At 35.5% G+C, this 114,005-nt stretch overlaps 6 protein-coding genes, 2 long non-coding RNA genes, 2 other non-coding genes and 2 pseudogenes across 12 annotated transcripts; 10 read left to right on the forward strand and 2 right to left on the reverse strand.

The window, feature by feature from the left end:
- Positions 1–7,771: 7,771 nt before the first annotated feature.
- On the forward strand, positions 7,772–7,844 carry TRNAA-AGC (transfer RNA alanine (anticodon AGC)). Its single transcript has one exon. It is a non-coding gene; the product is annotated as a tRNA-Ala (tRNA).
- A 131-nt stretch (positions 7,845–7,975) lies between these two features.
- On the forward strand, positions 7,976–8,048 carry TRNAA-AGC (transfer RNA alanine (anticodon AGC)). The gene has a single exon. It is a non-coding gene; the product is annotated as a tRNA-Ala (tRNA).
- A 48-nt stretch (positions 8,049–8,096) lies between these two features.
- Positions 8,097–14,750, forward strand: LOC113698572 (formate--tetrahydrofolate ligase). Its single transcript, XM_027218440.2, has 5 exons — positions 8,097–8,503; positions 9,075–9,224; positions 9,473–10,648; positions 13,204–13,350; positions 14,219–14,750. The coding sequence occupies exons 1-5, from the start codon at positions 8,348–8,350 to the stop codon at positions 14,492–14,494; spliced, it is 1,905 nt and encodes a 634-aa protein (XP_027074241.2). The 5' UTR covers positions 8,097–8,347; the 3' UTR covers positions 14,495–14,750.
- A 599-nt stretch (positions 14,751–15,349) lies between these two features.
- Positions 15,350–17,148, reverse strand: LOC113688567 (peroxidase N-like). The gene is made up of 4 exons (XM_027206430.2): positions 16,843–17,148; positions 16,551–16,733; positions 16,227–16,395; positions 15,350–15,964 (listed from the first exon to the last, which is right to left on the reverse strand). Exons 1-4 carry the CDS (start codon positions 17,056–17,058, stop codon positions 15,543–15,545), a joined length of 990 nt encoding a protein of 329 aa, XP_027062231.1. The 5' UTR covers positions 17,059–17,148; the 3' UTR covers positions 15,350–15,542.
- A 2,479-nt stretch (positions 17,149–19,627) lies between these two features.
- LOC113698580 (uncharacterized) lies at positions 19,628–20,571 on the forward strand. Its single transcript, XM_027218453.2, has one exon. The coding sequence runs from the start codon at positions 19,628–19,630 to the stop codon at positions 20,489–20,491; it is 864 nt and encodes a 287-aa protein (XP_027074254.1). The 3' UTR covers positions 20,492–20,571.
- An 11,240-nt stretch (positions 20,572–31,811) lies between these two features.
- Positions 31,812–35,908, forward strand: LOC113698589 (putative disease resistance protein RGA4). The gene is made up of 2 exons (XM_027218463.2): positions 31,812–35,397; positions 35,631–35,908. Exon 1 carries the CDS (start codon positions 31,893–31,895, stop codon positions 35,355–35,357), a length of 3,465 nt encoding a protein of 1,154 aa, XP_027074264.1. The 5' UTR covers positions 31,812–31,892; the 3' UTR covers positions 35,358–35,397; positions 35,631–35,908.
- Positions 35,909–38,963: 3,055 nt separating this feature from the next.
- Positions 38,964–40,953, forward strand: LOC140008356 (uncharacterized). Its single transcript, XR_011815747.1, has 2 exons — positions 38,964–39,555; positions 39,903–40,953. It is a non-coding gene; the product is annotated as an uncharacterized lncRNA (long non-coding RNA).
- A 13,404-nt stretch (positions 40,954–54,357) lies between these two features.
- Positions 54,358–54,819, forward strand: LOC140015694 (uncharacterized). The gene has a single exon (XM_072068462.1). It carries the CDS (start codon positions 54,358–54,360, stop codon positions 54,817–54,819), a length of 462 nt encoding a protein of 153 aa, XP_071924563.1.
- A 3,237-nt stretch (positions 54,820–58,056) lies between these two features.
- Positions 58,057–60,894, forward strand: LOC113698600 (G-type lectin S-receptor-like serine/threonine-protein kinase At1g11330; annotated as a pseudogene).
- Positions 60,895–79,204: 18,310 nt separating this feature from the next.
- LOC113703546 (transcription initiation factor TFIID subunit 7-like) lies at positions 79,205–89,477 on the forward strand. Of its 3 annotated transcripts, none has more exons than XM_027225053.2 (7): positions 79,205–79,246; positions 79,426–79,545; positions 82,374–82,507; positions 82,601–82,720; positions 83,167–83,236; positions 83,640–83,808; positions 87,910–88,137. In XM_027225053.2, the coding sequence occupies exons 2-6, from the start codon at positions 79,428–79,430 to the stop codon at positions 83,801–83,803; spliced, it is 606 nt and encodes a 201-aa protein (XP_027080854.2). In that variant the 5' UTR covers positions 79,205–79,246; positions 79,426–79,427; the 3' UTR covers positions 83,804–83,808; positions 87,910–88,137. The 3 variants fall into 3 exon arrangements, 1 of the variants encoding a protein (XP_027080854.2); XR_011815759.1 differs by lacking the exon at positions 79,205–79,246 and adding an exon at positions 89,166–89,477 and having other exon boundaries at positions 79,311–79,545; positions 87,910–87,979; XR_011815757.1 differs by lacking the exon at positions 79,205–79,246 and adding an exon at positions 88,820–89,099 and having other exon boundaries at positions 79,311–79,545; positions 87,910–87,979.
- A 1,574-nt stretch (positions 89,478–91,051) lies between these two features.
- Positions 91,052–97,429, reverse strand: LOC113703712 (butanoate--CoA ligase AAE1-like; annotated as a pseudogene).
- A 756-nt stretch (positions 97,430–98,185) lies between these two features.
- LOC113703791 (uncharacterized) lies at positions 98,186–100,107 on the forward strand. The gene is made up of 2 exons (XR_003451523.2): positions 98,186–98,503; positions 99,770–100,107. It is a non-coding gene; the product is annotated as an uncharacterized lncRNA (long non-coding RNA).
- The last annotated feature ends 13,898 nt before the right edge of the window (positions 100,108–114,005 follow it).

A 114,005-nucleotide genomic window follows, 5' to 3' on the forward strand; every position in this document is an offset into this window, starting at 1 on the left:
GTGGCAATGCTTCAAGTCATAGTTATGTACCAAAAAATTCGTTTGGTTTGCTATCTGCTTTGAATGTCTTCAGGAAACACAATAGCACAGATAACAACTCTTGAACCAATGTGCTTGATGTTGTTTCTGGTGCATTTTCCTCTGCTCCTAAAAGGCATAAACTTTCTCTTCAAGTCTATTCTTCGACCTCTTTTTTTGTTGCTTCCCTTACCAGAGGTATACTCTGTTTTATAAAAACAGGAATGCTACTTTCCATTGTTCTTGCTTAGAACTTAATCTATGCGCTCCCTTGCATATCTACCTTGCTTTTTTGTTTTCTCAGTTAGTTTATGGTTCAGCTCTAGCATTCCATTTTTTTTTTTTAACTTTAGCTCCCTCTTTAATTTTATCAGCTTTAAATGGAAGATATGTAGAGGATGACTCCTATTCCGTTATTTTTGATACAACTGAATCATTAAGTGTTCAAAATGATATATCTACTCCAATAGATATAGATGCTCTGAAAAAAGGTAGCTAATGGAATATCATTTATCATTTTTTGGAGGAAACTTGAAACAGTATTCTTCATTAACTTTCATTAATATGCATTCCACAATCATTATAGGTATAAAAAGAAAACCAAGGTAGGACTTATGCACGATTAAAATGTATACCGAAAATGTCTCTAGGCCTACCCAATGCTTTGGATTGTAAGCATTGTGGTGCAAAGCAGTTTCACTTGGAGCCACCAAATTTTTGTTGCGCAATGGTATAGTTTCTATTGTAATTTCAATGATGCCCTATAGTCTTGGTCGCTTATTTTCGAGTAGAGAGCAAGAATGCTTGGAATTCAAAAAGCGTGCACACACTTATAATAATAGTCTGGCTTTCATCTCCTTTGCTGCAAAATATGACCATGATTCAACAAAGAATAACAGAGGAATATATACCTTCCTTGTACAAGGTCAAGTCTACAATTTGCTTAGTAGCCTTGTTCTTTCTGCTGAGAAGCCTGTCGATATTCAGTTATATTTTTATGATGATGAAGAGGAATTGTCAAATAGGCTTTACAATTCCTCTAATCTACAGGAAAGTACTCTTAAACTATTGATGTAGATTCTTCAAAATAACCCTTATGCTAGATTCTTTAAGAGCCTTCAGCATGTTCCTCATCTTGATAGTTGTAAGATTGTTCTTATTTGCAATCCTGGCTTGGATCAGCGAGTATATAACCTGTCTACTTCATCACAACTTGTTGCAATTTGGACTGAATCTGATAATGATGATGTTGACAAGAATACTCATATTCTAGTTTATATACACTCATATACTTCACATAGGATCTAGCACTATTTTGCATGTTATGATTCATTACAATACCCTGTACTTTTCCCTAATGGTGAATCTGAGTGGCATTACTGTATCCGAAGGAACCTAGGATCAGAAAGAAAAGGAAGATACCAGTTATGATAATTATTTTTTAGATTTTGGTTCCATAGAAACTCCTGCAGAACTAATTCATACAGAAGAACAAGGCAAGTTTAGTTAGTATTTCTTTTCTTTAGTTTTTAAGATATTTAATGCATACTTAATTATGTCTAATAACAAATTTAGAACTGTTAGTATTTTTTTGTCTATAGTTGCTGAAGAGAGTAGACATCGACGAAATATGGTTTCAGCAAGAGAGTACTATTGAGTTTGTTTGGATATCAAATTATCCCAAATAATATTTCACTTGTATCATAAACACATTTTTCAACCCACTTTTTTATATTCTTAATCACCTTTTTATCTCACATACATCACATCACAAAAAGTGCTACCGTAGTTATTCCAAATAATATTTCAAATAACACTTTATCCAAACAAATCCATTGTTATTTGCTCCAAATGTGCGAAGGTACTAGATTAATGCTCTTACACACAGGCAGACTTCTTCAACAATTTGTAGTTGATATATATGTTAAAATTGAAACCTATAGACTGGACTTTCATAAGATAAAGCAGGCTAATATTAGAACAAAAATGCTACAAAGTGTAGTCGATTGTATATCTGGTGGTAGTACAAAAGGAGGACAAGTTGGGCGTAAAAGTTATCTTCCAACTTCTTTTATTGGTAGACCTAGGGATATGTGGCGTCGGTATGTTGTGGCGTCGGTATGTTGATGCAATGGCTTTAGTGCAGAGGTATGGCAAGCCAGATATTTTTCTTACCATGACTTGTAACACTACTTGACCAAAGATACAAAAAAACCCAAAATATGGAGAGAAAGCTCAAGATAGACTTGATTTAGTGGCAAGAGGTTTTAGAGCCAAATTTCACATTTTTAAATCTGAGATTGTGAAGAAAATTTTTTTTGGTGAAGTATCAACTCTTGTTTATGTCATTGAATTTCAAAAGAGGGGTCTTCCTCATGCACATATTTTGGTTATACTAAAGCCACAATTTAAGCCATTAAATGTTGAGTCCTATAATAGAATGGTTTCAACTGAAATTCCAGATCCACATACTCAACGACATTTGTATAATCTTGTTATTAAACACATGATGCATGGCCCGTGTGGTAAATTAAATGAAAGTAATGTTTGTATGAGGAATGACTTGTATAAAAACTATTTTTCAAAAGATTTTAGCAAACATACTGTCCACACGAAAGATGGCTATCCTTGCTAAAGAACAAGGCCGAATGGAATTTCTGTGATTGTACGCAACCACTTTCTTGACAATCGATGGGTTGTTTCTTACAATCCATATCTCCTTCTATTAATTGACTGTCATTTAAATGTTCAAATTTGTTCCACGATTAAATTAGTTAAGTATTTGTACTAGTACATTTATAAGGGTTATGATCGTGTTAGCTTCCATGTAGTATCGGGAGATAGTCTAGAAATTGTTAATGAGATAAGGGAATTTTAGTCTGGTCGATGGATTGCAGCAGAAGAGGTGTTTTGACGTATTTAAAAATTTGCTTTGAATGAAATGACACATTCTGTTTATACATTACAACTACATCTACTTGGATAGCAGATGATTTTTTTTTCATAAAAATACAGATTTGGCAGAACTACTGGACCAAGTCGATTTCTCCAAAACCATGTTAACAACCTTTTTTAAAATGAATAAGAGAAACAAAAAGGCTTAGCAGCTTAATTGCTTATATCGTGAATAACCGTAACATTTTGTATGGAAGGTTAAGAAGAAAAAGTGGACTTCTAGAAAGCAAAAAAGGTTATTAGTCTAATAGTTACGGTTAGTCCAACTGAGGGAGAAATGTATAATTTGAGATTATTGTTGTCTCATATTTGTGCACCAACGTCATTTGAGGATCTTTTAACTGTTAATGGAAAGCATTTACTATCATATAGGGAAGCTGCTTTCCACAGGGGACTTCTACAATCGGATACGTATTTAGAAGACACTCTTTAAGAGGCAGTGAGTTTCCAGATACCATCTTCACTAAGAAGTCTTTTTGTAGTTTTGTTGGCATTCTGTTCTCCCAATAATGCAAAGGCTTTGTGAGAAAACTTTGAAGATGAGCTTTCAAGTAATATTATTAACTCTAAGAATCTCACTGGCTATTCTTCCAACATGTAAGAATATCTGTTTTGTCAGATATCAATACATATTTAGAACAAATTGGTAGAAACATAAATGATTATCATTTAGTGCCCGATGATTTTTGCTTGAACAGTGATAAGCATGCTACAAAAGAGATAGAGTGTGAAAAAAATGCCCATTTTTCAGAAGAGGATTTACTTTTATCTAGAAAATTGAATATAGGCCAGAAACATGTATATGACATCATCTTAGTTCAAGTATTTTCAAATGCTTCTAAGAGTTTCTTTGTTGATGATCTGGGTTGAACTGAAAAACCTTTTCTTTATCGTTCTATCATTGCAACACTTAGATCACAAGGTCATATTGCACTTGCTGTTGCATCGTTCGGTGTCGCTGCATCTATTTTTCTTGGAGGTAAAACAGTCCATTCTAGATTTAAGATTCCTCTTGACCTATCTAGCAATAAAACATGTCATGAGTTCAGTGGTTAGATTTATTATGTTAGCAAAGTTAATCCTTTGGGATGGAGCATCCATTGCTAAAAGAGAAACCATAGAAGCATTTGACATGTTACTTAGGGATATGATGGATTGTGCTGAATCTTTTGGTGGAAAAGTCGTTGTGTTTAGAGGTGATTTTCGTCAAACTCTTCTTGTGATACATAATGCTTCAAGAGTTCAGCAAGTTGAGTCCAGTTTTGTTAATTCTTCTTTGTGAAAAACTGTATACAAGATCAGATTAACTGAAAATATGAGAGTAATTCAAGATCCTCATTTTTGTGAATTTCTTTTGAGAGTAGGTGAAGGACGTGAACCAGAGGATGAAGATGGCAAAATAACTCTTTCTCAAGATATATCAATTCCCTTTGATAGCAGGGAATCTTCTCTTAATAGGTCGCTCATTTGTCTACATTATATATTACCAAAACTATCAAAATATGTACATGTTTCGTTACTTATACAATTTATCTTTATTAGGTTGATAGATTTTATTTTCCCAGACCTTCAAATGTATTTATTGGATCCATATCAGGTGATCGACAAATGCATCATCACAGCAAAGAATACATCTGTGGATGACAATAATGAGATAATGATTCAGCGGTTTCCTAGAGTAGTTCATGTTTATACTAGCACAGATAAAACTCTTAATGAATGTGATCAAGGTGATTATGAGACTTTCTCAACTCATTGAACCCTAGAGGATTGCCTCCTCATAAGCTGGTATTAAAAGAAAACTGTCTTGTAATTCTCCTCAGAAACTTGAATCCCACCAAAGGCTTGTGCAATGGAATAAGACTTATAGTTAGAAAATTACATGGATATGCAATTTGTGCAGAAATTGCAGTAGGATAGCATCAAGGAAAGATAGTTTTACTGCCTAAGATACCTCTCCAGACATTTGATAATTTTCTATCTGAACAAGTATTAAGGTTCAGAGATTTTCTATCCTGGTTACATTATACCAGATCATGTTGTATCCATGGCACTTTGTATTTTCTATTTGATCACACATCTGGTTTATGCTAATTCTATTCCAACACAATGCACTCCATTTGTTGTATTTATGTTCTTAATAGAACAAAAGTTCTGGTTAGAAAAATGCTTCCAAAGCACTGCATATTTAATGTTTAGTAAGTTGCTGCTGTTATTTAGCGATTCAAGCTTTTATAATGGATGTTTAGCCATACAAATGATGTTAAGCTATTGGCTCCACTTATCAAGATTTGATAATGAATGTATTTCGGTTACCTCAGTTTGATGTTCAGCTTCGATAATAGATGTTCCAACGGAATGTACTTATTAAGCTTTGATGTTTAGCAATAAAATTGATGCTAACTTTGGTTACTTCGGTTACAAAAAAACACATGGCTGATATAACTTTTAATCCATCTTGAATTATCATTATATCCTATCTGGAACTGTTCCATTACACATTTAGCCCAAGTCTTGGCTATAATTTACTTGCTATTTGGCTACTGAGGATATTGGCCTGAATAGCATTTTGGGTGGTGCATTTTTTTTAATCCAGTGTAATGGTTGTAATCATAAGCATTTCAATGAACCATAAAGGCAGAAAAATTAGCTCTTCAAGCTTTACAGAGAATGTTTCTTTCTTGCTTTTCTACCTTTGTTGCCTTCTGCTAATTATAATCATAGGCAAGATCAACTTGTGGGGCGCTCTTTCTTTCCTTGCTCTATATTATATCTATGTTGGCTTCATTTTTGCATCAAAAATGGTTTTGCGAAAACTGAAAGTTGGTGGTTGCCATTGACCAGAAGCTTTGTGAGAAACGGCCAAGAAGTATCAACACAACTTTAGACTTGTAGAATACTTATACTAAAAAAAATACTTTTCTACATAAATTGTTATTTTTATTACTTCAAAATTGGGCAGGGTATTTTACATTTCCGTCACGCAAAGCACGTTTATGCCTCCTAGTTCTGTAAAACATGCATATGTGGAGCTATTGAGGAGTAAAGCTTCTACTATTGCATCTATTGCTTTCTCTGTTTTTTTTTTGGTTTATTTTGGAAAATCATTAATAATTTGAAAAGAAAAAAATAAACTAATCTATGTATGGCAAAGGAAGCAGAAAGAAGAGAAGTTACGAAAAGCTCATTGCGATGATGGTGGTTCTGTAATTTATTTCGGATAATGATTTTTTTGGTCGATAATTTCTGGGTTTCGAATGAGGCTTTTTTGGAAGGAATGGATACACAATATGTTTTCTATCATAAGAAGAAGAAAAGGAAAAAAAGAAAACACCTTCATGATTTATTGTGGATGGATGAAAATACCTTCTTCATGATTTATTGTGAATGGATGAAAATACCTTTTTGATTATTGTACATGAACCCCTTTTTTTTTTTGGATATGTCTAAACATAAAGAATAATTTAGAATAAGAATTTTCTAGATAATAAATAATTTTAGTTGCATTTAGAGCATAAAATTTCCTTCTTATTTCCCTGGATCTAACGAGAAATGCAAAGAATGCTTTAGTGCCGTTTGTTTATGATATCATCTTATCAAGAAGTTTTTAGAAAACAAGTAATTTTATTTATGTTAAAACATATAATCATCTTAAAGATATTTTTGGAAAAGAAGTATTCAATTAACTATCATGCTTAGAGAATGATTTACCTATGTAGCAATATAAACATATTAGGCATCTGCTTCTTTTTTTTCACTAAGGGTGCGTTTGATAAAACTAAAGTCTGAAATCTGAAATCTGGAGTCTAAATCCATTAAATTATTGAATTATTATGTATTAAATTTAATATATTTGAGTGCATATCACATTCAGTGATAAGTTAATAATTTATTACTTAATTTTGGGAGCAAGTTTTGCCTAGATAATTCAGTGCCATTTAATTAATTCAGATGTTCAATTTTTTGTTATCAAACAATTTGAATATATTAAGATCTGAATCCATTAAATTTAAGTGCTAAACTAGGTTATCAAACAGGGCCCAAATCTTTGTAATAGTTATAGAATGATTTATTCATATTAGTTTGAAATATCAAATCTATTTTCCCAGGCATGAAAGGATGCATAGTTTCTTTTTTTTTTTTTTTCTTTTTGAGTGAAAGGATATATAGTTTCAATATCCAATTAAAAACTAAATAGTAAAGGAAGTCCACAAGTAACATTCTCATATATAAAAAAATGAGCAAGTGCTAAAACAAATAATTAATCATAATCAATTACCAATACTAGTGGAGGAAACAAGTGACAACAAGAAGAGAGAAATTACAGATAAAAAGATAAGAAAACTTGAAGGAAAAAGTGGTGTTAGAGGAGTAAGAAAATGTGAAGAGGATATTTTGAAAGAGTAGTGAAATTCTATGCAACTTCCACAATCCAAACAACATAAGATACCTTGAGAACATAAAAGAAGGCAGTCATTCTGATTGTTCATTCCCTTTTATACCCTAAATCTTGCCTGTGGACTTACTTTTGCCTTTTAATTTATGACCATTATCTATCCGGTACAACTCTCAGTACAAAAGAGTTGTCCAAAATGCAATTTTAGACCACATTGTTACATTTTTATGGTATTAGGGATCTATTTTTCCATAATTGAGGGACTAAAAGAGGGGAAAAAAAGTAATGGAATTTGAGGGCTCATTTGAGGATTTTTCGAGAGTGGTTTGTTGACGTCTTGCAGCGTTTAATTAGACAAACCTATTCTAGTTATATACTTAGAGAGTCCAAAATTACCGTAGCGGGGATGTAGCTCAGATGGTAGAGCGCTCGCTTAGCATGCGAGAGGTACGGGGATCGATACCCCGCATCTCCAGTCCCTTCTGGCCTCTGCAGGCTGCACTTTTGGCCACAACAAAATCTTCGACGCAGCATTTTGATTTTTGACCAAAGACCAACAGCAAGGTGAATCTAGACACTTACACACCGGAATGCGACGGGACACATGGGGATGTAGCTCAGATGGTAGAGCGCTCGCTTAGCATGCGAGAGGTACGGGGATCGATACCCCGCATCTCCAGTTTCATTTTAGCCTCCGCACTTTTGGCCACAACCATACAACAAAATCTTCGACTCAGCATTTTGCCCAAAGACCGACAGCCACGTGAATCCGGACACTCGCACACCGCGGTGCGACGGGGCACACTGCTCCAGACTACAACTCAGCAGATAAGGCCCAACCCTCGTAGTATTATTTTTTTCAAATATCTTTTTCTGGTCAAATGCTGAATGGAGAGATTCTTTTCTTGATCTGAATCGAAGTTTTAGAAAGATCCCACGAGAGCATCAACAAGAGAAAGAGAGGAAAAGGAGAGAATTATGGGGAAGACGGTGAGGAAACTGCAAGTGGTGTCACCAGTGCCAGCAGATATTGATATAGCCAACTCTGTTGAACCTCTGCACATATCTGAGATTGCCAAAGAACTCAATCTTAGTCCCCAGCATTATGATCTTTATGGCAAATATAAGGCCAAGGTAATGACCGGTTACTGAATGTAAATGTGCTTTTTTCTTGGATTTGTGTTTGTCTTGCTTATGGACTGTTTCTTGATTGCTTCTTGGAACTTTAATGTGTTTTGTTTTCTGGGTTCTGCAGTAAAGGTAATCTAGGTGAGCATAACTTGTTAAAGCCTGTGGTTTTGTGTGTGTCCATGTATTCATGTCCTTGTAATTCTTGCAGTTTAAACGTTCAGTTTTATGTGCCTTATCTAATATTGCAAGTATTTATCTTTCTTGCACAAGGGGTGTTTTTTGTTGTTTTATTTTTCATGCTTGATTGGTTTTTGGTTTTTCGTACTTTAATCTGTTGTTTCTAGGTTCTGAATTAAGAGTGATTTAAACTATCATATCATAATCAAGGTAATGTATTTGTAAGTATACGTTTTATGTTCCTGTTAAAAATCTTGCAAGTACTATATTTCCTGCAAAAAGATTGAGTTTCTTCGTTCATGGTTGATCACAAGGTGTCCTTCGATTGGTTGAATAATTCTTTGTGTTGCTTATGGTATAATTGAGGGCTGAGTGATGGTAAAAAATGTCATCGTAGGTTTTATTATCAGTGCTTGATGAGTTACAAGGAAGTGAAGATGGTTACTATGTGGTTGTTGGAGGAATTACTCCAACTCCTCTTGGAGAAGGCAAATCCACCACTACTGTTGGCCTCTGCCAGGCATTGGGAGCATTTCTTGATAAAAAGGTAAAAATGAACTTCATATTGTCAAATTAGCTACTACATTTGATTTTGGCTGATGAATTGAGTCTCAAATGAGGAGGAACCTATATTTTTCTATTGTATGTCTTTGGGCATCATTTTTCCATGGACGCCCCATTGTTGTAACATGAATGAGTTTGGATATTACGGGCAAAACGGTATTGTGTGGAAATTTTGCAATTATTTTATACCTCTGTATGTTTACTTTGTTGCATCTTATCTGGTGCTCTTAGGTTGTCACATGCCTTCGTCAACCATCTCAAGGGCCGACATTTGGAATTAAAGGTGGTGCTGCTGGTGGCGGCTACAGCCAAGTGATTCCTATGGATGAGTTCAATCTTCACTTAACTGGGGACATCCATGCAATAACAGCTGCAAACAACCTTCTTGCTGCTGCAATTGATACAAGAATCTTTCATGAATCTACTCAAACCGATAAGGGTCTTTTCAACCGGTTATGTCCTCCTGACAAGGAAGGAAAGAGGAGCTTCAGTAACATTATGTTTAGGCGTTTGAAGAAACTTGGTATTTCCAAGACAAGACCAGAGGAACTTACTCCACAAGAGATTAAGAAATTTGCTAGGCTTGATTTTGATCCTAGTTCTATCACATGGAGAAGAGTAATGGATATTAATGACCGTTTTTTAAGGAAGATTACTGTTGGTCAGGGCCCTGAAGAGAAAGGGATGGTGAGAGAAACTGGATTTGATATTTCAGTTGCTAGTGAAATAATGGCAGTCCTAGCTCTAACGACTTCATTAGATGATATGAGAGAGAGGCTTGGGAAAATGGTTGTTGGAAATAGCAAGGCTGGTGATCCCATTACAGCTGATGATCTGGGTGTTGGGGGTGCTTTGACTGTGTTAATGAAAGATGCCATCAATCCTACACTAATGCAGACTCTTGAGGGCACCCCTGTCCTTGTTCATGCTGGCCCTTTTGCAAATATTGCTCATGGAAACTCGTCCATTGTTGCTGATAAGATTGCATTGAAGCTGGTGGGACGTGGAGGTTTTGTAGTCACAGAAGCTGGTTTTGGGGCTGATATTGGAACCGAAAAGTTCATGAACATAAAATGTAGATACAGTGGATTAACACCTCAATGTGCTATCATTGTGGCAACAATTAGGGCCCTCAAGATGCATGGTGGAGGGCCAGAAGTTGTAGCTGGGAAACCTCTTGATCATGCTTATCTGACAGAGAACGTGGCACTTGTTGAAGCTGGCTGTGTGAATCTTGCCAGGCATATTTCAAACACAAAGGCCTATGGTGTAAATGTTGTAGTTGCCGTGAACAAGTTCGCAACTGATTCTGAAGTTGAACTAAATGCAGTAAAGGCTGCAGCACTTTCAGCAGGGGCATTTGATGCTGTAATCTGTACTCATCATGCTGATGGTGGGAAAGGAGCGGTTAGTCAATTAACATTATTTGCTACACGTGTATATTGTTTGTTTATGCTTTCATGTGTTCCATTCAGTGAATTTTCTGAGGGGGGAAAAAACCAAGAGCTAAAACTCTAATCCTCGCAAAAACCCTTTTAAGATAGACGAGAAATTAAAACAATACCAGAAGACAGTAAAGTTACCTGTGAACTTCATAAAATTCATAACTTAACTTCACCTACGAACTGTTGAATTCTAATTAATGCTTGTAGAATCCCTAGTAAATTTTGATCACAAACAGTTCACTGATTGTTCTAGAGATTTTCCTTGTTATCAGTCACTTTTCTATCTCAGTATGCTTCTATTATTTACTGTTTCTTACCCATGTTGACATGACATGTATATTTTGTTATTAATTTGGTAACTTTACTGTTCAACACTGAGGGACCTGAAATTTGATGAGTGATTGTTTCTTTACCTCACCTCTTTCTAAGCTACCTTCTGTTATGTCTGGACACTCGTATATTGCAAGAAATCAAGTAAGGAGGCAGTCTTATCAGGCAATATTTCTTTGTGTATAAATGCCGATAGTTCTCAATCAATATTCCCTTTTTTTTTCATATTGTTTTGCAGGAACTGCCTGTAAGATTGTGTATACACATGGGTTCATGGAATGTGGTTTAAGAAATATAAGGAGAGGAAAGAAAGAAAATGGAGACTGTTTTGAAGGAAAATAATCTAACAGACTATTCTACTTCGCTTCCATGCATATATACATGGATCTGATAACACACTATATACTTTTACTGTGGAGCCCTGAACCACCAGAGCTGAAAGATAAATAATGTTAATGGTCCAATGATGATCATAATTGGACAAAGCTTTCATTAATAGCTGATCAAATAATTTGACTGTTTCTTGCCTTTATCAATAAGTCTCTAGTTCTGGTGGCTTTTAGTATTTGATTAGCAGAACTAGCAACTGGGTCATTGTAATAAGTTTATCAGTGATTGCTGTGTTTTATTCTAGCTTCATGTCTATACTGCTTAAATGCTGGTTGGCATCATATTTGGAGCCTGTGTATCCAGTCATTGGAACAAGCACTTGCCTAACCCTTAAATGGGCTGTTTCCATGGTGTCAAGAAAAAGACAGTGTTCTGGAAGAGGATATGAAATGTTTCCCATGTTCGAAACCAATCTTGTAACCATTCTTCCTGACAAACTTAATTTCACTTATTTAACAAAATAATCAGATAGAAGAATATAGTCATTTTTGCATCACAAGAGTTACTATAGGAGGTGAGGTAACCAAGGCAAAGTGATTCTGGGGTGTCATAATTCAGTATCTCCACTATGGATAGCTAAAACTAGGATTACTTTCTTCTAAAGACTTGTTTTTGTTGTCTACACTTTTTCAAGAAATACAAGGGCAAGTTCTCAATGCCCTTATTTACCTCTCTGAGACCCTTTAACTGGCCCCTTGGGAATTTGAAAGTGGCCTAATGTGCCATGTTACTCTGGAAGCAAGTATAATTCTGCAAAATTATACTCTATAGTTTGTATCTGTCCACAATACTTAGGAATGAAGCAAAAGCTGTGCTATATTTCTGATAGTTTTTTCCCTTAATTGGCTGGAGATAAGGTAAACTATGTGTCACCAAATGCTACTGTGGTTCATAGCAATCGTGCTTTTTTTTCTGTCTGAATGTGTCGTGAAAGGTTACACTTATCTGTTTTAAATTCTATTTGAAATGTTGCTTTATTTGGGATGAGTTTATCTTGATCCTATCTCCTGGTCAACCAACAAAACTGTGGTTTAGGATAATTACTTTATGACCTGGAGTCTTATGCTATCCGCTGCTCCAGTGTTCATTTTTTTTTTATTGGAAGATAAGGATAGGCTATCTTTTAGAGGATTTACAACCCTTTAATTTTTTTCCCCTCTGGGTCCTATGGAATGTCCATTAAGCTTGCTTGCTATCTGCAAACCTCAGTCTTCTCGCTGGGCATGCTGTAAGCTTTTCTTGGAGTATCAGCTCTATTTGCCCGGTTAGTGCCTTCAGATAATCCCAAAATCAATGATCGTGGCCAAGGAATTGAATGTCCAATAAATTTGAGAAAAAGCATCCTCATGTAACATGATTTGAGTTAGCTTTAGAGATAAAACAGTATTGGTGTTTTCTTTCCAGTTTCCCTATCCTTCACATAAAACCATCACCTTCATTCCTGATACTCCTCATCCTAGGTGAATGATCTGAATCTTTCTGCTGCTACATCTGTTTTTTCAAGCATAGCATCTGGTAGGAGTGAAATTAAAATTTTGGCAAAGATGGCGCATATAAATGATCAAAGTGTGTTGCTATTTTATCCTTTGATTAAAATATCTTCATTTTGCTTCAAAAGGCAGGGCAAAGAAAGTTTTTAATGGGGTAGGCATGTGGTAGTGCATGATTAGCCTTTCCTTTTCTTGGTGTATGATGTCATCTCTCTGTATCTGAAGCTTTGAGATTGTTAAAAAAATTGATTATCAGTATTAAAGATATATGATCTTCTGTTTTTTTTTCCCTCTTCTGATTTCTCAGGTAGACCTGGGGGTTGCAGTTCAAAGAGCTTGCGAGAATATTGCACAACCATTGAAATTCTTGTACCCTCTGGATATAACCATCAAAGAAAAAATAGAAGCCATAGCAAAGTCTTATGGTGCTAGCGGTGTAGAATACTCAGAAGAGGTATACTCTGCTAACATTCATTATTTGGAGTTCTTCCACTTTCTTATTATTTTTTATTTTTTTTGCAATCTCTAAACAAATTAATATTGAAATAATTTTCTTTGACATCTTCATCACCTATTCCCAACATGTCTTGGTGGCACCAGGCTCTCGATGCAAATGAAGCAGAAATTCCATGTCATTAATAACATATTTTTGCCATAAAAACTTGATTTTTAAGAAATTGGAGGTTGACTTCACTATATGCTTTAAAGTTCCAATATGTGAAAGAAGTGTTGGAGCTAATAGCCTATCAGCTGTAGTGTTAATACCACTTTGAAATGGTGGGAGAGAAGTTCTTACTAATTTTGCCAACTTCCTCTATTGTTCTCAATTCCTCTTTCATTTTCATGAACATTGTGGCTTCTTTGGAATACTTCCTCTTTGAGCCTAGACCTTGTTGTTGCTTTTCGAAACTCTTTATATTACGCTCTGTTTCCTTGAGCCTAGACCTTCTTCTTGTTTTCTGAATTCTTTATCCTACTTTCTGTTTGCTAGAGTCTAGACCTTTTTATTGTTCTTAAATTACAAGGCTGGTTAAATGAATTGAGAATTATAAAAGTAGAGCAACTTATTCTCCTTTCAGACTACCTACCTACTGTTCTCTTACACTATAATCATTAACAGTATTATATATATATATATATATATATATAAGTAGAGCAACATATTCTCTTTTCAGACTAACTACCACAAGTTCTCTTACACTATAATCATTAACTGTATACACACACACACACACAATACATGCATTTTTAGTTTTTCAAGTTCTTGAGTAATATGATAATTTTGGGTTTCTTTCATTATAAACATTTTTTTTGGTTGTTAGGCTGAGAAACAAATTGAGATGTACGCCAAGCAAGGATTTGGCAGTTTACCAATCTGCATGGCAAAAACACAATATTCATTTTCACACAATGCTGCAGCAAAGGGAGCTCCAAGTGGATTTGTCTTACCAATCAGAGATGTAAGGGCAAGCATTGGAGCTGGATTCATTTATCCTTTAGTTGGGACAATGAGTACAATGCCTGGCCTTCCCACAAGGCCTTGCTTCTATGATATTGATCTTGACACCACCACAGGAAGGGTTATTGGTCTTTCTTGAGAATTAGTCATCAACCTCAAACTGGGAACCTGTAGAGGCCAATCAAATGATTCAGGGCAGATTGCAAACTCAACTGGAGTACATAATTTTTATGTTCATGGTATGGTTTCATTCTCATGTTGTATCCTGTATAACCTCAATAGAAAATAAAGAACTCTCATGTTGTTTTCTTTTGCTGACATTTCTTGGAAAATTTTCAATTTGAGTTGGATGTGCTGTGCTCTATCCCATGAATTATCATGCTTGTTGGGTGGTACCCCAAGAGTGTCCTGAGGACTGCTATATGCACTTTATAGTTCTGAATAATATTCCACAAGAATTTTCTAGGAGAAAGAGTAACATGATAAATGGCCTTAGTTATCTATATTAAGGTGGAAGCCCTGATGCAGTGCCAGGTTCTGACTTCTAAAGTTGTAAGCGAGTGTATTGAATGTATTTAGTTTATCTTGCATGATTCGATCAGTGTTTCAGCTGGAAAGGTAAGTCTTGCATACCACAGTTATGTAATAGTGATTTTAGTCCCCAAAAAAGAAAGCTAAAAGTGACTATTTGTTTCACGCTGTTATAAATCATCTCTTCAGCAAGTATTCTTGGTACTAATCATCTTCTTTCTGCATCTTTTCCATCCGTGGATGTTTTAAATTGTCCAATCAATTTTGAAGGCATTATCATTCAATCTTATTGGCAATTGAATGGTTTTTATCTATTTAAGTTTATATTACTGGTGATAATTGTTTATCAACAAGAACATATGATCTTCTTGTTGGCAGATTTCATAATACTGATTACCTTGGATTACTTCTTGTTGGCACTATGAAAAGATCTAGACTGGGGAGGAAAGAGGGCAAGAGCCGATTGTCCCAATAACTAGGGGCAGTAAATGCCCAAAAGACATCATAAATCACAACCGTAGAACATTAGTTTACAGTATTAAAGAGTGAATGAAATGTTACAAAGCAAGAGTTTCGATTAACAGGCTGCTTTACTACTTAAAATCTGAGTAAATTTTTGCTAGTTCTTGATACTATTGGGTTACAAACAAGCAAATCTACGAGTTAACAACTCTGCAGTTCTTCCGGATCTGTCCGCTTGAACCAGTCAATGGGCTTATGTTGCCCATCTTGATCATGGAATTCACGAAGTCATTGAAGAAAAGTACAGAATTTTTGCTATAATTTTCAACGATACTTCTGGTGGTCGATGCTGCTGCATCACTAGAATATAGGATTTGGTCAGATTGAAGCAGTCCCTTGCCACTGAGCAAGTTTTGAAAGTAATGGTTGTCAAACAAATCCCTGGAATTCCTATCTAGCGGGGCTGTGTTGTTTCCATCGCTAGTTTGAGGACAAAGGCTTTGCAGATCAGACACCATGCTGGTGTCCATTGTACCATCTGGAGCACCAGTGCCGGAGAAGTTGAACAACCTTGAGCTGAACACGGCGCACTTTGCTAAGCCAATGGTATGTGCACCTGTATTTCCATGCCAAAACGGAATATGTTCTAGGTTAGGAGAAATATTGATGTCATAGTTCATATCAGATATGCAGAGTTGCAGATTTAAAGGCAACGGGCATTTTTATTGAGGCTTGTATGAGAGTTTGATTCTTGCCATCCCTATTCCCCTCCCAGATCCCTCCTTTACCGCAGCCCATCCTTCTAAAGAATCCCAGAAACAAATTAGAATCCATAAATACAAGAAATCTTGAACAAGTTCAGACTCAAGTATACTTACCAGATAAGGCAACAACATCTGTCACGTTAAGGCCTACAGCAGCAAACTTGGCAATGATTGTGTTTAGTGGATCAAAAGGACCAGGAAGCACTGATGCATTGGCTGCTGTCTGATTTGCAACTAATCCATCCCTCCTACCAAGTAAAACTCTCCATGCAGGTCCTCCACTCTGCATAAATATGTGGAAACATTAGACTTCTTAGGAACTTCTATCAAGAGGTATAGATTCAACTCCAATCAACGAAGCTTTTGAACCATTAGATACCAATATGGCCAACTAAAACACTGCTTATGGTTTGTTTTATAGAGGAGCTTTAAGGTTACCAAAAGAACTGAATCTCTGGCAGCTATAGCTAGTATATCAGCACATGATACAACTCCAGCACATGCACTTTCCACAGCATTCTTTATCGTATCTACTACTTCAAATCCTCTTGCAGAGTTCAAGTTCGGCACTGCAAGCTTCTCACTATTACTTCCATCCAACAGCAACGATGCATCGCAGCCCTAGACAAAACCATGCAATTAAAATCATGCATTAAAAAAACAAGTTTAGAATTCTTTCTAAGGAGTGGTCTAAACGAGTAAATGTGCGTACTGAAATTATTGCACTCACATTTACAAAACAATCGTGGAAATGCAGCCTAAGCAAAGAAGCAGCCATTCTGATTTCGTTCATGATTGCTTTTTGGACCTCTGTACGGACGATTTTCAAAAGATTTGGGCATGTTGATGAATAAAAATCAGTGCTTAGTTGAGACCTTGCAACTGAAAACAACATCAACGATGTTAAAAGCCCAAAACAGCACGAAAGTTTGCATGAAACCTTCATGGTTCTTATGAAAGAATTCGATCAGCTTTTAAACAATATTCTGCGAGTTGAAAACCTTAGATTCTTGGTGGTTTATGACTAAGATGTGATCGATGAGCATGCTTGAGGTTAATTTATACCCAAGATTAAGGGCTGTATTCAGTGAATTTGACTTAATAAAGTGAGTTAACTGAGCTTAGTGCTCTGGGGTATGGCGGCTCCAATTTCAGAGTTTGTTCCTTCCACTATAAAAACAAACTCAGAGATTTGTGGAAAGTGGAAGAAACCAGATGGTCTACTCTATCCTTCTCTCCACATAATGAAGGCATTAGTGGATTAATTGTTATCAGATTACATAAAATATGCGCTTGCTTTTCCATTCATGAATATAGTGACACAGATTCATCCTCTATGCAGATCATTTTGGCTTCCACTTCAGTTCACGAAAGAGTTGGGTGGACTAATTACCTTTTTCATCTTCACAAAGTGAAAATGTCAACGGAATATTTTTATCTACAGCCTCCACTCATTGAACTTGTGACATCCTACTGCTGAAAGATATTATTGTTATTAATCCAGTTGAACTTCAATGAAAGAAAAGCTAGCTAATCAAGTTTAGGCAAGATAAGTGTGCTTGATTTTGCTGGAAACAAGCTGTTAGAAATAACTATTTATTCACGCGACAATCTTTTTTTTTTCTTTTTTTTAAGAACTAAGTGAAATTAAAGTGTCAAATGCTAATATAACTGGGAAAGTTAACAAGAATAATAACTAATGAAATTTTCATGAAGATCATATCATATTACCTTAGGCCTCTATTTCTTCTATTTCTCTTATTCCATTGCTGCCAAGCTAGTAACAAGAATGGCCGTGTACCAAGTCCTAAGCATAATGCAAACTACAAGAATTTGGCAAAAGTGATAGGAGAACTGTTACTTTTTCATTCCAATTATTTAGATTCGGCATCTTGTGCTAGAGACATAATACCACACAAAACTTGAATTTTTTTTTCTTGATACTCATGTTCTTGGGTTTTGTCAACTTTGATCCCAATCTTTTTTAAATGTTACCGAAGTGCCATGCTTATGTATGCAAATTTATTGATGGAATATTCCCCTAATCAAGTTAAGCTCAATCTAAATTTTCTAAACTTGAATTCGAACTCGAAATTAATTGAGCATCTCTTGTTACAATTTTCAATCTAACTCAATTTTGATCTGAAAAAGCTCTAGAAGGTAATGGATCTCAACTTTGAGTTTACTAAAAGGTGTAAAGGTGGCTCAATTTCATGACAAGCTAGTATGTTCATTTTCTGGCTTCAAACAAATTATAAAGATACAAAGGCTCGTGAACCAAACACCAAAGGCTCAAGCTCGAGTCATTGAGCTGTTGGAGCAGCATGAGGTCAATCGAGGTGGGGGCTAAACAGCTCTTGAGTTGTTTGATTCGTTGCTTTCAGAAGGGAATACGAACTTGGATGAATGCAATAAGTCCACTGTTTCAGATGGCAGGTGGCAGCATCTACCTTAATCTTCTGAGATGATCCTCAGTCTTAGCAGTCATTGTATGAGAACCAGATGGCAGACTCTTTTAAATTTTAATTGTGCATGGCAAGTTGCTTTGATAGTTGATATAGAATCAGCTATTTTTGCTGCCGAAGAAAGTCTGCAGAATGCATAAATAAGTTTCACAGTTGCTAGAGGATCAACTCATCTCCTTGGCACCTTTATTATATGCAAATTCAAGATTAAAAATGGCAAGGAACAGAGAGAATATTATCCAACTCAACATGTCTCCTACCCAAATAAAAATGATTAACACACAGGTCTGCCTCCTAACATGGAGACAAGAATTGGTCCAGGTCTTTATCACATTTCTTGAAGCTAACAATCACGAATATCACAGTTCATATTAGTAGTTCAATTGTTCATCCTCCAGATGTATAAATCAGCTTGCAAGGTCAATTATCTGCTTGTGTTACCCAAAAAGAAAAAAGAAAAAAAAAAGAAGAAGAGTACTTCTAATGTATAAGATAAATATCATCTAATGCTAGAATCAACACAGTTGGCACATGAGGAAAGAACCAGCTTCATTATGAGGCCATGATGGTAGGTAACATGATTTGGCAAGTGTAAAAAACATGCATTCATGGCTAATAAGAAATATCCATGAGCAGTCAATGATTCCTATTGTCCCCCAGAAATTAAAATAGCACAAACATTTCTGACTTCTTTATTGATTAGCTAGCATGTGATGCTTTAAGTTTTTAAATTAAACAACCAGCACGAGTGCAAGATCGGCTTAGAACTAGAGCTGGTGATACAAACGGTGGATGCATTGATAATCTATTGCCAATTTGGATCTCAGTGCTGGATGCATCTTCTGAGATCCGACATCAATTAGACAGAACAAAGGACAAATGGAAAAGTTAATAAAGCCATTACAACTAGACAAAGAGAGGATGAGATTCCTTTTGTTTTCTTTATGACCAATATATGCAAATGGAGAGGCACTCTGATTCCAACATCTTCACAGGCTTCTTAGGCTTAACATTCCCATCAAATAGTTGCATTCTAGTTCAGGGGAAAAAATGGCAACCTCTATTCCAAATCCAAAATTCTCTAGCCATTCTCGTTCAATCAGTTTGCCTTCTTCATCTCATCCACTTATTGTTACTGCTGAGGAACATCTGCAAAAATTGAAGTCATCAGAAGGGGCATCCTCAACTTCACATTCATTGGCATGCCAAAAATTGGATGGCCTCAAGAACTTGTACGAGTGTCTGGACGATGTGCTTCAGCTCCCTTTGAGTCAACAAGCTCTCTCAAATGAAAGACTTGGAACATGGGAAGAAGAGGTCTTGGATGGATCTCTTAGGCTTTTGGACATTTGTGGGGCACTAAGAGACATCTATTTACAGACAAAGGAAAGTGTGCAGGAACTTCAATCATCTCTACGGAGGAAAAGAAGTGGAAATTTGGACAATGAAGTCTGCTCATATATGATCTGCAAAAAGAACTTGAATAAAATGATAAGCAAATGCTGCAAGGAATTGAAGAAAGCAGAGAAGAACTGCAACTTGGCAGTGGTAAACAAAGATTGCGCCGTGCTTAACCTGATCAAAGAAGTTCAAGTTGTTAGTCTTCCAGTGTTGGAGTCTGTTCTATCTTTCCTTTCTGGATCAAAGGCAGGGTCACATCCAAGAGGTTGGTTCTTGGTCTCAAAGTTATTACAGCAAAAGAGAGCATCACAGGGAGGAGACTCCAGCACTGCTGCAATTGAGCAAATAGAAATTCAGTTGCATCTCTTGAACAAAAATAAGTCAAACAAGGATGTACTTGAAAAACTTGAGGGAGTGGACTCGAGCATTGAAGAATTAGCAGAGGTGCTTGAAATTGTGTTCAGGCTTTTGCTTAAAACCAGAGTTTCCCTTCTCAACATTGTCAACCACTAGTTTAGGTCACAATCAGAATGGCTTCTCAAAAACCATGCACCTCAATTTTGTTTACGTTAACCTTTGTACAAGTGTATATATATACACACATCTCAGAAATGATTACAGTACTGAAACTGTTTATCTAATTTGGGCGTCTTTGTTCCTTGCCTGTCCATTGATCTTTGCACTTAGCTTTCCAGAAATTAATTCCAGGGCCAATCAAAAAAAAATCTCACACATAGCTTTTCAATATTACTTAAATTTTTGCATGAGTATTCTTTTCAATATTACTAAAATCATTAGTGAAACAGTTTAAAATCTTCAAATATAGTTCCAAATGTCAAAATAGTCAGTCTGCTTGAAAGTACCATGGCCATGAGAATAGGCATCAAATAAACTCTAAAATTAGAAAATTTGAATGAGATAAAAAGGCTACATCTCAATGCTTTTCTGGCCGAGAATAAGAAACATTCTCTCCCATTCTCTCTCTCTCTCTCTCTCTCTCCCCCCTATTGTTTAAGGTCAAACTATCCTGACTGACAGGAATTGGTGCTATTGATCCATCAAGCTCAAACTGGCGTTGCCGAACAGATTTATAACCTAAATCCTGTATCCATATATCTCGGCTGATATTTGTCAAAATTTTCATAACATACAGAAAAATGCATCATAAAGATGCATCTATTTAAGTCGTTCTTAATTATGAATTGTTGACATTATTTTCGTACCAGGTGGAGGAGCTGACATTTAAGGGGAAATTTTTTGCTAAAACAGAACTTGAAAATGGGAAAACTTGTCAAACTTTCCAACTTTGTCCGGGGCATATTTTGCTGGGACTGTGCTGCAGTGCCGACAAATCACCTCATGAAATACTAAAATAATGCTAGTTACCGGTAGTCGTCTAACTTACTCATCTTTAGGACAATTTTGGTCCATTAGCATTTTTTTTATTCTATTAAAATAATGATTATAAATCCTGTGTAAGTTTTATAGCTAAAATGGTAAGTTTGTGCACTAAACTAGTAACTTTAATCATTCATCAATTTTACCATTTTATTTGTAAAATTTACCATTTTTTAACAAAAACTTACCATATTTGAATTAAACTTACTAATTATAATTATTGTAACTTTCTTAAGTAAAATAGTAAGTTTGTGAAATCAAGTAGTAGGTTTGAACAATTCACCAAATTCACTATTTTATTAATAAAACTTACCTTTTTACAACAAAAACTTACAATTATTTGACTTAAACTTACATGAGAGTTTTTAGAATAAAATAATAAATTTTTGTAATAAAGTAGTAAGTCTGAACAATTCGCCAAATTTACCATTTTATTAATAAAAGTTGCCATTTTTTGACAAAAACTTACTATTATTTGAATTAAACTTACAGATTCAAACTATGATAAGTTCCTCGAATAGAATGGTAAGTTTGTGCAATAAAGTAGTAAGTTTGAACAATTCACCAAATTTACCATTTTATTAATATAAGTTGCCATATTTTGACAAAAACTTACTATAATTTGAATTAAACTTACAAATTCAACCTATGATAAGTTTCTCGAGTAAAATGGTAAGTTTGTGCAATAAAGTAGTAAGTTTGAACAATTCGCCAAATTTATCATTTTATTAGTAAAAGTTGCCATTTTTTTAACAAAAACTTACTATAATTTGAATTAAACTTACTGATCCCAACTATGGTAAGTTTCTTGAGTAAAATGGTAAGTTTGTCCAATAAAGTAGTAAGGTTGTTCCAATCACCAAATTTTCTATTTTATTAGTAAAACATACCACTTTTGGACAAAAACTTACTATTATTTGAATTAAATTTACTGATTCTAACTTTTGATAACTTTGTATAGTAAAATAACAACTTTGGATCATCCGTTAAATTTATCATTTTGTTTGGAAATCAAATAAAATTTATGTATTTTATTACCCAAACTTATCATTTATCTAGAAATACTTACTACTAGTGATAAATGCACAATCGATGTATGTGAAATAAAAAATACATAATATTTATTGTGAATGAATTTTATATAAAAATTTTTATTGTTAAAGCAAATTCTAATTTTTAAATTATTTTCACAAAATGATTGTTGTGTTTGTAGTTATTGCTTAGAAGTGTTTATGTTGAATAAAATATGCTTAAATATTTAAATTGATGCTCATGGGTAGTTATCTTGACAATATTTATCCAGGTAGTTAAAGTTTCTATAAGGACAAAAATGAAAGTACACAAAGTAACAACCAAATGTTTATACAAAACTCCCTCCTCTCCCTTTATATATAGTATAGATGATCATCAGTTTACTTAGTATTATATCCATGAAATTTTTAAGAGTGTGGAAGATTTTGTTCAAGGCCACAAAATAAGATTATCATCATGAGCACCATTTCTAGTTGTACGAAGGATTAATCTATATTGTAGTACTTGGGACTACATTAAAAAGAAAAAAGAAAAATCGTTCAAAACGTTCCTTATATTTTACAAAATGACTTTTTTCATTCCTCACTTTTAAAAGTATATTTTTACATCTCTTACAAATTCACATTGGTCAAATTTGGACCCTATCTAGGTTTTCGACTAGTATTTCGTTGGAATCCACCACGTGCCTTGCACGTGATCATTTTTGAAGGGCAAAATTATCAAATCAAAATTTACATAATCCGATCCTTAGTCCCTCAAATTTCACAAAATGAATTTTTTTGTCCCTCATATTTCACAAAATGAATTGTTTCGTCCCTCACATTTCACAAAATAAATTTTTTCATCCCTCATTGATCATGTGTACGAATAACTTTTTTTTAAACTCATGTATATATCTATTTGATTGTACTTGAATAATACGAATAGCATGTAATATATCTCTATTTAATTTTGCCTGAGCGTACTATTTCAATGAAATTAAATAGATACATACAGGATTTAAAAAATTTGTTAGTTTTTCACTCATGCTCATTTCCTTTTACTCGAAAATTGAAAATAAAGAAAACATTTAATTTTTAATATTATCAAGTGTTTATATCGAATTAAATTTGGATAGAAAAATAAACAAAAGAAAAGTATGACAAAAAAAATAAGTGATTGACACTTTCAAATTTTAAAACAATCACAAGGTAAGAAATTCAATTATTGGTGTTAAAGGTGGCGAGTAAAAATTTCAGATTTAAATAGATTCACATGGTAAAATAATATATATATATATATATATATATATGGATTTCAAACAAAATTATTAGATTTAAATCCATGTATATATCTATTGAATAGTATATACAATTACAATCAGTCTGTTTAGGTGAAATCAAATAGAGATATATTACATGCTATTCGTACTGTTCGAGTGAAATTAAATAGATATATACATAAATTTTTAAAAAAAACTATTTGTACACATGGTCAATGAGGGATGAAAAAATTCATTTTGTGAAATGTAAGGGATTAAAAAATTTATTTTGTAAAATATGAGAGATGAAATAATTCAATTTGTGAAATGTAAGGGACTATAGATCGGATTATATAAATTTTAATTTGATAATTTTCCCCCTAAAAAATGATCACATGTGAGGACCCGTAAATTTCCCTAATTTTATATTATTTATTTTATTTCCTCGCCTGCATTTCTCTTCATTATACCCCACTATTTCGATTTTTCCAGAGATTTTATAAGTGAATAGAGTTTTTAAAACATTTTTCTAGTATAAGTTAGTTCATGAGATTTTAGGAGTGTATATTAGACGTGGGACCCGCTAGTGCGGTAAGTGCGATAAAATTCGGCCAATTAGGTTAAGTTTTGTATACAGGGATTAATTTACTAGGTGTTAAGGGATAATTAGAGGTTGCTTAGATGGTTAATCTTGGAGAGACAAAAGGATAAGTTTAAACCTTAAAGGTGCTAGGTGTCGTGCTACGGTTGGTTCTTGGACTTTGACCACTATTCATTAACTTTACTAAATATCAAAAATTGACCCAAAATCATCTTCATTTCCTTCTCTTTTGGCCGAGCATCTTGGAGAGAAAAAGAAAGAAAGCTTCCAACTTGTTTCTTCATTTCTTGCTTGAATCTTGCAAACCAACCGTTTAAATTCCAAATCCCTCCATAAAAGTAAGTTGGTAAGCTAGTTTAAGGCCTTTAGTGGAGCCATTTGTGAAGAACAAGCTCTAGCTATCTAGTTTCTTGGAGTTGCCAAGGTGAGTAGTCAAGATATCTTCCCTTTCATGATAATAATGATCAATTAAGGGTTTTTAGTGGTGAAGCATGTCATTTTGTGGATTATTTCATAAGTTATGGTTGAGTTGTCTAATTTTCCTATTTATTGAGGTTTTTTCTGTTTTAATATATAAATTATTGTTTAGTCATGGATTGATGGTTTGTTATGGTGCGAAATGGAGTTTGTATAGGTTAGTTACGATTGTTTGCAGAAAATTTCGGTTTTGTGCGGAAATTCCAGTTTTAGGGTTCCGATTTGCCCTGTTTTGCCCGGTTCTGTTTGACTAGGTTAAAGGCCGAATTAGACTTAGTACAAAACATGAAAGTTGTAGGAAATGATGTTTTATAGCTGACTGTAAAATTTCAGCTCGATCGGAGTACTGTAGCATGTGAAATGATGGAAATACCCTTGACTGCCCATAAGCCCTATTTTCGGGGACAGTTTTCTGTCTTCGTGGAGATTTCAATTTTTGACTCTGAAAATGCATGATTTAGCTTTGGAGGTCTTCATAAGAAATGTAGGTATATGTCTTGGCTTTGAAACGCCATAAGATACACTCAATCGGACTTCGGTAGCCTGAGTTATTGTCGTTTAAACATAGTGCGATTGACTAGTCTGATTGTGAGATGCTGGTTCTGTAATTTGACATTTTGACCTAGATACACTATGAACTGGACTAAGTGGTCTTCATCAAAGTTGTAGGCCTTTATTTTAGCTTCGAAAGGGTATAAATTTCACCCCAATCCGATAAGCGTAGCTTCAGTTGTGTCTGTTCCGCTAAGAGACATCAAACCTGCTATTTAGCTTTTGTCTTTAAAACTTGATTTCTAGTGGCATTCCTAGACTTGCTTTGTATTTGGATGAATTTGAGCCTAGTTGAAGGGTTATTGTATTGAGATTTCTTATGTGTTGAATTGGACTGACTTGAGGAAAAACAATGAAGCCATAAATGGCTGGAATATAGCAAAATGCAGAGGGCATGCTGCCCAAAATTTTAGGGCTGCGTGATTCCTTCAAGTTGAGTTGATCTTAGTAAAAATGAAGGGTTTTGAGGGTTGTTTGTAACCCTAGGACCAACTGTTATCTCTTTACTCAAAAGTCATATTTTTTTTCTTCTGTACTAGTACTTAACCTGGAAAGGCGTACGACATGTAGTCGAGCCTCTTTTATGCATTCTATTTACTGGGTTTGTGGATGTGCGAACTATAATTGTTTTATCTTGATTATTTTAGGGTTTCTTGGTGATTAAAGCCACTTTGGGTAAAAAACTTTTGAAATATCTGCACTGGAACCGGTGACTGTACCACTCCCCTCATTTGCTGCTTAACTTGGTTTCTGCTCCTGCAATCTGCGATTTAAATGACTGCACTTTCTATTTATTCTGTTTGAGACGAGGGTGTACTTTATCACACTCGTTTTCTTGTCTGTCTGTATGCCTATTTGCTGTGTATAATCTGTTATCTGTATCTGAGTCTGTTCGGATGTCGTTTGGAGGCTGGTATCCAACGACCTTTCTGTGACCTCTGAGCTCAACACCTGTGACTAGTTACTCAAGTCGGGCCGACAAAGGTCTGGTCGATTAGATAACGAACCACGGTAGTGTGTTCTGGGAATCTTTGGGTATTGAGACTCTTGATTCCGGTATACTCGAGTATTACCATTACTGTTCCTGTTCGGCGTTCGGACCCGGTAGGGGTATGTTTGGTGGACGAAAATTGGTGTAAAGTGGAGTCTACGGATATGTTGGTTCTATTTACGTTGACGGAGAGTCAACGAGTTTGGATCAAGTACTGCAAATGGAAATTTGGCTCCTGAGAGCCACCTGTATCCTTTCCCTTTGAATCACTGTGTCTAACTGCTTTCCTTTGTATCTGGTATATGTATCTGATTGGTTAAACGTGAAAGACCATGATTTTACCCCTATATGTTTGGTACCTCATTGAGCATAAGCTCACCCCTTTCTGTTACCTTTGTTTTTCTTACAGGGGACAAACTTGAAAATCACGGTTTTGGAAGAAAAGGGTCAAGCTAGTATATATGTCATGTTGTTAAACTCTTTTGAAAACGAAACCCTAATTGTATTTTGTATAGTATGAATATCTCGGATTGCATTGTATGTTAATTTGTTCAAAACTCCAATGTAAATATATGTATAAGTGTTTAACTTTGTCTATTAAATGTATTCCGTTGAGACTATGATTTTGGTTTGGTAAGCATGTTCTCACCTTAGTAGTTTCCGATTGTTCGTTTCTTTGAGTCCTATCGCGCGTACTAGATTGGGTTTGCGTGAATCGACTCCGTAGTCCTGGCGAGAGTTGGGCAGGCGGTCCGCCAAACCCTTTGGTTCGCCTTAGGGTGAGGTGGGGCTGTCACATCACATGTAAGGCACGTGATGAATTCTGGTAAAAAATTAGTCAGAAACCTAGGTAGAGACTAAATTTGACTAATGTGAATTTGTAAGGGACGTAAAAATATACTTTTAAAAGTGAGGGACGAAAAAAGTCATTTTACAAAATGTAAGGGACGCTTTGAATGATTTTCTCTAAAAAAATCATTTTCACTAATTTTCACTAATATTCTTTTAAAAGAATATTTGACATTTTTTGGGTAAAATTAGTGAAATAATTGGTAACTTTCATTGCAAAAATGGTAACTTGTTGCAATAAAATGTAATTTTCATCGGATATCAAAGCTTACTATTTTTATGGCTAAATTTGCCAATTTTATGGTCCTATTTATTACTTTACTTGCTTACCTTACTTTTCAAGTTCACGGAACTTGAAAACCTAAATGACTGGTAACAAAATGGTCGCTAAAAGTACTAGTCTAGACTGTGGGGTTTGCTTACAATCAGTTTTTTCAGTATTTTATTATTAAATATTTACAAGTGAAGTCACGATAAATCACCACAGCATTTTATAATTGCTTTAACCAACTCAAACTAATAAAAGAAGAATGCGAAGATCCTCTTGTATAGGTGATTGGTAGAGTTCCGTTGCAATTTTAGTACTTTGCTGGTTGCAAATCTCCATCTCAAATCTCAACTACAATTTCTATGTTGTATGTTGTAATTCACCACTCCCGTCCTGGAAAAATTCAATGAGTTTCAGAAGCCATCATCTTCATTGCAAAATGCAAAACATGCTGCCCAACTACGCTCTGCCATAAGTTGGAAAGGAATCAGGAAAAGAACAAGTCATTCTTTTTCTTATTTTGTGTCTGTTTTTGAAATTATAGACAGCCAAACAATTGTATTGAAAAAATAACTATTGCACACTTCATTTTAGCCAATAAGAAACAGCAAAATTCCTGTATCACCACCAAAAGAAAAAAAATTTTCCATCAAAAACTGCTGAGGCTGCCCACGCACCCTAAGCATGGTTAGGGAACAACGTATTGAAAGGAAAATCGAGCGAGGAAAAGAAAGGAACAAGTCCGTAGCCTTTCTTTGACACGTGTCCATCTTATAGTCGGTAGTCACGTACTGTAGTCTTAGTCAACAAGAAAATGGCGAAAAATTCATTAAATATAGTCTGCAAAAGACTGCTTTTTACCTGTTTTAATCATCTGGTAAGAATCTCCGCTTGAATTGTTATTTTTAGAAGTTTTCCTAAAAAAAATATTACCGTGATTTGATGCATTTGTAAAAAATACTATAAGAATACTGTAGAAAAACAGTAAAAAAAAGCTCAAACTTTTCCTGTTTTAGCAAGTCCCTCTTCTTACATGCGAGGGAAGCAAGAGATGATGTTTTGAAAAACACGTGACATTGCTAGAAGCTCATAAAAATCAAGTTCTTACTCACATTCAAATTCCTTGCAAGAAAGAATTATAGTTTAACCTAGTTTCAAAATCAACCTATCAAGAACTTAGATTCAAATTCTAAAGTTTGAGCATAAATTGGGATCAGTTTGCAAGAAATATATAGACTCCAAGATTACCAATATCAATAATTTGTTCTTCATTTTGTTAGAAAACATACTCATTCATCCCAAGTAGTTCATCTTGAGATCTGTTTGTATTGGTTATTTTTTCAAAAACAAGTTTTTCAAATACAATGTTACAGTAATACACAATAACTGACAAAATATCTCATCCACATAATATATCAAATATTTCAAAAAACTTTTATAGTAAAAATTTTCATATGCACTGTTACAGTAAAATTTTTTAAAAACACTCCAAAAAACAGCTAATCCAAACGGAGTTGCTTTTGACATATATTCAATAATTGAAATTTGATATTTTAAGCAGAATAAATCAACTAAAATGTTAGGAGTTCACGTCCCCTGTCGCAGGAAACTAATTTCCCTGCCCTCCCAAGTTTAATTAAAAGGGAATCACATTACACCATATCAATTTTGACTGATGCTGCCCAGTAGCACAATCACTGAAGAAGTTTAGCTAAAACTCAAGGCTTAAAGCTAATTTCAGTCAAAAAAAGGAAAAAGAAAAGGATAAAGAATGAGAAAACAAATTACACAAGTAAAAGGTAAATCAAGCACACATAAATGATTCGAAACAACAAATCATAAAATCTCGAAGAGAAAGCACAAATTTTGAAAAAAAAAAAGACAAAGAAAGCCTAATCACCAAAAATCTCACTTGTAGCTCAAAAATTACAATCAAGAAGAAGCACTTCAAATACGATGCTGTCGTGAACAAACAAACATCAATTGTCGTATTCACAGAAATTGGTTGATTAGAGACACCCCAATCACCAAATTCGGGGAAGAAAAAAGACACCATGAGAATAATGAGGAATTACCATTCTCTAAGCTGAGACGACTAAAGAGTAGTAGTAAATTTCATCGAGTGCATGATAAAGAAATACGAGTGTAGAGACCGTTGGCGCTCGACTTCTTTTCTTCACAATTCAGAGAGGAGTGAGTGGGTGACTCAGTCGTGATTGTGAAGGAATGAATTGCTTTGGAGAAAGAGTTTGCGATAGGTTAGAAATGATAATGGATTTCAAAGGACGCCAGTAGTGGACGGAAATGAAATTCCTTGATTAGGCCTATACTCAAAGACGTCCAAAATGTGGGTGAATTTTATATCCTTCCCTTGCAAAAAATAACTATGGCTGTCTTTAAATATTAAAACATTATTCAATTTTGCTTGTTTTCTCTGATTATGGTTTACGCGACATGGATTGACCTTACGGATGTTGATCCTACGGAAGATATAAATATTGTTGTCTTTCACGGTATGAACATCAACCTGTTTTCCCAAAAAAAAAAAAAAGGCAAAACTCATTTTGCTTGAGGCCAAATTGACTGTGGCAGCATGCCATATCCTGGCCTTCTGGCCTCGTTGTAACATACTGTAAGCGTCAACCTGTCTATAGTTAGCAAATATGTTGTTTGTCCATAGATCAATAAATCTTTCCCAAAATACGGAAGTTGATTGTTGTATTTTTTTATTTGGGACTTTAGCTGTAACTCACTGCATGCATTTTTCTCTTGACATCTGGGTTAATTCTCTTGATCCGTTAATCTTATGTAAGCACTTAGAAGTTTTTTTAGAGCATGCTAATTGATGCTTAAAAGACAAAGTTGAAACTCTCTCTCTCTCTTACAAAAAAAACATCTACCTTCTAGTGGGAAATTCAGTGATATCTTCTTCCATAAACTTAAAAATTAAGGAAACTTTAGTTTCTGGTTTTCAGTTTATTTAACACCGTAAGTGTTAAATTTTCAATCCTATCATTACAATTCTATGATTTTATATCACAAAATTGCAAACTCCGGTCTCAATGCTGGTAGGATTGCTAATGTAGAATGTTATTTGGAGCATTAGACTCTTGCGATTTATGTGTACGTTTTAAGAAATAGAATGTTTTGATACTTGTAGTCCAGGAATAGACCTAATTCCATATTTGTGGAGCTTATCTTGAGCTCATGTTGTGTTGCGGATGGAAATTTCCATACGATTTTGTGCATCTAGTTGATAATTGAATGTTGGCAAACAAGATGAACAACATCCGTTGGCTAAATATCTTCTTACAGTGCATGGCTAATCGATTGTGGATCTTCCTGTTAGCGCACATCAGGTCTTTTGAGATCCATGTATGCCCTGGTTACCCTGGACGAAGACTGCATTTCTCCGATATGGTTACCTGTCAGCAGACAATCCTGCAGCAGTGAGAAAAGAAGTTGCAAAGCTTTGCGGGGAACTGAGACCGCAGGCACTTTCGTTGGTTGGATCCATTGGCATTCCTGATGCGTTCTTGAGCCCTATAGATCTCAATTGCATGGAGACAAACTGTTGGTCCTCTGTTCAACCCTAGCTTCTTGTATGTGATAATATTTGCATGTACTGCAAGAAAAATCGAAACATCTCCGACTCATAGTGTCTGCCAACAAGTTCACAGTCGTTATATAAGCTCTTGTAATCTAATTATTTGAATTATTCATCGTGTATTGTGTATATTATATTTGCAACATTCAGTTGACTCTGTTGTTTAACATTCGTTAATTGCCATTTTTAGTCAAAGTGTCTTTAGATATTGACATTGTCAAATTATACAACCAAATGCTGTTGTGATGCGTCCACGGGAATTTATATTCTTGTTCTTTTCTTGATTCTCTCATCAAGCTGAATTATTTTCATCAATTCAGTAGTGGGAATAATTCGATTTCCAGGCCCTCTACATTATTACAATACAATATTCATGGATGATGTATTGGTGGAGGCCACAATTTGGACGTATGGTTAGGCATTAGCATATAGTGCATTATCTTCTCTGATAACTGGAGCCCAGGCTTGGACACACTTAATAATAGTTATTGACCATTATGAGGTTGAAATTTCAATGTTGTGCAAAACTTTCCATCCCTTTTCTTTAATTTTTCATGCCCTTAGTCTGGAAGTCTCACTCATTCCTTCTTTAAGTTACCACATTGCATCCGAGACTTTTATACTATTCTAATTATTGTTATCATAAGTACTATTTTTGCTTTAACATGTGAAGTCCCAACCAAAAGCCAAGGGAAAAAACAAAAAAATGTACTGCTAGATTATAATAATTCTTTCAGTGGAGTCTAGGAAATTTCGTTTTGGAAAAAAATAAAAGATAGGTAATGGATTCAGTGCTTTGTAACTCCAGCTGTTGAATGTTGAGCATCTCTTGCTGCAAAAAATAGTCCAACTATTCAACCAAAGCATTTTACCTTCATCTGTTAAGAGTTTCACAGAAGATGCCTGAAGCTGTACTTAGTTTTGTTATTGTAATCTTGAATAAGATACTTCCACTAGCTGCCCACGAGGTCAGCCGGGTATGGGGTGTCAAGAAAGACCTTGAGAAGCTTGCTGAGGAAGTACAGATGATGGAAGCTTTGATTCTTGATGCTGAAGGCAAGCAATCAACAAGCAAAGCCGTGCAGCTTTGGCTGAAAAGGCTCCAGTCCATAGCACGTGATGCGGAGATCGTGTTAGATGACTTCGGATATGAAGTTCTGCGGCAGAAGGTTGAGAATCGGAAGCGCGACAAGGTACGCAACTTCTTTTCTTCCTCAAATCCTATTTCCTTTCGTCTAGAGATGGCTAACAAGATCAAGAATGTTAGCGCATCTCTAGAGGAAGCATACAGACGTGCAAATCAAATAGGGCTTCATCCAGTTCAACTACCCATGACATCTGCTGATCACAAAGAGGATCGGTGGACTGATCCTTTTGTGGAAGAGTCAGAAATGGTGGGAAGGGAAGTTGAGGTATCTCAAGTTGTAAGCATGTTAATTAGCTCAGACTATAAGAAGGATTTACCTGTCATCTCAATAGTTGGGATGGGTGGCCAGGGTAAAACAACCCTTGCACAGCTGGTGCTAAAAAATGACAGTGTAGTGAAACATTTTGATGAAACAATATGGGTTTGTGTGTCTGATGATTTCAAAGTGGAAAGGCTGTTGAATGAGATGCTACAATCCCTCGAGGGAAAAAGTGCTGACACAATAAACAGGGAAACATTGGTGAAGGAGCTTCAAGATAATCTGAAAGGAAAACGTTACTTGCTTGTGCTTGATGATATTTGGAACGAGAATCGACAGAAATGGGATGGCATGAGGAGACGTTTGTTGGCAATAGGGGGTGCTTCAGGAAGCAAAATATTGGTTACCACACGTAGTGATGAGGTAGCCTCAGCAATGCAAACATCTGGTTTGCATCATCTAGACATCCTCTCAGATGATCATAGCTGGATGTTGTTTGAAAAACTAGCTTTTACAGATGGTGGTGCAAGAAAGACTCAAAATCTGGTGGACATTGGCAAAAGGATACTGAAAAAGTGTGGCGGTGTGCCATTAGCTATCAAAGTGATTGGGGGTTTGTTGTATTCCAAAAAGGATGCCTCGGAATGGTTGAAGCTTGAGAAGAGTGAAATATGGAATGAGTCGGCCAATAATGAAGGTGGAGTCATTTCTGTCCTGATGCTGAGTTGCGAAAACTTACCTTCATTGTCAGTGAAACAATGCTTTGCAAGTTGTTCCATTTTCCCGAAGGACACTGACATGGAAAAACAAAGCTTGATACAGATTTGGATGGCCCAGGGATTGATTAATGATGCCAAGGGAGGTCATTTGCAAATGGAGGATGTAGGCAGTGACTATTTCAACATATTGCTTCGGAGTTCTTTGTTGCAAGCTACTTCTGAGAATTCCATTAATGGAATCAAGCGCTGCCGGATGCACGACCTTGTGCATGATCTTTCATTGCAAGTGTCAAATAATTGTTTCTTAAATACAGAGGATGGCATGGTAGTCAGTCATGATGATGAAGTCATGCATTTGACCATTATTCTGAGTCGAGGGATGGTGTTAAAGAAGATCGAAGGGATTCCTCCAAATTTACAAACGCTTCATCTTGTGGGTCGTGGTATTGTGCTCGAAGACATATTGGAAACATCTAGATATCTTTGTGTGTTAATAGTAAACTGCCGGGATGTTGCTCATCTCCCGAATGCAGTTGGTAATATGAAACATTTAAGATATCTTGATATCTGTAAAACTCGTATCATCACTCTGCCAGATTCCATCACAAAGCTCTACAATTTGATGACCTTGAAAGTAGTTTACTTGAAAGAGATACCTAAGAAGTTTAGCAATTTAATTAACTTGAGGCATTTCGAGTTTTCCGAGTTTCTTTGGGAGACCCGATGTTTGTTCCCGGGAATTGGGCAGCTGGCTAATCTTCGGACATTGCCCCACTTCGTGGTAAGCCAAGACAAGGGATGTCAACTTGAGGAGTTGGAACACTTGCGCAACCTCCGAGACAAGTTAGAAATATTTGGACTTGAGAATGTGAGCAGCTTTGAATCAGCAGCAAAAGCAAAGTTGTCCGAAAAATCAAGCATTCAAGATTTAAGACTTTCATGGGATGACAGGAAAGAAGATTGTGATGACAACAATATCAATAGTGTCATGGAAGGTCTCCAACCTCACCCAAACTTGAAAAGTTTATCCATTAACGGTTTCAAAGGTTCAAGGTTTCCGTCGTGGATGGTGGCAAAGGATCATTTGATACTTCGGAATCTGGTACGCCTCAGGTTGGAGAAATTGGGCAAGTGTGAACAAGTACCACCACTAGGGAACTTGCCTTGTCTCGAGTCCTTAGTGATGTTCTCCTTACACAATGTGAAGCGCATTGGGGCTGAATTCTATGGTCTTGAACATCTTGATATTAATGCAAGGAGCAGCAGTTGTAGTAGCAGTAGCAGAGCGGTGAAACCAATCACTCTGTTTCCGAAACTATGGCGTTTTGAGTTGGAGGGCATGGGAAGTCTGGAGGAGTGGTCAGATGCAATGGTTCCCTCGGATTCTTCTTCATCAATTAAGGTATTCCCTAATCTCCGGGACTTGAGAATCAATAAGCTCCCCAAGTTGGCAGTTTTACCGGATATGGAGAACTTGACATCTCTTAAATCCTTACACTTAGGGGATTGCGGAAGTTTGTCTTGTATAAGGAATTTGAATAGCCTTACATCTCTTGAATCCTTAATCGTAGAAGACTGCCCTACTTTAGATGTTTCTCTGGACATGAAAAACCCCCAATCCCTACGTACTCTAACCATCTTAGGATGTGATAACTTGAATCCTTCATTGAGTAATAATCTTGAGAAGTTCACATCGCTTGAGCGGTTGTGGATCCGTTCTCATGACCCTGGTTGTTGGGCAAAGGGTCTACACCATCTAGCCAACCTCCGCGAGTTGGAACTCCATGGCTTCTCTGATGAACTTGATCATTTCCCGTGGCCAGACTCCATCACCAACGTTGCCAGCGGTGCCAAGAACGATGCTGATTCTGCAACACAACATCTCGTCTCTCTGGAGCGTCTTGAATTGTCTGGATGGCCAAAAATCTCGTCTCTCCCAGATCAAATTCAGCATCTCTCTACCTTGAGAACCTTAAAGATACGGGAGTTTGAGGGGTTGGAAGTTCTTCCAGAGTGGATAGGTAGCCTTCGGAATCTTCGAGGATTGTGGATTGCTAACTGCTCTAACCTCAGACAATTACCCTCTGCAGAAGCAATACGACACCTCACCAATTTAAATCGACTAGTTATCCACTACTGTCCTCTTTTAGCAGAGAGATGCACCAAAAGAAGTGGCGCAGAGTGGCCCAAAATTGCACATATTCCCGATATTGGTATCTATCCGTTCAACAAAGTTTGACTCGTTTCGCGTTAGGGAAACAAACCCCTCCCTCCAACCTGTAAGTCGTTAATATTTCCAATGTTTTAATCTACTTATTCGGTTTGTTTATAATTCTGCTACTCTTTTTTTCGTCTGGGGAAGGAACAAGGAAATAAAAAACACTACTGCTTCCTTAAAAATGCTACTGTATTACTGCCAAATCCTGACTCTTCCTTCAATTGCTCTTTACATTTTGCTTTCCATACATTCTTTCCTCCTCCTTATCATTCATTCTTTTTTTTTAATGGTCAGAATCAAGGCAATTTATTCATCGTCTTCCACGTTGTGAAAAGAAAATGCTCATCCATCACAAAAAAGAGGAGCAGTTTCCTCAAGCTGCCTTATAGATGCCAGATGTCTGCTGATTGTCTGATTTATTCTTGGATTTACCTGCTCTCTCCTTTGAGGTGCATTTCTGTTTCAAGCTGTAACTTATGAAGATGGACACAGAATCAGAAAAATGAAGATAGATTAAAGTAGTGATAGACTTTTTCTTTTTTTCAAATGAAAAGATTCATTACATTCTCTCTCTCTCTCTCTCTCTCTCTCTCTATATATATATATATATATATCTGTTTTTTTTGTGGGTGAAAACTGCTATTGAATTGCTAGAATAGACATGCGCATGTATTTTAAAAGAAAAATTACAAATGACTAGGAACTGAATAAAAATTTTCTTTTCAAAGTATCCAAGTATAGGTATTTCCCTTGAGCCAAAGGTGGTCTTGCCAGCGTTGAACTGCATTTCATCCTAAACAACTTATCTACTTGACCCTTTGTCAGTCATGATGGATTTCAGGGATTCTTTATATGAGAAGTTGGAAACCTTGTACAAAAGTAACAAAACATGAGTTTATTATTTTCTGCAAAGCTTAACGGTTTAACCGTTGATGCATTGCTAACTAAACCAAATAAAGTAAATATCAATCTGATTACAGTCGCTAGTATATGCAATTTTTCTGTCAGTGGAAATGGCAGACTTTTCTGTCTAAGTGCTTCACAACATACTTTTCTTCAGAAATGAGTTGAGAAAAGAAAGTTCAGAGTCATATGAAGCAGAAGCAAAAGCAATCAATGAAGCAACTCATTAAAGAGGTAACGTTTCATCTTAAAATGTGGGTTTTAACTACAGATGTTCCTGAAGCATACCAAAATAATCATTAATTTTCAAAAAATGCAATGTTAAGGTCCCAGATCTGGCTCATTGATCCTTGAGATAGCTGAGTTTGTCCATGCAAACAAACAATTTGAAATCCCTTGACTTAATTAGAAGGTCTGACTCAAAAAATGATGATTCGTTGTCTCTCTGGTTGTTTTAGCTGTTCTCACATCTAGCTTGAAAGCCTAAACTTTTTTCTGCATGTTGTATGCCAGCCCAACGCATGCAAAAGAAAATCACTACATGGTCTGCATTACTCTTAATGTGCTTGCCGTTTTCAGCAACCAAACCATAGTCAGTACGTCTCACATAACCTTTGAAGTAAAGGTGGCAGACTAGCACGGTTTTAGTTCCTTGGTTAAAAGTCTAGTCGATTTTCATCATTCTATAACTTAAAGCAGTAATTCTGCTTTTCACATGGATAACCATATGAAACAAAATGCAAAACCTACATACTATCCAATTATAGATGCTTATATCTTCAATTAGTTTCATGGATGAGCTATCTAATCATTTGAGCAAGAGATACTAAAAATGAAGCAAACTTTCTTCAAAGGATTGATGCTTGTATATTTCCATTAGTTTGAATCAGCAGTTTCTGCTGGAGGTGTAATACACTATATATAAGAGGAAGTGGTCACACAATATTTCACTTTTTAATTTGGATATGTTGTTCTAATACTCACATTCTTGGTTTTTGTCAACTTTGACTCCAATCTTTAACATTGCGTCCTTTTTAAATATCACCCAAGTGACATGCTTAGGTCTGCAATTGTCTTGAATCCAATCCCAAACTGAGATCAGGTCTACTCGAATTTGCCAAACTCGAAGAGGTCAAGTTTGAGCTTGACTTGTCACATTTTTGAGCAACTCAAGTTTGGCTTGAATTAGCTCAACAGGATAGTGAAGCTCGATGTTTAGGAAAGGAGTAAATGTGGCTTAATTTCATGAGCTTATCATCAAAGACTCAATTCATTAAGCTGTTTAAGCAGCTTGAGCTTTCTCACCAATAGTAAAGTCGAGCTGGGAAGGGCTCATGAGTTGATTGGTTTTTCTGCAGTCCTAGTCATACAGGGTAGTTGAGCTGGGGTACTAGATATTGCCTAATGGTCGTTCTTCCTTCCGTAAGATTTTTCCTTCTGTTATACTGTTGCCAGCACACAAGTTCAACTTCAAACTCACTTGTCAAATGTTGCTTACAAAAGGCAATTTGTAATTGGATAAACGCAATACATACTCTGCTTCTAAGGGTGTGGTGGCATCATCAGTCATCAGACTTCAATCTTCTGAGATGGGATCTATATTGCAAACTGTTCAATTGTTTATGGCGAGTTGCTTTGCCAGTTGATAGAAAGTAGAAACTTAGCCAGTTTTGCCATTGAACGAGGTATGAAGAATGTATACACTACTTTGACGGGGCGGATGTTCATCTCTTTGGAATCAGCTATATCTACCTACTAGATAAGAGAACAACTCAAGTTCTCCCTTGAATGCCAAGTGTCAATATATTGTTAGAGGAAGGAGTTAGGAAGGAGTTTGTTTTCTGATTTTTGGGATTTAAAGAGTGAGAAATGCCTATTTGAGCCTTGGTCTTGAAATTAAAGGTCTTAATAGTTCCTTACTATTTAGGGGCTAATTGGTAACAATGGTTTAATTATTTTTATTTGTTCATTTTGTTTTGTTTTTAATTGGTTTGAAAGGTCAATTGAATCCTTTTATGAAAACTACCTCATTAAATAGTTTCTAACTATTTAGGGTTATTTTTGTATATTTGAAAATATATCTTTTATAATTTTCTGGTCAGATGTAAATAATTGTAGACTATTTGGACCTTTTTATCACATGGGTTGTTTTGAATTACATTATATAATTATTTTCATTTGTTCCTTCTGATTGGTTTTTAATTGATTTGAAAGGTCAATTAAATATTTTTATCAAAACTACCTCATTAAATAGTTGCTAACTATTTAGTGTTATTTTTGTATATTTGAAAATATCTCTTTTATAATTTTCTGGTCAAATGCAAATAATTGTAGACTATTAGTGGGTTTTTTTATCACATGGGTTGTTTTGAATTACATTATGAGTTGTTTTGAATTACATTATATAATTATTTTTATTTGTTCCTTTCGATTGGTTTGAAAGGTCAATTGAATCTTTTTATGAAAACTAGCTCATTAAATAGTTGCTAACTATTTAGTGTTATTTTTGTATATTTGAAAATATCTCTTTGATAATTTTCTGGTCAAATGCAATAATTGTAGACTATTTGTGGATTTTTTTATCACATGGGCTGTTTTGAATTACATTATATTATTAATTATATAATTATACAAATTAATGCAGTCATACCCGTTAGAAGTAATGTTCCTGCCTGTTAGCATGATTAGTATGACTGATGACTTATGATGTAAGTTAGTCAACAGTAGCTTAATGGTCTTATTAGTCATCGAGCTTCCTTCTTCTTCATTTACCAGAATTTCCTTCCCCCTTTTGCCCTTTCCCTTTTTTCCCGTCGAATAGCCTCTTTCTTTCTCTCAAATAGCCGCTTTCTTCCCGTCGAATCAGCCTGCAAAATTTTCAGTTTTCTACCAATTCCTTCAACAACCAATTGTCCTTCCTTTTGATTGCAACCCACAAAATCCTCCACACGCACGTGAATTTTTGTCCTGCCCCAAAAATTAGGTCAGTAAAATTTTTTCCCCCCAAATCTAGAAGCCTGCAAAATCTTCAATTTTCTGTCAATTCCTCGAGCAACTAATTGTACTTCCACCAACTAATTGTACTTCCTTTCGATTACCTCTCAAAAAATCATCCACATTCGCGTGAATTCTTCTTTTTCCCCAAAAAACAGCTCACTCAAATCTCTTTTTCCCCAAAATCAGCTCATTTTAGGGATAGCTGTTCTACCGCCTTATCATCTATGCTATAGCTTTCAGAACTTACTATTTCCAGCTCTATATATACCTCTGTTTCCCAGTTTTGCCGGTATTCAGCAGACGAGCGAAGAAAATCTAGGTAATTCATATTCTCTTTCCTTCTATTTCGAGCTGCAATTTTTTAGTTTTAGTTTGATGACTGAGCTGCAAATTTTAGTTTGAGCAACTAATTTTAGTTTCTGTCAATTTTTCAGTCAGCATATTAAGTTGCAATTTTTTAGTTTGATGAATGTTCTTACCTTCTGTTTATTTATTATTTATATTTATTGCCATGTTCTTACCTTCCGTTAATTAAAGACTGCCATGTGTTTGATATTATAAATAAAAGAATAATTATGATGCTATTTTTTCGATTAGCTTACGTTTACTTTTTTTCTCTGTTTTTATATTATTTTCAAATGCTACCGGACTTTTGCCAACATTCAGGCGAGCAAAGAAAATATAGGTATGTTTCTATTTTATCACCTTCTATTTTGAACTGCAAGTTTTTTTTTCACTGTTGTTGCCTCTGTTTATTGCTTTCTCTTAATTAAGAAATGCGATGTGTTTGATGTTATGCTATGATAGTTTACTTTTCCCTCTGTTTTTTATTTCAAATGTTGCATGATGCTGTTAGCTGCTTATCTATTCAATAATTACATCATTTAGTATCATTGTCCTTTGGCTTATTAAGGTTGTCATTTTATATATATTACTTAGTTTTAGCTATTCTAGGATGCTTTGATTCTGTCATTTTGTGTGCCTTTGGATTAGCATTTTGCTTTGTTTATAGTAAAATTAGATTTTGATTTTTTGTGTTTCAAAATGAAAAAAAAAAAAGAAAATTTAGTACAGGTTTTAGATTGATAGATGAAATGTTTGATGATTCCCCTGATCTAAGAATGTTGGAAAGAAACAAAAAGACAAACTTAAATATGCTGACTTAAATAAGCTTCAATTGTTCACACCAAGCACAAAGTTGGTACTTGAAGAAATTGCTGGAGCCAGTTCTTACAAAGACAGCCAGACATCTGCAACCAGTGGAGCAAAACGAAGCCTTGAGTTTCCAGAAGATTTACCAGCAGACACACATGCTAAACATCCAACAAAGGCTCCTGAAGAGTTTGCCAAAGAACCTGCAAAACTGTATGGTCCACCTGCAAATATCAAAGACAGTCCAACCAAGAAAGCTAAAGCAAAGGAAGACTAATATGGCCTATTTCTGTACTTTTGTTAAATCTTTTGTTCATTGCCTTTCCTCGATTGCTTAGACAATATCTTTTGAATTATATTATGATCCATTATTCTTTTGACTTAAAAAGTAATGGATCGTAATATACTTAGTAATAGTTTAACCATCAATGCTGTACTTCATTAGGCAATGAAGCTTATTTAAGCCTCCTAATATGTAACTGTGGCTGGCATCCAAGTATCCATTCTACTAAGACATGAATGATTGAGTTTATGTAATGTATTATTGTGATTTGCATAGTATTTATATCTTGAGCCTGTATATACATGATGATGTTTTAGGAAATTATCCTCATTGTTACGGATTAAGCTGTTCATACCAGTGGGTAGGCCGCTGCATAGCGCGGCCAGAACCATGCTAGTATTCAAATACAAGATTACCATTGGAAAGCAACAGAAAGAATATTATCCAGCCCAACATGTCTGCCACCCAAAATTAAAAGGGCAAATTACATTTTACCCCTCTGTGGTTTAGCGTTTTTTACATAAACCTCATATAGTTTCACAAGGTATACATAATCCCTCATAGTTTGGATTAAAGTGTCAAAGTGATGGAAATAGTCACTCGTAACTGAACTTCTAAAAATATCGAAATTACCCTTATAAATACATGACACATTAATCCCGTATTATTTTTATATTTTACTATATAACCCCCTTATAGTTTAATACTTACTATATAACCTCTTATGGTTTTCAAAATATACACATAACCCCCCTTGGTTAATAAATAATTTTCAACTTTACATAAGGGTATTTTTGACATTTTAGGTGACTCCGTTACGAATGGTCATTTCCGTCACTTTGACACTTTAATCCAAACCATAAAGGGATTATGTATAGCTTTTGAAACCATAGAAGAGTTATGTAAAAAAGCGTTAAACCACTGGGGGTAAAGTGGAATTTGCTCAAATTAAAATGATCGACAGACAGCTCTGTCTCCTACAATTGAGACAACAATTGGTCCATCTCTTTATTATATTTCTTGAAGTTGGCAAACACGAATGCCACAGATCATATGGGGCTTCTGCCTATATGATCTGAAGAGCAAAAGGAATCTTGACAGGAAGTAGTTCAAGTTAGATAATAGGTTTTCAACCTCTAGATGCATCAATGAGTTCTTAAGGTCAACCATCCTTTCGTGCTACCGGAAAATTTTTAAGTTATTGTGTTGCATAAAATAGATGATGGGGTTAGCACTGCTCAATCTCTAGAATGAATACAGGGTGGACATGGTTGTTTCCTGAGAGAGGAACCAGCTACATTACTCTTAATTGCTTGCTGCAGCTGCACAAAGAGATCAGGATTGCACATGCTGGATTTAGTATTATAGCAATAATAAACACGGGGAGTAACATGATCACATGAACAATGGCTAAGCAACACGACTTGATCAGCATCTAAAACACGCATGCATGGCTAATTGAACATAGGCAACGATTCCTATTGTCCCCTATCAATTAACATAGCACGAACATTTCTGATGTCTTCATTGATTAGGCAGCGTGTGATGCAATTATTTACAAAATTAAACAGCCAACACGATCAGCTTTGTATCGGAGCTGATGATCCAAATGGTTGTCACACAAATATTCTACTGCAAATTGGGATCTCAATACTCGATGCATCTTCTGAGATCCGACATCAATGAGACAGAAAATGAGGACAAACAGAAAATTTAATCAGCTATTACAACTAGACAAAGAGAGGATGAGATTCCTTTCGTTTTCTTTACCAGCAATATATATAAGTGGATAAGGTATTCTGTTTTCAACATCTCAATAGGCTTCTAATACTAAACATTCAACATCTAATCTCAATAGGCAGTGGTAAACAAAGATTCTGCCATGGTTAGCCTGATCAAAGAAGTTCAAATTGTTAGTCTCCCAGTGTTGGAGTCTGTTCTGTCTTTCCTTTCTGGATCTAAGGCAGGGTTACAACCTAGAGGTTGGTCCTTGATGTCAAAGTTGATGCAGCACAAGAGACCATCACAGAGAGGAGACTCTAAAATTGCAGCAATCGAGCAAATAGAAATACAGTAGACTCCAGCATTGAAGAATTAGCAGAGGTGCTTGAAATTGTGTTCAGGCTTTTACTCAAAACCAGAGTTTCCCTTCTCAACATTCTCAACCACCAGTCTAGGTCACAATCAGCATGGATTCTCAAATACCATGCACCTCAATTTTGTTTACATTACCTTTGTACAAAATTGTACATATATAAACTCACCTCAGAAATGAATACAGTACTGAAACAGGTTTCTAATTTGAACTTGTTTGTTCCTTTGCTTGTCCACTGATTTTTGCCCTTAGCTTTCCTGAAATTAATTCCACGGTTGATCACAATAGAATCTTGCAGTAAACAAGCTTTATATTCTGTGATTCTTTTGTGTGAGGGTGTCTGGGATTGGAATAGAGTTAAAACCTTCAAACAAAGCTCCAAATGTCCAGCAGACCATCTGCTACTTGGCAAAGGACTGTCGCTATGAGAATGGGAATGATAGTGCACCTAAATTTAGAAAAATTAGACTCCAAATTAAGAACTGTGCACCTTAATGTTTTTCCTAGAGAGAATAAGAAACATTTTCTTCTACGTTTACAGTGAAAGCATCATGACAGAAAGAAATTGGTACTATTGACCCATCAAGCTCACATTCGCATCCCCATTCAGATTTACTACTTAACTCTTTCTTTCAATTTCCTGATTTCAAAACTCTCTTGTATAACCTTTTTCACTATAAAGAGTTTTTCATATTATTTTCATAATCACCCCCAAGGCTGATGAACCAAGTCACTCACATGCATGATACAACAGGAAATTTTTCAGCTAAAGCAGATTTTGACAGTATAAGTAGTACTGACAGCTTTATTGATGTGGTTCCTTCTTTTCTTACACTGGCAATTTTGTCTGAGGAAGACTAGTTTGCCAGTGGAAAGGGAAATACAGAAAATTGACATCACAGAAGCTGAGATAATTCAATCTAAATGCTTCATAAAATACTTTTCTGCAGATCTGTGCCTTTCCAGATTCCACAGTTCTTTGTTTAGGCCAATTGGTCCGTGGAATGGTAACACAGGTTATTGCATAACCTGGCAGAAGATCTGCATACAGGAACAAAGATAAAATTCTCGAAGGCAATTCTGAAAATTTTTGTCTTAGCTATTTAACACTATAAAAATAGATTGATAATCCTTCTTCATTTGTGACACCTGACATTGATGTCATCAGGCAACATACAAGGGAAATGTTTCATTAGACGCAAAAAGAGAATAAAACATAACATGGTCAAGCCCTGGGATTCCCCAACCTTTACATGATTGATGAGTTTTGAGGCAAGACATCACAAGGAATGAAATAAAGGACATTGGAGTTGGAGTTGCAAGAGAGAGGAAGTTATGTAATGTGGGAGAAATCTATATGTCGAGGTTTTTACTCTACACCAAATTTTAAAAATCTAATTACCCTGTTTTCTGCAAGTATATAGATCATTTATTGAGCATTAGAAAGAGAATTAACTTTATATAGTCCCCAAATGTCACAGTGAATTAATTCAAAAAGATTAATTGTAGAAATAGAGCTGCCAGGGAAAGAAAGACGAATTTGTCGTGCAAGAGCACAAACATCACATCTATTATTCTTTTCAAAAGAAAAATTCAACAAACTTTTGGACATAAAATATAATCTGGAAAAGGAGAGATGACCCAACCAACATGCCACAAAATCAGTGAAAGGAACCTGTGAAGAATGACTATGAGTACTAAGTGCTGTTGTAGCCATTGGTTTGTGAGAAGCCATTGCAACGAAGTAATAAAGGCCTTGATGTTGTTTAACTAAGCCAATCAGCCTCTTCGTCATCATGTCCTGCTAGATACACCAATATGGAGAAAAGGTTATGAAACAATTGAAATCTCACATAGGTCGACTCACGAAGATCAGATCCACTTTACAAATAGGGACACTATGCACATTTTTTAAAGAAAAGGATGAATCTAAGGGTAAAGTCCTAGTTGAAACAATCGGAACCTTGTCTCCATTTGGTATAAGAATTGGTGGCAAAATAAATTTTTTTGAAGTTGGTGACCAGGTAAGATGATCTAAGGCACCACTATCAACAACAAGTGTTTTCTAGATAAACCTGGAGACACTTTAGTGATGTTCACCTTCGGATAAGAAGTAGAAAAGTGCTCTCCAATGGAGGTTACTGATTTATTATGCACAATGGATAGAATTTGCTGTGATTGCAATTTAGACAACCTATTCGTTGTACTTTGAACATCAAGAAACCATCTTTAACATTGTGAATTGTAAATGGAAATTTTCCTTTGATTTTTCAAGAATGTCAATGCCTCTCTTTAGGTTGGATAGTTGTTTTTGGATGTCCAGGAGAAGATCTATGTAATTTCTAGCATGTTTTTATAGTGTGATAATCCTTGTCACAATAATCACAATGTAAGTGTTTACAATTAGAGAAATTAGAGTGAGAAGAGAAACCTTGTTTGCTTTGAGTGGCAAAAAATTGTAGATTCGGGCTGTTGAATATGCATGGCAGAATTCAGGACTATCTCCCTTGCAATCCTATATTATGCTGTTTTTCTTCCTTTGTAACAGAAGAGTATGCTTATCTGACATTCGACAAAGGTTTCATCAACAGGAATTGGCCACGAATTGCACTGTAGGACTTATTAAGGCCCATGAAAAATTGCATCAATAGGCGTTGCTTATTACCAACTCTTCAAGTGCAAACTGCATTATTATATGAGGCCAATTCATCTCGAAATTTTTTGTGCAATAAGCAGCAAATTACATTTGATCTTGGGTAAGACATGCAATATCTAGTTCTATTTCAAAGATTCGTGGTGACTACTTTGAGAAAAATGACTCTTTAAGTCTTCCCAGACTTCTCGTGCCACATTAGAAAAGATGACACTATCGACAAGATCAGGTGTTAAAGAACTAATAATCCAAGAAAGAACCATGTCATTACATTTTTTTCATACTGCATAATCTTTGATCGGGACTTTGCTGTTCTGATGGAATTTCAAGAGTTTCATCCACAAATTCCAACTTAGATTTGGCATTCAAAGAAATTATCAAAGCCCATGTCCAAGTAGAATAATTCTCTCCATTAAAGGGCTTTGAAACAAGAGTCATTCTAGAACAATCGGAAGGGCAAATTCCACTTTACCCCCTGTAATTTAACATTTTTCCACATAACCCCTCTATGGTTTCAAAAGCTATACATAACCCCCTTATGGTTTGGATTAAAGTGTCAAAGTGACGGGAATGATAATTGATAACGGCGTCACCTAAAATATCAAAAATACCCTTATGTAAAGTTGAAATTTATGTATTAACCAAGGGGGGTTATGTGTATATTTTGAAAATTATAAGGGGTTATATGGTAAAGTTTTAAACCATAAGGGGGTTATATGGTAAAATATAAAAATCATACGGGGTTAATGTGTCATGTATTTATAAGGGTAATTTCGACATTTTCAGAAGTTCCATTACGAGTGACTATTTCCGTTACTTTGATACTTTAATCCAAACCATGAGGGGGTTATGTATAGCTTTTGAAACTATAGGGGGGTTATGTAAAAAAAAGGGTAAACTACAGGGGGGTAAAATGTAATTTACCCTAATCGGAATGATGAAGAAAAAATGATGGATTGGATTTACGGCATCTGATTTGTTGGCACTTGTGATTGCTGAGAAGCTTTTTCAGCCATTGTTATTAAAATTTGATCAAAGAAGAGGAGAAATATAGCAGGAGGTCCAATGTCCTCTGATACCATGAAAAGATGATAGAAAAAAGGGATATTTCTTTCATATACATTGAATGGGGACAATCCACTTTATATAGAATTACAATATCTAATTCTACTAATTCCTATAATTGTGCTAAATTATGCTAAGCTATCAATTTACAAAATCTTTCCTAATTACATTCTATTTGCAATAAAATCTATGTCATTAATTGCGGACTTGCCTTCTCAACAAAGTCAACAAGCTCTGTCCAATGAAAGGATTCGAAAATAGGAAGAAGAGATCTTGGATGTATCTCTCAGGCTATTGGACATTGTGGAGTAGTCAGAGGTATATATATACTGATGAAGGGAAGTCTGCAGGAACTTGAGTCATCTCTACGGGGTAAAAGAAGTGGAGACTTGGCCAGTGAAGTCAGCTCATATATGATTTCAGATAAGCACTTGAACAAAATCATCAGCTAGTGCTACAAAGAATTGGAAAAAGCTGAGAAGAACTGCAACTTGGCAGTGATAAACAAAGATTCTGCCATGGTTAGCCTGATCAAAGAAGTTCAAGTTGTTAGTCTATCCGTTTTGGAGTCCGTTCTGCCTTTCCTTTCTGGATCTAAGGCAAGGTCACAGTCAAGCGGTTGGTCCTTGGTGTCAAAGTTAATACAACAGAAGAGAGCATCACATGGGGGTGACTCTGATATTGCAGCAATCAAGCAAATAGAAATTGAGTTGCATCTCTTGACCAACTATAAATCAAACAAAAATATACTTGAAAACTTGAGGCTATAGACTAGAGAATTAAGAATTAGCAGAGATGCTTGGAATTGTGTTCAGGATTTCGCTGAAAATCAGAGGTTCCTCTTCAGCATTCTCAATTAATAGTTTAGTAGGACTGAAAGATGAACCAAACTAGTTGATACTCGAATCAAATTTGGTTTGGTAAGAGCTTGTTTGAGAGTGGTTTGCTACTTATTCAATCAAATTTGAATAGCATTTTGTGTTTGATAACTTTCAAATTCGATAAAAAACTCCTTCAAATTCGGTTCAACAATTAATCAAGCCAAGTTTGAACAAAATTTCAAACTCATTAAAATAATCAAACAAATTTGAACACTAGAATATTTGACTTGATTAGCCTTGTTTACGCCCTTATAGTTTAGGCACAATCAGCATGTCTTCTCAAATACCATGCACCTCAATTTTGTTCACATTAAACTCTGTACAAAATTGTACATACATGCACACATCTGAAAAATGAATACAATACTGAAACAGTTAATTCAATTTGATCTCCTTTATTCCTTCAACTGTTCATACTTAACTGTTGTCACTTAGGATTCAGAAATTAATTCTATGGACAACCAAACTAGAATCTTGTTAAAGAAAAAAGGAAAAAAAAACTCGAATCTTGCGCTTTAGACTTTTTGATAATTCTTAAATAGTTTGAATAGTCTAATACAAGGAGTTGTATTGGGGTAAGGAAACTAGAATTGTGCTACAGTGATGACAAGTCAATTCACGAAATACTAAAATAATGTTCGTTACTGGTGGTTGTCTAAGTTACCCATCTTTAGCGACAATTTTGGCCCTTTAGCGTCATTTCTGATTCCATTAAAATAATGATTATAAATTTTGTGTAAGTTTTTTTAACTAAAATGATAAGTTTGTTCACTAAACTAGTAACTTTAATCATTCATCAAATTTACCAATTTATTTATAAAACTTACCATTTTTTAACAAAAACTTACCATTATTTCAATTAAACTTACTAATTATAATTGTTGTAACTTTCTTAAGTAAAATGGTAAGTTTGTGAAATAAAGTAGTAAGTTTGTACAATTCACCAATTTACCACTTTATTTGTAAAACTTTCTATTTTTTTAACAAAAACTTACCATTATTTCAATTAAACTTACTAATTATAATTGTTGTAACTTTCTTAAGTAAAATGGTATGTTTGTGAAATAAAGTAGTAAGTTTGGACAATTCACCAATTTACCATTTTATTTGTAAAACTTACCATTAGTTCAATTAAACTTACTAATTATAATTGTTGTATCTTTCTTAAGTAAAATGTTAAGTTTGTAAAATAAAGTAGTAAGTTTTGACAATTCACCAATTTACCATTTTATATGTAAAACTTATCATTTTTAACAAAAACTTACCATTACTTCAATTAAACTTACTAATTATAATTGTTATAACTTTCTTAAGTAAAATGGTAAGTTTGTGAAATAAAATAGTAAGTTTGAACAATTCACCAATTTACTATTTAAATTGTAAAACTTACCATTATTTGAATTAAACTTACTAATGACAAAGTAGTAAGTTTCATTGGAGAAGTAGCAACATTCGATATTTAAAGAGTAAATTTCATATCACACTTATAACTTATCAATTTTATTACCAAAATTACTATATTACCACCTGATGTTATTTTGAATATTGGAAACCTGAATGAATAGTAGTGCAATTGTCGCTAAAGATACCAATCTTAGATGTGGGGACCACTATTAACTGATTGTACTAGTATTTTAATGTAAAATATTCCCAAATTATGGTAACGATCGGCACTGTAGCATTATCTACGAAACTAATTCTTTAGGAAACTAGAAACTAGTTTCCATTAGGATTGGTTCAACCTCTTTGTCTATATATACCCTTTTAAACTTTTGCTGGCAACATAATTGACAAACAATTTTAAGTGAAATCTTTGCTGGAAAAATTTGAGAGCAAATAGGTCATAATTTTGGTTAGAAAGAAAAATGAAAAATCATTTTTGTCCTCCATCTTTTGTGTGTGATTGTCTAAATTAGCTAGCACTAAGTGAAAGCTAATTTGATCTTGGAGGTTTTGGCTAAAGGGTTCATGTGGATCACCGTTAGAAGTCAAGAGTTTGAGTGGTTACGTGGATCCCTCGCCTCCCTCTATAACAAATGCTTCAATTATTCATGTGTTTCTTCTTTGATTAAGGTAAAACACTTGAACATTCTTTTAGTTGTGTGTGATTTATCAAGACTAAAGGTCTGAGGAATTAAAAATTTTAATTTTTTGCTGGTTTTATCTCTATGATTCCTTACAAAATTTTCATGAGCTACATAATAATATGTGATTTAAAGAAGTGTCCTTGGGTTGTTTTTAATTCCCTGAGCACAGAACTCTCTAATATGACTTTTTTCACTATAAATAATTCTTGAAATTATTTTGATAATCACCCCCAAGCAGATGAACTGATATATAAACGGAGTTTTTTTTTTTTCTTTTTTTTTTTTGCAAAGCAGAATTCAACAATATAATAAGCTGGTAAATTATGCAACTTTGTTTGAGCAGATTTTTCTCTCAGTGGGAAAGGAAATACAGCATATTGACATCACAGCAGCCTAGAGAATTCAATCTAAATGCTTCATAAGATTCTGTTAGGATGGCGGGCAATTGAATCAGGGATTTGTAAATTGGGAAAGGCCAAACGATGTCGTTTTGATTAATTAGGATTTAAAAGTCAGTTTAGTTGGTTAGTCACACGAACTGTAATAAATGTGGGGCCCATTGCTTTGCAATTCATCAGAGTAATAATAGAAATCCATTTCTTCCTCTCTCCAATTTCCCTCTCTCGTATTCTCTCTCTCTCTCTCTCTCTCTCTCTCTCTCTCTCTCTTTCTTACTTCTTCTTATTTCTTAATCCTTTCCAATTGAATGATTAATCACTGCCATTGCATGATTGATCACTTCAGTTCTTAACAATTAGTAATCAGAGCTTTAGATCCTTGGAGTGCGAACGAATCCATGGCGGAAGGCACTAGATTCAGAACTCTGGAAGAACAAGTGAAACGGCAAGAAGGCAAGCTTCAAGAGCTGATGGAATCCTTGCAATCACATCAATCCGAACAACAACAACTGAAGAACAACCTAAAGAAAGAACTGGAAGAGAATAATAAGCGAATGGAGAATCTGTTGACAGGAATGGAGCAGAATTTCAAAATGACTTCTGCACAGGACAAGATCGCGGACAAAGAAAGAAGAGTTGTGGTGGATCAGTCGCCAATCCTACCTACACCTCCAGCTCATCAGAGACTACAACATGAAGGAGAACAACAACAGCATTTCAGAAGAGATTGGGGTAAGTATCAGCTTCCAAATCCACCTAAGATAGATTTGCAGCTGTTTACTGGAGAAAATCCTAGGGAGTGGTTGCGCAAATGTGATAAATACTTTATGAACTATCAAATTCCGGAAAACCAGAAGGTTGAAGTAATAGATATGTACTTAGAAGGCAAAGCTGATAAGTGGTTCCAGGGGGGAAAAATTGAGAAACCTGGATTAGGTTGGACAGAATTTGGAGATCTGCTCTGCAAAAGGTTCACTGACAGCATTTGCAAGGATGTCGTGGAAGAATTTAATAAACTGCATCAAGAGGGCAGTGTGGAAGAATATCAGGAAAGATTTGAGGAATTGAAACCATTGATGTTGACTAAGAATCGAAATCTGGATGAAAACTACTTTATTTCTAGCTTCATCACTGGCTTGAAAGAGGAAATCAAACCTATGATTAGAATGTTGAAACCTGCTACTTTAACTGAAGCTTTTGAGTTATCTCAGTGGCAAGAGTACTCACTCAAAATACAGAGTAAAAATTCTAGGGAGAGCTCCAAACAGCTAGTGGAAAATCGATTTGGAATGATAAGGGTGAATACATCAGCTGTAGGCAGCAACACTTATAAGGTTCCTGTCAATAATACCCAAAAAAATCCTAGGTTCAACACCAAACTGCAGGAGGACACTAGAGAATTCAGGAAGATCTTAGAACAAGAGCTGCAATACAGAAGAAGTAAAGGACTATGCTTCAAGTGTGGGGAGAAATACACCATAGGTCACCAATGTAGGTTGGGACATGTAAACTGCATGATACTAGATGATGAAGAAGATGATGTGTTTGAAGATGCATTAGGAGAGCAGGATGAGTAGACAGGAAATCCTGGTCAAACCATGGAACTGTCCCTGCATGCCTTGTCTGAATCATTGAAAAGGAAGACAATTTCATTGAAAGGCATCCTAGATGGTGAAAAAGTTTTTATACTAGTAGACACTGGGAGCTCAGATAGTTATATCAACAGTGAAATGGTTATTGGAATGGATATTGACTACAGATGGGTGGACCAGCCATTCTTTGTCATCATGGGAAATGGAACCAGTGTATCTAGCAATGCTCTCTGTCCTAATATGCACTAGAAGATTAATCAACATAGTTTCAGATTCGATTTAAAGGTGATGGAGATAGGGGGATGGGATATAATATTGGGAGTAGACTGGATGACACACTTCAGTCCTATCACATTTGACTTTCAACAACTCAGGATATCACTGCATAATCAGGGAAATGAAGTTCACTTGCATGGACAGGCAGAGGACTGTGATATGGATCTGATCAAAGGGAAGGATTTGAGGACATTTATTGAGTATAAGAGGCAAATGTGCATGGCATTGAAATGCAAAAGTAATACAGAAGAGGGGGCAGAACCTATACCACAGGAAGTAGGAAAACTGCTGCAGGAATATGATGATGTATTTCAGAAACCAAATTTTTTACCTCCTAGCAAAAGTGTAGATCATGAAATTCCTCTCAAACCAGAGGCACAACCCTTCAAATTGAAGCCTTACAAGTACCCTCACTGTCACAAGGAGGAACTAGAAAGGCAGGTGACAGAAATGCTTCAAACAGGGGTAGTCAAGTACAGTAACAACCCTTTTGCTTCCCCTGTGCTGTTGGTTAAGAAGAAAGAGGGAACTTGGTGGTTCTGTGTGGATTGCAGGAAGTTAAATGAAATGACTATTAAGGATAGGTTCCCAATTCCTAATGTAGATGAGTTATTGGATGAGCTAGCTAGTTCTGTCTATAAAACTAAGCTGGATCTCACAGCAGGATACCATCAGATCAGAGTTAAGCCTCAGGACACTTTCAAGACAGCTTTTCAAACTCACTGTGGACACTTTGAGTTCCTGGTCATGTCTTTTGGACTCACCAATGCACCAGCAACATTTCAGTCATTGATGAACTAGGTATTCCAACCCTACCTGAGGAGATTTGTATTGGTTTTTTTGACGATATTCTGGTATATAGTCCTACACTAGATGCTCATATACAACATTTAAGGACTGTACTAGAGGTATTAAGGAAGCACCAACTCTATGTGAAGAAGTCTAAGTGTGCATGTGCTCAGAAGAAGGTGGATTACTTGGGGCATACCATTACTGATAAGGGTGTCGGCATGGATTACTCAAAAATTAGTAGCATCCTCCAATGGTCTGTTCCTCAATCAGTCAAGGAATTGAGGGGCTTCTTGGGTCTCACAGGGTATTATAGGAGATTTATAAAACACTATGGCCTTGTGTGTAAACCACTCACAGAACTGTTAAGAAAAGATAGCTTTAAGTGGAACAGTTAGGCACAAGAATCCTTTGATCAATTGAAGAAGTTAATGTGCTCAGTTCCAGTACTTCAGTTACCAGATTTTCAGAAACCTTTTGTAGTGGAGACAGATGCTAATGGGGGAGGAATTGGGGCAGTATTAATGCAAGAGGGACATCCCATTGCTTTTTTGAGTAAGGCCTTATCAGCCAAGAATCTGGGACTCTCAATTTATGAGAAGGAGCTCTTAGCTTTAGTTATGGCTGTCACTAAATGGAGACATTACCTAGTGGGAAGTCATTTCATTATAAGGACTGATCATCAGTGAGTAAAGTACCTCTTGGATCAGAAGCTGAACACTGCCATTCAACACAAATGAATGACAAAGCTATTGGGATTGGATTATAAGATACAATATAAGAAGGGAACTGACAATCAAGTGGCAGATGCGTTATCCAGGAGGCATGAATCTACACCCTTGGAAGAGATGGGATCCTGTCTAGCTATTTCATCTGTCAAGCCTGGATGGATTGAGGAGTTGCAGAATAACTATGAAGGTGATTCACGTTGTCAAGATATCATGAGCCAACTGGTTCTAGACTCCAATTCACATGCTGACTATACCTTGTTGGATGGGATCCTGAAGTACCAAGGAAGGATCTATATAGGGAATGCCAACAACATCAGGAACCAGATAATTCAGACATTACATGACTCAGCTATAGGGGGGCACTCTGGTCAGAAGAACTGTTGGCAGAAACTCAAGTCCCTATTCTATTGGCCTGGTATGAAGCAGGAAGTGATAACCTATGTGCAAAACTGTGATGTCTGTCAAAGGAACAAATCTGAACATGTTCCTTACCTTGGGTTGTTACAACCAATTCCAGTACCTAAACGAGCATGGCTTCATATCTCTATGGATTTTATTGAGAAACTCCCTAAGTCACAGGGGTATGATACTATTCTGGTAGTGATTGACAGATTTACTAAGTTTGGACACTTCATCAGGCTTACTCATCCCTTTACAGCCAAGAGTGCTGCTCAGGTCTTCCTAGACCATGTTTACAGGTTACATGGCTTACCAGAGTCTATCATCACTGATATAGATAAAGTATTCACTAGTGTGTTCTGGAGGGAACTTTTCAAAGTAATGGGAGTGGAACTAAACTATTCATCATCTTATCACCCACAAATTGATGGGCAGGGTGAAAGGCTAAATCAGTGTGTTGAGAGTTACTTGAGATGCATGACAGGGGAACTTCCCTCACAGTGGAGTAAATGGCTATCACTGGCAGAGTGGTGGTATAATTCCACTTATCATTCTAGTCTGGACATGACTCCTTTTGAAGCTCTGTTTGGTTACAAACCTATACCACTGCCCTTAGGACCCTATACAGATTCATTGGTACCTGTTGTGTCCAATATGGTTCAAGAGAGAAGTAGAATCTCAAGTTGCATTAAGGAACATTTAGCAAAAGCTCAATAAAGGATGAAACATTATGCAGATCAATACTGGACTGAGAGGAGCTTTTCTGTGGGTGACTGGGTGTTCTTAAAGCTGCAACCATATAGGCAACAGACTATAGCTGTGAGGAAGCGTCTCAAATTGTCAGCAAAATATTATGGACCATTTCAGGTGGAAGAGAAGATTGGGGTGGTAGCTTATAGGCTTAAACTACCATCAAAGGCACGACTACATCCTGTGTTCCATGTCTCTCTATTAAAGAAGAAATTGGGACCACTACACAGCTGCTCCCCTAACCTACCGGAACTAGATGAATATGATCAATGTCCTTTGAAACCAGAAACCATATTGAAAAGGAGGGCAATCATGCGTGAAGGGAGGCCTGTCATTCAGTTCCTGATCAAATGGAATCATCTGAGCTATGATGAAGCTTCTTGGGAGGACAAGACTTGCATTGAGAATCAGTTTCCTGAATTCCAGACTTGAGGACAAGTCTGATTTCATGGGAGAGGAATTGTTAGGATGGCTGGTAATTGAATCAGGGATTTGTAAATTGGGAAAGGCCAAACGATGTCATTTTGATTAATTAGGATTTAAAAGTCAGTTTAGTCGGTTAGTGGCTGAGTCATCTTAAGACAACTTGCTCAATATACTTCTCTGTTGGCCTGAGCATGTTAATACATAATAATACATAGCAAAACTGATCGTTCATAACATATTTATAAACATGGAATTCAATAAATCTCCATTTAAATACATATCAACACATCAAATTTCAAAGACATATGCATCATTAAGCTCAAGACACAAGATTCCCCATCGACTTGAATATCCAATGTTAATCAGTTAACAAGCTTCCCAGATAGTTGCTAGCTACTCCGGTTAGTGCGGTTCCCAAATGGTTGCTAACTACTCTCGTTTAGCGCAGTTTTCAAATGGTTGCTAACTACTCCTGGTTATCGCGGTCTACTAGATATTGCCAACTATAACTCGGTTGGCTGCTGTTGAACTAGTTCTACCAGTAGTTATCTACACCAAGAAGTTGATCAAAAGCATACATTTCAAATCATTTATACTATTCGTGCGTGGCCACATTATTTCATATATTCTTTTTTTTTTTTGGCTCCCATAAGATGCAAGGAGAAAAACTTGATAAAGGAAATTCTATGAAATTCAAATCTAGCCAACCACATTAATGTTGACACTATAATCATAATATGAGATAATTGAACATAATTGTAATACACTAATATACTACATAATTTTAAATAATAATAGGAACATAGATGTATAAAAATTGATATTGAGATTAATCAATAACTAATGTAAAATTATGCTTCTAGATATATATATATATATATATATATATATATATATATATCATATTCATGATACAAACAAGGCAGAAGAGATTTTGTAAGTATGTAGATCCATTCATATAAGGTCAACTGACCACCTTCCACAGATTAATATAATGTTAATCTTTTGATTGTTGAGTGACTTCAATGATTTATAAATTTGTTAAATGTATGATTGTTTGATTACTGCAATATGTCAAAGTCTTGATATTGTGCCACAAATCTAATAGGCATATGTAGTAATGTAGTATATCAATACAACCAAAACATGACTTGACATGTAAAATGAGAGAAGTAGTATCTATGATATAGATATCCAACTAACTTAAACATTCACATTACTTGCTAGTCATATCAGATTATTGAAACAAATCCGAATGAACTGCATAGGTAAATTAGAGTAAGGGAGATTCTAACTTATGCCTAACCAAAAAGATTGTATTGTAGATGGAGTATTACAGGCTATTTGTAGGTTAGATTAAGGACCTTATTGACAAATATCAAATCTCAAGGGTTTCCTTCCATTAAAGAAATATTACTATGAATCATAATTTGTAATAATATATCTAACTAATTAATTGATTTGAATAATTGAAATATTAATGAATATAAAATATCAATAAATCATCATTAATAGGAGATACTAATCAATCATTAATGAAATGTCAATCAATTAGTTAGGAAATCAATCATTTGGGTTATAATTACCTATAAAATGAAGCAAGTCTTACAACTAAAACATACTAATGGTCAAGTCTAGAAAGTCAATGTAATCCTCTGTGGAACATGTGGACCTTTCCCTAATTTGTATATGGTTGCGAGGTTTTGAGCCAAGAGATAAGTTCCCGTTTGGATTGGTGCTTTTTAGAGTTTTTAATTTATAAAAAGTATACTGTAGTAATTTGATATATGTGAGATAAAATATAATTAAAAATATATTCACAAAAAACATAATAATCTTTTGTTAGAAGATTGTAATCCGAACACCATCACTGAAAATTAGTTTTAATTCCAAATGCTATTGTGTTTATTCTTTTTAAAATTAAAGGTGAAGACAAAAACTTATAATGCATTAGAATGATTTTCTGATCGTTGAGATTTTCTTGCTTTTTTTAATTGACCCGTGTTTTTCCTGCCGAGGAAATTTCTTTGAAATCTAATACAGTCTGAAAGTTGCAGAAGTGTGCTCATAATTGACTTAATAGTTGGCATTGCTCATAATTGACGTTTGCTGGTAGTTGACTTGATTGCTTATCAGTCATAATTGACTTGACTGCGATAATGACCTTCCTAACTGAAACTCTGAATGGTGCAATAATGCCCTTTCTAATTTTATCTGCGATAATGACCTTTCAGATCGAAAGGAGGTACACGAAATTATGTGCTGACTTGGTCTAAAGTGACTGCCAAGAATTTCCACCAATTCTGTGCAATGGATCAGTATCTTGAAAATGGAATGAAGAGAGGCTCTTGCATAATTTCCATACTATCTTATCATAAACCAATTGAAAACATGCCTCCACCCTCAATGAGGGAATCCTTTGTTCTCCTACTTGCTTGCTGCTTTGGGGTTTGTATTGCATTAGATACCATTACAATCACTCAGCCTATCCAAGACTCTGAAGCTATAGTTTCCTCTGGCCAAAAATTTAAATTAGGCTTTTTTAGTCCTGAAAAAAGTAGTGATCGCTATGCCGGAATAATATATAATCTACCCGGAACAGCAGCCGTTATCTGGGTGGCTAATAGAGAAAGACCTCTGGATGATGCGACGGGAACTGTGGCAATCCTTGAAGATGGAAATCTTGCTGTCTTAAATGGAGCGAAAGACATACTATGGTCTACTAATATTTCAAGTTCTTCGGCGAATTATAGTGCACAACTCCTGGATACTGGGAACCTGGTCTTGACAGAAGAGTCAAATGGGAAAGTTTTGAGGATCCTACAGACTGTTTTTTGCAAAACTCGAAATTAGGTGCCAGTACAACCATGGTTCGCCATATCGGCCGATACCGATACGTATCGGCCGAGTCGTATCTGGAACGGAAGAGATCGGTACGATACCGATCCCCAAATCGCAGATATCACCATATCCGCGACGACTCGCTCTGACTCGGCCGATATTGACCGATTCGAATCCGTGATACATAATATCGGTCGATATATCCGAATCAACTCGGAGTCGACTCCGATATTTTTTTAAATTGTATCTTTTTCAGTATTTTCTAATTTTAGTAATTTTTTCAAAATTTTTGGAAACTTTAATGTGTTATAATGTTCATATCACTCGATATTCAACCGATATGCCGTGACGGATAAGGAACAACTTAGACCGCGATGCGACCACGACCCGCGATGGCGAACCATGAGTACAACAGGGTCGATCCAATTAACCTCATGGAGAAGCCTCTCAGATCCATCTGTTGGAACTTTCTCTGCAGGTCTCAGTCCTAACCAACTTCCTCAACTCTTTATCTGGAATAATGGTAGACCTTACTGGCGGAGTGGTCCATGGAGTGGTACTGCATTTATTGGGATAGCCGGCAGCCTTCTGCAAATGATCAAGGAGTTGATGTGTTGAAAGACAATTCCGGATCTCCATATCTTACTTACAACTATGTTAATTATCCTTTTTTTTTACTATATGTTGAGTTCATCAGGGCATTTACAGGCAACGTTTTCATCGGGTGAAAAAGGAGACTGGACCGTAATCTGGTCAAGTCAAGAGAACCAATGTGATGTTTATGGAAAATGTGGACCTTATGGGAGTTGTAATCATCGGGGTTACCCAATTTGTACATGCCTGCCAGGTTTTAAGCCAAGAGATCAGGAGGAATGGAATCAAGGAAACTGGACAGGTGGTTGCATAAGAAAAGAATTGCTGCAATGTCAGAGAAATGAATCTGCCAGTAGAGAGGACAATCAATATGGATTTGCGAACCTTACATACATGAAAATTCCAGATTTTGCTGAGCCAATAGCAATTAATACAGAAGAAGAATGTCGTGAACACTGCTTAGACAATTGCTCCTGCACAGCCTATGCATTTTACATCGGCATAGGATGCATGCAATGGAGTGGCATCTTAATCGATTCGGGGCAGCTTCCCTTCGATGGGACAAACTCATATATTTGGGTGGCGTATTCTGAACACAGTAAAACAATTTCCTGCTCTTTTTCTTCTTGTTTCTTTATTACCTTACTCTTTATTGTCATGTTGGTTCAAATTACGTATATTATGGTTTGATTCCAGCTATATTTCTTGATTAAGCACTTGAAACTATTAAATTTGAAATTCCCTTTTCTGCTTCTAAAGTATAAGAATATTGGATTTTGTGTTTCTGTAAGAAAGAAATCACAATGATCACAAGGAAGGCTTATACCTCTATACTTGGTAGTTGAAAATTTTGCGTAGGTGCTTTAAATCCTTTGACATACAAATACAGATGCCAAAAGGGGTTTTAAAGTTGTCATTGCAAGCACACTGACTGTAGCAGCTGTACTCCTTGCACTCTCTGTGTGCCTTCGTTGGAAGTGGATAGCCAAGCACAAAGGTAATTCAACAGTGCTTAAATGCTGCTTAAGTTTTTGAGATTGGTCATCATAAATTCACTTGTTCATAAACAGGGAATGAGCAACAAGCTAAGGTATCACGGATGGAAGAAGTAAATAATGTGGAAGATATGGTTACTGTAACCATGAACCAAGCAAAGTATGAAGAGCTACCCCTTTATACTTATGAAGAATTGGCTAACGCAACAGATAATTTCCAATCAAACAAAAGAATAGGGAAAGGTGGCTTTGGTCCAGTCTATAAGGTAAACTAAATTTGGCTTGGCATAGGTATTTTAGGTTGCTAGATATGTGCTTGGGTAGCATTTAATGAGATCAATTAGCAGGGAATGCTGTTTGATGGCCGGGAAATTGCAGTAAAGAGGCTTTCAAACTCTTCAACTCAAGGGATTGAGGAGTTTATGAATGAAGTCGTGCTTATTTCAAAACTCCAACACCGGAATCTCGTTAGACTTCTGGGCTGCTGCATTGACAGAGAAGAAAAAATGCTAGTCTATGAATATATGCCGAACAAAAGTCTAGATGCCTATATATTTGGTTAGAAAATCAAGACCTGTTTGCATTATATAACTTGCTTGCATACCATCTAAACCGAGAACATAAGGATATTTGTCATGTCTAGAGTCCAGAGAATTAGTAAAACAGAAAAATATAGTATATTGTAGGTCCCTACAGAAAAGTAACACAAAAACTCGGGTGTGTTAATTTTACAATATTAATGTTACAGATGCTAATAAACCAAGCTTACTTGATTGGAGAAGACGTGTGATCATTGTTGAGAGTATTGGTAGAGCCCTCCTTTACCTTCACAGAGATTCAAGACTGAAAATTATCCATAGAGATCTGAAAGCAAGCAACATCCTCTTAGATGAAGAGCTCAAGCCAAAACTATCAGATTTTGGTTTAGCCAGAATTTTTGGAGGCAATGATGATCAAGCCAATACTAACAGGGTCGCAGGAACATAGTAAGCACATATTTGGTTTCTTGCTGTCATTTCTACGTCATGGATAATTCAGACTGCTTTCTTTCCCCAGTAAGTTTTAACTCTTTTTTGCATGAATGATGCTATGACAGTGGCTATATGGCTCCAGAATATGCAATGGAAGGAAGGTTTTCAGAGAAGTCAGATGTCTACAGCTTTGGAGTGCTATTATTAGAGATTGTTAGTGGAAGAAGAAATACTAGCTTCTATAATGATGAGAATGAAGTGAGCCTGCTTGGACATGTAAGTGTATTGATTTATTCAACTGATATAGTATCATGACTCAAGCAAAGTTCCTCATCCTATTCTTTGTTATTTAAACTCCATTCTTGATTGCGATATCACAGGCCTGGAAATTATGGAATGCAAATGAAGCGACAAAACTGATAGATGCAGCAATAGTCAATTCAGGCATCCAAACAGAAATGCTGAGATACATCCATGTAGGATTATTATGCGTGCAGCAATTTGCAAAAGATAGGCCAGATGTCTCTGCTGTTCTTCTGATGCTTACTAGTGAAATTTCAAATCTCCCTCGTCTCAAATTCCCTGGTTATACAGGAAGATTATGTTCCTCAGAAAAGTCTTGTACCAACAGGGTTTATTGCAATAACAACATAACCTTAACAACTGTTGAAGTCCGATAGGCCAATCCAGTGCATATTGTTTTTCGAAAGTACAAAAGCTGTAAACCCAGGACATGAATGATGTTTGAAATAATAAATCCTTTTTTGCCTTTTGTCATGCGTAGTTAAAGAGTACAGGTGATTTGCTCAAATGCATCTAGTGTGCGCAAATTTTCTTTAGATCTAATATAGATATGTACCGCTTTGTATCCTTTTCTTGTGGTGCATATTTGTAAGTCTTCACTTTTACTGAAAATCCGTCTTAAGCTGTATGGAATAATCCAATTGAACTTATTTAGACGGTCAGTTCACTAAGTTGTTGATTTACATGGTTTTACACAGTTCCCTAAGTTCTTGACTTCTTTCATCTTTGATCCGAAGCCTCCCATTTGCATCCTTTGATATATCTCTGAAGTGTCATGCTAATCCCATCTATAGATTCCTTACCCTTCTCTATAGTGTGCATTGTAGTAGCACCAAGGCTCCTCTTATTCATCATTGTTGCAAAGTGTTCTTTGCTGAACTTCAATATCTTCAAATATGGTTCAAATTTTACAATAGCAAGTCAGCTAATAGGGAAAGCACCATGGCACTGAGAATTGGTCATGATATTCGACCTAAGATAACAAAAGAAAAAATTGTTGAAAATGCCTTTGACATTTAGCCAAAAGAATTTTTAATCTTTCATTTTTAAAATGGTAACTTTACGTTAAATTAAGTGGGTAAAATTTGGTTCCAACCCGGATTTTCAATCACTTTTTACGCTGAATCGCTGAATCTATCACGTGATTCATATATGATCATTTTTTAAGAATAAAAACATTAGATTCCAAACAAATATTCTGATCTATATTCATTTTTGCCCCAAAAATAGTAGAATCTGATCTGGACCATAATAATTTTTTTTTGTAGAAAAGTAGGATCTAACATAATTGATAGGTCACAATTTTGTTATTTATTTTAAAATTAATTCCCTCTTATTATCTTACCAAATGACAGGTTGTCAATGCCTGTGCAATAATAAAAATAAACCTAGTTGCCAATTAAAGTAATCACAACCCAATTTTAAGTACTGGAGCAGGGACTCTAGATATACAATGGGTTACTTGATTCACCATGTTTCCGAAGAGTTTGCTTAATCCGATATACCAGAATGAGATTGCTTATTCACAAGGAATTATTGAATTGTATAAACGGCAAGTAAGGTCGTCTCTTCAGGGACTGGAGATATTTGTCTGACAGGTGTCGAGCCTATACAATAATAATAATAAAACCTAACCACCGCCAAAAGCAGTCAATAATCAAATACTAAGTACTGAAGCAGGGACTCTAGGTGTGCAATGCGTTATTTGATTCACCCTATTCTCGAAGAGTTTGCTTAATGCGATATATCAGAATTAATTATCTGACTAAATTCACTAACTAGTAGAGAGTGGCAAGCAGGGTCGTCTCGTCAGGGATTGAGGAGAAATTTGTTTCCTTTTGCGTCAAGATAAATGGGGGGTTTTAGGATTAAATGCTAATGAACTAAATAAATCAAATGTGAAAAATTAATTAATTGACAAAAATAATTGGGGAAACTTTAGCCAAAGATACACTTCAGTAATGGTTCATGCAACTGATCATTGATTCAAATATAATTTCAACATTTATTAATAGATTGGTTATAGCTGTCATACACGCGATAAACAACCAGTTTTTCCTTACTTTTTCGATAGTCAAGGTACGACTGTTAACTATTTCTCTAACCAGGAAACAACCCTAAGTACGACCGTAGGATTTAATTTCTAGATTACATTAAGAATTAAAAAAACTCAATCCTAACTAACAAACACGCTACGAGAGTTTGTTTAAATTAGATCGTATGTTTTTTTGATATAAACCCAATTACACCAGGTGCTACCGGGATGGAGGTAATCGAACAATTACGGATTCAACTACTCCCAATTAGCAAAATAGTTTATGTGAATAATTAAATATTATGCACTATTCAATCATACACAAAAGTTATAACAATTAAAAGCACAAAACATATAAATACCAATAAATGAAAGAAACAGTTAAAATAATTTAGATCTCACAGCAATTGCCGAATCAAATCTTCAGTTGTACCCTTAACTAGAATACGGAGATTTAGCTACACATTCTCAAGGGAAATTCGCAGGACTCCCTTGATAACCCCTGGTTCCTTCTCCAAAAACTAACGAAAGTAGACAAAGAAAAGAGACAAGTCACGGCCGTCCTCTCAATTCCTATTTTGTAGCTTTTTGAGGAAAACAAAACTCCTCCCGAATTGTTGCTGGCCGAACTCTTAATCACGCGGGATTCGGCTTGCTCTTTCTATTTTCTCGTTTTCTAAGGGAAACAAACTCCCAATTGAAAAAGGAAACATTCTAAAGAGATAATACTTAATTGTTTCCTAATTCAACTCTATAACTAACAAAGATAATTAAAGTCTTTCAAATTCACCAAAGATGTCCATATTTGACTCGAACTAGGAAATCTCCATGCGCGACAAATTTCCGAGTCTTTTGGACTTGAATGTAGGTCTCAAACGTACCACCACCAAATTAGCTGGAAACTGCCTCTTTTAATCATGTTTTGGTTATTTTCCTACAATTTAGCACCATTAACCAAATATAATTAGAATCAATTAATTAAAAGAATATTTGGCTAAAATCAAGAGGAAAATAATTATAAATTTAACAACAAATTATGACATATCAATTTCCCCCATACCTAAACCATGCTTATTCTCAAGCATGAGAACAACAAATCAAGCAATCAAATTCAAACAATGGCTATTGCTCAAATTTTCTATTGCCAAGATACAATTAAAACATATGTCAAGTATTAGTGGCAATTTTCAAGAAATATCTCTTCAGTTAACTTTCAAGATCAAGGACTCTTTCAATTTATAACTAACTAATCTAAGAATATAAAATATTCAACTAACATTAAAATGGTTCGATTATTAAGCAAAATCTCAACATTAAAATTCATGAATCAGCGGACTAACAATTCATTCAAACACTTCCACATTTTTCACTATTAATACATTTTTTTTCTAAAATATCCCCACACTTGATTGATTTTTTTTTTTTTAGGGGGAATGCTTAGTTTTTAGCCATTTAAGCGTTTTGACTCGAATTCCGATATTGGCCAAATGAAGGAACCCGGTTACTCAGCTCTCATCGCTTAAAAACCACATACTCATAGCTGAAAATCAACACTTATGGTAAAGACCTTCGGTTACTAGGCAACGATACTAGTGGAGTATAGCCGAATACTATTCATAAATAAGCACCAAATTAAAATTAAAAATCACATAAACCCACTTCATTTCTTAAATATGGAGAACTAAGATTAATAATTGAACCAATTTGCATAAAAAATATTAGACAAATATTTATCATACTTAGCAAAGTTAACCACAAAGTGCAAAAGTTACAAAATCTCAAATATTCACCAAAAAGATACTAGTAGATTTAACCATATTATACTTAACACCTTAGAGTGTAAAATCATAGCAATAGAAAAATTTGAGACATCTAACTAACGTTAATCAGGAACAAACACAAGAATGCATAAACATAGGCAAAAATTGGATAAAATTTGACAAAGTCAAACAAAAAATTCCAACAAAAATGCCTACGCTTGCACTTTTCCAATATATTATCAATATACTACTCCCCGACACCTAAATCTTACATTATCCCCAATATAAAAGATAAAGAATAGAATACAAAATAAAAGGGACAACGAAACTTCCCTAATAACTGTAGGGGCCGTGTACAGTTACGAGTGAGGGGTAAATGATTGTGGAGCTCGACGTAAGTTGATGGTTAGCAGCGGTGGAGTTCGGATGGAAGAAAGAAAGAAGAAAGAAAAAAAAGAGAGCAAGAAAATGGAAAAGAAAAGGAAAAGGAAGAGAAAAGAAAAAAAAAATTTAGAACCACTGCGTTAGACGTGAGCATGCCTAACTGCCCTTGAGTCTTCTGACTAACCCATGAAAATTAAGATCCTTAAGCGTGACCATCTGGCGTGGGCATGCCTAACTACCCTCCAGGTGGTCATGTCTAATGATAGGGTATTAATTGTTAGTAATTTTATCGTTAATTCTCCTCTTTATCCTTGCCAAATATTGTTTTAATTGTCAATATATATTTATATTTGGTATTTGGATATAATTTCAGAAAGTGGAGCAGAAAAGTGCTTAAAAAGGGACCTTCTTGAGAAGATTTCTCCGCACGTGAAAGCTTCTAAAAGCTTTCCACAATCAGCCCAAATTGTGCAAACCAACGGAATTGCTGATGAAGAATTGAATTGATATGATGAAATTCACTAGCAATAAGAAATCAAAGCGGGGACCACGTAGAAAGTTGAGGAATTGCTTTAGACATTTGGTTCCTCTTTTGGGAGATGCAATTGATTAGCTATGGCTGGCATTTGATCAGGAGATTACTTTTCCAATTGCTCCTACGACACTAACTAGTGCTCCAATAAAATAAGAGGATACTACTACTAGAAAAGGGGGCTGGTTGATAGATAGCGGGAGCTTCTGGCATCAGACCAGTTTTCTCTCTACGAAGGAGTAGATAGGAGCTTCGATTTTTCTTTCTCTTGTTATGTGGTGTGAAGATTTCTTCAGTTGGTTTGTTTTGTATTTTTCTTCCGTCTCTTCCTTTAGACTAGTTTCTTTCATGAAACTAGTTCTATTTCATTAGACTATGGAGAATCAATTTTCATTTTAAATTACTAGAAAGAGTTATTTATGTTTTTGAATTCAATTAAATTGTGTGAGAATTTTATCGTGAGGCGTGGCTAATCTTCTCATCTAGTCAAGAATCAACGCGACGATGCAGTCCCAAATATCTGTGAGATTTAATTAATTTTACGTGTTCCTTAATTTGTTAATATTTGCATGTTTTCTATTTTAATTTTCATGGAATTATTTTGTTAATTGGATATCAAGGGTCCGATGTGCAATTTGACTTATTAATCTCTTGTCAAATTAATCAATTAAATTCGTAATTATTTAATTGGTTAATATAAGTGGCAACTAGTATTTTCACATACTAGGGGAACATGCAATCTGATTTAAATAACCCTCGTAGTGTGTTATTAATTTGGGTTAGGCTTTTTTAGTTTTTAAAGCAATTAGGAAATTAATTCCTATGGTCGTACTTAGGAGTATTTCCTGGTTAGGGGTAATCAACGGTCGTACCTTGGTTATCAATAAATTAAGGAAAAGTTGGTCGTTAGAAATTTTCGGCGACTATAACTAGCCTATTAATTAAATTAAGTGAACCCCTGTGCATCAATGATTGGATGAATGGACTGTGTCTACGTAGTTGTATCCTTGACTAGAATTTATTTATCATTTATTTGATTGCTATTTACAATTGTATTAATTATTTATTTATTTTTGGTTAAATTATTTAATTATTTTTAGTTAAATTGTTTAATTTTTTATTTTAATTTCATTTTGATAAAATCCCCGTTGTCTCGAATTTAAAAAGAATCGAATTTTTTCCAATCCCTGTGGATTCGACCCTGCTTACAGTAATACATAGAAAATTTATTTTTCTTAAGCAGGTATTTATTATTGTACAGGCTCGACACCTGTCATCTAACTACCCTCAAGTCTTCTGATCAACCCATGGAAATTAAGATCCTTAAACGTGACCACCTGGTTTGGGCACGCCTAACTACCAGAGAGTCTTCTGACCAATATTCAGAAATTGAGTTCCTTAAGTGTGACCACCTGGCGTGGGCATGCCTAACTTATCGAAAGTCTTCTGCCCGTGGACGAGAATTGCCTTCCTTAAGCGTGATCACTTGGCGTGGGCACGTCTAACTACCAGCTTCCTACCTCAAAAGCAACAAATCACTAAATGCAACTAACACTTAACAAAAACTCCAGAAACATAAGAGAACCAAAATAGAGAGCCTTGGGTTGCCTCCCAAGCAGCGCCTTTTTTTAATATCTTTGGCTAGACATTGCCATATTTATTCACGGAGGATAAAAGCATGCAGCTCATTTCAGTGCTTCATCTTCTATGTATCCCTGATAACCCTCGTAAATAGAGTAATTTTTGAGCACACGAGGTATGGTCTTCCATGGATTAGTAGATGGCGCCAAACAAACAAGTAACGACCTTCTTTCCTCACTCCTCCATCACGAGCACTTATTGATTCGAGATATTTTGTCATCGTGACTCTTAACTTATTCCTGTCATGAAATTCAAAATCTTCTGGTATAATAAAATCAATTTCACTAACAGAAATTAAAGAATAAGAGTTAGGAAAATATTGATTAAGGAATGGAGGAGATGTCACCGCATTTGGAGATTGGTCACTAGATTTATTCACTTGAACAATTTGATATTGGGGTTCCATTTCTTGTACTTTAATTCCCTTTACAACTGCATCTTTAGATTCTTCTTCTTGAGACTCTTGCAGTTCCATGTCATTTATCAGGATAATTGTACTCTCATCTTCTTTAAGGTCAATGTTGGTCTGTGAGGGTAATTCTTCATAAATTGAAAAAAATCAATTTACTCATTGTAGATGCCAATTCACGCGTTCCATCTTCCATCTCTTTAATCATCCTTTGTGTCTCCTGTTGAAATTGATATGTGTTAGTAGCTATTAATTCAACCATTTCTTCAAGAGACATACCTGACATGGATGATAGTTGTTGAGACTCTTGCTGTTAAAAACTTATTGGTCTTTGTTCATAATCAAGATTGAAATTATCCCACCATCCTTGATTATACCCGTTTGAATAAGAGTTATATTACGTTTAAGATTGGAGTGAAAAACCTCCAAACTTATTCATATAGGCATTTAGGTAATCTTGATATTCAAAGCACATACCAGTTGAATGATCCGTGGCATAACATATTCCATAGGTTGCAGCAGCCATTTTTTCTGTAAGAAAACTGAGTGAATTTGAATATTGATCAGCAGAAAAAGCACAAGCCTCATTTCCTTTCATAGGAATAAAATCCAATCCATCACCAAAACACGGATTGTTAGTGGTCATTAAAAAAAATAATAAAAAATAAAAACAAGATGAACTCAAAAGAAACAAATTAATCAGGCACCAGTCCCCTGCAACAGCGCCAAAAATTGATAGGTGTCGAATCTGTGCAATAATAATAATAAAACCTAACTACCACCAAAAGCAGTCAATAATCAATTCTAAGTACTGGAGCAGGGACTCTAGGTATGCAATGCGTTACTTGATTCACCTTATTCCGAAAAGTTTGCTTAATTCGATATATCAGAATTAATTATCTGACTAAATTTACTAACTAGTAGACAGTGGCAAGCAGGGTTGTCTTCTCAGGGATTGGGGAGAAATTTGTTTCCTTTTGAGTCAAGATAAATGAAGGGTTTTAGGATTAAATGCTAATGAACTAAATATTGCGCACTATTCAATCATACACAAAAGTTATAACAATTAAAAGTAGAAAACATATAAATACCAATAAATGAAAGAAACAGTTAAAATAATTTAGATCTCACAGTAATTGCCGAACCAAATCTTCAATTGTGCCCTTGACTAGAATACGGAGATTTAGCTACACATTCTCAAGGGAAATCCGCAGGACTCCCTTGATAACCACTGGTTCCTTCTCAAAAAACTAACAAAAGTAGACAAAGAAAAGAGACAATTTACGGCCGTCCTCTCAATTCCTATTTTGCAGCTTCTCAAGGAAAACAAAACTCCTCCCGAATTATTGCTGGCCGAACTTTTAATCACGCGGGATCCGGCTTGGTCTTCCTATTTTCTCGTTTTCTAAGGGAAACAAACTCCCAATTGAAAAAGGAAACATTCTAAAAAAATAATACTTAATTGTTTCCTAATTCAACTTTACAACTAACAAAGATAATTAAAGTCTTCCAAATTCACCAAAGATGTCCATATTTGACTAGAACTAGGAAATCTCCATGCGTGACAAATTTCCGAGTCTTTTGGACTTGAATATAGGCCCCGAACGTACCACCACCAAATTAGCTGGAAACTGCCCCTTTTAATCATGTTTTGCTTATTTTCCTACAATTTAGCACTATAAACCACATATAATTAGAATCAATCAATTAAAATAATATTTGGCTAAAATCAAGGAAAAAATAATTATAAATTTAGCAACAAATTATGACCTATCATTGTCTCTTTCGAAATTCAAAGTAACAAGGGGGTGTTTTTGTATAAAATATGACAATTAAAGCAGTTCAAATAAAATCAAATAGTTAACTAAAACTTAAATGACAATTTATTGAAATCAGATTAGTGACACTAAAGATCTAGCCAAGAAATATCTTCAGCAATGGTTCATCGATGCAAAGGCAATTCCAATTATTTACTAATAAATAGGTTATAACTGCCAAACAAGCGATGACAGTCAATCCCGACTTAATGTGTCGGTGATTAAGGTACGTCCATTAATCACTACTCTAACCGAGAACTAATCCCAGGTACGCCCGTAAGATTTAATTCCCTAATTGCCTTACGTATTAGAGGAGACCTATTCTAATCAAATAACGCACTACCAGGGTTATTTTAGATTAGCTCGCATATTCCCCTGACACAAATCTAATCATGCCAGTTGTCACTATTTCAGAGCAATTAAACAATTACAGATTTAATACTCCGATTGGCAATAGGTTACTAAATCAATTCACTATCCGGATCCAAGATAATCAATTAATTAAACAGCCATAAGCACTGCAATCAGAGAATATGCAAATACCAATAAATAAGAGAAATAGATAAAATTAATTCGATCTCACAATTTTTAGACGAAACAAAGCCTCCGTAATTCCTTGATTAGAAAAAGAGATTTAGTTCATCCTGAGAGAAACCCACGTGAAAATTCAGAAGTAATTGTCGAAGACATTCCTCCAAAAGTCAATGAAGTAAATCGATTTAATCAAGAATAAGCAAAGAGTTTGCTAAATCCAAGAATGCCCAATTGTTTCCCTACTTCCCTCTAACATACGAGGGAGCAAAGCTACCTAAAGACGAAAAAGAGAAAAAGTCAAGAGAAAAATTACAGTAGTCCAAATTGTCTGCTATCCTTCTCCTATCTAATTCCTACTACTTCTACTATGCGGCTCTCCAGAGGAAAAAGGAAGACTCCCCATCCTTCTCGATCTCCTCTCTCTTCGGAAACTATCAAAAGAAGAAAAGTTCCAATTTTTCAAAAGTGTCCCTGGATGCGGTATTTGCCCATGGGATAAGGAAGCAGAGTTGAAGTATTCTCCCCTTGTTGACTGTTGCTAATACTCTTCTCCTGATAACCGTCAAATTGGCATATTTTTATGATATCTGTAATAAATACAAATTTTCAAAAGTGAGTAAAATCTGACAATTAATCCACATTGGGTAAGGTAATAGAGGAAATTAATTATAAAATAAATGATAAAATTGCAATCTATCATCAAATGTGCATTAATTGGTGGATTCTAACATTATCAAAGGAAGTTGGAACAAAAAGTGATAAAAAGGTACAAATTCCTCACTACATTTGCTATTTGGCGCGGCCGCATCAACTCAGGGTTTAGCATGTCCAGGAAACTCGAGAATGACGCGTGATATCCTACTGACAATTGGAAGTGCAACGTGGGGTCCCAAATATTCCATTAGTTGATTGTTTGGTTTGAATTGACAATAGTAGTTTAGCAAGAATAGAAAACTTAACAATTAGTAGATTTCCTTTCTTGTTGGTTGCAGCTGAATAGTATAGATAGAAGTCAATCGAGACTAGGTGACTTAACTTAGCTTTTGAGAGGTCAGCCGCCACAAGCAAGAGGACAGACTTGCTTTTATCTTGTGTTTTTTCTTATTCCATCGGCCTTCATCATCTCAATTGGGAGAAAATGCATTCAACAATTGAATTTGCAATTTCGCGTGAGATAGTTCCAACGGAGATCAACTAAATCTCTTTTTCTAATCAATGAATAACGGAGGACTTGGTTCAACTTAAATTGTGAGATCAAATTAATTTTACTCTTTCCTATTATTTTTTGGTATTCGTATATTTCCTGTTTTATGTTATGGTTGTTGTATTATTCAATTATTCTGGGCTCAAATTTTAGATTAATTCAATAACCTAAAATCAATTAGAATAATTATATCTGTAATTGTTTAGTTATTCTAAATTAGTGGTAACTGGAATGATTGGGTTTGTATCAGAGAAATATACGGGCTAATTTGAAACAACCCTTATAGTGTGTTGTTTGGTTAGAACAGGGTTTCTCTAATTCATAAGGTAATTGGGAAATTGAACTCTACGGTCATACCTAGAGTTATTTCGCAATTAGGGTAATAGCTAACGGTCATACTTTGGCTGTCGATAATTTAAGGAAAAATTGACCGTTATCGCTTGTTTGGTGGTTATAGTTTGTTTATCAGTTTGTAAGTGGAATTATTCTTGCATCGATGATCAATTAGGAGAACCATTTCCGAAGTTGCTTCTTGGTTAGAGCTTGTTCAATATTATTTGAGTCTTAATAAGTTGCCATTTACTTTTAGCTATTTATTATATTCAAGTAGTTTAGTTTATTTTCATAAAATCCACCGTATCTTGAACTCTAGAAGAAGTTAATTTCTCTCAGTCCCTGTGGATTCGACCCTGCTTACCACTAGATACAAAATTTGTATTTAATTTGAGCAGATATTTATTATTGTACAGATTTGACAACTTGTTATTGTTAAAAAAGTAAGATCTGACCTTTTTGTATATAAAAAATGATTACATGTAGATAACATAGTGATTTCCGGCTAAAAAGTGGTCGAAAATTTAGATTCGGACCAAATTTTGCTAACGTAAATTTGTAAGGGACGTAAAATTAACAATTTGAAAGTAAAGGATGAAAAAATTCATTTAGTAAAATATGAACCAAGTTTTTACCAATTTTCCCATAAGAAAAATTGGATGAGATAAGGAATTGTGCATCTTACTGTTTTTTGGCCCAGAATAAGAAGCATTCTCCTCTATGTTTGTCAAATTACGTTGACCGACAAAAATTGGCATTATTGACCCATCAAGCTCAAATCGCCATCCCCATACAGATTTAATGCTTGAATATTGCAGATTTATATCTCAGCTGATATATTTACCAAAATTTTCATAATGTGCAGATAACTACGATTTAAGGAACCCCCCGGGGGGCCCGGGCGGGCTTAAAGAAGCATCCCCCTCAGGTTGTTTACATTTCCCTGAGGGCAAAAGTCTCTTATGTAAGATTCTGAATTCTTGAAATTATTTTCGTAGTCACCCCCAAGTAGAGGAATTTACATACATAAAGGGGGTCTTATGATTATTATATATGTAACCCGACTACCAATAAATCCATCAAGTTGTCTTTTTTTTTTTTGGTCGATACAGGGGTGTCCGGGTCAATTCTTACAGGGCCCGACTAATCCCCTGTGGCCCGGACCCGGCGCCCCAACCCGACTTGAACACGATAAATGCGCGGAGGAATCCAGTGGAGCGGAAACTCGAACTTGAGACCTTAAGGATCACCTGTGAGAGGCGCTACCGCTGGACCATTCACGCGGGGGCTATCAAGTTGTCTAATCTTGAGAGCCCTTTGGGGTCAAGAATAGTATTTTAATTAGTAATAACTGCATCAATTAGAAACATCTATAAAATATATGATCAATCTGAGCAGTGGCAAATAATTGGAAAAGATAAAAGGAAAGAGATGAAAAAGAAACAAAATGAAAAAAAAAAATCGACCAAAACAACAAAATATTACTACTAGAACCATAGAATTGCTAATTTAAAGCATTTGTCTTTCAAGTTTCAACCAACGAAAGGGTTGACCCAAATTGACTTCAAAATATTTTCTACCATAGATAGAGAAACTTCAAAAGTTACATTAACATTTGACCAAAAAAACTGATGATAAAATCCCATCACTTAGGTTCTAGCCTAATCTACAAAATATCAAGTACAACATCTATCAAGCCAGATATGCCATCAGCACCTCCTTCATTATCACCATTAACCTCCTCAGCGCTGGGACCATCACTCTCCTTGGAACCCCAGAACCTCCTTCCTTATCACCATTGCCATCGCCAGAATTTGAAGATTTTTCAATTGTTGCCTTCCCAACAACTTTCACACCCTTCTTTCCATTAGGGTCGACCATACCAAGTTTTGCCTCCAACTCATGCAAGGCTTCTTCAATAAGCTCTAAGAGCCCGATTGTCCTAATCAAAATCCTCACATTGTCATCTTCAGTAGTCCCACAGAAAGAGCCCAAAAAATCTCTCTTTGTTTCTTCTATCCCCACTGCTTTGGTCATATTGTAAACTGCGCATCCCTTGGACACCTGGTCCAAGAGATGGAAAATAACTCCAATGCAGGATCCAACAAGGAATCCAATTTATCAGATCTTTCCAACTTTGCCAAATCTTTCAGATATTTCTCTCCTCCTAGTTTCAAGTCCGCCTTGAATAGTCTTTTCTGTTCCCAACTAAACCTAATTCTAGCCTCATTATCAGGCGGATCATCATTGCAAACCAACTTCACCTCCAAAGGTCTGATTTTATTGATCAAACTTTGATTTGTTGCCATCTTCACACATGCTGCCTGAACAGCTTTAACACCCATCCCTTTAGTTACCTTAGGACCGAACCTTTTGGCAGCCTTAAATCCGGATTTCCCTGGGTTCCATGGCATGTTCTGAAACCAATATACTTCAAGCATAATACCAAACTAGATATAAACTAATCGTATAGGCATGCAGCATAAATAAGCAAATAAACCCAAAAAAAAGCCTTAAATTATGATCAAATACCAGGAACACCCACAATTGCAACTCAAAATCAGAAGTGAATTTGAAATGTTAAGAGGGAAAAGGGGAGCAAAAGACCCCATTTAAAGTTAACACCATTATTATTAAATAACATAAACTGGATGGGCACTACAAGAAAACTGACTTTTCGCGATGCCAGAATTGTGCTGCAAAAAGTCAAAAAATCGCCGCGAAAACCTTTTTGCGGCACAAATGTGACGGAATTAAATTGTGTCACAAAAGTAGCCGTTACAAAAGAGAACAACACAATTTTTCAATACGTCTCATGTATTTGCATCGCTCTTTGCGATGCCAATTTGAATGTCACCACTCTACTTGCGGCACAAAAAATGCGCCACAAAATGTCCACAATGTCATGCGACAAAAACTCACGTCGCAAAAAGTCACCAATATGAAGGCCAGAAATCAATTTTTTCATGGTACAATAATTATCATGCTCAAATATCCTAAAATCGAATATTATAACAAAATATAGTTCCACAATACAGTAGAATAAAGTATCATACATTGTTTTAGTCAAATTCTACAAACTTTATCATTTAATATTGTTCGCTCCAATTACAAGATGTTTCATATATTCCAAAATGTGCTTGTCTTCAAAAGTACAACACTTCATCATACATCTCTTAAAAACATCTTCATATTTCAAAATCCTGAAATAACACAAAAATATGGTCATAACCATTCCTGAATTCCCTATAGATCTACATTCAATAAAATTCATTTCCAAATTAGGGAGAGACAATATCCAGTACATGATCATCGGTATATAAAGACAATATCCAGTTATATATTTATGCTAAGAGAGTACCGGCACTTATACAAAAAGAAATTCAAAGACGTCCTGAAACAAATTACATTGACCACCTTGCCACAACAAGCTTGAATATGCACATTGGACTCATCAGACTTGATAATGAGAGATACCATGGGAGCTACCCCTCCTAAGTCCTAAGTCAGTTAATGTAGCGAAAATAGAAGGAAATAGAAAGGAAAAGTTAAAAAAGTTTGCCCTTTAAGAACTGCACAATTATAAGTAGCTAACAGGAGCAATCCATGTCTTTATCTAAGTAGATCATTCTTGCACAATTTTAAGCATAGGAAATTATATCGACAGCAAAATAAGTATATTCTTAACGAGTAAAATTGATCTTCTATCACAAGCATAAAAAGGGTATCGATTGATTGGAAGCTAAGCAAGAAAGAAGAATTTGAAAAGAAAAATTGCTTTGGGTTGCTTTACATGTTTCTTGGATATGCATTTTGCTAGTTGTGTTGAACAAGAGTTCAACTACAGTCTAAAAAGGAAACGAAGCATATAAGATAAAAACAATATCATCTTTGCACCTTTGTCACTGACACTGTTGTCGGCGTGATATTGAAGAATAAAGAAGTTAAAATTTCTCTTCTTTAATTGCGATTTATATTTAGGGTTTTGGTGGTTGTTGTGTTTTTTAAAAGGAAACAAAATGTGTTTCCATTTTTGCCCTTGAAATTATGGACATGTGAGAGAGGCATGTGTTTTTTGAATGGTAAAGTGAGCAAAAACGAGCTTTGAGAGCAATTGGGTAGACTTTTATATATCTTACAGATTATTGTGTCTAATTTTAAATATGAGGGGCTAAAAAGTTTTTTCTATAAATGTGAAGGACCAATTTGGCAAATTTTCCTATTACTTTTAAGCCATTTCGATGACAGTAATTTCTTTTGTAATGTATAATAGTTTTTTTTATGAGGATATAATATTTAAAGTGTCAATGCTTTTAAGTTGCTGTTTGACAAAATTGAAATTTACAAAGGCTTTGACACCGGCTCAAGGTTGTACAACTTGTGCCCTCTCGTTCTATCAATTGCAACTTGTGTGCTTTCTTTTCTATCATTCATGTGTGAGCTTAAGTGTTTCTAAATTTCTAAATTTTCAGTAAGTGTTAGACAAAATTGTGGATTCATTTTGAACGCATTTTAAACGTGTACAATCCTCAATGAAGTTTGAAGACAATAATTCCTCTCATGATATCGATCAACTCTAAATTACTTTGGGTGCGCATTTGTTTCCATTTAGGAGTCAAAGTTGGATGGGAACAGATACTACACTTGATCTTTGCCAAAAGGCTGATAAAGGTATAAATTGGATGGGAGCGACATACTAGAGAATCAGCATCGGTTTTATGATTTATCAAAGCCAATATGGAGCAGAGTTTCTATCAAGAATTGCATTACGTTTGTCTCCATGTCATGGCCTTCCCCTTATTATATTTATAGAGTAGAGTTAACAGTGGATTTAGCAAGTGTAAAAAAGGTGGTAAGTTATCTTGATTAGTCATAAATTCTAGTTATACCTTATAATCAACTAGGAAAATTCTATACTGAGCGAGTGACATTACATTACATTACAACTAAGCGACAATAAAAACAAACAAATTAAAGGATAACCCATCTTCTTGATTTTAGGAATTCTTATGTTTGTGTTTATCGTTTAGTAATGTTATCATTTATAGTCACTTTTTGTAGATGAATTCAATCAACAAGTTCCAAAAAAAAATGAAAATTTTACAGTCTTAGGAACTAAATGTAGTTATTTATTTAACGACAAAGAGTAGGGACATTTGTCAGAAACATCCGTCCCACACAATGTATGACCTAAAATAAGCCAATAATGTTAAATTCAAATTGTATAGAAGAGATAGCGTCACATAATTTGGGCACAACAAATATGTAAGAACCCACACAAACAACGGTACCCAAATATGGGGGAGAGTTGAATTGAGCGGTAAGATGGAAAATGTTGTAAGCTAGAAGTCTTGAGGAATTCATGAATCAAGGAACTATCCTTTCGGTCATTTGGACATTTGCATAGGGAAGAAGTGAGAAAGGCAAAAGAAGACTACACTGAACAGCCGTACCAGCACATGCAGGTTGCAAGTCCTCTCGCTTAAAAAAAAAAAAAGAAAAACAAAACCTGCACCTCTAAAAGTATTGAAGGAGATTCTGTTTGCTGTGAATTATATAATGTATTGAAGGAGATAACCTACAATGTGCTACATCACAACATCACCCCGTTTGGCAAGTGAGTGTTTTGGGTGTTTGTCTAAAATTTTAGTGTAGTTCACTGTAAAAGTTTTTAAAAAAATTTTTGATGTGTGTTTTTTTTTTTGAATATTTTGAAGTGTATAGTTTAAAAACTTTGAAAAGTTTTTTAAAGTTATTGTAGTTAAAGTTTTTAAAAAACTTGTAACAGACAAACTTGGCAAAAAACTTGGCTCCGTTTGGATTAGCTGTTTTTGGGGGGTGTTTTTGAAATATTTTATTGTAGCAGTGTATATGAAAAATTTCTGCTATAAAATTTTTTTTGAAATATTTGATATACTAATATGGATAGGATATTTTTTGAGTTATTATATATTACTGTAACATTGTATTTGAAAAACTTATTTTTTTGAAAAAAATAACCAATCCAAATGCTTATCTGTCAAACAAGGCCGTAGTATCTCATGGACTTTTTCTTTTTCTGTTATTTCTACAGCATGGTAAACCACATAGTAAAATGACCCATCATTCAAGAACAGGAGCACGGACCACAATGCCCCTCTCCCTAGCCGAGTTTTGGTTTGGTTATTTCAGGTAATTAAAGAATTAAAAGCCACTGGCCATTTGGTCCGGTGGTCATCACTCTATTGAGTGATGCTGGAGGTCAGGGGTTCAACCCCTACCTCCCACAAACTTGCCACCTTACGTGGCCGGTCTTCTGCCCCCACGGAATAACTTGAACGGTCCGCTCCTCCTCCTTAGGGTATGGCGACCTTTCTGATTTATCCAGGATTCGAGTCTCGTTGTTAATGTGCTCGGTGTGGAGTAGGGCCTCCTCTCCCGGGCCGCAGGGGATTAGTCGGGTCCCGTAAGGATTGACCCGTACACCCCTGTGTTGACAAAAAAAAAAAATGTAATTAAAGAATTAAAAAGACAAACTACTAATTTGGCAGCCTCTAAATTTTGATTCCCCGCCTCCATATTTCTTCTCCGTCCTCCTCTGCAGGTAACTGACCAACGGGTACCTGAATTTAGATACCAATTCTTTTACATCTAATTCTTCTTGCTCTTTTTTTTCTTTTTCTCTTACTGTGGTAGAAATCAAGAGCAATGACCCAAAAAGAAAAAAAAAAAAGCTATCGAATAATTGCGATAGCTGATTTTTCCCTTAAGATACTCGACTCGTTCTCAGTTCATTTAGACTTGTTCGTTCGTTAACAGTTCATTCGAAATTTTATATGAGTCAAGTTCAAACAAATATTTTGGCTCGATAAGTTATCAAACGACAGGAACTCTTTCACGAATTTAAATGATTGTTACGAATATGGGCCTAATTGTCATTTCACAAAATTTATAGTGCATATTGTACTCCAAATTCCTAATTCCAGGCTTAATCATTCGCAGACATGGGCCTAATTGTTTGCGAATGGTTCGTTTATGGTAAACAAGTTGAGCTCGAATTCGAATTTATACTAGAATTTTGCTTAACAAGCCCACTACGAACATATATTTAGAGCTCGGACAGTATCGAATGAACACAACTTGTTTGAGTAGATTAATGAACATGGCTCAATAGGGATGGCAAACGGGTCGGGTTCGGGTTGACGGGTCGGGTTGAGGCCGAAAAATTTCGGGTTAGCAGGTTCTTTGTTATACTTAGGCCTCAACCCGACCCGTCAACCGAAAATTTTCGGGTTGAGACCTGACACGAACCCGAAAATTTCGGGTTGGCGGGTCGACCCGAAATGACCCGAAACTTAATTTTAATTTATTAATTTATCACTGTAATTTCTAATAAAATTAATTTTTTACAAAATTAATTACATCATCAAGTAATAAAAATTTAAATAAATAATTTCAAACCAAATCTAAAATAAATTAAACACCATAAAAGTGTTTTATCCCAAACCAAATATAAAATAAATTAAAACAATATAAAAGTAAAAAATAACATAATATATTATTTGTCCAAATATAATAATTTTAACTTCACACAAGTTAAATAAATTCATTTAGGATTAAGTAATTAATGCCTTTGGAAAAAAGAATGATTTAGTTTAGTTAGATAAAATAATTTTTATGTTTATTAAATTAGTTTTAATTCGTAAACGGGTCACATCAGGTTACCACGGGTTGACCCGAAATTGACTTGTTTTCTTTTCGGGTTCATCGGGTTCGACCTGATTCTGACCCGAACTTCTAAAACCTCAATCCAAACCCATTAATTTCGTGTTAGATTCGTGTCGTGTTTTCGGGTCGTGTCAGGAATTGCCACCCCTATGGCTCAACATATAAAATACTCGTTCGACTCGATTTGTTTACAATTCTAAAAGTAAGGGAGATAAGTGATATTTTTAAACATTTAGAGGAACTAAGTGATATTAAGATAAACCCCGGGGGAGGTTTCTGATATTATTTCAAATTAGAAATACAAACTATTAATTTCACTTGCTCCTCTAAATTCTCATTACTCTCCTCCATATCTCTCTGCCCTTCTCTGCAGGTAACTGACCAACGGGTGCCTGAATCCAGATACCAGTTCTTTTACACTAATTCTTCTTCCTTTTTTTTTTTTTCCTTTCTTTGCCGTGGTAGAAATCAAGAACAATGAGCCACAAATATAAGCTATTCGAATAATTGCGATAGCTGATTTTTTCCTGTTTTTTTTTGTTGGGTATGCAGGCATGGAAGAGCAATTTATACTTCGGCTTCCACCTTCGGTAGCTGAACGGATAGACCGGCTCTTGAGCGAAAACGCATCTTCGTCTTCTGATGACAAGTCCTTGGATTTAACCTTTTCCGGTGAGCGACTTTTTTTTTACCATCTCTATTCTTAAATTTGTGTTCATCAATTGAGAGTTTATATAAGAAGCGTCAAGAAAGGATTTTGATTAGGAATAAGTGCAATTTAATTATTTGGTTTGACTAGTTTGTATAGAACCTCTACTGAACATTGTTATGCTTCTTCTTTGTTCGGATTAAGGCATGTCAATCATGGTTTTGGAGCTTTTATAGTTTCTGCTCGCTGCTGATGTTGCTTCTGCTGGTGCAGCTGAGCTGCTTGTTCCTTCGTTTTTGTAGTGTTTATACTTTATTTCGATCTATTGTTCCCTGATGTTCACCAATGTCAGTGTTGGCACTGTTTAATTTACTCACACCTGCATGTATATTTCATTTGGTTTTTTTCATGTTTTTGAATCTCACAGCGTGGTTGATTGGTTCGCTGAACAATGATTTGAGTAGTCTTTTTAATCTAAAAGATGGTCACTTATTTGCCACTTGTATCTTCAAAAGGGATTGTTTATCTACCTCAAACTTGGTTTAGTCGTCCTTTATACAATGTGTATAATGATTCTTTCCTATTGGCTTCCAGCTTATGGTTGTATAATCCCATTTAGTTGCTTGAGCTTTTGGTGATTTCTTTTTTTTTTCATCAGTGTCCTTGAGCATCCTAGTAGATAAGGTTACAGAAAATCAGAGAATGGCAGATGCAATGTATGTTAGGATATTTTTGGACCTTCTTTTAATTGCTGCTGTTCCTATTGGTCTCAAGTTATAAGTCTTTGGAAAAAATTTGCTAGTTAGGAGATTAAGGAACTTGTTCTGTACATTCATCCGGCCACCAATTGCTTCTGACTCTTGGCTCTGTTCTCTGTTATATCGCTTTCTCTTCAGAAATTGAGGCTCAACTAGGCTTCTTTTTCTTCTATCCCTAGCCTCACTGATTCTCTTGAACGATGCATGATATCTTTTCCGTTTTGCTCTTTCTCTCTCTCTCTCTCTCTCTACACACACAGAGACGTATATGGTCCACACTAAATTATTTAACTAGTAACCTGATCTGGAGCGGTGGTTGTTCTTCTAGGATCTTGTTCTTATATTGAAGTGTGCCCTTGACCATTTTTTCTAAACCTTTTTGGAAAGTGGGAAGCAGGAAAGCGAATACACATGATGTGCAACTTAAACTGCCATAAACAGTCTCAGTTCAACTGAAATAGGATTCATGTCTTTTCAGTGAAGATCTCATCTGTGTTAGAGATGTTAAAATGAGAATCTGGTTACAAATATGCAAATCTTTAACCCCCAACCAGTTTTTACGGGACAATGTTGGGAGGATGGAATAGTAATGTAATCAGATTACCAATATGAGGTTCATTTGGTAAAGGAGTATGAGCCAAGGAATGGGTATATATTTAAATGATGCATATTGTTGGTGCTTGGAAGGATTTTATCTGAATTGGTATGTTGCTTTCATTTCCTGGACATATGTAAATGGGGCAATTTCGAAATTTATCCCATACTTGATGTCGAAAGACTAATTTTACAAAGAAAATACATGGATAAAATACAAAAGGCAGTCAGAAAAACAGCATTTTCCAATTTCCATCATCCTTGTGGCTGTGAGACAAATCCTTTTCCATCTGTACTCCTCACTTTATGCCCACAGCCCCTGTAATCTCTATCTCTCCCTCCCCCTCTTCTGCTAGCTCTAGCTCTTTGTTTTTTGCTTGTCATAGCTCTTCACTAGTTGTGACATTGCTGTAGTGACCATTGATATTTTGCTTGAAAAGATGCAACAGTTCAGTAGATTCTCAATTTATGTAACGGAAGAAGCATTTTGATATCTACAAATAAATTTGTTATTTTGGATGTCGGTGGATCTAACATGGGTTGTGATTCAATCTTGGGACTTGGATTATTTTGTTTGTAGTTTTTTGTAGTCTTTTGGAAATTGAATGGATGTAGGAGGTCTAGGGAGCTGAGTGGTGTTTATTTTTTGTGTAGTATGGAGGTTGAAGAGGCGTGGTTCATCCTTGGCATTATTGTTAGTCTCTTTTATATGATTTTCAATGACTTCTCTTTGATTGTTTTTCACAAAAAGGAGTTGAATTGTGTAAAATTGGCCTCTTCAGATAGCTGTGGTGGTTGCTGGTGGTAGTCTCGCACTACTTGTGGGGAGTAGGGGAAGGCAGACTGGTCATTGCTACTGGGAAAGGGGAGAAGGAAGAAAAATGGTAAAAGAATTAAGAAATAGGAGTCATAAAGGAAACTTTTCAGGGGGGGAAAAAGACTTCAAACCAATTCCTAAATTTTCAATCAAATGCTTTGTTGGCTTTGATAACACCAATGCTGATTCTCTAGCATATCACTCCCATCCAATTTTGACTCCCAAATGGAAACAAATCAGCCCCTAAGGTTAATTCAGAGTTGATTGATATCATGAGATGAATCATTGTCTTTCAACTTCACTGAGGGTTATACACGTTTAAAATGCGTTCAAGTGAATCCACAACTTTGTCTAATCATGAACAATGAGGTTGAAACATTATTTATATGTCAGTCCAAGTAATCACACAAATTCAAGATTCTGAATGTAACAGATGAAATTGCATCTGAATGAACACTTTCTGTCGACTGTCCCAGCATGAAAAATTAGAATTGGACCACTTTAGACTTGGTGGACTAAAGTTAACGAATTTCTGTGAAATTTCATGAGTTACTATGGTTGTACATGTTATTGTTTGTTACACTGCCAGCATTTAAAAGTCCTCCTGAATCCGTAGTTGGTTGACATGAATTTTATTTTCTTCATCATTCTACTTCTTGAGGGCTTGATTGATATTTTGTAGAGGATGGGAGAAGTGGCACATTTTCAATAGGAAACGATCACTTCCCTGCATTTCTTTTGGATTTACCTGGCATTGTGGAGTCATACAAAACCTATGATGATAGCGTGCTGATTAAAAGTGCAGATATTGGTCAAGTATGCTGTCAGCTTGCCAATTATTGCTTTGTAACATACATGGCATCTGAAGAGTTCCTAGTTCAATTTTGTAAAATTTGTGATGTCTTGCAGATGATTATGGTGAAGGAGGAAGGTGACAGTGTTCCAGATGAGGTGGAGTACAGACATGGCCTTACCCCTCCGATGAGGGATGCTCGAAGGCGAAGGTTCCGCAGAGAACCAGATCTAAATGTATGTGGCCTTGTGAACTGTCTCTTCTTCCAGTATCCTCTCTCTCTCTCTCTCTGTTACACACACAAAAAAATGCGCAAAACTAAGACATAGACACAAACAATGATACATTATGGCTGCAGTGGGTGTAAGAAAGGGACAGAAGTAGATGAGACTATCGCATGAATTTTCCATCAGATGCCATCACCTTACCTTTCAAATTTCTCCAAGAGTAAGCAATAACAGTTGATTAAAGCCTACAATGGGAAAAAACAATTTGTGAGATAGTGCCACGTAATGGCTTTTCCCATGCCCCTAGGTAGTGTTGTTCATAGGCATGAAGTGTCTATTACATATTTTGTAACTGTAGACATGTCTGCATGGGTAGGTATACAAGTTAAACATTGTGTGCTAATATTAAATTGGTATTTATTTGAGTGAGTTATGAGACGTGTGCCATTTTGCAGCCTGAGCTGGTCCGGCGTGCTGAGAAAGATTTGCAGAATATTATGGCTGGTGGAACAGCTGAGAATATTGATATCCTTCCAGTTATTCTGGCTTTCAGAACTTGAAGTAGTCAGCTTTTATGGATTTATTGAGACTTTAGCTACGTATTAAATTTTCTTTAGTTCATACTGGCACAGATGATCGTGTTGTTGTACTTGCATATTAGAATCTTAACTTGTCAAGATGACTTTTCATTCTTCTGGCTGTTGGTCCAATCTCATACTTTGTTTTGTTCGTTTCACTGTTAGATGTAGCAGGGAGGTCATGCGCATCAATTGAAGAAGGAATTCAGAATTCCACCTTCTTTTGATATTTACAGTTGTGACTTGAGATGATTGTGGAATTTTAATGGATACTGTGAAGCTGTGCATTCCTAAGATAGATTTTCTTCATAGTGTATAATTTTATTGTTGTTATTCCTTGACAAACTTACATGTTGAAGCCATTGAGCATGAGGAAGATGGCGAGGAAAATGCTCGTAATGTAAGTAAGAAGGTGGAACCTAAGCCTCCAGAGAAGCCTGACATACCTGAGGCTGGGACAGCTGGTGGAGAGCCAGACAGAAGCGATTCTGATGAGTCTGATTATTCAATATGATGGAGGTCCTTTATTTAAACTTGAGTATCTGGTTCTGCTGGGTGGTTAGACCTACTATTTGCAAATTTAACTTTGTAAGGTCATGGTTCGTCAACAAAACTTTATGTCTAAGGGTTTATAGTTAAAGGAAGTTTAGTAGTTTTATGTGTGTGCCCTGTTTGGATCTTGTTGGTATTGATAGCCTATTTGAGATTCGACATTGCTGTGGTTTTTCAAACATTGGATAGGTTGTATATATCAATACACTAATTAGATCTAATGAGCGGGCAATCTTTGTAGTAATTGATAGTTTGGTTTCTGGGAGTGCACAATATACAGATTAGGGACTCCAAACTTCAGACCCCATAGTGTATATGCATGCACCATTCATAAATTCATTTCAAACTATCTTACCAGAGTTCTAGATGTATTTATTGAAAGGTAATCTACAATCTGAGATTAGTGGAAGAGAAGCGAGTTGATATATATGATTGTGGTTTGAACAAAATACTTCCACCAAAGGTCACAGTACTAAACTTTGTTCAATCTGGAAATGATCTTAACTAGGGATTTGTTATTGGTTTGTCTGCAGGATTATTATAATAAACTTGCTGTTTAGTGTGAAATATGATTGTGGAGAACATATGAATATGATGATATGATGACTGAGGATCTTAATGTTCGAGTTTATGGATATGCCTCCTCCAGATGTGCCTGTCTTTTGGTCCTTTTTGTGCCATCTTTCTTCCATGAATTCCCAAGAATTAAATCTGTAGTGGCTGGCATGAATTGTTCATCAATAGTAACTGTTACAAACAATTAGTCAGGAAGCGTAAGGATGCTGTAGCCTGTGGGCTGATGTCATCTTTGTCTTTTCTTTATATTGGCTTGTGTGATAATGCCATTTTTATTTCTTTACCTTGGTTTCTCCATCTGCATTTTGGGAATCTACCTAAATATTGGCTTATTTCTAGCTAAGAATTTCGGCTGTAATTGCTTAAGAAATCCTAGAAGATGGTGAATGAAACTTTATGTCACTTCAAACAAGACCTTTTGACTCTCTTAACATCTCTATATTGTAAGAATCATATAAGAGATTTAAGTAGCCTTAGAACAAAGAACTTAGTCCTTTTTTTTCTCTCATTAGGGGAGAAAGTCTTGTAAAGAGGAACTTGGAGAAATACTTCATTGTACAACTCATTTTGGTGAAGAAATAGAACATCTTGGGAGCTTGTTCATCTAAGCTTTTCTCATTTTTCTTTACTTGTGATTCAATATGAGTTCATGCAATGAATCTATGAGCTTTATTGTCTTATTTCTTATTTTGAAATAAATTTTTAGATCTAGGGAGTAGATGAAACTTTTGGTACTATAATATGAGTTGAATGTAATTTATATTTGTTATGTCTTGTATTAACTTGTCTATTTATACATTCTTATTATTTGTTGGTATTAATCATCAATAGCAAGTTTTTAGTTATTGTTGCTCAATGAAAAATAGGTAATAATGATGGAACAAGATAAATGGAACTTAAGGAGTAGGCTCACGAGAGTAGAGGTACACTTAAGTGGATTTTTCTCACCATTTCATGTAGCTGAATGACTAGATTTAGTTCTTTACCATGAGAATAGAAAAGACTAAGCTAGTTTAATCCACTACATCATGAGAATGAGATTTGGCAGTATTGGAAATGAATCTCTAATTAAATAAGAATAGTAATAAGAGGTAAAATTCATTCACTTGTATTTTTGGACCATTAGTAGATTCTACACCCTAGAACTTGGATATTTAGTGAATTTTTTCCAAGAATTTCTCTCTATGAGTTTGTTGGTTAAAAGTTAGTAAGTGATTTGGTTGCTTTTTCTTGCTCTTTATTTGATATTAGTCTAAATAATAAGGTAAGTTAAGAATCTAGTACTTGTATATTAGCTCCTCGTGGGATCGACCCGAATTTATTCTAAACTATTAAGTTGGTCTACATACTTGCAGTAAAATGGGCATATTTTGGAATTAAACTTACACATATATCTAAATCCCGCCAGACACAGAACAATTCTTCATTGGTCTTATCAATTTCAAGACAAAGAAAGTGCTTTACCTCCCCGATCTCTTTCATTTGGAAACGTACAAACACCTATAATGATTAAATCATCAACATATACAAGGGCAATAGCTGACAACCACTGCTAGCTTCATGAACATATTAGAATTTGTAGGTGCTACAGAATATCTACTTTGAAGTAAGAACACAGCTATCTTGCCATACCATACTCTTTGTGTTTACTGTAATCCATACAAACTCTTCTTCAATTTGCACTTGTAACTTGATCGGATTGTGTCTTCAAACGTCTGTGGTTGATCCATATAGATTTTCCGATCTAGTTCTCTATGAAGGAAAGCATTTTTGACATTCACCTACCAAAGCTTCGATGACTTGCTGGTTGCAAGTAATGACGGGACTCGAAATGTGGTCAACTTTGCTACTGGGCTAAATATTTCATCATAATCTAGCCCATATTTCTAAGAAAATCCATGAGCAATGAGGTGTGCCTTGTACCTCTCAACTGAGCGATCTGAATGAGTCTTAACTTGGTAGACCCATTTGCAAGAGATAGGTTTGACATCCCTTTGTTTGAAAAAAGATCCCAAGTCTCATTTTGTCTAAGTGCTTGAATCTCTTTCTCCATGGCTGTCTTCCACTCAGTACTTTGAACTGCCTCCTAGTAAGTAGATGGTTCAACTACTCCATCATCTTTTGTCAAAGCTACATTAGTGTATCTGATATTTGGCTTCTTTTGTCTAGTTGATCTCTGTAGTTGTATAGATGAAGTATCATCACATTCAATCTCCTAGTATTGGCTTCGCCTTTCATCTTTTGGGGTTAGAGCATGTACTCCTATTCACCAAGAACTTTCACTTTTCTCAAGTGAACAAACATTGGTTATGTCGTCAGCTCCCTCTTGATATGCGTCTAGCTTATTGGTTTCAGGTTGATCATTACATCTCTCTTGTAGCTTCTCTTTTAACTCCCGCGAGTCTAGCAATAATGTTGCCTATGGTGACCACTAGGATGATGCCTCATCAAGTACCATATTTTGTGAGACATAACATTTTCCAGTTGTGGAATCATAACACTTCCAGCCTTTCTGTTGATTATCATAGCCCATGAATATACAACGAATGGCCATCTTATTGAACTTGGGTCGTAGATGATCTAGCACAAATGCTATACTCTTAAGTGAGTAATATTAGGTTTAGCATTCCACAGTTTGTCAACTGGAGAAATAAAGCTTAACTTAGGCTGAGGTAGCCTGTTGGTTACATGGACTAACATTTTCATGCACCCAGGCCAAAAATGTAGACATACACTTTTGGCATGTAGCATGCTCCTGTAGATCTCTGTAAGATGTCTATTCTTCCATTTAGCTACTCCATTTTGCTAAAACATACCAGGACAAGTCAGCTGCCACCTAATCTTGGAGTCCTGGAAGAATCTATTGAACTCATCTGATGTTTATTCACCTCTGTTGTCTACGGCGCAGGTACCTTATCCTTTGGCCTATTTCTTTCTTGACCTTCTTCTTGAATTCTTTGAACTTGTTTAAGGCTTATAACTTTTCTTTCATAAAGTCAACCCAAACACATCTAGAATAATCATCAATAAAGGTAATCATGTACCTTATACCACTGATTGGTGGTTCTTTCACTCTACCAAACACATCTAACTGAATTAGCTCCAAAAGCACCTTGGTTCTGAACTTTGACTCCTTGTATGTAAGTTAATGAGCTTTTCCATGTTAGCAACCTACACAAACAATGTCTTCTCGGACACCTAATTGATGAAGTCCTCTAAGCATCGACTTCATCATCATGATCTTCAACTTGTGGTAACTAACATGCCCCAATCTAGCATGCCATAGATCAACTGTCTCGTTCTTTCTCATGTTATCAACATAGGCTTCTTGAGTTGACATCATATACACTGATTCTAATTGTTTCCCTTGCATGGTTGGTGTACCTATAACTTTTAGATGTTGATATACGTTGACATTATCTAGTTCGAGCAATGCGTAGTTATCGAAAGCTGTCAATTGAGAAACTGATAGTAAATTCTTCTTCATTTCAGGTATATGGTACACAAGGTGCAACTCCACATGTTAAGTATTGTATTGAGGTAGTATCACCATATTATCAATGTGAGTAATTGGTAATATGAAATTATCAGCTGTCACTACCAATTGGATGCCTTTGTACTCTGTCAAATTTATTAGCTTTTCTTTGTCTCCAGTCATACGGTTAGAACAACTAGAGTCAATAATCCAATTATCAATATAGATGACAGGTTTAGTACTTATCGCATGTAGCAAAATGTGAGCTCTTGCACTGCAAATGATACCTAGACATCCCAATCTTTATCAGTCTCATTCATTTTTTTTGGAGGATGTAGCAGCATTATCTTCTGCTGGTAGGGATCTACAAAATTTTGTGTGGTGCCCTTTCTTACCGCAATTGTAGCATTCATCGTTTCACCATTTCTAGTTGACTGGAGACCATTGACATCATTTGTTTTGGCCATTTGCTCCTTGACTCTGGCCAACTCCCTCTCAATTGTTGCTCTTCCACTTATTCTGCTACCATGGGCTCCACTTACCATTTGAGTTATTTTATTTATTCGCTGGTCTCCTATTTTCGGCTTGAGATCCTCTCTTTTTGGTAAAGAGAGCTTTTTCTTCTTCTTTGATAGATACTTTAGACATAGAGCTTCCTCATTGGCAAGTAAACCTTTCAACTCATTTAAGGTTGGCTTCTTGACCCAACCATAGGCAGTAATGATAAGACCCCTGTATTCCAGTCTTAAGGCATGGATAGCATTCTCTGCATTTTGGTTTCTGTGATTGCATTTTAGGAATCGAATTTGGATATTTCATCACAAATTGATTTTAATTTGGAGAAATAATGAATTACTGTCATATTTTGTTGAGAAATAGACAATAATTCATTTTCGAGCTTTTGAAACTCCGCGTCATTCTTTGCAGAGAGTGCCCTGAGTGTATCCCATGCCTCTTTTGGAGTCCTAGCATCTTTGATCCGGTGTAATAAATCATCTTCCACAGCCATTGTTAAAGCACACAGATTTGCTAACTTTAACTTTCCACTTTTAAAGTAGCTCTGCCTTCGTTGGTAGTGATGTGTCATCTCCACCAACAACGAGCCACAAATCTTGTCCAAATAGGTAGAACTTCATACGAGTCCTCTAGGAACCATAGTTGTTGGAATTGATATTTAATTAATCAACATTTCCAACTGAGACAGCAACCTCTGTCATAGCTAATTTTTATGACTTACACTTTAATAATTGTGTGATATCAAAAAATTTCACAGTGTTTCACTGTGCTTCTGGAGAATCTCTTCTCATATTGGCCCTGTGCGTGTACCTGCAAAATAAAGATTTTATCAAGAGCCGGTCCATAATAGACTTGCTCTAATACCAAATTGTTGGATTGTGCTGGGTTCTAATAATAAATTAATGGATTAAATCCACTAATAATGGAGGCAAATGAACAATTTTATCATTACTATATAAAAAGTACCATGAATGTTGTTACTCTGGAGTGTGAGTGTAAGTATTCTGATGATCTTAGTTTTGTTATTCCAATTATACCCTTATTAATTAATGATTGGAGTTTAACATTATGCTCTTCTTGATTTATTATGATAATTAAAAATTCATTATATCATATCTATTGATTTAAAAGAAAATAATAGTTGATGATAAGCATTAGAGACTGAGCAGGATTTGATCTTAGTTTTTAATTTTATCCAAAATACCATTCTCCCTAATAATCCTAATAATTAGATTTATTGCATTTTAATAATAGCAATAATAGTAGTTAGGAAATTATTGTAACCTTAATTAAATTTGAATTATGAAGACAATAAACAAACTATAACATTCCAAACCAATGTGTCTTTTTGCATTCTATTTTCAGTTTTTTATTCAATTAAAAATTATTAATTAGTCATAGCTTAAATACATTTTTAAGTCTTCAAAAATATTACTATTGATACCAAAACAAGGCACTCTTACGACAATAGAATCTTTGTCATTTCTGCTTTAAGTTAGATTTTGTCCAAAAAATAAAAAATAAAAGATGACAAACGAAAAAAAAAAGAAAAATCCAATTATCTCTACCAATGAAATTTCAAATTTCAAAAAATGGAATAGTTAGATGGAAAAATTTATGTGTGGTGAATAATCATTTACACTCCATTGTTAATAGAATTAACATAAAAAATAATACAAAGAGTTCAATTTCAAAGAATATTCATCTCTTCTCTTTTTAAAAAACGGTGTATATAACTTCATATTGAAGAATTGCAAATTTAACTGACGTAACATGAAAACTAATACTGGAAAAGCATGCAACTAATATTTATGCAAACAATCATTTTTATTTTATTTTATTTTATTTTTTACCCTCCTATCTCTCCCAACACCCTTTTCATCCTCAACTATCACGCACGACATTCGAATTCTGAACTAGAAAGAATTCTAAGACACCTACCTTAACCACTAAGCCAACCCTAGTGATTGACAAACAATTAACTTTTGTTTAGCGTGCAAATTCAGATCATCCAACTTTAAAAGAAAAATAAAAAAAATTATTCATATATCTAATTAAAGATCATACAATTTTAGTGGTATTATCATAATCTGTGTGTCATGGAGAAAACAAACGAAGTAATTAGAAGTATCTATATTATACATACCATTCAAAATATTGATACTTTTGTCAAATCATTTCATATTTGGTCAAATCTTTATTTTTTAAATGTTAATTTTTCATCATCTTTCAGTCTTTAAAGCCATTATTTTAAATTGAAAGAGATTGAATATATCTTCATTTGTTAAAAATTCTCTAGAGATTTTATATGAATTTGTAGATATAACATGTTGTTAACTTTTTTTTTTTGTTTTTAAAATAATGGTTTTAAGGATAATTAATTAAAGAAGATAAAAAATTAAATAAAAAATAAACTATGCAAATATTAAATTTGTTAAAATAACTTTCATGAATAAATTTTAATGCATAAGAAACATATATTTTATGATATTATAATCACGTGCAAAGCACGTGACCTATTACTAGTTACATCCAAAGTGTATACAATAACAAAACTTACAAAATAAACTTGCACTAGACACTACTAATTAAATTAAGTCTCACTCTTGAAAATATTTGCTCTAATTTTATTAGAGCCTTATTCTAGAGATATCTGCTCAAACACTCACTAAACTACATTCTAAACACTAAAACACTCTAAGAGTTTCAACTCTAATTGAGCTCTTCTTATTTTTGTCTGAGAATGAGATGCCAAAAATGGCAAATGAGCTCCCGATTTATACTAGTGAATAGCCAACAAGCAGCTGCAATTTTCTTCTTCACATTTGATGTCCAATTGCCAGAACAAGGTGGTGGAAGTTTACATTATTGCTAGTTTGAAGACGACGGAAATGCTATAATCTTCTGGCCCTTGAAAGACTTCCCATATCCTTGGCCTTCTGGCGGAGAACAATTTTCTGTATTTTTCCTGTCGAAGTTTTTGGCAATTCCTCAAAAACAACAGTTCGTGGAGCCATGTAATGTGACAAACGATCACGGCAATACTTGATAATTTCGTCTGCACTTGCATTACAACCATCCTTCAAATGGACAAATGCACAAGGTGTTTCACCCCAATAATCATCTGGTCTTCCAACAACTGCAGCTTCCAGAACTGCTAGATGGCTATAAATCACTGATTCCACCTCAATCGAGCTAATATTCTCCCCTCCTGAGATGATAATGTCTTTGGATCAATCTTTTAATTCTACGTATCCATCAGGGTGTTTCACCCCCACGTCCCCACTTCGAAACCATCCACCTTTAAAGGCATCAGCTGTTGCTTTACTATCCTTAAAGTATCCATTCATGACGGTGTTGCCTCTGAACATCACGTCACCCCTTGTTTTTGTGTCCGGTGGTATGCTTTGCATTGTTTCCGGATCTTTGATATCGAGTTCTTCCATGCCAAGGTGGTGCAACCCTTGACGAGCCTTGATCTTGGCCTGTGCATCACGTGGTAGTGAATTCCACTCTGGTTTCCAAGTGCAAACTGTTCCAGCTCCTCCATCTTAAAAAGAACATGAGGAGGAGGGGAGGCAGCGCTTGCCATCACTATCACTTTTCCTGGAAGCAGTCTCCGATCAACAGACGGTGCATTTATTATCATATTTAAAACTGTAGGTGCACCACCCATATGTCTCACTTGGTGCTTAGCTATGCACTCAAAAATCCCTTTTGCAGTTACATTTCTTAGACAAACATTTGTGCCGCCCTGTGCTACAATGGCCCAAGTAAGGAACATCGGAGCAGTCGACAAATAAACAGGCATGGATGGCATTTCGTTTAAAAGAACAGCAGCCAGAGAATTGAGGTAGGCTCCTCTGTGATTGTAGACAACACCTTTGGGGGCTTGATGTTGTGCCTGAAGTGTAATTCAGAGAAATAGGATCCCACTCATCATGTGGCCTTATAACCTCAAAGTCTGGTCTTCCTGATGCCAAGAAAGATTCGTACTCTAAATTGTCTTTATTGAAATACATGTCACTAACCCTGGAAGATGAGTTCCCTTGGTCAGGAATCACAACTAATTTAGGCATCTTGCTGCTTGTCTTTAGTAGAATTCCTAATGCCCCTTTTGCAATATGAAGTAACTGATAATCAACAAAAATGACTTTTGCACCCGAGTGTTTTAGCAATGTCAACACCATTGCTGAATCATGACGTATATTGAGAGTACAGAGAACTGCTCCTGCCATTGGAACTCCAAAGTGCAGCTCGTAGATTGCAGGAATATTTGGGGCCAGGACAGCGACCTACACATGTAATCAGAAGCTTAAATGCAAGGTAAATCTGAAAGAGACAACTTAGTGGTTTAGACAAGAGAACACAGCCTTCTGTTGCATATGCACACAAACTGTTTGACTTGTAATCCATGGAATCCACGGAAATCGATGAAAGGAAAGAAAAGTTTTAATGTTCTGGGGTAGTTCATGTTTTCAGCTATACTTGACGAGTTCTAGTGTGCTCTGTGTATAACTTGACAATATTTTAGGGAGAAAATGTGGAGGAGTCCATTCAATAGGCCATGGACAAGTTGGATTCAAAGTTTCAAACTTTTCATAAAGCTGAAGCTAATTCAGTGTACCTATATCTTAGAAAACTCAACCTTATTTCAAATTTAATACTGCAGCATGTGACAAGACTTGATTTAGAAGATCTTCTAGGCACTGAATGTTCTATATCAAAACGCTTGCTTCTAGACTCATCATTAACCAGAAGAAGTATTATTTCCAGCTCATCAAGTCCTCTATCAGAAATATCATTAACCAGCAGATGGAATTTCTGATATACTTGTCAAGAAAGGAACCTCATCATTATACCATAACTGAACAGCAAGACATAGCAAGACTGCAGGATTAAAACAACTTTGCCAAAATATTCCAATGGTTAAAGCACACAGATATTAGCACCCGAGATGCTTCCAAGATGCTTTCAAACTTGAAAAAGCACCTGAAATTCCGATATCAAGATTAGACCTATTTGTAGCTTACGTTTCCACAAACTCTGTCACCGAGAAACCAAAATTGACCACAAATGTACAATTCCATAAGGTTAGCAATTTCGGGAATGGGGCAGCTGCAATTAGCACTAGGTGCAGTTGTTTTACATTTTTAATGATTTAGTGTACACTTACATAATTTTGATGTGTTTCATGATTTGATGCACATTTATATAACTTTTTATTGTGCTAGTAATAGTTCACACACTTTGCATGTAGTTATATTAACCTAAATATAACATCTCTTATATATAATCTTTTGTTGTGAAATTTGATTGTTTAAATGATAATAGAATATTTTCTATTTCTTTAATTAATTATTTTTACAAAGACTATCTAAATATGAACTCTTTGATCCATTGATTTTTGAATTTATTTTGAGCTTTTTGGTAATTATGGATTCAATTTTGATAAACAATTCTTAATATGGTTATGTTGTGTACTCAGAATATTTTTACCACTAAATCATAATAATATTTTTTAATATTGTACAAAAGATAACAAGAAATGCATGTATACATATCAAGTGTGAGCCTAGTAAATAAAATTCACAATTATTAGCAAAGTAAAGATTAAAACCGTAAAATCAATTTCTGGAAGTGTATCAGAGTAAATAAATTGGCTTGTTAGATTTTGTCAATCTAATTATTTTCACCAAACTCATCCCTTCTTTTACCTCTTGGAAAGTTCATTTACTAGCCAGAATCTAGATGCGCCTTTTCTCACTAAAAAATAAAACCCATAGTTAAGTTTCTAATGAAATCAACAAATTTAAAAAATGAAAAAAATTTGTATCAACATTTTGAATGCTATTTGCCATAACATTTTGAATGTTATTTTTTCCTTGGTAAGACAAACAAAATGCAATTGTACAATTAGAATGAATTAATTATTTAAAAATAAAATATATGAGCTGTGCTTATGCCCAACTTTGCATGAACATTTAATTATTCTACTTTATATCTTTTAGCTGAACTTTTCAATTTTTTCTTTTGTGAATTTGAATTGAATAATGTGAGGTGCATTATTGAATTTGGATTGTTTACATTTTTTTAAAGCATTATTGAGTTTAGTAAAGAATGTAAATGATTTATATTGCTTACTTATTTTAGACTGTCTATTTAATTGCCAATGGACATTCAATTGATAGAAATAATTGGATTCTTTTATTTGTTCTTTTCTTTTAGTATTTCTTCATATTGATAAAGCCCCATAATTATACATCTGTCTTGTGGTATTCATATCAAGATTCTCCAAATGAATATAGACTCTTTTCTTCTTATATATTTCTCTTTTGCTCCAAGAGCATTTTTTTTATACAAATATTTTTTACAATCTTAAAATTGTGGCTAATGCATTCATTCACACTATTTCGAATAAGAAATTATTTTGGCTAAGAAACTTTGACACACATAAGAATTGGAGATGAAGTGTAAGGGTCACTAAATAGTTTTAATAAGGAGTTTTTCATTTTAATTACCATTATTATTGAGATTTAGTTATTTGGAATGTTTCATATTTTTAATTACTACTACAATTAGAATGCAATAATTCTAGTTGAAAGATAGAGATAATATGGGCACAATAAAACTAAGATAAAAAAGTGCATGATGTTATAAAATACATCAAAGTTGTGTGAATGTACAACAAATCATTAACAAAAGTAAAACAACCGCACTAACCGCACCTATTGCTAACCATAGCTACTCCAAACCCTGCAATTTCATAGTGACATCTTAAATTGAAGCGGACCACTAAGCAATACAGACTGGAAGATATGCAGCTAATGCAACGCATATCAACTATTAGCAATGTAACAAGGAGATACTTGGATTCTTTGCTTATTATAGATGCTATAATGCTCCAAACACTCAAAAGCTTCTTGATAGATAGGTCAGTGTGTCTTTTACAGGTTTCAAGTAATGTGGTTGCATTAGGTGCCAAATCCCCCTTCCCCCACTATATCTATGTGACCTTTTGTTTCACAAAATAAAAGAGTTATACGAATTTAGAGTTGAGTAGCAGCAATAAATTGCATAATTATACCTCGAACTACTAGAAGTCACTGAATTGGTCCCTTGTGGGCTCATTGAAATGTCAATCCATGGCTATTTAACAACTTGTGGAATGATCCATTGAGACAAAAATGCCCAGACGACATTGTTCCAAACGAAGGTAGAAATCATTTTTAATATTCCAACTAGTTTCGCAATACTTAACAAAAAAAAAAAAAGTTTCTCAATAACCAGGCAATCAACAAATTAAAAAGGATAATTTCAAAAACCTGACAATTTCACTCAGTGCCCTCAAACTTTAAAAAATCTCATTTGGCTCTCTTGTTTTAAACTTTTTGTAACATTTGAAATCCATTTCAAAATATAATATTAAAAAAATCATTTTGAGAGAGAGAGAGAGTACAATTTCATTCCAAATTTGTCCTTTCTTGCTATTTTTTAATTGTCATAACACACCAAATTTGTTGCTTATCTTTTGTAAATTGATTGATGTAGTTCTTTAATGAAAATCTAAGAGTTGGTAACAAGATAAAAAAAAAACTCTTTAATAATTTTTGTGTCATTTGTTCGGACAAAAAATGTTAAATTACTTAAAATTATGAATGATTTGCAGTACTCATACAAAAAACTTGCAATAATTCATAACCATGAGAATACCTTTTGCACTAACTTAAAATAATACAAACAATTTTATGTATAAATTTTAGCATGTTATATCTTTTTAGTTGTCAAACCATCGATTTGGACATCAAAATTAAAAAAATTTTAAAATGTGTAAATGATTTATAAATTAGCTCAAAACACATTGAAGTGTTGAAAACGTTATCTTTGTAACTTATAAAAACTTTGACAAACTTTCAAATATATTATATACTCTTGACATTTAAAAAAACACTATATTTTGTCACATCAGAATAAATCTTTATAAATTTTCATTTATTATTAATATTTTCATGTTTTGGTAATAAAACAACACAAGGATAAATTTGGATTGAAATTATATTTTCTCTCTCAAAATAAATTTTTTAATATTATATTTTAAAATGGGTTGTAAATGATACAATAAGTTTAAAGTAAGGGAGGTAAGTGAAAATTTTTAAAGTTTGAGAATGCCAATTGAAATTGTCAAAAACCTCTCCTAAGGTTTCTGAAACTATCCCATTAAAAATTATAAAGTTATCACATAAAAGATGCTTAATCACATAACCGGGAGCTCGCGGATTCAAGTTATCACAGAGGTAAGTGGGGAATTACTATTGATCCTCTGGATTAAAATTTTTTTTAAAATCACGGATGAAAATTACAATGCAAACAAAAATTCAATCGTGACAATTAACCAACAACAGAAAAATTTAAAGGGTTTTTAATTACAGTACAAGGAAGCATAGAAATTAAAGGAAAAAAAACGAATTGGACAAGAAGAAAATACAGGTAAATTGTGAATTACAAAGAAAACCCAGAATATCCAAGGATCAAATGGTAGCTAACAACATCATGACGAGAGATTCCGAGGGAGTGAAGGGCAGAAGCGAGTCTGGCTTATCTGTCACGAGTTTCTGCCCAAGTGAACTTTGAATCGCCATACACTACTGAAATCCTGTCTCTGTATACAATTGCTGAACACTCCAAGAAACTTATGGGCGTCAGAGGTATATAATTTGCAGAGCATTTGACAGTACCCTCCATTGATGATTCTATCCTTTGTCTGAAAATCTAAAAGAGTGCTTCTACTATCAACAGAAAAGAAGATAGGTTGTTTTCCCGTTGAAACTTGGGTGATGGAGAGGGGATTATATAGATGAAAACCAGAAATTTGTGCAGTAGTGTTGAAGTACACTATGAATGGACCCTTCCTTGCATGGGGTGTGAATATACCGAATGAAGCCTTTGCTGACTCACCACCTCTGTTGTTTGTTAGCATATTTTATTTTATTTTTTTTTCATTTAATGGGATCATATGATTCATTGTTTACTTTTGCATTGTTTTGGCCATTTGGGCATAGTGAGTGTGAGTCTTTTGATCATTTTGGATTTCGCTCTTAGGATTGTTTTGATCATTTGGGATTTTGCAAATAAGTCGAATTGAGTCCGGATAGTGATGTGTTTGAGTTCAACTTGAATTAAGATACTTGATTTCTGCCTTGTCAAGCTTTTAAAACTTGAAATTGAGATTTGAATTTGAACTAAATTGAATTTAATCAAGTTTAAGTGATATGAATTGGGATTGGTTCTGAAAGTGATGGCGCATTAAAAGGGTGTAAATGAGTCGAATTGAGTTTGGATAGTGTAGTGTTTGAATTCAACTTGAATTAAGATACTTGATTTCGGCCGTGTCAAGCTTTTAAAACTTGAGTTTGAGATTTGAATTTTAACTGAATTGAAGTTAATCGAGTTTAAGTGATATGAATTGCGATTGTTTTGTGATAGTGATGGTGCACTAAAAGGTAGGGGTGGCAATTTTCGACACGACCTGAAAACCCGACACGAACCTAACACGAAATTAATGGGTTTGGGTTTCGATTTTGAGAAATCGGGTCAGAATCGGGTCAGACCCGACAAACCCGAAAAAAAACAGGTCAAAATCGGGTTAAAAACGGGTTGACCCGCTAACCCGATTTTAAAATAAAAATAAAAAAATAAATATTAAAAAAATATCTAAAAACTTAATAGTAAAATGTAAATAACTAAATATAATATACCAATTAATAATTATCACTTATCAGTTATCACTAGTTCTGTAGTTCACTACGCAGCCGGCCCTAAATCTTTCTTCCCCTTTTCAGCTTTTCTTCTCCTCCAAACGCAGCCGGCCCTAAACGCAGCTTTTCTCCTCAACAAATCTAAACGCAAAACCAAATTTAGATCTAGATCTGGCTGATGATGATACTGATGCACACAGGACTGATTTGATGACCTTTACCAAGTTTATATTGAACGAGCAGTCCAACTGTCCAACAGTCCAAGTACGCAAAATCTCGCGGGATCTTGCTCAATCACATTGTTTTGGGTTGCAAGTTCATTTGTTCTACTGTCAACAAGGTCCGTACTCCGTAGTTTACTTCTTTTCTTTTCTTGAGCATTTTCCCTCTTTTCTAAAAACAAAGGCAGACTTTGTAGCTAATTTTGACTTGCAATGGTACGATACAATTAATGGGCAACATGTTAATCACATTAATGTTGTTTGCAAAAGTCTAAAGGTTAGGTTTTCATCATTTGACTGCTTTTTTGAACATGTTTTTCCAAAAAAAAAAACATGTTTTGCATGGATCTGAGCCATTGCAATTTGTAAGTGTAGGGTTTTTGTGTTGATAATTTTTTTCATGAGACTTAGTGGCATGGCGTGGCTTGTTCTTAACATTTGTCTCACTACTGGAGCTGACTTTGGTTCTAAAAGACTTCAAGTCTTCAACGACTAAAAGTTTAGATATTAAATTAGCTAAAAAAAATAAAATTTTATACACTGAATCTATATTGGTAAAAAAAAAAGTTCAATTTTTTTTTTTTTACCTATGAGTGAATTTGGCCTATCCCAAAGCTGAACTTTTGTTTGGCCACTACTTAATCACTGGAGGCTATGATCTTCCGGGCAACTTGAAAAAAGAGTTCAAATCATTTACTGTACTGGGATGATTAATCGTTAATGTTAATTTCTGCATTAACCTGATGGTGAAAAGCCAAACCATCCATTTATTTTTTGCCATTTTGACACATGAAATTGTAATTGATGCCGATTTGATGCTTTCCAAGGTGCCAACTGATGCACATTAATTTTCCTTTTGTCAACTGGCATTAGATTGTCTTATACGTTAAGTGATGGGTTAACTGAGTTTAGATTCCTTTTGTGCTGCATTTTCATGGGAACATGAAATGAATGTATGAAACGGCTTCATTTCCTTGTTAGTAATCTATTGATTATCTTTTTTATAACAATGAGGAAAATAAAGACTTGTTAGTGGTGATTTGATACTGAACAGAGTGTGGGCATATAGGATTTGACAACATTATTTGAATTCTTTTTTATTGAGATGAAGTGCAATAAGATGACGATTATCTCAAATAGTGATGGTGCAACTGGGGAAGATTTTAGAATTCTCTTTAAGGTACCCAAATGATGAATTTTACCTGATTTTAGTTGTGAATTTTAGTTTTTGCTGGCTGCGGTAGGCAGCTGGAGATAGTTTAGATGTAAAGGGACTTAGGCAATTGCTTGTGAAATACTTTTACTATTTTTGTTTCATGTAATTTGCATAGCACTTGGCATGATTAACAGCTTTTAATCAGTTTGTTCATCTTGATGATTAACAGATGGATATAAGTATGACATATCCAAATTCAGTCACTATTGAAGAAGATAGTGATACCGGGAGCAGTAGTGATAGCATCAAGGAAACAGGCCATACCAACTAGCAAATTATGAATGTTGTTGTTGCTGATGATGAGGGCAGACCGGCAGAACATTGGTTGGCCTTGGAGCATCACTTTTGTTGTGATTTAATATCATGTGAATTGTAATATATTGACTCTAAACTTGTAACTTTGGTTGGTAGACTTTTGTTTAGATTGTTCTAGTTGAATTTGTTTGACTTGTGTGAAATTAGAGTTGTTAAATTTGGATAGATGATGTATTATATTATTTTTACTCTTATGATGTCTTAATTTAGTTTGGAGTTGATTCTATTAAAAATCACAGCAGTCAGCAGGTTAATCAGTGAATGGGAATTAAATTTCAGGTTGGCGGGTCAACCCGTTTGACCCGCCAACCTGAAACTTTCAGGTTCAGGTCAGCATACCTGACCCGTCACGGGTTGACGGGTCGGGTTCGAGTCAATATATTTTTTGGCGGGTCGGGTCAGGACCCGACCTGCCAACCTGATTTGGACCTGATTGCCACCCCTACTAAAAGGGTGCAAATGAGTCGAATCGAGTCTGAGTAGTGTAGTATTTGAGATCAATTTGAATTAAGATACTTGATTTCGATCCTGTCAAGCTTTGAAAACTTGAGTTTGAGATTTGAATTTTAAAACCCCTAGTTAAGTTTGAGATTTGAATTTTAAGATACTAGCTAGAATCTAGATGCGTCCTTTTTTCACATAAAAATAAAACCCCTAGTTAAGTTTCTAATGAAATCAACAAATTTAAAAAATGAAAAAAATTTGTATCAACATTTTGAATGCTATTTGCCATAACATTTTGAATACTTTTTTTTTCCTTGGTAAGACAAACAAAATGCAATTGTACAATTAGAATAAATTAATTATTTAAGAGTAAAATTTATGAGCTGTGCTTATGCCCAACTTCGCATGAACATTTAATTATTCTACTTTATATCTTTTGGTTGAACTTTTCAATTTTTTCTTTTGTGAATTTGAATTGAATAATGTGAGGGGCATTATTGAATTTGGATTGTTTACATTTTTTTTAAGTATTATTGAGGTTAGTAAAGAATGCAAATGATTTATACTGCTTAATTATCTTAGACTGTCTATTTAATTGCCAATGGACATTCAATTGATAGAAATAATTGGATTCTTTTATTTGTTCTTTTCTTTTAGTATTTCTTCATACTGATAAAAAGCCCATAATTTTATTGGGTTTAATGTCAGCTTGCCGTTTTATGGGTATAATGTTGAGATTTTGGTTAATAGTTGGACCATTTGCTGATAAATGTGAGCAACCATTCCTTTTTTTTAGATTAGTTTGCTTTAAATTGGAGGAGTTGGTGGTTGGAAAGCTAACCGGGGTGATTTTTCTTGGATCATGACCTGTGATGCTTGATATATGTTTTTCTTGGTATTTTGGCAATGCGGTAGTTGGAGCAATAGCCATTGTCAAACTTTGGTGTTCAATTGCTGTTCCTATGCTTGAGGGCAAGCATGGTTTAGGTGTTGGGGGAATTGATAGGGTGTTAATTGTTAGTAATTTTATTGTTAATTTTCTTCTTTGTCCTTGCCAAATATTACTTAATTATTAATATCTACTTATATTTGGTATTTAGATTCAATACCAGGGAGTGGAGCAGAAAAGTACACAAAAGGATGGACCTTATGGACAAAATTGCTCCACACGTGGGAGACTTCTTAAAGCTCCATCAACCTGGCCCACAAGGAGAAGAAGAAAACGATTTCCTTTTCTTTGTGCTGATAAGGAGTGCATTGTATTAGCTAGTTGACTAGCAATAGGAAACGAGAAAACAGGACATTAGGTAGCACTTGACTTTTTGTCTTATCTTTTCCTTATCATCGAAGAGACCAACTAGGGAGATAAGTAGTCATTTGTTTAGGATAGGGAACTTCGTTTTTTGGGCTCCTTCATTTAATTTATTTTTTTCTTTTTCCGTCTCTTGGAGGAGAACGACAGGGAACATAGCTTGTTTTTGGATAATAATGACAGGTGTCGAATCTGTGCAATAATAATTACCTATTCAAGAAAAATATAATTTTTGTGTATAGCGGTGAGTAGGGTCGAATCCACAGGGAACGGGTAGGAAATTGTTTCTTTCAAAGTCAATAGAACAAAATTGGGGGATTTTTAATGGGAGGCAAATAAAAAAAATAAGAATAAAAATAAAGCAAACTAAATTCAAAACTAATTCGCAAAGCACAAGTTACTAAAAGTAGCAATTAATAAAATTCTACCCAAAGGATCAACTGCTCAGGCACGGTCCAATTAAATGATCATCGATGCAAAGATATTTTATTCATCCGTCACTAGGTTGGTTATATCTATCAACAAGTTCTGACAACTAGTTCTTCCTTACTTTTTCGACAGTCAAGGTACGACCATTGACTGCTTCTCTAACCAGAAAACAACTCTAAGTACGACTGTAGGAATTTAATTATCCAGTTGCATTAAAGTTAGAAGAACCCAACCCTGACCAATAAACACTCTAAGAGGGTTTATTTAAATCAGATCTTACGTTTTCCCAACATAAAGCCAATTATGGTGGTTGCCACTAGGGATCAACTAAACGAACAATTACGGATTCAATTTAGTTAATGTGACAGTAGGCTATTAGATTAAATCAAATACCCGGCCGTTGATATTCAATTAATAAAATACCCATGAACGATTAATTCAGAAAACGCATGAATAGCAACAAATTGAAAGAAATAATGAAGATTCGATTAGATCTCACAGATATTATGGACCGCGCTCTCGCGTCAACCTTTGGGTAGAGGAGAAAATTAGCCACTTCTCATCGTGTCAATCCCGCGTGATTTAATTGAATTCATTCAATTTATTGCCGAAGAGTTGGGAAAGGTGAATTAATTGAAGAAACAACAGAGAGGGCCCTGACTTCGCCTTTGTTTTGGAGCCGCAATTACAAAGCAAAAGGCTAACCAGAATTGTCCAGAGCAAGGGTTAAAAGTCAAAAGGAAAAAGACGTCTGGCCTATTCTAATTGCTACTGAAGAGAAGAAAAAAGGGAAAAAAATGTTTGACGGTACAAAAAACAAAAGAAAGCAAACGTCTGATACTATATTTGAAAACCAAAGCCAATGTCCCTATTATACGTGAATCTGACCTTTTTATATCTTCAGTAGCTGCGCAGGAGAAGTCTACCCAAAAGTCCTCTTCAAAGCTTTTCTCTTTTGGGGTTTTAATCCCATGTGTCTGGTTCACGTGGACCACTTTTGGTTTCCTGATGTTCCACTTGTTTTGCCACTCTCACGGGTCCGGCTTTTAGGTGTAGCTCTTTAGTTTCTGGCGTGGGCACGCCATGAAATAGAGAGTCTTCTGGAAATTTACCTCGTGAAAGTATTTTTTACACCAATCACCTACAATTCATACAAATATGAAATATGAGCAACATCTCAATACTTTGCACGGTAAGTAGCCAAAATTAGGACAAAATAACAGTATAAAATGTGCTAAATAATTGCTCTATCAAATAACTTCTGCAATTTCGCATGGGATTTTCCCCATGTAGATGAACTAAGTTTCTCATCTTGTCGAAGGCCAACTTGAAGGGGCGGTTTCAAATATCTATAAGATCGAATTAATTTTATTTATTTCTTTTATTCATTGGTATTTGTACATTTCCTAATTTAATTGCTTATGCTTGTTATGTTATTTGAATGTCAAGGGCCCGATATTCGAATTAACCGAATGATCTAATGCCAAATTAATTGATTGAATCCGTAATTGTTCAATTGATTAATACCAGTGGCGACTAGCGTAATTGGTTTCATGTTAGGGAAACGTATGATCTAATTTAAATAAACCCTCGTAGCGTGTTTGTTAGTTAGGATTGCGCTTTTCTAATTCTTCATGCAATCGAGGAATTAAATCCTACGATCGTACCTAGGGTTATTTCTTGGTTAGATAAATAGTTAACGGTCGTACCTTTACTATCGAAAAAGTAAGAAAAGGTTGGTTGTTCATCGCTTGTATGACAACTATAACCAATTTAGTAAAGAGTAATTGAATTATTTTTGCATTGATGATCAGTTGAATGGACCATGTCTGAAAAGTTGCACTTTTGGCTAGAGTCGTATTGATTATTGATTAATTCTTATTTATTTCTTTTAGTTGTTTTATTAGTTAGTTAATTAGTAATTTTATATTTTCCAAAAATCCCCCATGCACTGAACTCTAGAAGAAACGAATTATCTTCAGTCCCTGTGGATTCGACCCTACTCACCGCTATATACAAAATTTATACTTTTCTTGAGTAGGTAATTATTATTGCACAGGCTCGACACCCTGTCAATTTTTGGCGCCGCTGCCGGGGACTGGTGTCAGATTAATTTGTTTCTTTTTGAGTTCATCTTGTTTTCATCTTTTTTATTTATTTTTCTCTTATTTTTTTTATAGTTTATGGCTGCTAACATTCCGTATTTTGATGATAGACTGGACTTTATTTCTGAATGGGGTTATGAGACTCGTGTTTTTCCTAATGATCCATGGGCTAATGCAAATTGTGGAACTTATGTTGCTTCAGGTTATTCAACCGACACATGCTTCACATTTCAAGATAATCTAAGTGCTCCAATTGATACTTTTGGAGATTTTTCACCTCGATTTCAAACGTGGTATGACTCTTACTCAAACAGGTATGATCAAGGATGGTGAGATAATTTCAATTTTAATTATGCGATCGGGTCAATGGATTTTCAACAGCAAGAGTCTCAACAACCATCATCCGTGTCGGGTACGTCTCTTGAAGAAATGATTGAATTACTAGCTGCTAATACATATCGATTTCAACAGGAGACACAAGCGATGGCGGATCAAGTGTAACTATTGACATCCGGGATGGCGGATCAAGTGCATCTATTGGCATCCAGGATAACGCAATTAGCTTCTTACATGAGTGAAAAATTGCCCTCACAAACCAACATCGACCTTGAAGAAGATGAGAGTGCAATTATCCTGACAAGTGACATGGAGCTACAAGATTCTCAAGAAAATGGATCTAAAAATGCAATTGAAAAGGAAGTTAAAGTTCAAGAAATGAGACCCCAACATCAACTCGTTCAAGTGAATGAATCTAGTGAACAATCTCCAAATGTGGTGACATCTCCTTCATTCCTTAATCAATATTCTCCTGACTCTTATTCTTCAATTCCTGTTAATGACTTTATTATATCAGAAAATTTTGAATTTCATGACAGGAATAAGTTAAGAGCAGTAATGGCAAAATATGTTGAACCAATAAATGCGCGTGATAGAGGAGTGAATGAATAATCCAGATTATTGTTGACCGGTTTGGCATCATCTACTAGTTCATGGAAGATCGTAGCTCGTGTGTTCAAAAATTACTCTATTTACGAGGACTATCAGGATTATATAGAGAATGAATCACTGAAAGGAGTCACAAAATTTTATCCTCCCTGAACAAATATGACAACGTCTAGCCAAAGACGTTAAAGAAAGGCGCTTTTTGGGAGGCAACCCCAAATATTGGTTTTATTATTTTTCGTTGTTCAATTCTTTCGTTTTATTGTTTCTCATTTGGGTAGTAGTCGGTCTTGATATTTTTCTTCACTGTGACCAGGAAGTGCAATCTTGGCGTGCCCACGCCATGTTAGTGATCCCTGAGGCCTGTAGACGTTTACCAATCTTGGCGTGCCCGCGTCATGTCAGTGTCTCTCGAGGTCGGTAGACGTTTTATAATTTTGGCGTGCCCACGCGGTGTTTGACGACCCAAAACATGAATTCAAAAAAAAATTTATTTTCCTTTTAAACCTTCAGTTTTGTGTTTTCTTCAAAAATGCAAATTTTGAAAATTAAATTCAAAAAAAATTTAAAAAAAGTAAATTAATTAATAAAAAACAATATAGAAAATTATTTCTTCTTCTTGATCTTCAGTTTAGTTTTTTCTTAACAATTCATTTTTTTTCTTGAAATTTAAGTTCAAAAAAGAAAAAGAAAAAATATAGATCAAAAGCTATTTTTTTTCTCCTTTCTTTTTCTCTTTTATTTTTTTTCTTTCCTTCTTTCTTTTCTTTCTTTCTTTCCCTTTTCTCCCTCTTCTTCCCCGCTTCCTTTTTCTTCTTTTCTTTTCTTCTTCGGCCGAGACCCCAAGCCGCGTGCCGCTCCACCGCCCATCTCCTCCTTTGTGCACCGCAACACCGGCACGTCGTCGCCTCCACCCACTTCATCGCCGCCCCTCCCGCGCTCATCTCTCTCTCTCCTTGCACCGCCAACAACCCCGATCGCGCACCACCAAGCACGACAGCCCGCGAGCCGCGCCTCTTCCCCGCACACCGCCACCTATCCAGTCAACTCTCCTCCATCGCGCGACTATCACCGCCTTCGCCTCCTACCTCTTCGCAGCCGCATACTCCTAGCACCATCCCACCCCACCACCCACAGCCACCCTCTGCTCAGTCCACCTAGCCCACAAACTGCCTCCTTCCCTGCTGCCACAGTACTGAGAGGTGGAGGTATTGAGTTTTCTAAATTGATTAGTCTATTTACTGGAGCATTAGTTGCGGGTTTATTGTTGCCGACTTCTTAATTGGGTGCACCTTATTGTACTGAGGGGATATTTGTTTGATTTATCACGTGTTCATTCATTTGGGACTTCTATTGGCCCTTGAGATTGATATTTTCTAGAATCTCTGATTACTATTTTATTTGGAAGTTATTGGGAGTTGATTTTGGGGGTTTGCTGCTTCTGTTGGGCGTTTGTTGCAATTTTGGGTTGGGAATTTGGTTGCTGCTTCTGTGCACCGTTTGTTGCAATTTCTAAGAGGTTCTTGTGCCTAATTTAAATTTTTTTTAGTAACCTTTGCCATTGTTAAAACGGCTATTTTGTTGGGACATTTGTTTAGCCCTTGGGTGCCTAACTTGTACATTTTGTTGTTTGGGTTGGTCGTTTAAGTCTCTTCGTTATTTGTGGGGTCTAGCAGTGCTACTGGTAGTGGTAGTTTGCCTCAAATTTCTTAATCTTAATGCTTGACTGCCTAATTGACTACTGGGCTCTTGTGCTTAAAGTGTTGCCCGAATTCTGCACTGTGATTGCTGGAATTCCCCCTCTCTTGGGTCATTTGCTATTTTTAGTAGGTTGAACTGTGTAATTGACTGTCCAATTCGAGACTGTTGTTGAGATTTTGGGTGGAGTTGTGTCCAATTGCTGAATTTGTTATTTTGATTAGCCACTAGCACCGCTCTTAGTTGTTCGAATTGTTGTTTTGTTGCATTGTTGAGAGCTGTACTCTGGTATGGTGGGTCCTTTTCTGCGTCCGTTTGCTGAATTGGGATATAAATGTGACTTTGCATTTGCTTATTGAAGTGGGTTGCCTCTAATTGCCTTGTGTGGGAGTATTTTGTCTTGTTTATCTCAATTACTTAGTTCATTGGAACACCTGCTGCGATTTTGGGTGCCTGCATTGTGCATTTTATTGTTTGAGTTGCCTGCTAGTTACCATGGTGAAGCCACGATCCTCCCCCAAGGGTCGACGACTGGCTCCAACTCCGGATGACAGTTGAGAGACTGGAGACTCGAGTGACCCACATTGACATCAACTTGCATAACATAGCGTAGAATTTGGCAGCATTTATGCACCATGTGGGCCTTGCTCCTCAGTTCCCCCCCGACCCGCCTCAGTTTGACGACTCAGGGAAGTACCGTTGCCCTTATCCTTCCTTTTACTGTTAGATTATCACATTGAAAGCAATGTGTGGTTTAGGTGTGGGGGGGGGTCAGTTGTGGTGCTAGTATTTCCAGTTTTCGGTTTTAGGTGTTTTTTTCCTTTGTTTTTAGTTTGATTTTTATCTCCTTTTTCGTTTCTTTTCTTTTTTCTAATGGTCAGTCCTTATATGAATACCAAGTTTTGATGCTGGATTGTTGTTTCTAATTTTGCTATTGCCGAGTTTTAGTAATAAAACGGTATCAAGTTAATGTGGTTGAGTTCAAGAACATCTCTGTAGTGAATATCAATAATTACTTGACTTTTCTAATTTTTGATTAATTTTTCTAGGCATAGGGAATGATTGTTGGCATTTTTCATGTGAATTGGTCCAATTATTAATTTTAGTTATCCATGTTTGGAGACTTGAGGTTGGCTGTTGTTACTTTTGTGTAAATTTTAGTTATTGTGCTATACGGTTGTAAATAAGTGTTGACTATACTCCGCTAGTTATTACTACTGAGTAACCGGGGATCTTCACCTAAAGTGATAGGTTGCAATTTTATCATTTATTTTATTGTTAATTTCCCCTACTACTTGACTCAAGGTGAATTAATTGTTAAATTCTACTCACTTTTAGTGTTTTGCATTTATTTCAGGGAGTAGAACGAAAATATGATAACAAATGCCAATTTGACAGAAAAAAAGTCCAAGTCATAGAGCTTATCCGAGGGGCATAGTTGGCAAAGGAAAATTTGTTCCCATCTTGGTAATTGCTAATGAGGGCGGAAGACAGTATAAAAAGAAGAAAAAGGAACGCAGGGCTGAGCTTCTTCTTCCTCCGGAGGAGGGGGCCGCCGCACAGAAAAAAAGAAGAGGAAGCAATAGATAGGCAATTAGAATAGGAATTGCGCAGAGGAAGAGCACTGACTCTCTTCTTAGTTTTTTGTCCTTTAGCTTGGCTTTTTACTTGTCTCCTTTTTAGCTTTTAGTGGTAGTTTTCTCTTCATTCGTATGGAGCAGAAGCAAACAAACAATCACGTATTTTGTAGCTTTTCTTTCTAGTCAGTGGTCAATCGAATTAAGTTTACCCAATTTCCAATTGATGGTTGCGACTTTCTCTCCAATTTCCGGTGGATTTTGTTCATCCAATATGAGTTAATTTTCTCACTCTAGTCAAGGGACAACGGATGCTTTGGGTCGTCTAAAATTGTGAAATCGATTTAATTTTATCTTTTCTTTTTATTTATTGGTATTCGCATATTCCCTGGTTACAGTGCTTATGATTGTTTAATTAATTGATTGTCTTGGATCCGGATAATTAGTTAATTTGATAATCTATTGTCAATTGAGACGTTAAATCCGTAATTGTTTAATTGTCTCAAAATAGTGATAACTGACATGATTGGGTTTGTGTCAGGGGAATACGCGGGCTAACCTAAAATAACCATGGTAGTGTATTATTTGGTTAGAATAGGCCTCCTCTAATACGTAAGGCAATTGGGGAATTAAATTTTACGGGTGTACCTAAGATTATTTCTCAATTAGAGCAGTGATTAATGGGCGTACCTTAATCATCGACACAGTAAGGAGGGGTTGACTGCCATCGCTTGTTTGGCAGTTATAACCTATTTATTAGTAAATAATTGGAATTGCTTTTGTTTCGATGATCAATTAGGTGAACCATTGCTGAAGTTATTCCTTGGCTAGATCCTTAATTATTACTCATTAGATTTTAGTAAATTGTTATTTAATTTCTAGTTGGCTATTTTATTTTTATTATTTTACTTTTAGTTGAATTGTTTAAATTGTCACCCTTGATATAAAAACACCCCCTTGTCACTATGAATTTGGAAAGGAACAATTACTCCCAGTCCCTGTGGATTCAACCCTGCTTACCGCTATCTACAGAAATTAATTTTAGTTGAGCAGGTTTTTATTATTGCACAGGTTTCAACACCCTGTCAATTTTTGGCGCCGCTGCCGGGGACTGGCGCTAGTTATTTGTTTCTTTTTGAGTTCACCTTGTTTTCATTTTTAATTTATTGTTCTCTTATTTTTTTTTTTTTTACATAGTTTATGGCTGCTAACATCCCATATTTTGATGATAGACTGGATTTTATTCCTGAATGGGGTTATGAGACTCATGTTTTTCCTAATGATCAATGGGCTGTTGCAAATTGTGAAACTTATTTTGCCTCAAGTTATTCAACCGACACGTGCCCCGCATTTCAAGATAATCTAAGTGCTCCGATTGATACTTTTGGAGATTCTTCACCTCAATTTCAAACGTAATATGACCCTTATCCAAACAGGTATGATCAAGGATGGTGGGATAATTTCAATTTTAATTATGCGACGGGGCCAATGGATTTTCAACAGCAAGAGTCTCAGCAATCATCCTCCGTGTCAGGTATGTCTCTTGAAGAAATGATGGAATTACTAATTGCTAATACAAATCGATTTCATCAGGAGACACAAGCGAGCCTTCGCGACCTGGCGGATCAAATGCGTCAATTGACATCCAAGATAGAGCGATTAGCTTCTCACCTTGAAGAATTGCCCTCACAAACCAATATCAATCTTGAAGGAGATGAGAGTGCAATTATCCGGCCAAATGACATGAAACTGCAAGAGTTTCAAGAAAACGGATTTAAAGATGCAGTTGAAAAGGAAGCTGAAGTGCAAGAAATGAGACTCCAGGATCAACTCATTCAAGTGAATGAATCCAGTGAACAATCCCCGAATGCGGTGACATCTCCTCCACTCCTTCATCAATATTTTCCTGACTCTTATTCTTCAATTTCTGTTAATAAAATTGACTTTATTATACCAGAAAATTTTGAATTTCATGACAGGAATAAATTAAGAGTGGCGATGGCAAGATATCTTGAACCAATAAATGCAAGTGACGGAGGAGTGAATGGAGAATTCAAATTATCGTTGACTTGTTTAGCACCATTTACTAGTCCATGGAAGCCCGTAACTCGTGTGCCCAAAGATTACTCTATTTACGAGAACTATCAGGACTATATAGAGGATGAAGCATTAAGACGAGCCACAAGATTTTATCCTCCATGAACAAAACATGATAATGTCTAGCCAAAGACATTAAAGAGAGGCGCTCATTGGGAGGCAACCCAATTTCCTTTAGTTGTTTGTTTAATTTTATTTGTTAGTTTAAATATGTTTTTCCTTGAATTTGACTGATTTATGGTTTCAATTTTCGTTTTTGAGGATTCATAGGCATCCCTCTGACGTGACGTGCCCGCGTCAAGTCCCATGAAGAGCTCATGGTCAGAGAGCTCTCTTGCTCTCATGACGTGCCCGCATCAAGTAATTTGGGGAGATCTTCATTCCGTGCCTTCGTCACGTGCCCACATCATGTTCGCGGGAAAGGTAAGTATTCAAAAAGCTCAAGAACGATTATTGATTTTCTGTTAATATCTACTTTTGAATTTCAAAAATAAATTTTGTCAATAATTAAAAAAAAATTAGTAATTAAAAAACAAAAAGGAGAGTCTTCCTGTAAAAAAAAAATTTCTAAAAAGAGAAAAAAAATAATAAAATGGAAAAGCAAAAAAAAAAAGAAAAAAAAAACACAAATATTATTTTCTTTTTCTTTCTTCCCTATTCTTTCTTTTCTTTCCTTTTCTTTCTTTCTTCTTCTTTTCTTTCTTGCTTTCTTTTCTTTCTTCTTCTTTCTTTCTCTTTTCTTTATTCTTCCCGCTGCCCCTGTTCGCCCTTTCTTTCTTTTCTTCTACCTGCGAACGCCGCTTTCTCCCTCGCGCCGCCACCACCTTCGCCGCGAGCTGCCGTCGCACGCATCACCCACGTTGCCAGCTCCTCTCCACCTCGGCTCCAGCTCCACCTTTCTCTGCTCGCCGCCAGCAGCACGCCCGCGACTCACGCCGCATCTACTCCAGCTTGTCCGCCGACCACCAGACCCACTCCACAGCTCCTACCAGCGCCGACTGCCCGCCGCACCCAATCATGCGACTCCAGCGGTAGCTCCGCCGTCCGCGGTCAGTCGCCACAGCTCAGCAGCCTGAGCTCTCCACCCGTGACTCTACCTCTCTCGCGCGCCTCTCACCACCAGGCCGCCGCCGCGCCAGCCACTACCACTCCAGTTCTTTGTTTGGCGGCCAGTAGAGGTATTTCAATCTCGATCTCAAAAAATTTTGGTGTTGATTGGTATCGTTTAGCGGCTGTGTTGTTTTACTCCGGATTTGTTCATTCTCTGTTGTTGCCTACCTAATTGAGAGCGCGAAGATGGTGCCTATGTTATTACTGTCTATATTCTGACTTGCTATTTCGGGTCGGCCAAATTCTTGGGAATATTTATTGCATTTTTTTTTGTGGATTTGAGTTCAATTGTTTTGGGTTGTTGGGTGTTTGACAGTTGCCCTGCTCTTAGCCTCTTTGATTAGCACATTCGTTGAAATTGGTTGTGCTCTAGCACAGTGCCAGGGGGCATTTGTTCAAACTTTTGGGGGGAATTGTTGAAGTTCTCGGGTGGGCTGGAATTTTAACAATTGTCTGTGATATTTTGGGAAGAATCTAGGCCAGTGTTGTGCTTGTTGAAATTTTGGTTGATTTAATTCGGCAACTGCATTCCTTGTTGGCATTAGTAGTTTTTAATCGAGTTTTTGAGGACATTCTGGATGTTGGTTTATATTGTTGATTTGGAGGAGCAGTGTCTATGAGTTTGGTCTGATCATTTGTGCAATTTGTTGACTCATTTGCGGACTTATTTGTTTCCTGGGTTTGTTTATTGACTTCGGTGGACTGGGTTCCCACCTACGGTTCCTCTACTTGCTCTATTCATTGGAATTCTAGTCACATGTTGCTCTTCTTTAGAGGTTTAGAATCTTTCTTGTGACTAGATTAATACTTGGGGCTATTGCTTTACTACTGATCTGCTCTGCTATAGAACTCTCATTGATTTTGAATTGCGATTTGCACCAATGGTAAGGGTGCGAGTACTTGTTAACTCTATTTGGTTAGAGATCTGATTGACTGCCAAGGGCTTGTGACTGCGCTGTTGTTACTAAAGTCCTGAACTGATATTGCTAGATTTAGCATATTATTGGAGACTTTGTTGAGATTTTGGGTGGACAGAGTTTTGCATTTCTGGTTGAATTGATGTCTCACCACATCGGTTCCCCTCCGCCATCCCCGCCGACCCCTTAGCTACTCGAGAGGGAAGTTTCGTTGTCCTCTTCGCTTTAATTGTTTTATTCCCTCCATTGAGGACAATGTAGGATCTAGGTGTGGGGGGGGCAGCTGTGCTAGTTTTTCTACTTTTTAGTTTTTTTAGATGTTTTTGCTTTCTTTTTAATTTGCTATTTGTCCACCTTTCGTTCAATTTCTTTTTCTTCTTTTTAGTGATTAGCTCGTATGTGATGCCAAGTTTGATGATTGGTTGTTGACTCCAACTCTGCTATTGCCAAATTTTAATAATAAAAGTGTATCAAGTTAATGTGGTTGAATCCAAGAACATCTCTTTGGTGAATATCGTTGATTGTTTTACTCTTATAATTTTTGGTTAACTTTCCTAGGCATAGGGAATGATTGTTGGCATTTTCATGTGAATTGGTCCGATTATTAACCTTAGTTCTCCATATTTGAAAATGAGGCTAGCTGTTGCAAATTGTCTTTTGATTTGTGTGTTATTTTGAATTTTTGGTGTTATTTGGCTGTGAATAAGAGTTGACTGTACTCCGCTAGTATTTACTACCGAGTAGCCGGGGATCTTCACCAAAAGTGTCGATTCTCGCGTCAAAAAGTAGTAATTGCTATGAGTGCATGGTCACGTGGCGATAGGAGTTGAGTAACCGGGCTCTTTCATCTGACAAATGTCGGAGTTCGCGTCAAAAAGCTTCAATGGCCAGAGACTAAGTCTTGTGTTACTATTTAAAAAAAAAAGAGAAAAAAATGGAAAAACATGAAAAAAAAAGTGAATGTTGTGTTAGTGTGTAATAAAAGTCAGCTTGCCGATTTATGGATTTAATGTTGAGATTTTGGTTAATAGTTGGACCATTTGCTGATAAATGTTATGTGTCATTCCTTTTTCTTAGATTAGTTAACCTGAAATTAGAGGAGTTTGTGGTTTAGAAGCTAATCGGAGTGATGTTTCTTGGACTTGACCATTAATGCTTGATTATTATTTTTCTTGATATCTTGGCAATTTGTTGGATAGAGCAATAGCCACTATCAAATATTGGTGTTTGTTTGATTGTTCTCATGCTTGAGGATAAGCATGGTTTAGGTGTGGGGGGAATTGATAGGTTGCAATTTTATCATTTATTTTATTGTTAATTTCCCCTACTACTTGACTCAAGGTGAATTAATTGTTAAATTCTACTCACTTTTAGTGTTTTACATTTATTTCAGGGAGTAGAACGAAAATATGATAACAAATGCCAATTTGACAGAAAAAGAGTCCAAGTCATAGAGCTT

This window comes from Coffea arabica, chromosome 1e, assembly GCF_036785885.1.
Source record: "Coffea arabica cultivar ET-39 chromosome 1e, Coffea Arabica ET-39 HiFi, whole genome shotgun sequence".
NCBI lineage: Eukaryota > Viridiplantae > Streptophyta > Magnoliopsida > Gentianales > Rubiaceae > Coffea > Coffea arabica.

What these genes read in the sequence shown, in the direction of transcription:
- LOC113698572 (XM_027218440.2), top strand. Translation starts at nt 8,348, where the DNA reads ATGGGGAAGACGGTGAGGAAACTGCAAGTGGTGTCACCAGTGCCAGCA. An exon ending in ATGGCAAATATAAGGCCAAG is followed by an intron (nt 8,504 to 9,074) that starts GTAATGACCGGT and finishes ATGTCATCGTAG; the next exon opens with GTTTTATTATCAGTGCTTGA. An exon ending in CTGATGGTGGGAAAGGAGCG is followed by an intron (nt 10,649 to 13,203) that starts GTTAGTCAATTA and finishes CTGATTTCTCAG; the next exon opens with GTAGACCTGGGGGTTGCAGT.
- LOC113688567 (XM_027206430.2), bottom strand. Translation starts at nt 17,058, where the DNA reads ATGAAGGTTTCATGCAAACTTTCGTGCTGTTTTGGGCTTTTAACATCG. An exon ending in CCAGAGATTCAGTTCTTTTG is followed by an intron (nt 16,396 to 16,550) that starts GTAACCTTAAAG and finishes ATATTTATGCAG; the next exon opens with AGTGGAGGACCTGCATGGAG. An exon ending in AGATGTTGTTGCCTTATCTG is followed by an intron (nt 15,965 to 16,226) that starts GTAAGTATACTT and finishes ATGGAAATACAG; the next exon opens with GTGCACATACCATTGGCTTA.
- LOC113698580 (XM_027218453.2), top strand. Translation starts at nt 19,628, where the DNA reads ATGGCAACCTCTATTCCAAATCCAAAATTCTCTAGCCATTCTCGTTCA.
- LOC113698589 (XM_027218463.2), top strand. Translation starts at nt 31,893, where the DNA reads ATGCCTGAAGCTGTACTTAGTTTTGTTATTGTAATCTTGAATAAGATA.
- LOC140015694 (XM_072068462.1), top strand. Translation starts at nt 54,358, where the DNA reads ATGAAACATTATGCAGATCAATACTGGACTGAGAGGAGCTTTTCTGTG.
- LOC113703546 (XM_027225053.2), top strand. Translation starts at nt 79,428, where the DNA reads ATGGAAGAGCAATTTATACTTCGGCTTCCACCTTCGGTAGCTGAACGG. An exon ending in AAAGTGCAGATATTGGTCAA is followed by an intron (nt 82,508 to 82,600) that starts GTATGCTGTCAG and finishes GATGTCTTGCAG; the next exon opens with ATGATTATGGTGAAGGAGGA. An exon ending in GCAGAGAACCAGATCTAAAT is followed by an intron (nt 82,721 to 83,166) that starts GTATGTGGCCTT and finishes GCCATTTTGCAG; the next exon opens with CCTGAGCTGGTCCGGCGTGC.